The sequence below is a fragment of the Schistocerca americana genome, chromosome 11 (genome assembly GCF_021461395.2).
Source record: "Schistocerca americana isolate TAMUIC-IGC-003095 chromosome 11, iqSchAmer2.1, whole genome shotgun sequence".
Taxonomy (NCBI): domain Eukaryota; kingdom Metazoa; phylum Arthropoda; class Insecta; order Orthoptera; family Acrididae; genus Schistocerca; species Schistocerca americana.
In genome coordinates this window covers 56,098,786-56,242,964 of record NC_060129.1, presented here as the reverse complement: position 1 = coordinate 56,242,964, position 144,179 = coordinate 56,098,786, and the positions used below count along the sequence as shown (strand labels likewise).

The 144,179-nt window shown below is 42.5% G+C and overlaps 1 protein-coding gene across 1 annotated transcript; it reads left to right on the top strand.

Annotated features, from left to right (window-relative positions):
• The first annotated feature begins 25,814 nt into the window (after window positions 1-25,814).
• Window positions 25,815-117,316, top strand: LOC124553235 (poly [ADP-ribose] polymerase tankyrase-1-like). Its single transcript, XM_047127124.1, has 8 exons — window positions 25,815-25,891; window positions 34,185-34,373; window positions 37,328-37,497; window positions 37,615-37,662; window positions 65,904-65,979; window positions 83,638-83,787; window positions 94,457-94,606; window positions 116,740-117,316. The coding sequence occupies exons 3-8, from the start codon at window positions 37,407-37,409 to the stop codon at window positions 117,248-117,250; spliced, it is 1,026 nt and encodes a 341-aa protein (XP_046983080.1). The 5' UTR covers window positions 25,815-25,891; window positions 34,185-34,373; window positions 37,328-37,406; the 3' UTR covers window positions 117,251-117,316.
• Window positions 117,317-144,179: the final 26,863 nt, after the last annotated feature.

The window sequence follows — 144,179 nt, the reverse complement described above, 5'->3', positions numbered from 1 at the left end:
CTTGCCCGCAAAAGGCAAAGGTCCCGAGATCGAGTCTCGGTCCAGCATACAGTTTTAATCTCCCAGGAAATTTCATATCAGCGCAGTCTCCGCTGCAGAGTGAGAAACTCATTCTGGAACCAAAATACTACACAACACAATTCCCAAGTGCCGTTACGCCCCATAAGATATAAATTTCTACAGAAGACTACGGAAAGTGTCTACTGGGCTAGAGGCAGCATAGGTAATGGCCAGGGCTGCCCTAGCTGTCTGTCCACACTGCCGGTCCGACTATGCTGGCGTGCCGAGTCTGCCGTGTGTTACACTTAGTAACATTGCTTCCAACTGGTGGACCTCTGTCACATAATAATCACAAAGTAGTGACGTGTTTATGGGGAAAGTGATGACGCTTACATTCACTGGCTTTGTTTTGATATGAGTTGTTGAAGGGAGGTCAGCAGCCCACCTTGCTTGACTGTAGTGCCAGTCCCCTAACTGATAAGGGGCAACTGCGACACTAACAGATCCTTCGCCATCTTCTGTGTTGACGTCACTAGGTGTCCAGGACCCCATACGCCTGCAGCTTCATTCCAGCAAGCAGACATTCTGCAGTCCCTCGGATTTGATCCGACTCAGTTTTCATCTTTTCGGCAGCCCAGTCATTCAAATTAAAATGGTTAATAACACTGGTAAACTTTTCTCTGTCGATTTTCCTAACCACTGTTACAATACTCATTTACGAAATCAGCCACTCGTTATGTAACTGATGCACCTAGCTGAAACAGCTTTACAACCACTAGAAGAATCAGGTTCACTGTTGACAAAATTATACAATATTTCATAAAAAGTGCTTCAGATTAATCTTAGCCTAACTTATTTTGGACGAAAATTTGACTCGATGTACAGCAGTAGTCTTGCCTAGCAACATCGTTGTACCCCACACAACATCTGCTTCAGGAAATATACTACTGCAGATTAAAATCAAAATATAAGGAAGAATGAACAGCAATTAACAAAGTGTTACAAAATTAAAATGTTCAAATGGATGTGAATTCCTAAGGGACCAAACTGCTGAGGTCATCGGTCCCTAGACTTACACACGACTTAAACTAACCTAATCTAAATTATGCTGAGAACCACACACACACTCATGCCCGAGGGAGGACTCGAACCTCCAGCGGGAGGGACCACGCAATCCGTCACAGGGCGCCTCTAACCACACAGTCACTCCACGCAATAAAAGGATTACGTATACAGTATGGTATGAAATGCGCGTGATTAAACTTTTAGATGACACAAACCATGGCGTTTGCCTAGGTGGAGTGATTTGCATTCTTCTACGACAGTCATACCATATTGTGTCCACATTGGATGGGTATGTAGGTTTGTTTATGTTATGTAATAACTTACAGTTCTGCAAATAGTACGTCTTTGTTTTGCAAGTCGCGGTGGCCGTGCAGTTCTAGGCGCTTCAGTCCGGAACCGTGGGACTTCTGCGGTCGCAGGTTCGAATCCTGCCTCGGGCATGGATGTGTGTGATGTCCTTAGGTTAGTTAGGTTTAAGTAGTTCTAGGGGACTGATGACGTAAGATGTTAAGTCCCATACTGCTCAGAGCCATTTGAATCATTTTGAACGTCTTTGTTTTGACTTTGTTTTTCTTTGAAAGGATATGACCTTCTGAAATGCATTCAGTGAGAAGTCCCGCTCTCAGTTGTTGAGTTTGACTGTGTCTTTGTAACAAATGAAAGTTTTCAAGTAATATTTTCGAATATAATATACTGTATTATTGATTAATAGTGCAACAAGATCAACAACTGTTGACCCCACATGATGTAAACCAGAAACGAATGTGAAGGATGATAAATTGAACAGTAATGTCCCAAAGAGTGATACGAAGATAGATGTGGGCTAAGTGACTGTGGAACTTCCTCAGTTCTGAGCTGAAGTCTCTGATATAGAGTTTTGTGAGTCTGCGGCACAATTCACAATTCCGGCAATACAGACTAAAGCAACCTAATTCAATTACTTGGTGGCACAGTTTGAGCCCCAAAATCTCCAAAACATATGGGATCTCGTGAACAGTCACGAAAGCAGTAAATATTCGGTAGCTAAAGAAAGACTCTTGGTTATTTTTCCGGAAAGCGAAGACCTTCAGATTAAGAAACTAGCTACCGAATTTGTTGTTGGTGACATGAAACCCAGTAAATTTCTTCGTAAAAAGAAAGGTTATTAAGGATAGAACGTTCCAGATAAAATTTTAAAGACTCTGTGGCTAGGCAAACTTCGTGGTTGTGTTCGAAATACAGGGCGTATCAAAAATAATCATCAGATTTTTAAAGAAATCATAGCTATTATGTTATTTGAGATATGTACGATGTGCATGAACAACATACTGCAGAAAAAATCAAGCTCTCGAGTTTTACATGGTTCACGCACGGCAGCAGCCGTGTTTAAATGGCTCTATGGGACTTATCATCTTAGGTCATCAGTCCCCTAGACTTAGAACTACTAAAATGTAACTAACCTAAGAACATCACGCACATCCATGCCTGAGGCAGGAGTCGAAACTGTGACCACAGCAGCAACGCGGACTGAAGTGCTTAGAACCGCTCGGCCTCAGCGGCCGGCTAGCAGGGGTGTGCGCCTACTTCAGTTCTAGTAAAAATGGTGTCAGGACAACAGAAAGCGTTTCGTGGTCTACGTTTTGCGCTGTGCAGGTAAGTAGTAAGTGTTCAGGTTGGCCTTCGGACTAGGTATGGTGTGGATCCTCCTACAGCACACAGCGTTAGACGATGGCACGAACAATTCCGAGAAACAGGTTGTTTGCGTAAAGGCAAAATCGCCGGGCCGTCCCCGAGTGTCTGACGCGGACGTCGAACGCATCCGCCATAGTTTCACAAGGAGTCCGCAGAAACCCGTTCGCTGCGCAGCTCGACGTACCCCGATGTCCGTCTGGCGTGTGTTGCGTCGACGTTTACACATCAAACCATATATAATTCAGCTACTGCAAGCTCTTCGTGAAGGTGACAAACAACAACGTGTGGAGTTCTGTAATTCCGGTTTCGGCAAGATGGAGGATGACACTTTTGTTCCACTCTTAGTGTTTAGTGACGAGGTAATATTGCATTTAAAGCGGGAGGTGAACCATAATAATGTGGTAATATGGGGTACAGAACAACCACATGAAGCTGTACAACATGAGAGGGACTCTGCAAAATTTAATGCGTTTTGTGAAGTTTCATGGGAAAAGGTCTACGGTCCATTTTTCTTTGTCGAGAACATTATTACAGGAGAAACACATCCGTATATGATTGAGAACTTTCCTTTTTTACAATTGCAGACTCATTCAGACTACTTCATTTACCGACAGGATGGGGCACCGCCACACTGGTATGTGGAAGTGCCGGAATTTTTAAATCAAAGGACTACTGAACGATGGATCGGTCGCACTGGACCAAATGATTCAGCCTTACGTTACTGGCCTCCAAGGCCACCGGATCTGACTGTATGTGATTATTTCTTGTGGAGGTTTAGAAGAGACTCTTTTTATTTGCCTCCATTACCAACAACAATGAATGAAGTGAGACATCGCATAACAGCAGCTGTGGACAGCTGTAACTAAAGACATACTCGCAGCAGTGTGGGAGTAATTTAAGTATGGTAGTAATTTGAATACTGCATTGACAATGCCGAGCATTTCAAGGGGGTCATATTGAACACCTGTGTAAAGATATTTAAAAAGTCTTCTGTGTTTCCCGTTCGTCGTAAAACAGAATTCATTGTATATGTTTATTAGTTTCAGAAATATAGACGTGCCAGATCGGATAATTCCTTTTGATTCACCCTGTATTATAATAGTTTCCGAAGAAAATGTGGACAAACTAGCGCAAATGGCTGGTCTGATGATGGAAATGCGAAGCATCCAGGAACTTGAGTCATCTCCAACGAAGTGTTCCCTGCGTTGTGTGACTTCTGTGTATCAGTGAAAGATTTTCTGGTAAAGATCGATGAGCTTGAAGCTGAAGTTGTAAAATGCAGATCTATGGATCGACAGTGTCAATCGCGACGACATTCTCGTAGCAGAGACCACAGCAAGCCGAGGTACAACAGTTCAGGAGAGTACTGCTGTTTTGATTTTCGCAGTAGCTTGAACTGCAGACCTAAGGAGTGTGGTCGACCTCTCCAGTGGAAAAGTGAGGGAAGTTTCAGTCGGCGGCAGAGTGTTCTGCCGTAGCGGTTTTACCAGCCGTCGAAATCGATTGATTGTTAGAGATAAAAGACTTGCGTTTTCTGCTTGACAGCGGTGATGGTGTTTACGTTATACCAGCGTGTCCCAGGATGGGATTAAAGAGTCTGGCTACGAACTTCATGCTGCGGATGTATGATTGATCAAATCTTGACTAAGGTTTAAAATGCAGTTTGAAGTATCCTTTTATTGTAGGCAACACAACAAAATGTATAATCGCTGGAGACATTTTTTATGAGTTTGGCTTTGACCTGGTGGGAAAATATTAGCAGCCAGCACTAATCAGTTGCACGTGGCTTAACAGCAGTATGCAGTTGGTTTGTCTGATTCCGTTAGTTCACTCTATGGTAACTGTGGTACTGTGAACTACTTAAGAATTTCCTGATGTGACGAAACCCAGGTTTACGCCGGGGGGGGGGGGGGAATTAAGAATGATATTAATCATCATATCACAACCAGCTCTGGCCCGCCAGTGTGCTCAAAAGCCGGTAGGTTAGATCCACATAAACTAAATTTTGGTGCCGGCCGAAGTGGCCGCGCGGTTCTGGCGCTGCAGTCTGGAACCGCGAGACCGCTCCGGTCGCAGGTTCGAATCCTGCCTCGGGCATGCATGTGTGTGATGTCCTTAGGTTAGTTGGGTTTAACTAGTTCTAAGTTCTAGGGGACTAATGACCTCAGCAGTTGAGTCCCATAGTGCTCAGAGCCATTTGAACCATAAATTTTGGTGAACTAGAATTCCAGTTCCTAATGAATCATAATAAACTGAAGAGACAAAATAATGGTATAGGCATGCATATTCAAACACAGATGTAAGTAAACAGGCAGAATACGGAGCTGCGGTCGGCAAAAGACAGAAAGTGTCTTGCGCAGTTGCTAGATCGGTTACTGCTGCTACAACTGCAGTTTATCAACATTGAGTTTGAACGTGGTGTTATAGTCGGCTCAAGAGCGATGGGACACAGCATCTCCGAGGTAGCGATGAAGTGGGGATTGTTCCATAGGACCACTTCACGAGTGTACCGTGAATATCAGGAATTCGGTAAAACATTAAATTTCCGACATCGCTGCGTCCGGAAAAAGATCCTGCAAGAACGGGACCAACGACGACTTAAGAGAATCGCTCAGCGTGTCAGAAGAGCAACCATTCCGCTACATGCTGCAGATTTCAGTGCTGGGCCCTCAACAAGTGTCAGCTTGAGAACCATGCGACGAAACGTCACCGATATGGGTTTTCGGAGCCAAAGGCCCACTCGTGTACTCTTGATGACTGCACGACACAAAGCGTTACACCTCACCTGGGACCGTCAACACCTATATTCGACTGTTGATGACTGAAAACATCTTGCCTGGTCGAACGAGTCTCTTTTGAAATTGTATCGAGTGGACGGACGTGTACGAGTATGGAGACAATCTCATGAATCCATTGACCGTGTATGTCAGCAGGGGACTGTTGGAGCTGGTGGAGGCTCTGTAATGGTGGGCGGCGTGTGCAGCTGGCGTGATATGGGACCCCTGATACATTTGGATACAACTCTGACAGGTGACACGAACGTAAGCATCCTGTCTGATCACCTGCATCCATTCATGTCCATTGTGCTTTCCTGCGGGCTTGGGCAATTCCAGCTGAACAGTGCAACACACCACAGGTCCAGATTTGCTACAGAACGGCTCCGGGAACGCTTTCGCTGGCCAGGCATGAACATTATTGAGCATATTTGGGGTGCCTTGCAACGTGCTGTTCAGAAGATATCTGTACCTCCTCGTACTCGTACGGGTTTATGGACAGCCCTGCAGGATTGATGATGTCAGTTCCCTCCAGCACTACTTTGGACATTAGTCGAGTACAAGTCACGTTGTATTGCCGTACTTCTCAGCGTTCGCGGGCACCCTACAGGATATTAGGAAGGTGTACCAGTTACTTAGACTCTTCAGTTTATATTTCACCCTTCTAAATCCTAGTGAACTAGTTCGCGGCCCAGGGTACAAATGCTGGATGGTGTACATATTACTGACAGCTACCCTGTTTCCACTGCAGATGATTTAAATTCCATCCCTATAGGCAAGACAACTCCATCTCTTCGAAGCGTTTTCCATACTCACCAGATGAAGGTGATTAGGAAAAGAGGGCTGTGACCACACCTTTGGACTGTATGAGTTCAGTTTCATGCCATTTCGCATCAGGAGTGGAGCCGGTACCTTTCTGAGACTACGTAATGAATTTACAAGATATTTAGATTTCAATCTTGCATATTTAGAGGCTATACTGATATCCTCTACTCCTGAGAAAAATACGCTCAGCACATAACTATCCTGTTAGGACAATTGAACTATTTTGCTTTAATGATTACTATTGCAAAATCTGTGTTTGGAGGCCAAGAAATTATCTTTTAGGTCTTGTGATTGATCCCGGAGGTACCAAACCAGACACAAAACGAGTACAAGTGGTAACTAATTTCTGATTTGTAGCAACTGTATCACAAATACTTCCTTCCTTCGCATATTCAATTTTTGCCGGAGGCGTTTTTAACATGTCGAAAAAAATCAAGCTGCTATATCAGGTGCACAAGTATGAACCCGGAATCTCGTTCCAATAATTACACGTCTGTTGCTCGAATGTGATAAACAATATTTTATTCAAAATAATCTCCATTGCTGTTTATACATTTCTCTCACCTGTCCGGCAGGCTATAAATCGCACGCCAAAATAAATAAATAAAATTTTTCGTGGACCAATGTGACTTTTGTTGCCTTTCTTCAGATTCCGTTCGTTTTCCACGTAATGTTCCATTGAAATCGACCATTTTCTGTTGGTGGCGATCAGTATTAACAGTTTCATGAGGTTTTAGGAGGTCATAATAGATGACACTCTCCCGATCCCACCAGTCACAGAGCGTTGTCTTCTCTCCAAAGCGATTTCGTCTTGCAGTGGATATTGACGGTTTGCCTGGATTCACCCAGGATTTACGACGCTTAGTATCCATTTTTCATCACCTGTCGCTATTCGAAAACGACTTTCTTTTGTACCTGGAGAGCAGCACTTCACAAGTCGACTATCGAGTTGCTTGCTCTCTTTCATCGCCTTCTCCCACTTTCTGCACCCTTTCAACCGAAGAGAGACCGCCTTCTGCGTCACATTCAGTTGTTCCGAGAGTTCCTGTTGAGTCTGAGTATCGTCTTCAATCAATAAGGCCTGCAAATCGTTTTCTTCGAACGTTTTCGGTGGTTTCCCGGGATCGTCGTTTCTCCCGTCAACATCACCACTTTTGAATAGTTTTAACCACTCGAAACACTGTGTTTCCGCAATAGCATGCTCGCCGAAAGCTGCGACAAGCGTCCGACGCTATTCTGCAGCAGTTTTCGTCAAATGAAAGCAAAAAACCGACGCTGTCGGCAAATCGTAGTTCGTAGGCACAAAAATAAACATGTTTACGAGTTTGAAACAGATACCGATGTACGGAACTTGGGTTACTGTGTGTTTACATTCGTCGTCAGCCGTTGCAGGAAGCAGATGGCGCTGCAGACGCTGTCTCAAGGGCCCTCCACTGACTGATAGCGCCATCTAAAGGGATATTCCGGCTTCATACTTCTACATCTGGTAAACGATTACTTGAAGAATATCAATAAATACGACAAAAGAAGCATTCACTCGCAGAGGATTCAATAAGGCAGTTCGAGAAGTGCAAAATCGTTTCTGCAAACGCAGTCGTTTCATCATACCCTAGTATGGAGAGTGAATCATTTACAGATGCTCAAGGTCTTGCACGTGGTGTAGTGCTGCGACACACAGAAGGTATATGGAAAACTATTGGCTTCTACTCCAAAAAGTTCTCACCATCCCGGATGGAATATTCAACATACGGTAGGGAAATCATGCAAATGGAATAAGATATATTAAATACTTCCGTCAAAGACGTCCACTTGCAACCTATATTGACCATACTTCTTTGATGCATGCCTTTGGATAACGAAACGATAAGGCAACCGCTGTGCAGTTCCGCCTCCTACTGTTCGTACGACATTTTGCCGAAGAAAACAGACACATTTCTAGAAAACAATGTGTTGTGACTGAAAACCTATCCAGACTGTAAGAAACAGTACCAACTGAGCAGTGTGTACTTCCATCTTTCCACAGCTCGTTTCCTGAGCGTCGTGTGGAGCCAATATTTTTGGTAATCGACAGTGTTTGGGCGCGATCGGGCTCTAGCATCTCGTTGCTGTCTTTTATTGCTTCTATTTCGTTTTCCGCAGTTGTTCAGGGTTGGTCTTTTATGAAGCCCTTTCGTTTAAACTTCCGCCCGTAGTGTACCCACTATCGATTGCGAGTTCTGTCTTTGGTGTACTTAGAAACCGTAGGTTGGTAACACGACCGACTCACGTGTCTACTGCAGCATCCTCTTTGGCCTGTACTATTTATAGGGGAGTGCGGTCACGCCGGGGGAGGTTGTCGCGCAGTGGCCTTCGTGTCTGCTCTGGAGACGTCGACATCCTGCCTTCCGCCTACGGGTGTTGTTATCGAACCCGCACTTCTACCCGTGGAGGAACGCCGGCCTGGTTGAGCCCCTCTGTCCGCTCTTCACTGGTTGTCCGCGGGAGGTGGATGGCTGTCTAATCATCGCCTGTGTCGACGAAGGCAAACAAACAGTAACCAGCATGGGGCGGTGGAGCCGGCGTTCGGCGAGGGTTTGAGTCCGGGAGCAGTTCGGCTGGGTCGGTGTCTGGGGACGGCTCATAATTGTGCACGGCAGTCCAGGACAAACGACGAAGTGTGCCGAAGGAAAGGAGAAAAGAAGTTAAGTGTGAATGTTTTAACTTGATCGCCCTTTGGGATTGTTCATCCAGTCGTCTTTCCCGCCTTGTTGCCACCGCTGTGGCAATCCTCTGTTCTGTTCACTGGTGCAATTCTGACAGTGCAGATTCCTCCACGCATCGTTGCTAACCGGTGTAGTGGTGTATTTTGGTAGTTATTTGTGTACGTTTGCACTTCTATGTTTTGGTAGTTCATCCTCTCACCCTTTGGTTGCAGAATTTCGGGTGGGGAGTTAGTTCCTTGTCTCTCAAGATCTTGTGCTGTACTATTAAGGTTAATTCTAGCTCAGTCTAGTGTTCTGTTAATCCCTGGGTATATGTGTCCGCCATACTATTTGCGCTGTATTTATTCTAAGTGAGTAGCACTGACCGTATTGGGAGGGGGGGGGGGGGGTTCGAGTCCTGTCACGGAGCTGATAAGGGTTCACATTGGTTTCGGCTTGTCAGTTGGAGGATGTTGTCTTAGAGGTTTGTTAACATTGGTATGTCAGCGTTTCAAGCGCTACAAGGACCTAAAGAAGAACATTGTGCTGATTAGGGAATGTTGATAGACGTTCTTGTTTTCATTTTGATACCTGTATTTGTGAAGGCAACCGCCTGAAGTAAGATCTGTTCTGAAGCTATGTTGGATCTTGCGCTCTTGGGATTTTTGGTTTTGTTTGGATCCCGACTATTTGGGTGTCAGGAATGTGGAACTGTGTTGATAATGTTTGGCTTGAACAGCGGATACGCCGCTAGTTTAGTACGTGTGTAGTCCCAGGGCGTCCTCGTGAAGGCGGGCCCGCTAGATTTGCTATTGCGCCTCCTCAAAGTGTAATTTCCACCTTACTAAAAGCCCCTTGTTAAAAGGGAGGAAGGAAAAAAACTTTGGAAGTACCTTCTATTTGCATTAACTATCTTACCTGTCGCTTAAGTAAATATCTGCTTAGTGATTAAGCTAATGGGAGCACCTATCCTAAAAGCAACTAGCGCACTTCTGTTATGATCGCCCTCGTGGCTATTTTGGCCCGAAAGATTGAATAAACAGGCTTACATGCTCCGTATCGAACTTCTGATGTTGTTTTTTGAGTGATGATGGATTATTAAAATTGATTATAGTGCAAACGTTTGTATTTTACCAACCGTGTTTATAAGCTATTAATGTGACTGGCTGAAATGTAATACGAAAGTTTTAGGACCATAGGTCGTCCAGGTAGAAATTTTGAAGCCATGCTGTGTTGTGAATTCCTGTATTTATGTTTTATATTGCTATGAGAATTTAAATTTGGTAAATCCCACGCTTTGTGATTAATAATTAAAGATTTAAGAGTGCGTTCACTTAGCGCTTACTTATGCGTTGTATTATTATAATTTAAAAAAATTAAAATAGGTGTTTTAGCTTCTTAAATTAAAGCCTTTCCAATTCGAAAGTGGTGGCCCATTTTGGGCAATTTTAAGCATCGAAGCAGGATTTACGTAACTGGTGTTACGTATTGTATGTTATGTATAAATTATTTGTGTGTGAAATCACGTCTGATATATCAATTCCTTGGCCCTGTCCACACCTTGGTCGTAGCCTTTAATATTAAATGATAAGACCACCGTTCCACCAACTGATTACGATAAGATATCAGATACTCAAATGAGCTATGAAAAACTCGAGAAACTTCTCTCAAGTCCTCATACCTCAAGTTTCAACAGCAGGAAACCCTAGTGAAGGATTATTACAGTGCTATGAGTCAACAACTAACATTCGTCCAATATGTGATCGATAGTATCCGGACACCTGGCTGAAAGTGACTTAAAAGTTCGAGTGCCTTCCATCTGTTGTTGTTGTGGTCTTCAGTCCTGAGACTGGTTTGATACAGCTCTCCATGCTACTCTATCCTGTGCAAGCTTCTTCATCTCCCAGTACCTACTGCAACCTGTATCCTTCTGAATCTGTTTTGTGTATTCATCTCTTGCTCTCCCTCTACGATTTTTACCCTCCACACTGCCATCCAATACTAAATTGGTGATCCATTGATGCCTCAGAACATGTCCTACCAACCGATCCCTTCTTCTAGTCAAGTTGTGCCACAAACTTCTCTTCTCCCCAATCCTATTCAATACCTCCACATTAGTTATATGATCTACCCATCTAATCTTCAGCATTCTTCTATAGCCTTCAATCTATAATGCTGGAATTCAATGTGGTGTTGGCCCACCCTTAGCCTGAATGACAGCTTCCGCTCTGGCTGGCATACCTTCAATCAGGTGCTGGAAGGTTTCTTAGGGAATGGCAACCCATTCATCACGGAATTCTGCACTGAGAAGAAGTATCGATGTCAGTCGGTGAGGCCTGGCACGAAGTCTGCGATCCAAAACATCCCAAAAGTGTTCGATAGGATTCAGGTCAGGGCTCTGTTCCGGCCAGTCCATCACAGGGATGCTATTGTCGTGTAACCGCTACGCCACAGGCCATTCTTTATGAACACGTGCTCTATCGTGTTGAAAGATGCAACCGCCATCCCCGAATTGCTCTGTAACAGTGGGAAGCAAGAAGTTGCTTGAAACGTCAATGTAGGTCTGTGCTGTGATAGTGGCACGCAAAACAACAAGGGGTGCAAGCCCCCTCCATGAAAAACACCACCGCCAGCCGCGATAGGCGAGCGGTTCTAGGCGCTTCAGTCCAGAACCGTGCGACTGCTATGGTCACAGGTTCGAATCCTGCCCTGGGCATGGATGTGTGTGATGTCCTTAGGTTAGTTAGGTTTAAGTAGTTCTAAGTTCTAGGGGACTGATGACCTCAGATGTTAAGTCCCATAGAGCTCAGAGACATTTGATTTTTGAAAAACACCACCACACCATAACACCACAGCCTCCGAATTTTACTGTTGGCACTACACACGCCGGCAGATGAGGTTCACCGGGCATTCGCCATTCCCATACCCTTTCATCGGATCGCCACATGTTTGTCCACTGTTCAGTTGTCCATTGTTTTCACTCGTTGTACTAAAAGTGGCGTCGTTTGGCATTTACGGGTATGATGTGTGGCTTATGAGCAGCCGCCCGACCATGAAGTGCAAGTGTTCTCACCTCCCGCCTATCTTCGTAGTTCTTGCAGTAGATCCTGATTCAGATTGGAATTCCTTTGTTATCGTCTGGGTGGATGTCTGCATTTTACATATTACAACTCTTTTCTACCCTCGGCGGTCTCTGTCAGTCAACAGATGGGGCCGGCCTGTACGCTTTTGTGCTGTACATGTCCGTTTACGTTTCCACACCACTATCACATTGGAAACAGTGGACGTAGGGATATTTAGGAATGTGGAAATCTCGTGTAAAGACGTACGACACAAGTGACACCCAATCACCTCACCATGTTCGAAGCCTGTGAGTTCTGCAGAGTGCCCCATTTTGCTCTCTCAGAATTTCTAATGACTACTGGGGTCGCTGACATATAGTACCTGGCAGTAGATGGCAGCACATTGCACCTAATATGAAAAACGTATGTTTTTGGGGGTGTCCGGATACTTTCGATCACATAGTGTAGCTCTCAGCAATTTAAAGTTTTTCAGTATTACCACTGGGTGACACACCCTAGTATTAAGTCTCCTTTTAAGTAACTCACTTGCTGATTTGTTTGTCAAACATCAAACAAGATGTCCAAAAATGGTCGAAATCGTACTAGAATGGATAGAACATAATACTATAGAAGTTGACGGCAAGGTGCGATCTGCCCTCGAGAGCGCACAGAAGCAGGTAGTAGGACAAACACTGAGGGATAATTCTTTAAAAGAAACTTTTGTTAAAGAATTTAAACAAATTAAATACAAAATAGGCGATGAATGCACCAAAGGGTGTCACTAGGCTATTAGTTTCACTTGGAACACATCGATATGATGGGCATACTGGCTCCCTCAGAAGAATTCATACACAGCTTAACGTGCACCAGACGGCTGAAGTGGCCGTGCGGTTCTAGGCGCTACAGTCCGGAGCCGAGCTACCGCTACGATCGCAGGTTCGAATCCTGCCTCGTGCATGGATGTGTGTGATGTCCTTAGGTTAGTTAGGTTTGATTAGTTCTAAGTTCTAGGCGACTAATGACCTCAGAAGTTAAGTCCCGTAGTGCTCAGAGCCATTTGAACCATTTAACGTCCACCGAACGGTTCAGTGAAATGGACAGCTGTTACTCCACTGTTTGATGTCCTAGCAGGAATAGTGGTACGAGTGTTTTATAACTTCTGGATCAGCACATAACTAAAACAGTGAGTGACCGAGCAGCACAATTTTAGTCAAAGCTATTCTCTTCATTTGCTAAAATTTGTGATAGTAAATTAAAGCAAACTACGGCATGTCATCCACAATCAGATGGGGAAATAGAGAAAACTCATCGAATGCAGAAGGCAGCTGTCAAAGCAGATGGTAAAAATAAATGGAATGACATGATTCCCACAATTCTTCTACGGCTGAGTTGGTGTTTGACAGACGAAAATAACTCAACAGCTGCTGAGATGCTACGTGGCATGACTCTGACAATTTCCAGTTGAATTTCGTTGTAAGGTCGGGAAGCAAACAAGACATAGACCTACCACCATACACCTCTCAGTTACGCCAAAATATCGATAAACAACGCACTTCAAAATGTTCCCACGAGGTGAAGGAAGCAATACGCGTTAGTAACCATCTGTTGTTATTGTGGTCTTCAGTCCTGAGACTGGTTTAATGCAGCTCTCCATGCTACTCTATCCTGTGCAAGCTTCTTCATCTCCCAGTACCTACTGCAACGTACATCCTTCTGAACCTGCTTAGAGTATTCATTTCATGGTCTCCCTCTACGATTTTTACCCTCCACGCTGCCCTCCAGTACTAAATTGCTGATCCCTTGTTGCCTCAGAACCTTCTTCTAGTCAAGTTGTCCCACAAACTCCTCTTCTCCCCAATTCTATTCAATACCTCCTCATTAGTTATATGCTCTACCCATCTAATCTTCAGCATTCTTCTGTAGCACCACATTTCGAAAGCTTCTATTCTCTTCTTGTCTAAATTATTTATCGTCCATGTTTCACTTCCATACATGGCTACACTCCATACTTCGACCATCATCAGTTATTTTGCTCCACAAACAGCAAAACTCCTTTACTACTTTAAGTTTCTCATTTCCTAATCTAATTCCCTCAGCATCACCAGACTTAATTCGACTACATTCTATTATCCTCGTTTTGCTTTTGTTGATGTTCATCTTATATCCTCCTTTCAAGACACTGTCCATTTCGTTCAACTACTCTTGCAAGTCCTTTGCTGTCTCTGACAGAATTACAATGTCATCGGCGAACCTCAAAGTTTTTATTTCTTCTCCAAACACCGAAATTTTCTTTTGTTTCCTTTACTGCTTGCTCAATATACAGATAGAATAGTATCGGGGAGAGGCTACAACCCTGTCTTACTCCCTTCCGAACCACTGCTTCCCTTTCATGTCCCTCGACTCTTATGACTACGATATGTTTTCTGTACAAATTGTAAATAGCCTTTCGATCACTTTATTTACCCGTGCCACCTTGAGAATTTGAAAGAGAGTATTCCAGTCACTATTGTCAAAAGCTTTCTCTAACTCTACAAATGCTAGAAACGTAGGTTTGCCTTTCCTTAATCCTTCTTGTAAGATAAGTCGTAGGGTCAGTATTGTCTCACGTGTTGCAACATTTCTACGGAATCCAAACTTATCTTCCCCGAGGTCGGCTTCTACCTGTTTTTCCATTCGTCTGTAAAGAATTCGCGTTAGTATTTTGCAGCTGTGACTTATGTCTTTGGGAGGAATGACAAAGTTAAAGCCAATCTAGGGCCTCCCTACGAGGGCCACTACGTAGTCCTGGAGCGAAAACAGGATACTTCGTTCTAAAGAGTCAGGATATGAAAGGGAACATCCCACCAAACTGAGTGAAATCTGGCTACGTTCTTGTGACGTCAAACGCCAGTGATCAACAGGATAACGTGCGCAGCACATCACCTGTGAATGAGTTACATGCACCTCCAAGTGTCACCAAAGAAAGTTTCCCGATTTGGTCGAATTGTGAATTTCCGCGAAAAGTTCAAGTAATTGACTTACAAACTGAAAGTGGATGCTGTAGTGTTATGTTTATGCAATAACCTGCTGATTTGGAAACAGTTCTTCTTTGCGCTGATTTTATTTTTCTTTGAAAACAAATGATATTTTGAAATGCACAGGGTAAGGGGCCTAGGTGTCACTTGTTTTCTTTGAGTGAGTAATATTAGCCTCGTAACAAATGGAAGTTTCCAAACAATATTTTCGAATCAGAAATACTGTTATTCTATGACGTTGTCAAGAGGAAGATACACGATCTGTTGATTTACACATGTGTGGATAAAAATGCTACTTTAAGGTCGCAAATGTTCTTTATTGATTACCCGTTTCGGCTCACTGACGAGCCGTCTTCAGATCAGTCTAAAATGTAGTTCAGTGTGTCACAATCATTACACATCTTCGTATTCCTAAAGCTAAGTGCTCAAAAATGAAAAATCGTTGTTGGTTATGCAAAATGACAACATTAAATCGCTAATCAAATATTGCTACAGTGCCCATATTGCCTCAGATGGTTTGGATAAAAATATGCGTGGTGTGAAGAAACAAAAACTGCCAAGAAATGATGATGGGTCAACAGAAATCGCAAAACATTTATGCTAAAGAACGTAAGCACACAATGTCTATGGAGTAGATGACTCACTATATACTGCAGCAATGGTATAATTGCTTAACTTTAAAAAGATCGATACAGTCGAGCATAAACATTTATTAACGTACCAGCTGACTCTCCACAATTTGCTAGATATTCACAATTCTCCCTGCCATCGTTGGATAAGCAGCTGCAGCAGCAGGTCGTATACTCTTAGCTCACTCATTTGTTACATAGTTTAATTCTTAATTTCTTTGCGTGTTTTTGGTACTTGCATTGTTTAATTCATAAATTACGGGCGTATTATAGTATTTGAGAGTTGTAGCATCGCGTTTTAGTACCTGAATAGTGTAAATTCTCGTAGTCGTTTGTCTTCTGTTTTTGTTTTGAACGGCCAATGTCGGTTGGTCACAGTCAGTGTGCTCCCTGCCGCCGTTGGATAAGCAGCTGCAGCAGCAAGTCGTATACTCCTAGCTCACTGATTTGTTACATAGTTTAATGCTTAATTTCTCTGCGTGTTTTTGGTACTTGCATTGTTTAATTCATAAATTTCGGGCGTATTATAGTATTTGAGAGTTGTAGCATCGCGTTTTAGTACCTGAATAGTGGAAAATCGCGTAGTCTCCTTCCGCCGCCGAGCAGTGTGTCAGCAGTGCGCAAGTAGCAGCATTACTGCACTTACTAGGCAATCTTGTATTTTAATAACCGTTTAAATTTTGTCGATTGGTTTGCGCTCTCTGTAGATTAGTTCAGACGTTCTTTGCACAACAGTTTTTAGCATTGATAGGGACTGCAACTGCTGTGTTCGGATGTAGGCTGAGTTGGCATCCCTTCGCTCCCAGCTTCAGGCAATGTTGGCTTCGGTCACACAGCTTGAGGCTGTTGCCAATGGGCATCACTGTGGGGGTCCGGATGGGGGTTTGTCGGGGACGGCCAGCTCGTCCCACGCATCCCCCGATCGGACTAAGACTGTGGTTGCCCGGGATACTGCCCACATTGAGGCTGATCCCTCACCTGTGGTAGAGTGGGAGGTCGTCTCAAGATGTGGCAGGGGGCGAAAGACATTCCGGAGGGCTGAACGGAAGGCCTCTCCAGTTTGTCTGACGAACCGGTTTCAGGCTCTGTCTTGGGCTGATACTGATCTTCGGCCTGACATGGCTGCTTGTCCTGTTCCAGAGGTTGCCCCTCAGTCTGCAAGATCCGGGCGGTCGCAGAGGGTGGGCTTACTGATAGTTGGGAGCTCCAACTTCAGGCGCGTAATGGGGCCCCTTAGGGAAATGGCAGCAAGAGAGGGGAAGAAAACCAATGTTCACTCCGTGTGCATACCGGGGGGAGTCATTCCAGATGTGGAAAGGGTCCTTCCGGATGCCATGAAGGGTACAGGGTGCACCCATCTGCAGGTGGTCGCTCATGTCGGCACCAATGATGTGTGTCGCTATGGATCAGAGGAAATCCTCTCTGGCTTCCGGCGGATATCTGATTTGGTGAAGACTGCCAGTCTCGCTAGCAGGATGAAAGCAGAGCTCACCATCTGCAGCATTGTCGACAGGACTGACTGCGGACCTTTGGTACAGAGCCGAGTGGAGGGTCTGAATCAGAGGGCTGCAGATTCCTCGACTTGCGCCATAGGCTGGTGGGGTTTCGGGTTCCGCTGGATAGGTCAGGAGTCCACTACACGCAACAAGCGGCTACACGGGTAGCAGGGGTTGTGTGGCGTGGGCTGGGCGGTTTTTTAGGTTAGATGGCCTTGGGCTAGTACAGAAAGGGCAACAGCCTCAACGGGTGTGGGGCAAAGTCAGGACATGCGGGGAGCAAGCAGCAATCGGTATTGTAATTGTAAACTGTCGAAGCTGCGTTGGTAAAGTACCGGAACGTCAAGCGCTGGTAGAAAGCACCGAAGCTGAAATCGTTCTAGGTACAGAAAGCTGGCTGAAGCCAGAGATAAATTCTGCCGACATTTTTACAAAGGTACAGACGGTGTTTAGAAAGGATAGATTGCATGCAACCGGTGGTGGAGTGTTCGTCGCTGTTAGTAGTAGTTCATCCTGTAGTGAAATAGAAGTGGATAGTTCCTGTGAATTATTATGGGTGGAGGTTACACTCAACAACCGAGCTAGGTTAGTAATTGGCTCCTTTTACCGACCTCCCGACTCAGCAGCATTAGTGGCAGAACAACTGAGAGAAAATTTGGAATACATTTCACATAAATTTTCTCAGCGTGTTATAGTCTTAGGTGGAGATTTCAATTTACCAGATATAGACTGGGACACTCAGATGTTTAGGGCGGGTGGTAAGGACAGAGCATCGAGTTACATTATACTGAGTGCACTATCCGAAAATTACCTCGAGCAGTTAAACAGAGAACCGACTCGTAGAGATATCATCTTGGACCTACTGGTAACAAACAGACCCGAACTTTTCGACTCTGTAGGTAAAGAACAGGGAATCAGTGGTCATAAGGCCGTTGCAGCATCCCTGAATATGGAAGTTAATAGGAATATAAAAAAAGGGAGGAAAGTTTATCTGTTTAGCAAGGGTAATAGAAGGCAGATTTCAGACTACCTAACAGATCAAAACGAAAATTTCTGTTCCGACACTGACAATGTTGAGTGTTTATGGAAAAAGTTCAAGGCAATCGTAAAATCCGTTTTAGACAGGTACGTGCCGAGTAAAACTATGAGGGACGGGAAAAACCCACCATGGTACAACAACAGAGTTAGGAAACTACTGCGAAAGCAAAGAGAGCTTCACTCCAAGTTTAAACGCAGCCAAAACCTCTCAGACAAACAGAAGCTAAACGATGTCAAAGTTAGCGTAAGGAGGGCTATGCGTGAAGCGTTCAGTGAATTCGAAAGTAAAATTCTATGTACCGACTTGACATAAAATCCTAGGAAGTTCTGGTCTTACGTTAAATCAGTAAGTGGCTCGAAACAGCATATCCAGACACTCCGGGATGATGATGGCACTGAAACAGAGGATGACACGCGTAAAGCTGAAATACTAAACACCTTTTTCCAAAGCGGTTTCACAGAGGAAGACCGCACTGCAGTTCCTTCTCTAAATCCTCGCACAAATGAAAAAATGGCTGACATCGAAATAAGTGTCCAAGGAATAGAAAAGCAACTGGAATCACTCAACAGAGGAAAGTCTACTGGACCTGACGGGATACCAATTCGATTCTACACAGAGTACGCGAAAGAACTCGCCCCCTTCTAACAGCCATGTACCGCAAGTCTCTAGAGGAACGGAGGGTTCCAAATGATTGGAAAAGAGCACAGGTAGTCCCAGTCTTCAAGATGGGTCGTCGAGCAGATGCGCAAAACTACAGACCTATATCTCTGACGTCGATCTGTTGTAGAATTTTAGAACATGTTGTTTGCTCGAGTATCATGTCGTTTTTGGAAACCCAGAATCTACTATGTAGGAATCAACATGGATTCCGGAAACAGCGATCGTGTGAGACCCAACTCGCTTTATTTGTTGACGAGCCCCAGAAAATATTAGATACAGGCTCCCAGGTAGATGCTATTTTTCTTGACTTCCGCAAGGCGTTCGATACAGTTCCGCACTGTCGCCTGATAAACAAAGTAAGAGCCTACGGAATATCAGACCAGCTGTGTGGCTGGATTGAAGAGTTTTTAGCAAACAGAACACAGCATGTTGTTATCAATGGAGAGACGTCTACAGACGTTAAAGTAATCTCTGGCGTGCCACAGGGGAGTGTTATGGGACCATTGCTTTTCACAATATATATAAATGACCTAGTAGATAGTGTCGGAAGTTCCGTGCGGCTTTTCGCGGATGATGCTGTAGTATACAGAGAAGATGCAGCATTCGAAAATTGTAGCGAAATGCAGGAAGATCTGCAGCGGATAGGCACTTGGTGCAGGGAGCGTCCCTTAACATAGACAAATGTAATGTATTGCGAATACATAGAAAGAAGGATCCTTTATTGTTTGATTATATGATAGCGGAACAAACACTGGTAGCAGTTACTTCTGTAAAATATCTGGGAGTATGCGTGTGGAACGATTTGAAGTGGAAAGATCATATAAAATAATTGTTGGTAAGGCGGGTACCAGGTTGAGATTCATTGGGAGAGTGCTTAGAAAATGTAGTCCATCAACAAAGGAGGTGGCTTACAAACCACTCGTTCGACCTATACTTGAGTATTGCTCATCAGTGTGGGATCCGTACCAAATCGGGTTGACTGAGGACATAGAGAAGATCCAAAGAAGAGCGGCGCGTTTCGTCACAGGGTTATTTGGTAACCGTGATAGCGTTACGGAGATGTTTAATGAACTCAAGTGGCAGACTCTGCAAGAGAGGCGCTCTGCATCGCGTTGTAGCTTGCTGTCCAGGTTTCGAGAGAGTACGTTTCTGGATGAGGTATCGAATATATTGCTTCCCCCTACTTATACCTCCCGAGGAGATCACGAATGTAAAATTAGAGAGATTAGAGCGCTCACAGAGGCTTTCAGACAGTCGTTCTTCCCGCGAACCATACGCGACTGGAACAGGAAAGGGAGGTAATGACAGTGGCACCTAAAGTGCCCTCCGCCACACACCGTTGGGTGACTTGCGGAGTATAAATGTAGATGTAGATGTAGATGAATGCATAGAAAAAGGAAAAACCAACATTAAAGAAGCCAAAGCGTGGTAGCGTTCTCGCTTCCCGCGTCCGGGTTCGATTCCCGGCGGGCTGCCTCGTGATGACTGGGTGTTGTGTGATGTCCTTAGGTCACTTATGTTTAAGTAGTTCTAAGATCTGGGGGACTGATGACCATAGATGTTAAGTCCCATAGTGCACAGAGCCAAAGAAGCCAAATAACAAGCTGACTGTAGAAGTGAATGGAGGGCAGTGGAACACTTGCAAGTCGTAGATTTAAACGTAGACTAATGTAATGACTGTGGGCTAACACTTCTTGGCGTTCACACATTTTACGAAAGTATCAGACTCGGTTTCAACGAAACCTGCACTGAGCACCTTTGAGAGCGAAGGAGAGGATCCAGTCAGTGTTAGTATAGTGAGGAATTTAGAAAAAAGATATCTGTATGGTGCGAAAATTGGTAATTGACTCTAACTAACGAAAAGGGTGAGTTCCTCCACATGAGTACTGAAAGGAATCCGTTAAACTTCCGTCAGATCTAAAGACCGTAAATTCAACTAAATACCTAGGAATTACAATTACGAACAATTTAAATTGGAAAGAACACACAGAAATTATTGTGGGGAAGGCTGCGTTTTATTGGCAGGACACTTAGAAACTGTAACAGACCTACTAAGGAGACTCCTACAATACGCTTGTCTAGCCTCTTTTAGAATACTGCTGTGCGGTGTGGGATCCTTACCAGATAGGAGGGGCGATGTACATCGAAGAAGTTCAAAGAAGGGCAGCACGTTTTGTATTATAACGAAATAGGGGAGGGAGTGTCTCTGAATTGATACAGAATTTGGGGTGGACATCATTAAAACAAAGGCGTTTTTCGTTGCGACGGTATCTTCTCACGAAATTCCAATCACCAGCTTTCTCCTCCGCATGCGAAAATATTTTTTTGTCACTGACCTACAAAGGGAGAAACAATCATCATGATAAAATAAGGGAAATCAGAGCTTGTACGGGAGGATACAGGTTTTCGTTCTTTCCGCGCGCTATACGAGACTGGAACAACAGAGAATTGTGAAGGTGGCCAGACACTTAAATTTCATTTGCAGAGTATCCATGTAAATGTAGATGTAGATGTAGATAGGACCATTCTAGCGCATCAGTTAGCGCTGCAGTTCATCAGGACAGCGGAAAACACTGAATCGCAGAGAGCGAGAGATGCCAGGCAGGGAGGTCTGCACCACACAACCACCTGGACTGCCTTCAGCAACCACAGAGGAAGCTGTCGTGTCCTGACAACGGCAAGACAGACAAATAAGTAATGCATGGAACGGAATATACCAAAACGACCTTCATATTATTGAAGAGTTGGTACTGCTTTCTTCTAGGCCAACTAAACGTCAACAACGAATGAAATCACCTTTCGAGCAAATTAGAGACTTGGTTTTAGAATCGATTGTAGTGGGATATAAATAATGTACAATCACAATATCGAAAAGAAAACAGTGTAAATCAAGAATGATATACTGAAACAGAGGACAGATGCAGGCGGGGAAATAATAGACAGACAGGAAAATAAACAAAAGTATCTGAGAACGGATGTGAGTGGAAAGCTGAATTACAACATTATTGACTGTGTAATGGAGGTGGAATAAAAGCGCAACTAGGTGAATAGTTGGCACGTAGTCATAGGAATATAAGGGAAAAGTAGTACAGGAAGTGGCGAAAATAGGATGGGTCATACGATATTCAGAGAAGAATTTGACTGAGCACAGAAAGACTTAAATGTAAACAAGGTCCCTGAAGTAGACACCATTCTCTCAGAGTTTTTGGGATCCTTGTGGGAGCAGACACGACCAAATTGTTCCACATGGTGTACAAGATCTATAACATCTATGAGAATGTAATAATTCCAGTACCACACACGGCAAGTAAAGGTTTCAGTTTCACCAAATCATCAGTGTGCTGTCACGGATGTAAGATACTGACATGAATTGTTTGTAAAAGAATGGAAGAAAGTGAGAAGCCGACATCAGGGAAGATCAGTTTGGCTTCCAGAGGAATGTAGAAACGTATGATCAGTTGAATGGAATGGATGCAGTCTTGAGGAGAAATTTTAAAAAGATCACGAACAAAAAAGTAAAATAAGGGTAATGGAATATGGTCTAATTAAATCAAACGATGCTTAGGGTACTAGATTAGGAAATGAAACAGTAAAGGTTGTAGATGACTTTCTATTTGGGCTGCAAAATAAGTGATAACAGCCGAAGTAGAGAAGATCCAAATTCGTAATTGGAATAGCGTGAAAAGTACTTCTGGAAAAGAGACATTTGTGAAGCAATTTCTGAAAGGTACTTTTCTGGAGTGTAGCTTTGTATAGAAGTATATCGCGGGTTATGGGCGGTTCACACAAGAAAACATAGGTGCTATCATGTTTGGACATGTCTTTAAAATCTGACCACACATTGCCTGAAGTTCCCCGATTTGTAGGTCTATGAATATGTGCTGTCCAATGTATCGATATGAAAAGAAATACAACAGCAGGTATGTCATAAAAACAGTTTTACCGCTAGGGCCAACGACAAAAGCCACAGCTTGTCAACTACAGATGGTTTCAAATCGATGAAGGAAAGCTTCCGTCACTGAATACATGGCCATATCGCAACGTGTCCGGGCGATATTTGCCAAGAGAAGCGTATGCAACGGAGTTGGGACCTAGCACCCTATTAGACTGTGGATCTTCAGCAGGCCAAACAACACAGAAACTGAGCTGTAACTGGCTGGAGGTGTGTAATATGTTCCCACAAGTCGCAGTTTCGCATCTTGTGTACTGGTGCCGAGGTGTTGATGGCACAATGAGACTTTAGTGCAAACCCACACGCCTCCATTGACCTCTGTGACGATGTGCCATCAAACTGCGATCTTCTTTTCATTCTTCCGAATTCAAGCAACTACTTACAGATATCGAATTTAATTGATGAAAGAAGAAAATATAAAACTGCAGTAAATGAAGCAGGTGAAAAGGAATGCAAACATCTCAAAAATGAGATCGACAGGAAGTACAAAACGGATGAGCAGGGATGGCTAGAAGACAAATGTAAGGGTGTAGAAGCATATATCACTAGGGGTCAGATAGACATAAGATAGACACTGCCTACAAAAAAGTTAAAGCGACCTTCGGAGGAAAGAGAACCACTTGTATGAATATCAAGTGCTCATATGGGAAACCAGTCCTAAGGAAAGAAAGGAAACAGGAAGTTGGAAGGAGTATATAGAGGGTCTATACAAGGGCAATGTACTAGAGGGCAATATTATGGAAATTTAAGAGGACATAGATGAAGATGAAATGCGAGAAGTGATACTGAATGAAGAATTTGACAGAGCAGTGAAAGACCCAAGTAGGAACAAGGACCTAGGAGTAGATAAAATTCCATTAGAACAACTAATATCCTGGGGAGAGACAGCCACAACAAAACTCTTCCATCTGGTGAGGAAGATGTATGAGACAGGCGAAATACCTCCAGACTTCAAGAACAATATAAGAATTCCAATCCCAAAGAAAGTATGTGTTGACAGGCGCGAAAATTACCGTAGTAAGTCATGGCTGCAAAATACTGACACAAATTTTTTACACACATGAACGGAACAACTGGTAAAAGGCGAACTTGGGGAAGATCAGTTTGGATTTTTTGGAAATTCCGGAACACGTGAAGCAATACTGACTCTATGACTTACCTTCGAAGATAGGTTAAGGAAAGGCAAACGTACGTTTCTAGCATTTGTGGGCATAGAAAGAGCTTTTGACAAAGTTGATTGGAATAGTCTCTTTCAAATTCTGAAGGTGGCAGGGGTAAAATACAGGCAGCTATTTACAATTTGGACAGAAATCAGATGACAGCTGTGAGAGTCGAGACGTATGAAAGAGGAGAAATTGTTGAGAAGGGGTTTAGGCATAGTTGTAGTCTATCCCTGATGTTATTCGACCTGTATTTTGAGCAAGCAGTAAAGGAAAGATAAGAAAAATTTGGAGCAGGGATTAAAATCCATAGAGAACAAATAAAAATTTTTAGGTTTGGCGATAATATTGTAATTCAGTCACAGACAGCAAAGGACTGGGAAGAGCAAATGAAGAGAATGGACAGTGTCTTGAAAGGAGGATATAAGATGGACATAAACGAAAGAAAACGAGGATAATGGAATGTAGTCGAATTAAATCCGGTCATACTGAGGGAATTAGATCTGGAAATGAAACACTTAAAGTAAAAATGTTTTGATGCTTGGGGAGCAAGATAACTGATGATGGTCGAAATAGAGACCAAAATGTAGACTGGCTGGGGAAGCGTTCCTGGAGAAGAGAGATTTGTTGGCGCCAAGTATACATGTAAGTGTCAGGAATGCTTGTCTGAAAATATTTGTACGGAGTTTAGCCGTGTTTAGTAGTGAAACATGGACGAGAAACAGTTAGACCATAAAAGAACAGAAGCTTTTGAAATTTGGTGCTACAGAAGAAAAATGAAGAGTAGATGGGTAGATTACATAACTAATGAGCACGTACAAAATTAAATTGGGGAGAAGAATTTGTGGTTCAACTTGACTAGAGGAAGGGATCGCTTGGTAGAACATGTTCTGAGGCGTGAAGGGATCACCAGTTTAGTACTGGAGGGAAGCGTACAAGGATTAGAGATGAAGAGGCTTGCACAGGATAGAGTAGCATGGAGAGCTGCATCAAACCAGTCTCTGGACTGAAGACCACAACAACAACACTTACAGAGGATTCAGTTCAGGGTGGAAGTGGTTGTGTGAAGATTCAAGGTGCTTTTTACTCTAGCCTTCTTATTGAGGTTGCAGTGAACTTTAACCACGGTGTTTATTTAAACATTTTCGTTGTCAAAGTGTCGCCCTTTCTCTGCAGCTTTGATGATTATTATGCTGTACACGATGCCACCTTTAAAGATGACAACTGCTGTTAACACACACGTTCCTGATTAGACTCCACTCACAGTTTTGTAGCTCTACAGGTCCAATTATCATTTATACGGCACGCCTCAGAAACGACGTGGACTCTATTCTTCACGAAAATGAGGCCTTTGTCGAGACTAGAGGCGCGATATGAGCGTGACGTCACCTGAGGTTACGAGCTTTTTGTCCGGAGTGAGTATTTCAGAGGGGGAGGAGAGAATGACGGCTGGGATGGAGAGCTCACCGTGTGCAAGTACGCCACCCTCCTGGAGTCAAGAGAGGTCGCGAGCTGAGAAAGAGGAGCGGCGCAGTTGTCCCGATTACGAAGGTGCCCCCTTGTCCCGATTACGAAGGCGCCCTCCACGTCCTCGGTGTGAGGCGCTGCGCAGGAGTACTTGAGACGTCAGACGGCTGCAGATGTTTCGTTGTTGGGGTCGGGCTTGGGTGTGTATGGGGGAAGGGGGCCAGGTGGGGAAGGGGGCGGAGCAGGGTGGTGACCACTGGCTCAGTGGGGGAAGGGGGGGGGGGGCGGCAGCCGGGCCCAGCCCAAGCGCGGCCAGGGCGCGAGGCCAGAAGAGAAGGCGGGAGCCGCCGCCGCCGCCCGCCACTGCTCCGCCTGCTGCTCTGCTGCACGCCTCCGGTGAGTCTCCTTTCCGCCGCACTTCTGCCGCCGCCGTGCGACGCGTCGCGCCCCTCACTCTACTCAGCGTCGTGGTCTCCTGTCATCAGTGGTCCTCATTCTTAAAAGCCGCCACTGTGAAAATGCGGGGACGTAAAGTAAGGACCGAGTCCTTTATTCTGTCTCTCTTAACTTCGTAATCTTATTCTCCCACTCATCACTATTGAAATCCTCTGTCTATGCGCGATTTTGGAAAGCTTAGAGATTCGTAAGATATACGAAAGAATAACTTTTTACTTATCTTCATTATCTCGTTGTTGTTGTCGATGGCTCAAAGTTGTATCTTGGGGTACACTCTTGCACATGGGAATTCGATTTTCTTACGTTCTTGATGACTAAATAACCGATGAAGATTTGCCTGTATTATTCTTGCATTTAATTCTTTGTCACATCTCTCAACATCACAACGTTTTCACATTTTCCAGATAACCAAAAAGCCATAATTAAATACTGGGTGACAAACTTAGAAAACATCTATCTCCATCAGAGGCATGCCCACCACTATTTACATGCTGGGCCGTGTGGTTCTAGGCGCTAGTCTGGGGTCAAGCAGACGCTACAGTCGTGGGTTCGAATCCTGCCTCGGGCATGGATGTGTGTGATGTCCTTAGGTTAGTTAGGTTTAATTAGTTCTAAGTTCTAGGCGACTGATGACCTCAGAAGTTTAGTCGCACAGTGCTCAGAGCTATTTGAACCTTACATTGTGCAGTACTCACATTATTCCAAAGAGTTTAAAAAAGCAAAACAATTTACAAACTTTCTTTACCAAAGAATGGCTACGGCCTTGCCTCAGTAGATACACCGGTTCCCGTGAGATCACCGAAGTCAAGTGCTGTCGGTCGCGGTCGAACTTGGATGCGTGACCATCCAGGCCGCCATGCGCTGTTGCCATTTTTCGGGGTGCACTTCGCATCGTGATGGCAATTAAGGAGCTACTCGACCGAATAGTAGCGGCTCCGATCAAGAACACCATCATAACGACCGGGAGAGCGGTGTGCTGACCACACACCCCTCATATCCGTATACTCCACTGAGGATGACACGGCGGTCGGATGGTCCCGGTAGGCCACTCGTGGCCTGACGACGGAGTGTTGTACCAACGAATAATCCTCGCTAAAATATATCACTATTCTTTAAATCAATCTAGAAATAAATTTAATATTTAGTATTAGATTGTACATTTAATAATATTTAAGCATACCACAATTTTCGCAATTTCAGTTATTTTTAAAATAATATTGTAGCCTGACGTAGACTACATCGTATACAAAATCATATGAATTCTTTTAATGAAACAGCTGAGATAATTTTAACCTATGCAAGAATCCATAGTACGCATGGTGTCCGTTATCTCTATATAAAAAAAAGGTAATGTTAGAGGACAGTGACTCATTATAGTGTTATAATTGGATAGGCTTCCGAGGCCAGAGTCTGTCGACATAAACGTTTTCTGGGTGTGGTACCGCGTCATCATGGATGAAACTACTGCTGCTGGAGAGAAGCCAACGTTTCGGCCACTAGCAGCGCTCTAGCTATGCCGTGTCCCTTATATTTTGTTGTTACTGTTCACTGCGCATGCCATTACGTTATAACTTTAAAAAGATAGTTCGTTTCGTAGGTCACTTAAGGAAAAAGGAGAAGGAACTTTGCCTGCCGCTGTCGCCGAGCGGTTGTAGGCGCTTCATGTGGTACCGCGCGACCGCTCCGGTCGTAGGTTCGAATACTGCCTCTGGCATGGATGTGTGTGACATCCTTAGGTTAGTTAGGTTTAAGTAATCCTAAGTTCTAGGGGACTCATGACCTCAGATGTTAAGTCCCATAGTGGTGAAAGCCATTTGAACCATTTAGAAGGACCTTTATCTTGATTGGTTATTGCGATGTTCCATGACCTGGAACGCAACAGCTCGTCTGATGCCTTTCTGTATTGGTTAACACGATCTATGCACAATAGCAGATTACTCTTACAGCATAATTTTAACAGTGCCATTACTACTAATATTTATGTCGTCGCATCTTATATGTTTTTCAAAGCTGTTGTCTGAACTAATTTTACACTAGATTTAAGCTTGTGGAGCAGTATGAGCAATGGATACTTGCAGCAAGCTTCTTCCACAAAGTGGCAGTATATGTAAGCCCTATTTCCCAGTTGACCGACCTTCAGGCACTGAGGACTGATAAATGTTTTTGCTAAAACAAGAAAGAATATTGTGGGCAGTTGGACGTAGAATTCATTACGTTATGTACAGTTATTTGAAAGACTGCACACAACCCGAAGGAGCTGACCGGTTAGCCAAAATGAAACAACCTAACCAATTGGAACTGAATCTCAGGCTATCGAATTTCAGGAACAACAAGACAGTCAATGAAAATGCTTCTGAACTTCAGCAGTGTACTGTTTAGTCGACAATGTTGTGCATTGCAGAAATGGCCGATAGGAAGAGCATTAGCACATTTTCCTTTGATGTACGTGACGCACTCAGTTCCACGTAATTCAGACGCTGGACAGGTAAAGGTAGTCCAGGTGCATGGTCACCTCGCTCTCCGCATCTGACGACCCCCAAAAATTATTTTTAATTTGTAGGGGCGTATCAAAAGCCTCGTGTACGTATCTCCAATTCCCGACGAAAAAACTGTGGCACCTGTTACAGTTTCTGCGCAGTCTTTTGAATCGCCCTTTGGTCTGGTAAAACCGATTGTAATTGTCGGCTACAATAAACGTATTGGAAGTAGTGAAACAACTGTAAGAGTTAAGCAAGATTATCTACGTGCCGCAATAATCTTACTGTCCACTTCCGCGGAATAAACACTTCATCTGCTTTCGGTACACTGCACCAGGAGACATTACCGCAAATCAATGTGACAGGAGGCAGAATGAGTAAAGGTCCCTGCCTGTAGGTCAGTAGGGTGCGAGGTGCTTCTGAGAGCGGAAGATGTTCTTGTTGCGTTTGTCTCTGTTCGTTGACGGCTTTTTAATTTGTTACCCATTCGGACACCAAGGAATTTTACACAAACTGTTTCATTTAGTTTGTGACCATTAACGACTGACACTGCTGCAAGTAGGTCACTGTTGCTTGTTTGGAAACGCATAATGAGACTCACTGTGGTATTGAGACTCATAAACTACCAGCTGTGAACCGCATCTTCGGCTGTCATCCTTGTTTTATGGGGCTGAGTTTGGATTCTTGATTAGTGTGCTTGGGTCACGAGCTGTAGTTTTTTAACCGCACGCTAAAGTCTCTACAAGGTTATTCATGCAGATTAAGAGCGAGAGTGTGCCCAGCACCGGCCTTTGTCGAAACTCTCATGTCGTGTTCCCCCTCAGTCAGAGGTTAGTTTCATGCCTGTAACACCCTATGACTTCCGATACGAATGTCAAACTCGACATATGGAAGAGGAATTACACTTACAACACAACTCATTAATAATGAAAAGTGTGAAATTTCACATGAGTACTAAAAGAAATCCACCAAATTTTGACTACATGATAAGTCACACAAATCTCAAGGGTGTAAATTCAACTAAATACTTAAGGACAAATAACCTAAATTGTTACGATCACATAGAAAATATTATGGGTAGAGCAAACCAAAGACTGTAATTCAATGGCAGAACACTTCAAAGGCTGTAACAGGTCTACTAAAGAGACTACTTACACCAAGCTTATCCGCCCTATTTTGGAGTACTGGTGTGCGGTGTGGGATCCGCATCAGGTGGGACTGACGTATGATATCGATAAATTTCAAAGAAGGGCAGCTCGTTTTGTACTATCGCGAAACAGGGGAGATAGTGTCGCAGACATGATACGTGAATTGGAGTGGCAGTCATTAAAAGAAAGGCGTTTTTGGTTGCGACGGGATGTTCTCATGAAATTTCAATCGCCAGTTTTCTCCTCCGATTGCAAAAACATTCTGTTGTAACCACACCTACATAGGGAGAAATGATAATCCCGATAAAATAAGATAAATCAGGGCTCGCAGAGAAAAATTTTGGAGCTCGTTTTTCCCACACGCCGTTCGAGAGTGCAACGATAGAGAGACAGCTTGAAGGTGGTTCATTGAACCCTTTGCCAGGCACTTTATTGTGAATATCAGATTAATTACATAGATGTAGATGCCAAGTAGAACTTTGTGTTCCTCACGATCGGAGATTTTCGCCCGGTGACGAAATACACCAACAAGATAAATTACCATCTTAGCTAATGAATGACTTTACATCCCATTTTCTGTGGAGAAGTCCTCAAAGTGAAACTGTGAAGCAGTTAAAGAGTCCTGCTCAATTAAAAGCGTCACCACTCTTTCGTAGCCACTTTCTCGTAGAATTCTGAAAAGTGTGGAGGGAGTGAAACAGGCAAATAATTAAAGATGGTCTGGCTATGTGTAATTTTATAGATCGCTATTCCTGTTGTACATTTAACTCTGTCAGGAAGTATGCACCAAGTCATTGATTACATAAATAGCTAAAGTGTGATCCTATCAAATCAGCAGAAACTACATCACGCCATCATTATTATTAACCTTAAGTGATGTGATGAATCTATAAACACTCGGTCATAGCCAACAGAATTTCTGTTTTTGGTGGTCTGATGACTTTGTTATCTCCCTAGTTTCTCCACATTTGAAACTAAAGTCCGTTGGCGGAAAAGCAGTGTCTACACAAATAAATCTAATGCGTCTGTACAGGGCTCGCTGCCACTGTGAGGAAGTAATCAGTGTTGGCATATGTCAGAGGATGACACGGTAGCAGGTCGGCATCTGACGATAATCTGGTCCTTATTCTAGAGCTATTTATTTTACTAGGTATCTTATCATAAGGAGTTGGAAGTGGTATATTAATAGTAAATAAACAATTCTTCATAATCTCCATCCACAAAATGAATGGGAATCCCCCCCGCCCCCCATTCCGTCATCTACCACAGACAACGGATACGCTCTTCATAACAGAAGTTATAAACGTAGCGCTATAGCATGATACATACAGACGACGAAAATTGGTTAATTAACTTTATAGACAAAATTGAAAACCGAGCCTCTGAATCTTTATAAAATGAGGGACTGGCTACACGAATATTTGGCGCTGTAGATGGAATATGTAACCACACTACCATGCTGACATATATAGGCAAATATTTTAATATATTATTCTACAAGTAAAACTAAAGAAAAAATTTCACATGAACATAGGTCCGGAAATGTTTAGTTACGGAGTTACGGTTAATAAAAGATTTTGCATGAAATCTATCAACTTCGCTAACATGGACCCATCGTAAAACTGTCCGAGGTTAAAATAAAGCACGATTTCCACTTACTTTGTTGTTATTGGTCTGATGAATCTAATAAAACATGTCCCAGACGTGGGCCTGCAGTGGTTTTCCAGAACATCCGGAGAAGACGCAATTTCGTAAAACTTTTAGTTTATTAACTACTTGGCCCAATTTGTTTTTTTTTAATTCCAGATAGTTGCACAAAGTTTTCAACAGAAGTTGTAGAAAATATAAATTTGGAAAAATGAAGGTAATAACGTTGAGTGAAACTATATGAATGTATCAGATAATCTGCTTGTATTAATACCGTAGCACACGTGAATTCATGTTAAACCGGAAAAAAAACAAAATCTCCGTGTTAACGAAGTTGTACAGTGTACATACAATTTCACAATAAATCCACAATAAATGTTCAAAAATGTCTACACCGAGTTCAATGCATTTAGCTGCACGGGTATGAACGGATTTTGTTGCTCGTTTCAGGGAAGTAAACAAATTTATTTGTGTAATAGTCTTTGCTTCTCTGAATGTTCTGGAAAACCACTGCAGGCACACGTCTGGGACATGTTTCATTAGATTCACCAGACCAGTAACAACAAAATATATGGAAATCGTGCTTTATTTTAACCTCGTAGAGTTTTGCGATGGCTCCATATTAGTGAAGTTGCTAAATTTCAGGCAAAATCTTTTATTAGCCGTAGCTCCGTAACTAAACACTTGCGGACCTATGTTTATATGAACTTTTTTGTTTGGTTATACTTGTAGAATAACATATTTAAGTATTTGCGTATCTTCGTGAATCACCCTGTGTATCACTCCTCTGCCTGGGTGCAGCGCCTAAACGTAGCGCGTGCGGAATAACAGATGCGCCGTGGGCGAACGCACGGCGTCCACTGCCGGCTGGCTCGCCTTTGTACTCACGGGCAAGTAAGCCAAGTTGTGAGGCAGTGGACAGAACAGATAGATTCCCGTGTGCCTAACAATGTTGTCTAACACGAAAGGATAACAGTACGAATCTGATAAATGTTTACTGACATTATGCAAGTATCAGTGAAAGCTGCCTCACATTAGTAAGGATGCAAATGAAAGTTCTTAATATATAATGATAAATTAAACGCAGGAGTACAGCTTAAAAGTGGAGCATGTACATGCAGACTTCCTATCTCAAAGTATTAACTACGAAAACCCATGTGCACTCTTTCAAAAGTCCTGAAGCACATTTCCTTTACTATGTTGCTGTTGTTGTTGGCCTCAGTCCAGAGACTCGTTTGATGCAGGTCTCCATGCCACTCTATCCTGTCCAAGCTTCTTCATCTCCAAGTAGTTGCTGGTACGTACATCCTTCTGGATCTACTTAGTGTACTCATCTCTTGGTCTCCGTATACGATTTTTACCGTCCAAGCTGCCATCCAGTACGACATTTTTGATCCCTTGATACCTCAGAACATGTCCTACCAACCGATCCCTTCTTCTAGTCAGGTTTTGCCACAAATTACTCTCTTCCCTAATTCTGTTTGCAACCTCCTCATTAGTTACGTGATATACCTATCTAATCTTCAGCATTCTTCTGCAGCACTACATTTCGGAAGCTTCCATTCTGTGCTTGTGTAAACTACCTATCGCCCATGTTTTACTTCCGTATACTGCTATCCTCCACACAAATACTTTCAGAAAGTACAACCCAACAAATCTGTGCTCAATGTTAGTAAATTTCTCTTCTCCATTAACGCTTTCCCTGCGATTGCCAGTCTGCGTTTTATATCCTCTGTACTTCAACTGTCGTCATTTTGCTCCCAAAATAGCGAAACTCATCTACTACTTTAAGTGTTTCATTCCCTAATCTAATTCCCTCAGCATCACCTGATTTAGTTCGACTACTTTCCATTATCCTCGTTTTGCTTTTGTTGGTGTTCATCTTATATCCTCCTTCCAAGACACTGTCCATCTGGTTCAACTGCTCTTCCAGGTCGTTTGCTGTCTCTGGCAGAATTACAATGTCAAGCGCAAACTTCAAAGTATTTATTCGTTTCCTGAACTTCAATTTCTACTCCAAATTTTTCTTTTGTTTCTTATACTGCTCGCTCAGTACACAGATCGAATAACATCAGGGATAGGCTACAACCCTTTCTCACTCCCTTCTCCACTATTGTTTCCCTTTCATGCCCCTCGACTCTTCGAACTGTCATCTGGTTTCTGTAGAAATTGTAAACAGCCTTTCGCTCCCTGTATTTGACTCCTGCCACCTTCAGAATTGGAAAGTAAACATTGTCAAAAGCTTTCTCTAAATCTACAAATGCTAGAAACGTATATTTTTAGAATACATCACCTTCTCAAAAATTTTGGAAAATGATGTCAACAGTGAAATAGTTCAGGATTTACTGACGTTTCTCTTATCAACTTTCCTAAAGAGCGGTTTAAAGATGGCATATTTTTGTCTCTCTTGGAAAATGCATTGAATCAGTGATGTATTACATATTTCAGACAATACCAAACTTATTAAATGGGAACAAATCTTTAGTATTCTATTGTAAACACCATCAAAAACAGAAGAGCTTTTATTCTTGAGAGAATATATGAACCACTTAATTAAGTTCAAATTTTCTGGAAGGTTGAACCTATCTTTTTCATTTCACTCACATGTTTCAAATTTCAATTCAAAATGTACCCTTCCCTATACATAACCCTCCCCCTCCCACCCCTGCCCCTTTCCAACGCTGTGTATGATCTCCACTCGTCTGTATTTCTCATTTCCACTCTCTGTTTTGCTTCCACTGTTTCTTTTTCCATCCATCTCTCCATCTGTCTTATTGCCGCAGTCTCTCACTGACCATCAATATCTCATTCTTTCCCACTGTTATCGCCTTCATAAATCTGTCTTTCTCTTTCCCTGCCATGTTCTGTCTTCCACCATCATTATATTCTTCCTCTTTGTCCCTCACTGGCACTGCCTCCTCTCCCTTACGTGCGCAATATCTCTCTGCTACTCTGTTTCAGCGCAAAAACCCCGAGCATGTTCTCATGCCAAAGCGTTTGGTGAGGAACACAGGTTCATGCAACTGGCTCCCCACTCCGTGTCAAAGTCTTTTAAAGGGGAAGATATTCGCCTTTTTTGTGCTCTGACAGGCACTTTCTCCTGCTGGTCTGTAACACGGTGTCCCGCTTATACAAAAGAGAATTCTGCAGGTCAGTTCAATCTGGAAAGGTTATGTATGTACTTCCCCTCAGTTATACACTTTGACGCATATAAGCCATAAATAAGTACTCTTAATATAAGGTTTAAACACAGTCTCTTGTTTTACATTTTTTGGGTGCTTTGCTTGATAACCACTGTTCATCGAAAATGCCCAGCTTATGATGCATTAAAAAAGTAAAAATGTTACTAGAAATATTTTATTGAATTTGTTAACTTTCCAAATATAAATGATGTTTCAAGTTCTTTTCAGGCTTATTAAAACCCTTTTTAGCCCATTCTCTTGTCGCTGAAGTACCACCTAGGGCATGAAGTGCCCATTGTTGATGGACAGGGCGTCATAAAGTCTTATTAGTGAAGAAATGCTGACTAAAAATTTAATTTCGTCACCTCACAACCATTGCGATGATTGTAAAACCTCTTTCATTTGTTCACTACGTCAATTGAAACTACACTTTCGCCTCAGACCTTTTATTAATCGTAAATATTGTAACCTTGAACCTCTGGATGATATCGAAAAAAGTGCTCCGAGAATACCGTCTTGGAAAAATATTGTGAAAATTTCGGCATATCTACCATGAATTGAAATGATAGAAGTGGCAATCCCCCAATTGATACTTACCGTGCTCAAAAAATCATAGCTTGGCAGAGTTTGCTCAGGAACCGCACTTGAAAAAATCGTCTTTTTAAAAGCTACCTAAGGTACACCCTAGTGCACGACCGGCGCAAAAAGAACCAACCGATTTGCTCAGTTTGCCTGGACTGGAGGAAGTGCGTAATGTTTAAATTTGGACCCTGTAGTGTAAGATGTGTACGGCCTTGCCGTGGTCGTAACACCGGTTCCCGTCAGATCATCGAAGTTAAGCGCTGTCGGACAGGGTTAGCACTTGGACGGGTGACCATCCGGTCTACCGAGCGCTGAGGGAAACTGAGAAGCCACTTGATCGACAAGTAGCGGAACCGGTCTCGTAAACTGACATGCGGCCGGGAGAGCGGTGTGCTGACTACGTGCTCTTCCATATCCGCATCCAGTGATGCCTGTGGTCTGAGGGTGACATGGCTGCCGATCGGTACCGTTGGGCCTTCATGGCCTCTTCGGACGGAGCTTTTATTACTTTTTTTTTGTACTGTAAGATAGCTACAGTATGCGCCTTCTTCCGACAGATATGCAAACGGTAGATAGGCCAAGGGCTACCTAAAACACTGGATCCTTTGTGATTAACAGAACTCCGAGATACGACCTCCTGAAGGATCGCAGTTTCTCTCGCCGCTTTTTGGAACATACTGGTACCAACCATTGCCGCGCCCCGATCACCACCATGACCGTCAGATGCAGCAAACGATGCTGTCTTGAATCTCATAATCAGGAAGCTGCAGTGCTTTAAAGTCCATGAGAGAAATTGCCTTCAGAATACAAGTCGTGCACAAAGTTAAAGCGTGAGCCTGAGCTCAGTTCCATTACACCAAGCCACACGTTCTGCACCCAGAGAATGTTCGTGTTGACTCTCGCGTTTACCTATCTGCCTAGATGCTAATTTCAGAATTACCTCTCGTGACATCACTGCAAAAATTGACCGGGAACGGCTGTTGCCGAAACCGGAACGACGAAACTCCTAAAAACGGAAACAGGCCAGTGGCACAAAGAGCGTACAGTATGTACACATATTTTGGCGCTGAAATACCATCTGTGACGTCCCACACTACTGATGACCTCAGCAGTTAAGTCCCATAGTGCTCAGAGCCATTTGAATTTTTTTTTTTTTTTTTTTTTTTTCATCAGGGCCCACTGCAAGTACTATCACAGGCGGAAGGTGAGAAAACTTGTATTTCGTGTCGAGCGGCTGCTCATAAGCCATACATCACGCCGGTAAATGCCAAACAATGCCTCGCTCGGTGTAAGGAGCGTAAACACTGGACGCCTGAACAATGGAAAAACGTTGTGTGGAGTGACGAATCAAGGTAGACAATGTGGCGATCGAATGGCAGGGTGTGAGTATGGCGAATGCCCAATGAACGTCATCTGCCAGCGTGTGTAGTGCCAATAGTAAAATTCTAAGTCGGTGATGTTATTGTGTGGTCTTGTCTTTCATGGAGGAGGCTTGAACCCCATCTCGTTTTGCGTGGAACTATTACAGCACAGGCCTACATTGATGTTTTAAGCACCTTCGTGCATCCCACTGTTGAAGGGCAATTTGGGCATAATGATTGAATTTTTCAACATGATCGAGCTCCTATTCGCAATGAACGGCCTAGGGCTAATTGGTTACACAACAATAACATCCCTGTAATGGACTGGCCTGCACAGAGCCCTGACATGAATGCTATGGACTCTTTTTGGGATGTTTTGCAACGCCAGCGTCGTGCCAGGCCTCACCGTGAAGAATGGGCTGCCATTCCCCAAGAGACCTTCCAGCACCTGATTGAACGTATGCCTGCGAGAGTGGAAGCTGCCACCAAGGCTAATGGTCGGCCAACACCATATTGATTACCAGCATTACCGACGAAGGGCGCCACGAACTTGTTAGTCATTTTCAGGCAGGTGTCGGGATACTTTTGATTACAAAGCGTACAATTGTTTAAAATAATCTTACATCCATGACTATCATTTTGTGGCCTCTCGAGACATAAACCATGTACGGTTAAATAATAATTCGAGTCAGCACTCAGTTGCCGCTATGAAGTTCCCCAAGTACTTAGTTTCACCCAGCACCATGCTCGGAAGTGCGTGCTGGCATGTCCTCACCGGCCCAAGGCTCGTTTAGCTGGCAAAAGCTGCTGCTATACTCAAGACACCCTCCCACCCCATCTCTTATATATACAGGACGAAGTTATATGAGTCTTGTAGAGTGATAAGGTTCCTAGTCGGAGTGAAACATTAATTTACAAAAGTTAAAGTGTATTATACCATATAGAAAGAAAATTAACTCATTTATTCATAAAATTACAGGTTCTTCAGCAGTCTGAAAGTCTTATGAAGATATTTTGAGGGAGTTCTTTATTTGACGTAGCAACTTTATCCCGGCATTATGATCTACAGAACCAGTATTTGGCTACTCTACATTTTAATGGCGGTAGTCAGAGCTACCGACTTCAGTGACCCAGAGTCCAACACAACAGGTAACGTTTTATTGCAGTTGACGGAAGTCTCGGTATAGCAATGACCAATAATTTTATAGTAGCTGATTAAATACATGTTCTCTTTTTCCACTGAAATTTTATCAATTTATTTTTCAGAATACGTTCCAGAGGCCACAGTCGATCGTTTAAGAACTGACGATCCACGTAAGTACCGGAACTACGTTCCCATTATTCGTAGATTCGTCAAAAGGGGGACATATTAATTTCACGACGAACTCCGCTCTGTTTTTTCATATACAAACCCTTACGGAGCCGCAGCGGGAAATGGGGTTGAAGTTTACTACACCGAGTGGGGTTCCATTGGTCCTCTCTCGCCTCGTGGGTGGATAAATTGTTCACTGCATGTTGTAATCTTACTCTCCCACATATCTAAATTAATTTTTCTAAGTGTTCTCATTAGTTTCAAAACTTCGAAAGACGTAAGATATGCAAAATAAAAACTTTTTACTTATCTTCATTTTCTCTTGTTGTTGACTCCAGTTTCTGCGTCTAGGGTACATTCTTGAGGCCGAAATTTTGCTTTTGCTTTGTTGGTTCGTGATGACTAAATAAAAGATGAAGATAACTTGAATTTTATTCTTTGTCGCATTTTTCAATATTACACTGTCTTCACAATTTCCACTCAATAATCCAAATTACGTTGTTAGTGCCGACCATAAAAGAAATACGTGTGCCTCCATCACACACATACCCACTACTCCTGAAATTCCGCGGTACTCATAATATTCCAAAGAGTTTACAAAGCAAAAGCGTCTACATACTTTCTTGTGAAAGGAATAATCATTAGTAAGTTATAACATTATATTATAAATGAATCCAGAAATAAATTTAATAATTAGCGTTAGATTGTGCAATTAACAATATGAATTTTAGGTATGCCACATATTTAGTAATTTCAAATGTTTCTAAGAGAAAGGATAATTTTAACCGTACATGCAGAGTGTAACAAGTTAATATCTTTTTATGCATTCTTGCCTGACATCATATGAAATTCATTTAGTTAAACAGCTGAGATACTGTTCACCTATACAATTTACTTGGTATCGACTATTTCTATAAAAAAAGGTTGTGTTGGGAACGGGTGTCCCATTACCATAGACAAGTGGCATACGGGATCGCCATTTATTGAAGCAACAGACCAACTAAGTGATCGAACCAAAAGGAACAAAAACTACCAAGCAAACGCAAGAGATACGCGAAGATACGGCCGACCTTGTAGCGACGTATTATTTACTCAGATTCACTTGGCATAATCTTTGATAGCTTCCAGGATAATCAAACACTCTCTAAGCCAAAGGGGAGTAGACAATTTTAAACGGCAAGGCGACTGCGATTATCAAACTATATATCTATTAGAAAGCTTTGTAACGGATTCGCCATACACAAAGACATGTTGTTGTTGTGGAGGTCTTCAGTCCTGAGACTGGTTTGATGCAGCTCTCCATGCCACTCTATCCTGTGCAAGCTTCTTCATCTCCCAGTACGTACTGCAGCCTACATCCTTCTGAATCTGCTTAGTGTATTCATCTCTTGGTCTCCCTCTACGATTTTTACCCTCCACACTGCCCTCCAATACTAAATTGGTGATCCCTTGATGCCTCAGAACATGTCCTACCAACCGATCCCTTCTTCTAGTCAAGTTGTGCCACAAACTCCTCTTCTCCCCAATCCTATTCAGTACCTCCTCATTAGTTATGTGATCTACCCATCTAATCTTTAGTATGCTTCTGTAGCACCACATTTCGAAAGCTTCTATTCTCTTCTCGTCCATGTTTCACTTCCATGCATTTTAGCCTGACATATGAAATTCATTTAATTAAACAGCTGAGATACTGTTCACCTACAGAAGTTACTTGGCATCGACTATTTCTATACAAAAAGTTATGTTAGGAACGGGTGTATTCCACTTTATTTCCTTACATACACCAAAGCGGGGATGGACCACGTGAATTTAGCACTGGAGCTGTGGACAGATAGCCTCTACATTAGAGTAAACCTACGATTATCCATTCATATGGAGATCACAGAGACACGGAAATTAACAACGCCTGTTCTCAATCGCCAGTAAATGCCAGGGATTATTGATTTGTTGAGGGTATTTTTGTTCTGTCGTTGCCATTACAAAGATGCGTGCATATAAATGGGTAGCGAAAACCATAAGAAATGTATAGTGCTGTAGAACATCTAAAAATAAGACCAAAATTATCAATATCTAACGCATAAAACCAACAATGTGTTAGCATACGGCATTTCCCGATGTAAGAGAGAAATCAACCGAAAATCACCGTAAGTACAAATCAATGTGTTCAGTTGCAACAACACAACAAAAATACTCTGAAGAGTTATAATGCAACTATGGACATTATGGCCACAGAAATGAACAATTATAGATATGGTATGTGCCTAGTGGGATTCGATAGACATGTGGGCCTGAGGTCCTTCCAGTAACGCCAATTACAGTCAGCGTTGGAATGGCCAGTGACTGCGTGGCATCCGAAACCACACAAGGGAAAAAAATCCTTCAGCCCTGAATTTTGCACAAACGAAACAGGAACTACGGCTGGCCGGCTGCACTAGAAAGATAAATGGCGCGTAATTAATAACCAGTTTCATAGCGTCCACGCCACTAATTACAAGATTACGCAACAAAGCGAATACATAATTCTAACCTCCACAAAAAACAATTAAACTTCACGTGCAAAAGAGAAAACTAGTAAAATTAATCACTCTCCCTACACCTTAGAGTCCTCATCCTACCCTGTGCAAATATGACCTAACTTATAAAATCTTAACCTGACTTCGTGTCTAAGACCACGCTCCAATGGAAATGAGTGTACCATCCGGCTGCCTGTGTCTGAGTGTCTCCGGCCAGAAATTTCGCAGACCCGCCCCGCACGCAGTGTCATTTCTCTGTGGAGGGCCGACATCTCACCAGTCCCGGGCGCCTGTTCAAAAAGCGAGGCGCGCTCAGCCAACGAGGTTGGTCGGACAGCGAGAACAGCTGTCGCCCCTGGACTCCCTCTGAGCAGCGAGGAGTCCCACACAGTTGTGCAAAGCTCTGCAGGGGGCTCCGCAGGGCCAATCAGGGGACTCGGTTTTAAGTACTGAAGGAAGGCTGCCTTCTGGCGTTGACTTGTTCACGCGAGCTATTCATACAGAAGACTTACGAACTTTCCCCCGGCTCCTAGAGGAAAATAGGGACCTTCTCTAACTTTACACTACGTCAACATGTCCTGAACTGTTGTAGGTAATTACATTGGAACATATTGTCTGGAATGGACTGAGGGTGCTGATTACTGAAGCAAAATAGGAAAATTGGAATAATAATAAATGTATAGCTGCAATAATCATCGGCACGGTCCAGACCAAATTCTACCTAACAGAAACGTTGAATAGTAGTAGTAAGTCAAGGGAAGATAAAAATAATTTAAAGAGGAGCGAGAATAATGGATTTGTCTTAAGAAAGTAATTTGGTGCTCGTGGTCGTGCGGTAGCGTTCTCGCTTCCCGCGCCCGGGTTCCCGGGTTCGATTCCTGGCGGGGTCAGGGACTTTGCCTGGTGATGACTGGGTGTTGTGTGATGTCCTTAGGTTAGTTAGGTTTAAGTAGTTCTAAGTTCTAGGGGACTGATGACCATAGATGTTAAGTCCCATAGTGCTCAGAGCCATTTGAACCATTTTTGCTCAGTGCCGTTGAGCGACTGCGTGGTGCAGTAACTGCCTTGAGTCACTGTGTAACCAAAGCAGTTAGCATCGTTGTGACTCAGTAGTGTTCGTTTGCCTAATCCTCTTGAGAAATGCTATGAACTGTGAATCAGCGGTAAGTATGCCCAACTTTACAATAAACTACTTGCAGCATGAGGTCCTTGGCTATATTTTACAAATCACTGTTCCTCGAGAACCAAGATTACTCGAGAAAGAGAAGAGTTTGATTAAAATTGCTTACATAACACATACGGCAATTGCAGAAGCAAAAGAGACAGCTTTATGAATGTCTATTCAACAACGATAGAAACACAAGTCATCAAGTTCCTTTGTAATCTGAGTTATATGATATTCGTGCTTTTTACCTCCTGTAACAGTTCATTACTGTACCTAACTTTGGTTTCGTCTACGTTTTTATCGCTACAGAGAAACTGAAAGTAGTTTGATCTTACATGTGTCTACCGAAAGGACGCTAATGGCAAAGAAGTTAGGAAACAGGAGAGAAAGTTACTGGGGACCGTAACTGATCAATTTTCGTTTACCATATTGCTGTCTCTGTAAGCATTAGTTTAATTTACACTCAGCACCTGTCAGCAGGTTGTTGTCATAAATTGAAAACAAAAGGTGACACACAACGCAACCCACAAATATGCAAGAACCTAATCTGACGGCACAGACACTCTCATTCAGTGAGAGGGGTTTCTAGGTCACTAGCTCATGATACACTAATGGTGCAGTGCTGGGCGTTTACTGACAAAAGATTGGGACCGACAGAATGGTATTACTGGAATCTGAGATAGTTCTTGGGGACAAATACACTACGTGATCAAAAGGATCCGGATACCACCAAAAACCGACGTTTTTCATATTAGGTGCATTCTGCTGCCACCTATTGCCATGAACTCCATATCAGCGACCCCAGTAGTCGTTAGACACCGCGAGAGAGCAGAATGGGGCGCTCCGCGGGACTCGCGGACTTCGAACGTCGTCAAGATGATCGAGTGTTACTTGTGTCATACGTCTGTCTGTACGCGAGATTTCCACACACCTAAACAGCCCTAGGTCCACTGTTTCCGATGTCCTAGTGAAGTGGAAACGTGAAGGGACACGTACAGCACAAAAGCGTACAGGCCGACGTCGTCTGTTGACTGACAGAGACCGCCGACAGTTGAAGAGGGTCGTAATGTGTAGTGGGCAGACGTCTAATCTGACCATCACACAGGAATTCCTAACTGCATCAGGATCTACTGCAAATACTACGTCAGTTAGGTATGAGCTGTTAAGCTGATTGTGCGATAATTCTCGTACTTGTCAGCTATTGCAGTCTTCTGAATAACGTCGATATTTTTCCGGAAGGCACATGGTCTGTCGCCCAATTCATACATTCTACACACCAACGTGAATAGCCGTTTTGTTGCCACTTCCCCGAGTGATTTTAGAAATTCTGATGGAATGTTATCTATACCCTCTCCCTTATTTGATTTTAAGTCCTCCAAAGCTCTTCTAAATTTGGATTCTAATACTGGATCCTCTATCTCTTCTAAATCGATTCCTGCTTCTTCTTCTATCACAACAGGAAAATCTTTCCCCTCACAGAGGTCTTCGATGGACCATTTCCCCCTATCAGCTCTCTCCTCTGCATTTAACAGTGGAATTCCCGTTGCACTCTTAATGTTACCATCCTTACTTTTAATTTCACCGAATGTTGTTTTGACTTTCCTTCCGACAAACATTTCTTTTTCGATTTCTTCACATTTTTCATGCAAGCGTTTCATCTTACCTTCTCTGAACTTCCTATTTATTTCATTCCTCAGCGACTTGCATTTCTGTAGACCTGAATATTTTTGAACTGCCTTCTTTCATCGATTAGCTAAAGTATTTCTTCTGTTAGCTAGGGTTTGTTTACAGTCATGTTCTTTGTGACTATGTTGTTCTTTCCAGCTTCTGTGATTGCACTTTTTAGAGGTGGCCATTGCTCTTCAACTTTACTGTTTACTTAGTTATTTCTTATTGCTGTATCTATAGCCTTAGAGATCTTTACGAGTGTCTCTTCATTCCTTCCTGCTTCTGTATCCCACTTCTTTCAGTATTGATTCTTCGTGACTAAGCTCTTAAGCTTCAGCTTGCTCTTCATCACTACTACATTCTATCTGCTCCTGCGTACTCCAGTATCTGATTTCGGAGTCTCTGTTTGACCATGATGTAATCTAACTGAAATCATCCAGTATTACCCGACGTTTTCTAAGTAAATCTCCTTCTCTTGCGATTCTTGAACAGAGTATTCGTTATTACACGCTGAAATTTGTTACAGAACTCAATTAGTTTTTCTCCTCTCAAATTCCTTGTCCCAAGCCCGTATTTCCCTGAAAACTTTCCTTGTGTTCCTTCTCCTACAACTGTATTCCAATTCCCCTATGACTATTAGATTTTCATCTCCCTTTATGTGCTGTATACCTTTTCAATATCCTCATATACTTATTGATCTTCAGCTTGTGACATCGGCGTCTATACCTGAACTATCGTCGTAAGTGCTGGTCTGCTGTAGGTTCTTATGAGAGGAACTCCATCACTGAAATGTCCACAGTAACACACTCTCTGCTCCACATTCCTACTCATAACGCATTCTACTCCCGTTATATCATCTTCTGCTATTGCTGATATTATCCTATGCCCATCTCATCAGAAATCCTTGTCTTCTTTCCATTTCCATTCACTGATCTCTACTACATCCAGATTGAGCCGTGATATTTCCATTTTCAGATTTTCTAGCCTCCCTGCCACGTCAAGCTTTTGACATTTCATGCCCCGATTCGTAGATCACTATCATTTAGTTGGTTGTTTAGTCTTTATGTCGTGGTCACCTCCCACTTGGCAGTCCCCTCCCGGAGATCCGAGAGGGGAACTATTGCGGAATATTTTGCCAATGGAGAGACCATCGTGACTCTTCTTCAATTGCAGGCCACTTGTCCTGTGGACACATGATAAGTGTCTTTAATGCTGTGGCTTCCATTTCTTCCTGCAAATTCATGCCGTTGATCATTGCGGATTCTTCCGCCCTTTGGGGGTAGTTTCCCACGGCAAGGACAAGAGAGTGCCTCGATCCTCTGTCTGTTTCTCCGCCCTATTTAACAAGGCCGGCAGCAGAATGAGGGTGCCTTCTTATGACGGAAGTTTCTGGCCTCGCATGCTGGCGAATTACACTTTACGAATTCCCCTGGGAGTATCATTCATTCTGTCTATACAGTTACAATTCACACGCTAGCTTCTACTTAGTCAATAGATTAAAAGTCATTCATTTATTAAATTACTTCGCATTCACACCCTCGTTCAGACGTATAGCTAAACACATTAGATCAGCAGTACTTAATGAAAGATACAACATTCACAGATGATAAAGTTTCATTTCCAAATTACGCTGTTTATACTGCTTCAGATTTCATAACCTGTTTCATGCTGACACCGTTCGTCCACAGCCGTTTCTACTTGGAAGAAACAGATTTGCTTTATCGTGTCGTCGTGGAACCGTGACTCGCCATTTGTATGAACCTGTCTGCTCTCGTCTGACTGCTGTAGGTGCGATGCAAAGGTGCTACGCCTCAGTACGTCCTTATTTTGTTCAAGCTCAGCACGTATTGTGTACACTTCATCTATTCAACAAGCCCTGCAATTCTTCCTCATTTTCTCTGATAACAACGTCATCAGCGAACTTCATCTTTGATACCGTGAATTTTAATCCTGCCTATCGACCCTTATTTTATTTCCGTAATTGCTTCACCGATGTACAGATTAAACAGTAGCGAAGACATACTGCATCCTAGCTGTACACTCTCCATCCTTTTCCCTTTGTCTTCTGTTCGTACAGCAACTGCTTGGTTCTAGTAAATACTATATGTTATACATCTTTCACTATAGTTCAGGCATAGTTTTACTAGTATTTGTAATATTTAGCAACACTTCACAATGCCGAAAGCTTTTCCTAGGTTGTAGAATCCTATGAAAGTACCCTGACTTTTTCATAACTCTGGCTTCCAATTCCATCTGCGATATTACACGTGCCTTGTTGGTCCCTTCATGTTTCCTGGCCCAACTGATCGCCATCTTGCACAGCCTCAATATCCTTTTCCATTTTTATGTATGCTGTCCTTGTCAGAAGCTCGGATGCGTGAAATGTTAAAAGGATTACCCGACAGTTCTCGTATTCATCTGCTCTTGCTGCCTTCAAGATTGTGGTGACTGTTCAATGGCGTGACTTCAGTGTTACAGACTGTGTACACACACACACACACACACACACACACACACTGGTTCAGTCTGCAGCTCATGGTCTAGTGGTTAGCATTGTCTCCTCTGGATCATGGGGTCCAAGGTTTGATTCCCAGCCAGGTTGTGGATTTTCTCTGCCTGGGGACTGAGTGTTTGTGTTGTCCTCATCATTTCTTTATCATCATCACCATTCGTGACAGTGGCTAGATTCGATTGTGTAAAACTTGCACTGTGTAAAAATTGGGAATTTGTATGGGCGCTGATCTTTGTGCAGTTGAGCGCCCCACAAACCAAACATCACCATTACACACACTGTATGAGAGGCATGCTATGCCTTCATACGTCTCCAGGAGAACAGGACGCCGGATGGGGCTGAGGTGAAGCATCCCCTCGTCGACTGGCATGCCGTATGGCGATCGGTATGCGCTTACCATCTAGCCACTGATGTGAAATCTTCCTGGAACCTTATGCACAAGTGTGCCAATGAGGCCTTCAAACGATTCACCTTGCAGACACCCCCTTTTTTATCGCCCGTTTTTTTTTTTTTTTTTTTTGGACGTGGACGAGCCCCACCTGGTGTCCATATCAGTGATAGGTTTCTTGTTCTTGGTGCGAGAGGTGTTGTCCCCTGTTACCCGTATGACTCCTGATCGTACACCCCTAAAACCCCTCCTCTCTCAGGACTTTGGATACTTTCCACAAACGAAGACAAATTCCGTGACGTGGATTTGTGGACCCGCAGTTTACTACTTGTTTGCTGATGGCTACAAAAAGGTCCTCGGTTTTCTGAATTTCCATGTGCAGTTGCCCACAATCCCAAATACAGACGACACTTTTCTAATTATTGTTTGTAGTGTTTTACCTAACGCATCTCGGAGTTGGCGTGTTAGTGCAATGAGAAGTTCACCCATACGCTTTCCACTCATAGTACCGGTTATTCTACAATCATTGTAATGTTTTCATCCGACCTAGTACACATAGATCATCCCAACGAGTGTGAAGGACTGATGCTCCCTCCCCCTCGCGTTCTTTGTTTCCTGCTGCCCTTGGTCCTGTGACAATGTGTCTGCTTGGCGTGTCTCATACTCTTATTCCTCGTTCTCTGCTCCTCCGTGGTCCCTGGATGACGGAACAGGACACAGTCTCCAGTCCATGTGTTGCAACCCCTGACCAGTTTGCCCCAACCCTTACCTTTAGAGGCTACATAAGTTCCACTGGGAAAAAAGGTAGGGTTGCATCTTTGACTAGTAGTTAAAATGTCCTGGAACCAGGGTTTGAGCGTCACCACTGCTTAAATTATGAATGAACTCATCAGAACTTGAGGCTGAAGACTTCTGGGATGAGAAGTCACCCTGCCTGCCACCAGCACTGTCAAAGTAGGTGGAGGGGCGCTTAAAACAGGTGCAGAGCGCCCTCTGGTCTTGGGGTGGGAAACTGCTCTTAAAAGGCGGAGGAATCAGGAATTATCAACGGTATGAGGACGCAAAAGACAGCGGAAACCACCACATTAAAGACACGTAATTTGTATCCACATGACATGTGGACTGTAACTGTAAAAGCGTCATGATGATCTCTCCTGTGGCAAAAGATTCCACACTAGTCCCTCTATTCGAATCTTGATGTGGGGACTGCCAATGCGGAGGTGACCATGAGAAAAAGGTTGAATTACCCACTAAAAGTTAACATTCCAGGATTCGAGGTGTGGAGTGTCTGATGTCTGAACCTTGTAGGGAAGGTAGAATACCTGAAAAAGAATATTAAAAGGCTCGGTTTAGATATTGTGAGGGTCAGTGAAGTGAAATAGAAAAACAACAGGGAATTCGGGTTTTTCGAGTGTAACGTAATGTCAACAGCAGCGGGAAAAGCAATAATGGGAGTAGGATTCGTTATGAATAGGATGGTAGATCAGCGAACGAGTCATTGTGAACAGTTGAGTGATGCAGTTGTTGTCGTTAGAATTGACAACAAACCAGCACCAATAATTCAGGTACACATGTCGACGTCGCAAGCAGAATAAGAAAAGACAGAGGAAGCATATAATAATAATAATAATAATAATAATGCTATTCATAAAAGGAGATAAAGTGTAATATTTAATGATGGATTGGACTGCCGTTGTGGGGGACTAGTTGAAGAAGTGATTACGGGGGAATATTGGCTTGATAATAAAAATGAGAGAGAAGAAGGACTAATTGAGTTCCGCAATGAATTTCAGCTAGTAACTGTGAATACTCTTTTCAAGAATCACAAGAGGAAGAGATGTACTTGGAGAAGGTTGGTAAACACAGGAAGATGACAGATTACAACATGGTCAGGCAGACATGTCCATAGTCAGATATTGGCTTGTAAAGCATAGCCAGGTCGCAATTTAGCTATCATGATGAATAGGATGAAGATTATAATACTACTCAGGAAGGAATAAATGCGCGAAAAAAGTGGGATACGAAAATACTAAGGAATGAAGACATACACTTAACATTCTCTGAGGCTATAGATTCTGCGGCAATCAATAGCTCAGGTGACAGCTCAGTTGAAGAGGAATGGACATCCCTAAGAACAGCAGTCATAGAAGCTGGAAGGAAAAATTTAACCAGGAAGGGAACTGTGAAGAAACTATGGGTAACAGAAGAAATAATTCAGTTTATCGATCAAAGAAGGAATTACATAAATGATAAGTGAAACCTAGAAATACAGAAATATGAATCACTTAGGAATGAAATAAATAGGAAGTGCAAGCAAGCTACTCGAAATGGATCCACGAAAAGTGTGAAGAAGTCGAGAAAGAAATGATTACCGGAAATACTGACACGGATTATACAAAAATCAACACAGTCTTCGATTAACTTAAAAACATTAAGAGTGCAATAGGAACTGCACTGTTAAGTGCAGAGGAGAAAGCGAATAGGTGGAAAGGGTACACTGAAGGCCTCTATGAGGGGGAGGAGTTTTCTTATGACGTGACAGAACAAGAGACCTGAGCGATAGCGAAGAGGTGGGGTATCAACCGGATTTTTACAGAGCTCTGGACAACTTAAGGTCAAATAAGGCGGACGGTCAGTTTGTATTTAGGAAAGTTAAAGACAACAGAGAGGCAGTTCTGAGACTGTGGTTTATAACGGAAGCAAGAGTGAAGAAAAATCGCGATATGTCGATAGGATTTGTCCACCTGGAAAAAGCATTCGATGGGTTACAATGGTGTAACGTGTTCGAAATTCTAAGAAAGGTACGGATACATCATAGTGATAGGCGGATAATATTCAATATGAGCATAAACCAAGAGTGAGGAATAAGAACAGAATCCCAAGAATGAAGCGATCTTATTAAAATGGGACCAACACTTTCGTCCCTACTACTGTTAAATATTTTTATGGAAGAAATAATGAGGGAAATAACACAAAAATTCAAGAACAGGATTAAAATTCAGTGCGAAAGGGTATCAGTGATAATATTCGCTGATGACTTTTCTATCCTCCGTGAAAGTGAAGAGACATTACAGGGGTGGTTGAATGGAATGAATAGTCTAGCGAGTACAAAATTAAGAACAAAATATGGGTTGAGAGAAAATCGAAGAAAGAGGAATATAATAAGAAATAGCAGAAATGAGAATAACGAGAAACTTAACACCAGAATTTGGGATCACGAAGTTACGGAATTATGCTAGTGGGCATCAACATAACGCATGGTGGACAAAGCAAGGTGGATAAACGCGACATTTCTGGCTAAGAGAAGTCTACTAGTATCAAAGACAGACCTTAATCTGAGGAGGAATTTCTAAGAATATATGTTAGGAGCACAGCATCTTAAAATAGTGGAAGGTGGACTGTGAGGAAACCGGAACAGAAGCACTTCAGGTGTGGTGCTACAGAAGAATGTCAAACATTAGCAGGACTGATGAGGTAAAGAATGAGGAGGCTCCCTGCAGAATCGGCACGGAAAGAAATACATGGAAATCATTGACGAGAAGAAGTGACAGGAGGATGGGAAATGTTTTAAGACATAAGGGAATAACCTCCATGTTACTAGAGGAAGCTGTAGATGGTGAAAATTACATCCAACATATAATTGAGGTTGTAGGTTGCAGTTGGTAATCTGAGATAAAAAGGTTGGCACCGGAGAGGAATTCGTGGTCTGTCACTTTTAATCAATCACAAGACTGGTGACGGAAGAAAAAGAAAAAAAAAATGTTTCATTTGCTTAAGATTCAGCTACTATGACTTGCCAGTAAATAAGTGTAAATGAAGCTTTCTGAAGGGGAAGATGTCATTTGTCTATGAATTTCAGCTAATCATATTTCAAGTCAATTTAAGCTAGGTATGTCTTTTGCGCAAACAGCAGTCAAAAGAAATGTCATTAAGTTCCACAAATAATTTCTCAGAAAGTTGAGAGTGCAGAAAGGATTTATTCTTAATATGGTATTAGAATACTATTAAAAAAGGGTTGGGACGCTGTTACCAGTCTAAACTTAAATGTTTAAATTAAAGGAATTTGTGCATCCATTTTGAAAAATTTCTGGAGAGATTTCGGCAGCTGGGACAGCACACCGTACGTTGATGATTTACTTAGTATTCGCCAACTGCACGGCGACGATAGACTAGTGCATGCAACGTCTGATTTCGTAGCACACCATGCCCTTCACGCAGCGTGCCCTGTAGAACTGGACACGTACAAGCCTCTCGTTACACGGTGACCTCAGTCCTGCTACTCCCAAAGGAGGCAGGCTGTCCAAGAGGCAAAGGGATGGTGCGCACTGGCGGCGGTAGTGGTTAATGAAACGGGAATGACAGAACGTAGCGTTGTTTTTCTTGCTTTGTGGCTATTCTTTCACTCGGTTCTTATCAGTGACTGCTCATTGTCTCAATGCCAACAGTCGCATACGTAGTTATCTGGTAAAAAGTCTCTCTCCTTTCTGTATATAACTTAAGTCATTCTGCTATATCCCCCAGGCTGTGGCTAAGCCATGTCTCCGCAATATCCTTTCTTTCAGGGGTGCTAGTTCTGCAAGGTTCGCAGGAGAGCTTCTGTAAAGTTTGGAAGGTAGGAGACGAGGTACTGGCAGAAGCTGTGAGTACCGGGCGTGAGTCGTGCTTCGGTAGATCAGTTGGTAGAGCACTTGCCCGCGAAAGGCAAAGGTCCCGAGTTCGAGTGTCGGTCGGGCACACAGTTTTAATTTGTCAGGAAGTTTCATATCAGCGCACACTCCGCTGCAGAGTGAATATCTCAGTCTGGAATCATTCTGCTATAGTTTATCTGCATTTATAAATAATCCCACATTGAAAGAAAGCTAATTTACATTGGATTCTAACAGTAGCTGGCTCGTTTCCGTTTCGGAAGTCTATTTCAACGCGAAAATTTCGTCGCTGATTGCCTCATTATCTATCGGCTGGTTTGGTCAGTACGTCTATTGATCGCCCTAAAGTGGAAAGCTCTTGAAATATTTCACTCGACACCCAGAATAGCATGCAGATGTCACAAAATACAGGGTGTTTCCATAAGAGCGTGTAAAAATGTAACAGTACATAGAGAATGCTTCACTGTACAATTTGAGGTAGGGAACACGGAGTTGGATAAACCAGCTAAAGGAGATGTGGAAATAAACTTCTCTATCGGTTTGTGTAGCATTCCTCTTTTCCACATTATTCACAACTAACATGAGTACAGATTTACATATACTGTGTTGTTTACTTACATATTCATTTATTATTTCCTTCAAGAAAACGAGGATGATCCTGATTACTAGGATGCATGATGCAGGTTTTATTTACTTAACTGATCCGTAAGGTGGCTCTGTTGTATCGTTTTTACATTGCCCCTTGGCTGTTCTTGAGGGGATGTGGGTACAACATGATGTTGCACTGCCCCACTCCAGTGTGGATGTCCGCAGCCCTCTCAACTGGTAACTGGACTGGAAGGTGAGGTCCTGTCTCATGGCCTGCTTGGTCACCTGACCTGAATCCCCCTTATTATTTCCAATTGGGATATCTAAAGTCACTTGCATATGAGACCTCAGTGGATACGGAAATGGATTATTGCCAGAATAGTAGCTGCCTGTGATGTGATTCGAGACACACCAGAGATATTTGTGAGCGTGCAACAGAATCTTGTTCGTCGATGTCATGCTTGCAAGCTCCAGTTCGCTACCTGAAACTGCTCAGTGGAGCATCCTGTTCGTCCTGTTAAACTTTTGCACACTCTTACAGAAACATCCTCGATAACGAGGCCAAATGTCGATATCCAAGATCAATTTGTATAATGTCATTTGGGGTCCCATTCAGTCATTGCACGAGAAGTGAATTACGAAAAACGTAAATAAACTCTAACATTGTTGTATGTGCCGCAGTTCTGTTAGCTGTATGCTGGATTTTACAATAGAGAGATGGTCTATGTTTCCAAGCTACTGTGATTTATTAGCATAAAAGACTGTGACACTAACGATTGCATTTTCCTCAAATTTTCTTGGTATATATCATACAATCTAGCGCCCATTGCTAGTTTTAGCTTGGTTACACTCAGCAGTTGCTCATTATTCCAGTTCCCACTTTAGCGGCTGTCTCTGAACTATCGAAAAATACAAAATCTTCCAAGGATTTTACGAAAAACGAAGTGATCAATGCTGTGATGATAGTGTCTAGGATGACTGTTCACTCCTTTCTTCTCTTAATTCCCCTGCAAATGAACTGCTACGTGTATTAGCTGACGAATAGCATTGTAAGATGAAACTTACTTCTCCATATGGTCTGCTTGCTACAGACACAAGTATCCGTATACTATCATCAAATGTAGAAATGTGTGAATTTCCCAGCTACCAAACTGCTGAGATCATCGGTCCCTAGACTTAACCACTACTTAAACTAAAGTAAACTAACTTATGTAAGAACAACACACACACCCATGTCCGACGGGGGACTGAAACCTCCGGCTGCAGAGGCCGCGCGATCCATTACATGGCGCCTCAAACGACGCGGTCCTTCAACTGACAGTTTAACTACAGCCCCATCCTTCAGACTGTGTCCTATCAACATGTCCCTTCTTTCAGTTGTACCCAAAAAATCCTCTTTGATTCCATTCTGCTTTTCTTGCTGAATTATCCTATCTTCCTATTTAATCTTCAGCATCCTACTGTCCGCCCCCGGTAGCTGAGTGGTGGTAGCTCAGCGTGTTCGATCAGAGAGCCAGTTGGCCTCTGAAATAAAAAAAAAAATTGTGGAAGGATCAACCACCGAACTTGAACAGGATGTCTCGCGACGTCCGCAACGACCAAACACAACGATCAATAACGGACAAAATGAAAAAAAAGTGCTCAGCACGACAGAATGTCAGTCCTAAGGACCCGGCTTCGATTCCCGGCTTGGTCGGAGATTTTTCTCCTTTCAGGGACTGGGTGTTATGTAGTCCTAATCATCATCATTTCATCCCTATCGACGCCCAAGTCGCCGAAGAGGCGTCGAATCGAAACGGTCTACCCGACGGGAGGCCCTAGTCACACGACCTTTTTTTATTTTTTAGCGTCCTTCTGTACCATTAATTTGGAAAGTTCCTGTTCTCTTCGCGCGTGTACTGTTTACCATCCATATCTGACTTCCACTCTATTGAAAATATATTCTGAAAAGAATACGCATTAAGTTCGACGACCGTTCACATCTACGTACAGCCATCCAGACTTAGGTTTTCTGTGATTTACCGAAATCTCTCCTGAGAAATGCCACGATGGTTCCATGAAAGGGCACAGCCAGTTTCCTTCCCTGTCCTTCAAACAATCCGAGCTTGTGTTCCATCCGTAATGACCTCACTGTCGACGAAATGTGGAACCATAATCTTCCTTTCTTCTCCCTGAAAATAATTCCTAACAGCTATATTTTCTACTTCTTGCGATTAGAGTTCACAGTCGTGTAGAATTTTTTAAAAGACAACATAGTCGTCTTTGTGCGAAAAAGTTATTTAGGATTGAACAACAAGTACGCTGATTTTGTTCTACCAAAGTTATTTATTTACACCACTCAAATTTAGACCTTACTTTCTGACATGTCGTATCAGTGTGTTAGGTCTTTTAATGTTGTTAACAACATCAACATGAATCCCATGAAATCACTATTTCAATGTGAAACTCAAAAGTCGAGAAAAATGGCCACACTACCAGCCACGTCTACGCGTCACTGCTGGCCGGGAGGCCACATCCGGGGAGGTTCGGCCGCCGAGTGCGAGTCTCTGTTCAGTCGACGCTACACGGGACGACGCACGTGCCGGTGGTGAGGATAACACAACACCCAGTCCACGAGCGGAGAAAATCTCCAACCCGGCCGGGAATCGAACCTGGCCCCGCTGCATGGAAGGCAAGCACGTTACCACTGAGCTAAGCAGCGTACATCTATGTGGAGTGAACTGCAAGTGAGTGAGAATGGACAACATGCAATGACACGTGTTCGCGCATAGAGCAGCCCAGTTTTCTCATTCTAATCACATTCAATCCTACTTTTAATGAAATGAAAGAACTTTCGTTAAGTGGACAGGCATTATTTAATCGTCATGATGTTTCAGACGTGTGCTCAAAGTACCATTGAAATCTTCAATCGATCTCACTACAAAGGATCGCGTTTATGGAAAGACGCTGTTGGATGCATTCTATTGAGTGGCGTAAGAGAGGGTTGCCATTAGCATACATTTTGACTTGGTTGATAGAAAAACGCACCCACCAGATCATATTGGTCAAATCGTCTCAGTAGGTGTACCAGTTGTCCACATTTATCCAGAATTCGGTTATTTTCCGTAATAGAATGGCGAACCTGTAACCGTCCTTATGATGTCATTTATTATATGATTACCAGTTTCGGTGCTTCATTACATTATCTTTTGGCCTTAACTGAAGCTGAGGGGCTTAACACCATTCATATACAAGATTCATCAATGGGAAACATCTATAAACTGGATTTCGCAGACTACCTGCAACAGCGACGTTGTGTCTCCAACTATCAATTACGAACATGACATCGTTCTTACAGGTAGTCATAAATGTATCCCACTGATGAATCGTATATGCCATTGGAGTTAACTCGCTCAGCGCCAGTTAAGGCCTGGAAACGATGTATTGGAGCACCGAAAGTAGTATTCATTTAATAAATAACATCGTAAGGATTGCTGTAGGTGTTCCATTTTATTGCATAAGTGAATGACCAAAGTCTCTAAAACCTCTAATCAGATGGACAGACATACAAAAACTAGGTTACTCTAGGTCGTCACCAAATTATGATGTGTGTTCCATGTGACTCACTCAGCAAATAGTTCACCAAGCATGTCTGATGAGAAATACACGAAATGAAACCCAACTGCCGGACTATCAGATGCTATGTCTGGTATCCACTCTGACACCGACGATCAGCTAAAGATGGAGGAAAAGCCATCACTATAAAATTAGGAAACAACGATGCTGAATTACATAAGAACGGAGATGTATCGTGTTTGCCGTTCCTCACAAATACATACAAAACACACATCAAAATCGAACAATGCTATTCGGTGAAGTGGCTCAAGTGCATGTGCAGACGTGTCAAGAAAGATGGCGATAGAGCAGTATTTGGGATGGGAAATGCAACAGCATCCATCAGCGAAATTGGCCAATATCAGCTGGGGCTTGCGTCAGTAGCAATGAGACAGAATGAAGTATTTTATTATTTTAAATCCATGAACGACATCAAACAGTTGTTCATTTGGGAGTGGACCTTGGAAACGAAGATCACATGTACTTCACAAACAAAAAATACACGTTAAGTGCATTTTTCTCATTGTGCAGGGACGATATGTTTCGTAAGACGCTAATTTTCTTTGAATTGCCAACCTAATGCATTCAGGACACATCAGCAAACAAGTTACAACTTGGCAAATTAGATAACGCAGTCGCAGGGCACCCCAATTTGCACTGGATCGATGCATTACGTCGTCTCTAAGAATGTTGTTAATTGCAATTATTGCTAAACAGGGGGCAACGGCCTTGCCACAGTGGATACACCCGTTCTCATCAGATCACCGAAGTTGAGCGCTGTCGTGAGTGGCCGGCACTTGGGTGCGTGACCATCAGGGCCGCCACGCGCTGTTGCCATGGTTATTAAATTATCTAAAATTGCAGCATCTGTTTTGGATTTTGGCCAGATAGCCCATTTAGTACCGAAATATCAATTTTATATGCAAATGCATGAGTCATCACCATGCAGTATTAACAAATATTCTGTTATAGGTAAAGTACCACAATCATGTCTACCCACTATATGGGAAAAATGTAATGTAGCCTACAAAAAACCGCTGTAAGCACTGCATCGTAAGTGAAACATTTGAGTGGAAATAAAGAGCTCTTCAGTTGTGTACCCGCTTTATTCTGTGGTGAGTTTTGACAAATTCTACCTGTTACACAGTGTTCATCGACAGCTGATAAACGGCATTATCACAAATTATCAGATTTATCGCACACCTGCTGAAACAGACGTTCAAGACCAATATGTGTGTACAAGTACAACTTGATGCATGTACTGAACGTTTTGTAAACCAGTAGTTTGGTATATGGAATTGGACAATGGCAATTGATAAATCCACACACTGTGTCAGATTGTGAACAACCTTCTGTAAAATGACAGAACTAATGACAAATTAATTCACAAATCTTTCCTAAATATTGCATAGATTTGCAAAAATCATCTGTGGCTTATTGTTCATCAGCAGCCAAACATAATGAATCACTGCCATCAATTTCCGGACTCATAACGAGATGCCGGATGAAGCGACAATGCTTCAGTCCATTGATACTGTAGGGAATCGAGACAAAGTTGTTAAATATTCAGCTGAATTCTTGATTTCACTTTATTTGCTAGGCATATTAACATAGGGGTCCTTAGCGAGGAATATGGCCAGATGCTGTACATAATTATATCCTACAGAAATTTAAAAAAATCGCAGAAGTTTAGAATGCTCATATGTCGAAGAACACATTCAGCCCATTAGCTCGTCTTTGCTAACCACATAGACCATTGTTCATGGGTGTAGAAAATGAACAAAAGAGAGGAACCTTGAATACATCCTTCAATTTTTTCCTGTAGAGTAGCCTTGTATGTGGCCTCCTGACACACAATATGAGATCAATAATATCCGAACACCTGGCTGATAATGTCTTGCAAGTTCGTGGCGCCCTTCATAGCTAATGCTGGAATTCAATATGGTGTTGGCCTACCCTTAGCCTTGATGACATCTCCCACTCTCGCAGGCATACTTTCAAACATGTGCTGGAAGGTTTCTTGGGGAATGGCAGGCCATTTTTCACCGAGTGCTGCACTGAGGAGAGGTATCGATGTCGGTCGGTGAGTCCTGGCACTAAGTCGGTCTTCCAAAAGATCCCAAAGATGTTCTGTGGGATTCAGGTCAGGACTCTGTGCAGGTCAGTCCATTACAGGGACGTTATTGTCGTGTAACCACCTCACCACAAGCTATGAATTATGATTGAAAGATGCATTCACCATTTCAGAACTTCTCTTCCACAGTGAGAAGTAAGAAGATAATTAAAACATCAATGTAGGCCTGCGCTGTGATAGTGCCAAGCAAAACAACAAGGGGTGCATGCCCCCTCCATGAAATACAAGACTACGCCATAACACCATCACCTCCGAATTTTACTCTTGACACAACACACGCTGGCAAGTGACGTTCACCAGGGTTTCGACACACAAACACCGTGCCATCGGATCTCCACATTGTGTACCGTGATTCATCACTTCACACAACGTTTTTCATCTGTTCAGTCGTCCGATGTTTACGCTCCTTACGCCGAGAGAGGCGTCGTTTGGCATTTACTGGGGTGATGTGTGGCTCATGAGCAGCCGCTAGACAATGAAATCCAAGTTTTCTCACCTCCCATGTAACTGTCATGGCACATGCAGTGGACCCTTATCGCAGTTTGGGATTCCTGTGTGACGGTCTGAACAGATGCCTGCCTGTTACACATTACGAACCTCTTCAAATGCTGGCGGCCTTTGTCAGCCACCAAACGAGGACTGCCTGTACGCTTTTGTGCTGTACGTGTCTCTTCACGTTTCCACTTCGCTATAATATCGAAAAAAGTGAAAATAAGGGTGTTTTGGAGTGTGGAAATCTCGAATACAGACGTATGCTACAAGTGCCACCCAATCACCTCACCATGTTCGAAGTCCGTGAGTTCCGCGAAGCGCCGCATTCTGCTCTCTCACGATGTCTAATGACTACTGAGGTCACTGATATGGAGTACCTGGCAGTAGAGGACAGCAGAATGCACCTAATATGAAAAACGTATGTTTTTGGTGGTGTCTGGATACATTTGATCACACAGCGTAATTAAATTATGAGGTATATAATTCTCCTTCCATATCTCTGTAGGGATCAAACAGTTCTGGCATGGAGTTGGGTGTTAAGGGTGCAGTATTGCTCGCTGTTTTTGGTCGGGAGCAGCGTTTAAGCTTTCTTGTAAACATGATGGGCTGACATTAATCGAACCAAGCGATCACGGGTGTAAGTGTACAGGCGCCTGGGGAAAGCCATAGCGAACGAGGCTGGGCCATCAGCCAGCAGCTTAAACGTCTAAGCGCCAAAGTTCATCACCCAGTAGCGAGAGGCAGACGAGAAAGCGTCACCTGCCCAAGCGCCCCCTTTTTGTGTTGTCACACCTGGCACAAGCCTCGGCTCTTCAAATAGATGTGTCTGGTGCGGTGTTGTGTGTCTCCAGCCGACCACCAGTATTGAGAAGAGCGAAAATGTAGCCGCACAAATTGGTGTGCTGCTACATACTTTCCCCTGTCGGCCATGTTGTTAGACGTCTGGGCAGCACCGTTACGAGACACCTGAGCTGGCTCGTTCCTGAAGGCCCTGCCGGCAGTCACATGTTTCTCCTCCCTCATTCCTTGTGTCGGCGGCGAAACTATATTCCACTAAGTCACAGCGGCTTGCACTGGCACATTTGCCTCTGCCCACCAGAAAATTGCTCCCTCTGTCGTCACGAATTAGTGGGTGGATTCGTCTCTCCACCTCCAGTCACTCCATGACTGGTCAACACTGCAGCCACTGATTATGTGTACTTGAAGTACAAAGAATGGGGAACAGTTACAAATTGGACAGACAAAGAATGGGGAACAGTTACAAAGTGGACAGACGAGGGTCATTCAATAATTAGAGAGACAACTTGGGCTGGAGGAAATAGCGTTTATTTTTAGAAAACCAAACGTTTCAGCATAACCTCCTTGAACATTTATGCACTTCTTCCAACGGGCTACAACCTTTTTTATTCTGGCTGCAAAGAAACCTTTATCTTGATGTTTGAAACAACTTCCCACAAACTTTTTCACATCCTCATTTTCCTGGAATCTCTTTCCACGTAATGCCTCCTTCACTGCACCAAACAAATGGCTAGGTGCTAAATCACGACTGTAAGGGGATGAGGCAGTGTTTCCCAGTCCATTTAGTCGATGGTGTCACGGATTACCTGAGCAAATTGAGGGTGTGCGTTGTCTTAATGGAGAATCACACCTCTCCTCTGAGATCCACGTCGTATCTCTCTCATGGCTGGATTCACGATGTTTCAAATTCGAGTAGTACTGGCCACTCATTGTACGCTTCTCTTCGAGGTAATCACAAAAAACTGGACCTTCAGCATCCCAAAACACCGTCAACATGACTTTTCTTCCTGATGCTTTGGTTCTGGCTCATAGTAGTAAGCCCAAGTTTCATCACAAGTTAAAATTTGTTAGGGAAGTGCGCACCTCGCGTTTCATAACGTTCCTTTAGCTCTGTGCACTCTCAACCTTGTTTCCTAGCGTACCCGCGTTGACTCCTTCGGGACCGATCTTGCACATGTTTTGCGTTACTTCAGCTTGTTACAGATAATATTATGAACTGTACCAGTACTAGCTTGGACCTTATCAACTATTATTTCCACAGTCACGCGGCTGTTGGCAGGAATAATGTCATCAGTTCGACTTTCAAGTGAGGAGTTGAAACTGCAACTGGTGGGCCAGAATGGTGTTCGTCAGTCACTCAGTCGCGACTATTTTGAACTGCTCTATCGCCTTGTAAAAATTTGCATGATATCTAGAACCTTCAGCATAAACGTAAGACATTCTATAATATGTATTCAGGGGTTCCTCGCCTTCAGTAAGTTAAGAACGAATAACCGAACGTTGTTTAATGTGGACGTCTCAAGGGAACTCTCCATCTTGAAATGTATTTTTGAGGTTATAAACAAAACAATGTTGAAACATTAGCTGATCTGGGCTCATCCTAGTGATGGCAAATTGTAGCCATAAAAGTACGAAACTTGTCCTACTAACAGTTGTTTTCCCAGACCAATGTGCCTGTTTCATTATTGAATCGCCCACATACATATGAATACTTTTGCTCATCTATTACAGAAATTTGATACATACTACAGCATGTATTAATGACACATCGTCTTAAAATGCTACAAAGTAATGAACTACATAAAATTCGTCATGCACTTCCTGAAAAAAAGTGAAGCTCCCAGAAGATATGAGATGTAAGAGCAATGTTAAGAATGTACACGACATCCGCAGGTATCTAAATGATTAGAGCTGCAGTTCTCTGTGACAAGTGGAATGGCCACTGTAGCGTATTTCACTTGCTTGTGTTTTGTGTGGCTACAAGGCCTAGCTGGCTGCATCATGAGCATGAACGTGTAAGATGTTGATTGATCACTCTGACTGACATGGAGACGCTGTGTGCACATGTGGACCAGCAATATTAGTTACTGAGAGAGATGGAAAGGGCCTCAGTGTTGATCGCCATTCAGCCAGATTATCGTATTGTGTATTATCCAGACTCGTGGAGCGTTTTGCTGGGACAGTGACCCACTCCACGGGAATCTAAGTGCAGGCGTACCCATCATGAAAGGTTCGTTTGACCATGTCTGATCACCACAGTGGACGATTGCCATATTGTGCAACAAGTACATTGTAACTTCTTCGCATCTGCACCTGCCATCAGGGCAAACGTAATTGACTCTGCGACATTCTGTCATCCCTCATCATTGGCTGGAGATTAGCTGCAGCAAGACTACAGAATTAACGTCCGATCCATAGGATGCCATCAGCATGACAACACAACTAATTGAATCTGGAGTGGTGCTGCCACGGGGAAACATTTGCAGCTGGCTAGTGAATGGCATTGTGTGGTGTTCAGCAATTTATCATAGCTCTGTAAGAACCTGGAAACCATTGGTACCGAGTATGGCAGTGACCTGGGTAGAGGTTTCATTATTCCAACGTTTTGGAGGCACATAGAGGTGTTACACATTGTGCCAACGTGTGTAGTGCTATTGCTCATGAATTTGGGTTATGACCGGTGGTGATTGTGAGTACTCTGCTCAGTGGTACGTGACAGACATTCTGTCCCCTCGTGTGTTACGTTTCACATGTCACATGTAACATGATACCACTTTTAAACTAAACAATGCTCAGCCATACATGTGTCTCTGCGAAATGTCTGCAATATGTGAGGCACTGTAGTGGCCAGCAAGGTCTGCAGATGTATGGAACCATTTCGAATGTGAACCTCATCCTATTGGCACTATCCTGGGGGTTTGGGCCAGATTGCCCCATGAGACGAAACAATGGCTAAATAACATCTTCGCCAACTGAGTCAGTGAGTGGATTCACACCAGAGGGAGTGCAAAACCATACAGATAAGTAGACTCAAGCTGTACAAGTTCTTTGTACATTTACTTTGGTGTTATATTAAGTGAAATGAAGTATTGGACCCTCTCAATGCATTTGCCCTCTACATCTCTGTGATTGACTGCCTCAGAATTAAAACTGCAGTACAATATTACTAAAAATATTTTGTCGAAGTTCCTGCAGCACTACTAATCACAAAATGAGTGGGTTCATGCCCTCCAGGGTATACGAACGCCACTACATGAGAGCTGGTCAACATCTACCCACTTTAAGCATTTTTCACCAACATTACAATATCCTACAAGGTTCACGGTTTGTGTAGTATCTCACGTGCAATGAACACTACGTATTCGTGAGGATATATTTGAATGACCTATATCATTTGAGCAGCCTGGTGCTGAAAATTCATGGTTCAGGATGGAGTGGTTCAGTTGCTTACCCTTTCTTGTAGTATGCTTGAGGGAATCCTGCTTATGAATCTTCAGGATTGATCACAATATTAGTTTTGTGTGGGGTAAGCGTTGGCAGAGATTTCTCACAATTCTGGAAGTGTCTTTCAGCAGTGTAATTTAATTATCCTTTCTCTCTTTTTTTATGTCCCAGACAAATAAAACTCTTTACAAAAATTTATGGATGCATGAGATTGATTATAGTACCACAACCATTAACTAGAGAGATCTGTGCATTCTTTTCTAAAGACAACCAAAGTAATATTAGGCACTCATTGTTAGTGTCAAAAATTTCTCAAAGTGTAAGCACCAATATTAAACAGGAAATTAGTTTTATGAATTTTTATGAGGCACTTTCCTAATTCAATAAATGTGTTGAGATGGGAACGTAGCATAGTCTTAGAACTATGCAGTGCTCTTTTTTTTTCTTGAAGTTCATGACAGGTGTTTGTAAGAGCAGAAAGCGGGTGCATTCACACCTGATTGCAGCTGTAGTTATTGACTACAGAGAAAAGTATGCAGTGAGTTATGCTGAGTGTCTCGCTTCTGATGTGAGACACTGTACATAAAGGATAAAATCACACTACTTGTTAAATTATAATTGCTGTTAATGACTTAGTAAAGGCGAAAGCAACGTGCCAGAATGGAATGTGGCTTGTAGTAAAGAACAATATGGATGCTAGAGACATACATGTCAATATGAAGTGGCTTAAAGGGTTTGAAATACAGATGTATGATGCTCTGGAGCTGGTCAGGGAACTGAGAATGGAATGGTAAAGTGTAGCAATATTTGTTATTAAGTTGCCTACCCTAGAATATGACAAGTCTTCAGTGTTCAGTCTGAAGATCTGACAACAGCAAATCTCAGTCTTCCCATCTTACTGCCCTTTTCTCCATTTCTATGTTGGAATTGCAGGCGACATCTTTTGTAGTTTGATCCATGTACTTCAGCTGTAGTCTTCCTCTGGTCCTTATTTCGATCATATATCTGTGTGTTATCAGTTTTAGCAGCCTCTCACGTCTCAGTAGATAGCCCACAGCCTGAACTCCATTTCACAACAGTACTAGCAGAGAAACCCAGAGCTACCAAGGTGTTTGTTTACAGCTGTGCATATCGTGTATACCACGCAGTGCCTGAACCATTTGTCATACAATGACATAATTTGAGCGGAACATGTGAATATGGTGTGCACAATGTGTTGCGAATGGAGTTAGTAGTAACAAACTACTAAATTCATGCATGGTGCGACAGTTTTTCACGTATCTCGTTGTTTCTGATATCATGTCTCCTAAGTTGTGTCGTACACTGATATAATGTTTCAGTTACTTCCAGTGAGGTATGTGAGTAGCGAGGCAACAAAGACTTCAATCAAAGGAGAACAACAGGTTAATAACCCGTCAATCAAAGCAGAACAACAGGTTTGCCCCTGAGTGTATACCTGTCCCTGATGTAGGCAACCCGCAATGTGGAGTGAGGTCCTTGTTGCCCTACTACTTACGTGCATTCTGTCTGCGAGGTGTGTCACCAATACAGTGGTTAGTAAAGAAGCAATAAACTATGTCATACATCATGTGACATTTTTCCTGCTTTACAAATACGTTACGTAGTTTTACACACTTTATTATCTATTTATATTCAGTCACTGTATGAGTTTAGTTACTCACACTTCACTGTCGGTGTCTATCGACTCACTGCCGAACGTTTGATGTTCCTCCCTTCGTCACTCATAAGAAACTGACGTTGAAACCCACTACAGGCCTAGCTTTATGTGTAGCCCCACCAGTGCCGAATTTGAGAACATACCAAAGCGCCTTCGAACGGTCAACAGTGTTCCAGAACATTCCATAACTGTCCAGAGTGTTATGGAATGTTCCACAGTGATCTGACTGGTTCCAGGATGTTCCCGAGCATTCTGAAATCTGCCATACTACTCCCGAAGATTCCAGAACATCTCGGATCATTGTGGAACATTCTGCAATGTTGTGCAATCGTCTCGAATACTCTCGAATGTTCTGTATCGTTCTCGAATACTCTCGAATGTTCTGGAATGTTCTAGAAATTTCTATATGGCGGAACGTCCCAACCATTATATCTTCAAAACCTCGCCCTTCAGGTAAAAATGGGAGCCTCCTTCATGGATGGCGGATAGACGGCTACCACACCATATAACTCTCCTGATCGGACCGAGACCCGTTTCTGAGTTTCAACGCCACGCACATTGTACGTTTACTTTTATAATACATACTGATTACATAAAACCACCTCCTCTGACCTTCTTTTAATGTTACTGTATCAGTCCATTTTATTTTTAGGATACGCCTGCAACACCCCTGCTCAGACGAATCCGGTCCCTTCCTTTCCACAGTTGCCAGAGCTCTGGTCCCAGTGTGACACAATACCACACTCCAAATACAATTTTGCAGAAAACTGTTTCTGATTTGTTGGCCGCTACGTTTAGAGGTAAATACTTCCTTCCTTTAAGTCATTGTTTTGTGGGCAGTTCTGCCTATTTGATCTTTGTTTTGTGCACCGCTAGTTATCTCTTTGTCTAACTAAATAAACGAATCATTGCAATAGCCTGTCACGCACATGTACTCGAACGCAGGTTTGTCATCCATTGTCACAGACCATTACTTACTCATTTATTATCGTGTGGTAGTTCTTACTCGTAACTTTATTCTTTTTATTTCAGATACAGCCGAGATCTAGACCACTTTCGGATAAATCTTGTGTGTCATCAGCGTATCTGTTCCTTTCTTCTGTATTTCCACATTTACCTCTAACTGCTCGATTACTTTCTTAAGTGCCCCACTTTGCATAGATTAAAAATAACTATTGAAGATTAACGTTCTGGTAGGATTCCTGTGTAAATATATGGTGAACGTTAATAAAACCATCAAGTTGTAAGGACGGATCCCTGACTAGAAATGGAGGAAAAAAATCCTATTGACATATATCCAGAAATGCATCGTTGTCACATTACGTGGTGCTGACGAACGGAAGATGTCCCTCTGATTACGTGCCGTGTGTTCCTTGTGTGTTGCAGGCTGTGTTATTGACACAGCGTATTGTAAGCAGCAGAGTAGTCCAGTATCCACATCAGGAACAAGCCGAGATGGTGTTTGTGTATGGGCAAGCAAATGGAAACGGTGAAGAGGCATCACAGCTACACTGAAACAAGTACCCTCATAGACACCATCCACTTCACACAAGACTTAAAGCCCTTTCTGGGCGTTTGTCTGATTTCGCGTTTTAAATCATACTTCTCTTTAGGATGGATATTTTCAGAACTCTTCAAAACCTGTTGGCAGTTTTCCCCTTTCATATGTGTTACAGATACGAGCATTTAAGAGATACGTGGTTCGCATTTCTCAAGCTATTTTAAGTTTGGCGAAAGTGTTGTGTGCACCAGGGCTTGGTTGTTTCTCAGAATTTTTAGTTCTAGTAATTGTTCTAAATGAAAAGTGGTTTGTAATCTCATTTAAAGGATCAGCATGACCAAGTAAAGTGGACATAATAGACTCGACTGAGAATACATTCAGCAAGAAGAGAAATGTGATTGAAAAGTGATGTCAGTGAGAATTATCTTGTTGTCTGTAACATCTACAACACAGTGGTGGCACTATATCAGTTACAAAACGAAAGCAAGTATGTTATTTGAAAGGAAGTCGTATTCACTATGACTGGCTCTGACTTGTCGCCCTATGCCTGGTTGGGCATTGTCATATTGGACTGCCACACATGTGTATAGAATGAGTTGCAGCCTAACAATATCTGTCACATGGACATAATATTTTCGGGAGAGATATTCCAGATTTTAGTATCAGATGATTAGTACCCTATGTGAACCTTTCCCTTCATGAAAACATTCAGTATTAGCAATTAAAGCAGAATAATACCGACTCCAGTCGTAAAATGTTGTTGTTTTCTTAAGTAATTATTGACTTCAGGAGGATAGCTCAATAAAATACTGCAGCAGTTCGATCTGGTGTTTTTAGAATTATGCTAGACCTCTATTCAGGAAGACTTTCTGAGCAAGCAACAGTAGAAAGAAAGTCAGGGCTTTTTGTGTAAACAAATAGGAAATTCCTTAAGTGATATTATTAAAGATTTCCAGCTGTTTATATATAGAATCAATCTCATGCCGCAAGGATATTGCTCTAATTGGATTTTGATGGACAACATCTGCCAACTGTTGCTTGCTACAGGTCTGCCTGTAGTTCATACAAGTGTAGACAGATCTGTGTACGGACAAAGAACTGCCCAGAGACGCCACTTTTCAGAATCGCCCCCGACGGCGCCAGCTCAGGAGGTTACGGACACGGCGGCCGTGGACCTGGAGCCAGCAACAGAAACCAGGTAGGCACGTGAGAAGGCACTCGCCTGTGTTGCCCAGTTCTAGGTGTGTGTGCTATTCTGAAGCCTGCAGTGTATGACACTCAGCTTCCTTAGGTCCGTCTGTGCTGTAAAATACACTATCATTCATGGCCATTTTCTGATAGCTCATAATGCTTTAAGTGACTTCTCATAATAGGCTTATCGAATGTCGAAATTGAAGTGTGTACATTACCAAATAAGTTAGCTAAGGAATGTCATATAAGAGCCGAGTTTCTCGTAGCTTCATAAATTGTTTCGACCCTACTTGCTGTCATGATTTCTGTTAAATTGCATAAATGCATGGCGCTCTTATATTGGTTCTCGCGGGAAGCCTGTGAGGAAAGGTGCACTGGCAGTGGACACACAAGGAACCATTCCAGAAGTGGAACCAAAGATGTGCCGCTCAAAACAGAAACAGAGCAAACACAGTAACGTGTACAGTTAGCAGCCAGGGCTCACGAATGTGTAGCTCCACCCTCTGTGGCCCGTGTAGGGCACTGTAGACTATTTGTATGAAGACTAGAGCTTATTGATGTTTGCCATCTCTGATACCGCTGGCAGTTAGATGCCTATCAATGGCATCCTGCCATGCAGAGAGAGGATGAAGGTGAGGAAAGGTCCTTCACCCAGTATCAGTGCCAGCAACTCAGCAGTGTGCTCTGTCACGCTGCATAGAGGCCAGTAACGTACTTAAAATATCCTGCCATTCTGTAAACCCTCATGTGCGGAAGTCTTATTGTGTCTGGTAAACTGGGCAGTCAGAATAATCACTATTCTCACATCATAACTACATTTCTGGTGTGTTGCTTATTTCTCTTTCACTCAGTAGGTGCATTTGTGCAATTTCATAAGCAAAATTCAGTTGTATTCTCCTACGAGTATTGGGGATTTAGGCCTAGCTTTTTAGAGGTATACTAGGCTCCAGTGGCAAGCAGTAGTTGGGAAGGGAGCGAGACAGGATTGTAGCCTATCCTCCACGTTATTCAGTCTGTATATTTAGCAAGCAGTGAAACAAACAAAAGAAAAATTTGGAGTAGGAATTAAAATCCATGGAGAAGAAATAAAGTCTTTGAGGTTTGCCAGTTACATTGTAATTCAGTCACAGCGGAGGACATGGAAGACAGTTCAACGGAATGGACAGTGTCTTGAAAGGAGGATATAAGATGAACATTAACAAAAGCTAAACAATGATACTGGAATGTAGTCGAATTAAATCCGGTCACACTGAAGCAACTCCATAACACTTGCCTGTTGTTTGCGCCTACTGGTAAAAAATCTAGCAGACCGTTTCCGAACTCCTTCGACATCCTCCTTCAATCTGACCTGGTGTGGATCCCAAAAACTCGTACAATACTCAACAATGGGTCGCACTAGACTCCTTTACACATGAACCACATTTTCCTAGAATTCTCCAAGTAAACCAAAGTCGACCATTCGCATTCCATACTACACTCTTTACATGCTCATTCGACTTCATATTTGTTACCTCTAGATATTTAATCGACGTAACCATGCCAAGCAGAACACTGCTGCTACTATAATTGAACATTGTGGGTTTGGCTTTCCTACTCATCTATATTAACTTACGTGTTTCTACATTTAGAGCCAGCTGCTATTCATCATACCACCTGGAAATTTTGTCTAAGTTATCCTGTCTCCTCCTACAGTCACTCAACGACGGCGCCTTCCCGTATGCCACACCATCGGCACCAAACAGCCGCAGACTGCTGTTTACCCTGTCTGCCAGATCTTTCATGTACATAGAAAATAACAGCGGCCTTATTGCGCTTCTCTGATACACTTCTAACAATATCACAGCCTCATACTCGCCGTCGGGGACAGCGTACTGGGTTCTGTTACTTAAAATCTCTTCAGGTGACTCATATACCTAGGAACCCATTCTGCGTGCTTGTACTTTCGTTAACAGTCGGCACTGTGACATCGTGTCAAATGTTTTATGGATATCTGTTTCTATGGAATCCGCCCATTTCACGTCATCCATTGTTCGCACGATCTCGTGTAAGTGAGGGTAAGCCGAGTTTCACAAGAGCGATGCTTTCTAAAACCTTGCTGAATTATAGACAGAAGCTTCCCCCTCTCTAGGAAATTTACTGTATTCCAGCCGAGAACACGTTATGGATTCTTCAGCCAACTGATGTTAGAGTTAATGGTCTGTAATTTTCAGAGTCCGTTCTTTTACACTTACGCTATATGATCAAAAGTATCCAGGCACTTTGCTGAAAATCACTTAAAAGTTCTGGGCACCCTCTATCGGTAATGCTGGAATTCAGTATGGTGTTGTCCCACCCTTAGCCTTGATTACAGTTTCCACTCTCGGAGGCATACGTTCAATCAGGTCCTGGAAGGTTCCCTGAGGAATGGCAGCCCATTCTTCACGGAGTGCTGCACTAAGGAGAGGTATCGATGTCGGTCGGCGCAGCCTGGCACCAATTCGGCGTTCCAAAACGTGGCACAGGTGTTCTAAAGGATTCATGTCAGGACTTTGTGCAAGCCAGTCCATTACAGGGATGTTATAGTCGTGTAACCACTCCGCCACAGGGATCTGACATTCCATGCTCCGATCCATAGAACGCCAATTTTGTTTCTCCTGATAACGATATCCTCCTGAGTAGGTACCATCCAGAGATCCAAATGTGGGATTACTGGCCTTCGTAACAATTTACACAAGTAGATGCCTTCATCGATCAAGCATACAACAGAGCTGCACCAGGAAAAATTATGGCTGTAGTTTCCCCTTGCTTCCAGTCATTCACAGTACAAACACGGCAACGCCTTTTTAGTTGATATACTGTGGCCAGATTAGTCAGTCGTCCAGACTGTTTCCCCCTGCAATTACTTAAAAGCCTGCTGCCCCTCTTCAGGGACCACATGTTTGTCTGGCCTCTCAACAGATACCCTCTGTCATTGTTGCACCTATGTTACAGCTGTCTGTATCACTGAGGCACCAAGCCTCCCCACCAATGGCGAAGTACATGATTCGTTGAAGAGATGAATTACATTATTAGTCCATAATACAAATTTTTACTTTAGCAAACAACCATCCAAACGTATAGACACAATTAATGAAACTTGTATAATATCGATTATGACATGGCCCATAGCTGAGCTCCTATGACACAGTAAATGAGCAACACAGGTTCCACTGTATTCATACACTCATAAGGGAGGATGTATGAGAAAACAGGTGCCCACATACATGCTACTGTAACATTAACTGTTTGAGAGATAATCGAACTAAATTTTGCAGATGTCGTTGTGAATTGTCTATAATCTGGATTTTGTTTTTCAATTTTTTGTGGAATGGGTTGGTTAGAACGTTGCTTGGTAGTTTCAGAGTACATGTTATGGCATTAGGAATATTTTTAAAATGATATTTTTGTTGTCCATTTGAAAATGTGGTATGTCATTCTTAGTAATTAGATAAACAAATCTATGTACTGTATTTTTAGTGTCATTCTTTGAACTCTCAGAATATTTTTAAGTTTACATGGAACTGATACAGTAATTTTTATTTTGCAAGAATTTAAATGTATTTGACAATAACGCAGTTTGAAAAATTTTGTTCCACAAGAGCTGTGTTATAACATATATAAAGTCTGTACTAAAGTTCATCTTCTCATCCATAACGGTTTAGCATAAAACGTTCCTTACGCACTGAAAAACGATAATTTCATGAAATGGAATGTTTATGTCAGAAACAAATATGTTAATGTTGACCATAACCATACATTTGGATGGTTTAGTCTTTATGTACCTCTTTTCTTCTAATATGATTCTTCTGGTGTTCCCTTCACTGGTATTTGGACCCTAGCAGTACATACATTATCAATCGTCCTCAATATGTTTTTGGAGAAGCAACCTGCATCAGATCCTAGTCTGTCTCTGTGTTACCATCACTGAACGCGGAACAAGTATCATATTACGTAATTTTAACAATAGTAGATGAGCAAAATGTCATTGGGCAGCTCTTGTCAATGAGAGTAGGTTTTCAGTGTATGTTCCAGACAGCCTTCACCTTGAGTATCAGGTTACACTGATCAGGACTTCTGGTGTCAGGTTATACACTCGGGTTTCTCACTGCCCCACCCTCTCCACTCTGAGGAACCACCAGGAATTGATGAAAGGCACGCAGAGGCACCACTTAGCCAACTGTGTGAGTTATGTTCGAGATCGTGACATCACATGATCGTAGCCACACTCCTTATACAAATGGACTCGATACTAGGTCACATGACGTAAAATAGGTCTGAAATCTCTCTCAGTCAGTGGGAGCACGATGGACCAATAAGATTCGAGCTCTCCTCGTCCTCTCCCTTATCATCCTTTATAACTAGCTCAACTGTGTGTAGGCCTCTGTCTCCATTCCATATCTGACCATCATGGTGGAGAGGTGCAGGTTTGTTATAAACAACAGCAAATCATCACTAAAAGTTTCCTGTATGTAGTTCAGCTGCAAGAGTCTAGTTAAAAGGGTCTGCAAATAATAACGATGGTACATCAAATTAACTGACAGCTTATCACGAAAACTTTTGTTTCTGGGTCGTACATGCAGTGTATTTTTGGGTTACAATCAATTATTTGTTCTAGTTCATCAACAATATTTTCTTTATAACATATGTATATGGACACACAATTTTTATTTAGAAAGTACTATTTTTGATGACTTTTGGCTATCACCTGCATTAATGATAGAACTTGGATACTACATTTTCCATATAATCAGTACATTCCATATATCCAGCATTTCTTTCAGTATATTTACATTTCAGTGAATCCGCTCTTTCTATGTACAATATATTTTAGTTGTAGGATATATTTGGTATTTAGTTAATGGTTTCTGGTATGTTTACGCTGTATACAGGACAAACATGGACAAGCACCAGCTGGTTAAGAAAAACAGGCACACACAAAGAAGCCACTCATTGTAATCTTCAGATGTGAGAGCCCTTGACACTTCATAATGCATACACAAAGCACACCTGTGGGTGCCTACATGATAAGCATACATGCAGGATCCGAGCCCCATAAACTCCACGATCTACAAACGATTCGCCTCGTCTTCAGGAAGATAATCTTCTTGTTTTGTGGTGTTATTTCTAAAGAATTATTGTGCATGTATCGAGAAGTATCAAATTCTTCATGGCTGCACCAATTAGCTTCATATGGATCACAGACTTTCACCAGTAGCGAAACGCTCTGTATCCAGATAAAGTAAGTTGGAACTGGAGAATTTTTGGTTAGCAAAGTCTTAGTGAACACGGTACTAGTGAAGTTTTGAGAGGTCCAGAACACATACCGATACAGACAGGCTTCGTGAGGAGCACTGAAATCTTGGTCATTTACTCAGTCCTCCACTGAAGATGGTGGTCCGTTGAAAATTTGGCATGGTGACGTAACCTCTTAGACTATCAGCTCACCAGCAAACAAAATAAATTTCACAGTGTTTTCTAAAATTTTCCAAAGCTTTTCCAAAAACCGAATCATTCGTTAATTTGACTTTCTCAGAATCAGTTGCCATTGTGTTCCTTCAGCCAGGGACACTGCTTGAAGCAGATTCCTCGGCTGATACTAACAAGCTCCATCCGAACCTGAGACATTGCTGGAACTTTCTATATGGAAAAATGGAAGGAATTTGTCCCCAGCGTTGTCAAAAGCTTCGGGCTGGAGCCATTTCGTGGGACTAGGCTCTTCATACATAGCAAAAAGTCATTGTGCTCGTCATGACTACTGGTGGGATACTCCAGCTCTACCCTTAGACCGTACCCCTCACCACCATCATCAGCTTCATGGATCTTATGCTTATTGACACATAGTCAGCACAGATTCAGAAAATATCGTTCTTGTGAAACACAACTAGCTCTTTATACTCATGAAGTAATAAGTGCTAGCGACAGGGGATGTCAATTTGATTCCATATTTTTAGATTTCCAGAAGGCTTTCGACACGGTTTCTCACATGCGACTTGTAACCAAACTACCCAAACTGCATGCCTACGGAGTATCGCCTCAGTTGTGCGACTGGATTCCTGATTTCCTGTCAGAAAGGTCGCAGTTCGTAGTAATACACGGAAAGTCATCGAGTAAAAGAGAAGTCATATCTGGCGTTCCCCAAGGAAGTGTAATAGGCCCTCTATTGTTCTTGATCTATATTAACGACATAGGAGATTATCTGAGTAGCCGTCTTAGATTGTTTGCATATGATGCTGTCATTTATGGTCTTGTAAAGTCATCAAATGATCAAAATGACCTGCAAAATGATTTAGATAAGATATCTGTATGATGCGAAAAGTGGCAATTGACTGTAAATAAAGAAAAGTGTCAAGTTATTCACATGAACACTAAAAAAATCAACTAAATTTCGATAACGCGATAAGTCACACAATTCTGAGGGCTGTAAATTTAATTAAATACTTAGGAACTACAATTATAAATAACCTAATTTGGAACGATCACATTGATACTACTATGGGTAGAGAAACCAAAGACTGCGATTCGTTGGCACAACACTTAGAAGGTGCAACAGGTCTACCAAAGAGACTGCTTACACTACGCTTTTCCTCCCTATTCTCGAGTATTGCTGTGCGGTGTGGGATCCGCATCAGGTGGTACTGGCGGATGATATCGAAAAACTACAAAGAAGGGCAGCTCGTTTTGTATTATCGCGAAATAGGGGAAATAGTGTCACAGACATGATACGTGAACTGGAGTGGCAATCATTAAAACAATGGCGTTTTTCGTTGCGACGGGATCTTCTAATGAAATTTCAATCACCAGTTATCTCCATCGAAAACATTCTATTGGTACCCATCTTCACAGGGAGATATGATCTTCACGATAAAATAAGAGAAATCAAGGCTCAAACAGAAAAATTTTAGTGCTCGTTTTTCCCGCGCGCCGTTAGAGAGTGGAACGTTTGAGGGACAGCTTGAAGGTGGTTCATTGAACCCTCTCCCAGGCACTTTATTGTGAAAACAGAGTAATCACGTAGATGTAGAAACTATCCATTTTCTGCTTGGACAGCCACTGGAACCCTTTAAATGGTATACTTCGTTACATGGATTGTTCATATAGATGCTTGATATCCTGGTAAAGATTGTAACTTAAATTACCAGATGGCCTGTACTCCACCTCACTCATTTATGGATTATTCACCGCTGTGAATACCATATTTTAAGAAGAGCAACATATCAGTATTGGTCACCAGAACAATGTTGACAAACATCTTCCTTAACATTGCATCCCACGAAAGCCCAGGTGCCATCATGTGGAAGGCAGTATGCGTACATTTCAGAACTTCTTGAAGATTTCCATGAGCAGCATTCCGCATCAACTGGCATATTCGTTTAAATCAGTGACTCCAAACTCCAGCCAAATATTAACCTTGTACTCACACTCCACATCCGTTATAATAATGCTTGTTAATTCACTAGAGAATGCGGCTGAGTGGCAATGTGGTTTCATTGATTCTCTCCATTGGTGATATCACGTATCAGTACCACATCATGGGGGTGACAGCAACTGAATTGCAAGTTACTGTCTGACGCCAATACTGATCCTGTGGAATCTGGTGGGCCCAGCCATCGCGGCCAGTGAGCTATGTGTTCATACGTCGAGCGCTCTCTGCGGCTGCAATACGGGATGGCTAGTGACAGCGGCTCAGCCTGCTCGCACTAGGAGCCTCTTCGTTAGGGATGCCACTCCGATTCCGCCAAGTCACAACTCCCAAATTACTGTTGTTGCTATTGTTCGAGCTGAACGCTATAGCTTATTCCACCATTTGTAATGAGTCTTTGCATGTTTGGGGAAAACACAGCTAAGTAAATATTCTGTTTGCTGTGTTACTTGTACACTAATCACTTCTGCTCCCGTCCTACTTTGTTATGTCAATGGCTGACGTCTGCCTCTGTTGCCCACCTTACCTTACCGCTGTGCATGAAAGCATACAGAACTCCATCGAATTCAAGTATTTATGAGGAAAGCCATCCGTTCTGGCCGAGTGGTTGTAGGCGCTTCAGTCTGGAACCGCGTCACCGCTATGGTCGCAGGTTCGAATCCTGCCTCGGGCATCGATGTGTGTGATGTCCTTAGCTTTGTTAGGTTTAAGTAGTTCTTAAGGTCTAGGTAACTGGTGACCTCAGATGTTAAGTCCCATAGTGCACAGAGCCATTTGAACCATTTATGCGGAAACCCACTCTTCTTCGTCACAAGGTGAAACTTCGATCATTTGGATCTGTGGCTCTGGTGATATGCTTATCCTCAAAATGCATTGTATCAGTATGTTTCTAAAGAGACCCATGCATGGAGTAAAGTGAATCCAGAAAGCAAAGCATTATTCTTGGCATGATTCTCTTTGAAAATGAGATGTACTTTTCAATGGTGTCAGGAATGACATAGACCTTATCAGCTTTGAACGAGAAATCACCCAAGTACTGAACCGGAAAGTGGTTATCATACCCAATCAAATAGTGTAAAAAGATGGGTATTTGCCATGGCAACTGGTACTTCCAGATGCGTGTGTTGAATTTCGCCGTTAGGTGACAATGGCCACGATGAAGAGATACCTCATCTCTATCAAACAGCAGCCCACAAATACAGCACTCAAATGACATACTACGGATCATTCTACTCTGAGTTGGTCATGGGGGACGTTGTCACTATAGGCATAATCAGCTTTCCACATAAGTTCTTAGAGCTCAGTGAGCAACTATCTCGAAGGATTTTCCCCAACATAAATATGAATTTGTTGGGACTACAGTCATACATGCATGCAATGTATTATGCAGCTGCATCTGGTACAAGCCATTCTATGAAGATGGTATGGAAGGCAGGGGGATCGCCTTCAGACTGTGTCACAGGAACTATGAGGCACTCTAGAACAGTGTACATAACTAAGGGACATGGCTCCTGGTGGTGGTCGTTCTTACATTTTAAGAACTTTTTGTCTTCAGTAGGTTTTTCCACGTGTACCAGTTCATGGATTGAGGAGTCAATGAAGTGTCTTTCAAGATATTCACCCCTGGTGAATGACTTGAGACATCTATGGCAGAAATGTACTGTACCACAGTGTTTCTACACGTGGGCAGAAACAAGTGTGGCATGTGTTTTATCCAAATTGCACTCAGAGATTAGAGACAGGTCTCTGCATCTGGAACATTTACCCATTAACTTGAAGAAGTAGTGTCGTCCCATTGCTTTAGGGTTCACTTAATTGTTATTCAAGGTCTGCTTCAAGGTCTGCTCATGGTCGCGTTCATTTCTGGGTTATTATCTCCAAGGGTGCACACATGAATCGCATAATTGAAATTCTGGATGTCAAATTTTGGAATGTCCTACAGATTTACAGAAAATTCTGTGGACACTATGATGGCAGGGGACATTATATCTTTTGTATGTATTCGAATGATATACATGACTAGGGTAATTTCTATTGCTGGCCATAAGCGACAATGTAAAGCAATATACATCCCCTTTGGCAGTATTCCAGACATAAAAGCACGCATTTTTAGCAGCTACATCTTTTGGAAGAGAGTTGTAACTGGACCTCCAATACTTGGAACAAAGCCATGTGAGTAAAAGTCAAGGTGGAGTACGTTGCTGGGTGCCTCACCAGACCCCCTTCCCTGCATCTCAGGAAAAAGGTCCCTCATAACACTCTTATAAAAGTTCTGAACTACTCTGCGACCGACTCACCCCATGATACGATGACAGTTCACCTCCATATTTTGACGACGCTGCTCTCCTCAAAACCATTTCGTGTTTCAGGGAGTGCGTCAGCTTACAGTACAGAACTGCCTTGCACTTAATGGCGGGATACTGTCGATGTATCCAGGGAGCTCCGTTTCCAAAACTACTTGACAAGCACGAAGGAAAGTGGCAGGATCTCGGGAGCTCGCATTCAGATGGTCAGTTTGAGCAGATGAGATAATTTCCGAAATGTGCCAGTGATCATTGAGTAGTGAAGTACGGCAGTACTATCTACTCTCTAATCCTTAATAGCACAGATGTGAGTACTGCAGCTACTAGACGCGACTCGGTGTCACGGCGATCTCTGGTGGTGATGCTTGCGAGATGGGAAAGGTCGTTGAGAGCGCTTTCAAGATAATTGCAAACAGTTCAGAATTGAACTGCTGTTCGACATGCAGGTCTGGAACTTTGAGGGCCAGTGTTGCACCACAGATGTCACTAGTCCTGGAATGCCTCTGCCTCGTGGTCAGTCATAAGTACATCACCACAGTCATCAATGGGGCAGGCTGCTGATGCAATGACCAGCTGCTACTGATACAGCTGTTCTTGCTGGTGCTGTGGGTACGTCATGGGCAGCTATGGAGCATGCTGGATCATCATGGGTCGATCAGCTGCTGTTTGACGCACATGTCCACCACACTACCTCTCCAACATATCACATACAAAGACAGAAGGAGGAACCAATATTAATTATCATACATAATTTCAAGAAACAGAGTATATATGGATCTATACTGTTTCTACATACATTCAAAATTATCAGTGTCTCACAACAGGCCAGGCTGCATCATGGATGGCGGGAGAACTGCTGGAACACATATGGTGGGCAGGGCTGCTGCACAGCCAGATCCACCTGCACCATCGTCAGTGGGTCTGCTGCTGCTACATGTGCAAGTCTTCCACACAGCACCTCCTCCATACAACCCAACAAAAGTTGGTCAACCTCGACACATGCATCGAGTTCACCAGCAAACAGAGAATAGAACACCTAACATTAGTAATCAATGCATGCAGTTGTGTTCGTTGATAGAAGAAGAATGAGGACACCTACTTCATATATTCTCTATTTGATGGCCAACATTATGCTCCATGAGCTAATGTTGATGAAAAAGGTGAACAAATTCACCTGGTACTCATTGTTGAGTGCGCCTACAAGAAGACAAGAAAACATACCAACATACCATTAGCAGTGCAAGAATGCAATTTTTTTGTTGGGTGATAGGAGAACTTCTGCTCATATCTGTGGTATTCGAAGTTTGGTGTCATCGATTACGGGGTGGGCTCAGAAGGTGTCTCCTGCCTGTTGTTTTCATCACTAACGAGAATGGTACACTGAGTTGGAGTCAACCCAATTGTTACTGGACTCAGCTGTGAGATTTGATCCATCCCCAAATCCTTGATCTGACTCAAGATTTCTGCAAAAGGCAGAAATAAAAAGCGTATTGTTAGACATCTGTGCACATACACACATGGAGAGAGGGGAGAGAAACTCGTAATCACTTTCACATGAACCAGAATTTAAGCAGAAGCCTTCCTCACGAATGCAAAGCTCCCTAACCAGATCCTGAAATGCAATGGCACTCAACATAGGCGACAGGATGCTCAGAACTGCAATGGGTGGAGGAGAAGGAAACTTGCCATCTGATAGGGAGTTATAAAAGATGGTAACACACACATACACAGAGATGAGAGCTGAAATTACTTTGTATACCTATGTTGAAAGCAGCAACACAGTGCTTCATAATGCTGAAAGGGTCTAGGTTGAAGAAGAGCGGTTGTGACAGCAGTATGAAAGAATGAAAGGACAGTAACTGTTGAGAAGCACTAACCAGTTTGCTCAATACATTATGAGAGAAAGGAATGGAGGGATAGCGAGTTGAGAGCCACCCATGAGTAGCTCTGAGGAGATGACACCTGTCAAGTAGGTGAGTGCCACCCATTCCAGGAACACATCACTGCCTCGTCGAATTGACTCCTGCTTTCATAGGTATGGGTGACTCAGAATTTGTCTGCAGTATCCGACGAGCAAGACAATAGTTTATTTTCCCACCACATTGTGGCAGCACTATCACGCTTGTGTCATGGGCGTAGCCTTCACACAGCACTGGTGGTGGTATGTTTCAGTAGGGGTGCACAGTATAACGCACTGTGTGAGCTACCTAGCACCCGGTGGCGAATAAAATACTCCACAGGTTGTAGAAGCAATGAGCAGTGGTCACAACCTGGCAACAGCATAGCAGCCACCACTAGGTGGAGAGTCTTATGCATGCAAGCAGCTAACATAGGTTAGTTCCGAGCTGGTCTGGGCCCCAGCCAAGAGCTGGCTACTACCTGAAGAGTACTGCCCACACACTACCATGATACTCCTGGTGGCCACCTTGATCCTGGGAGCCAGTCGCGTGACAGTCCCCTCACCCACCTGAGGCGCTGAATGCTTACATACAACATAGCTATGATGCCTAGGAAGAACATACGTTTTCCAGAAGAGGTGTGTACCTCAGTTCATTTATTAGATGATTGGCCCCTTACCTTGTACAGAAAGGCTCATGTGGGTCCTTGGATGCAGGCAGCTGTCATTAATCGCTTGACTGGCAGTTTATCGAGAATGCCATCACCACCTCCACTGATTACCTTACTAGTACTCATGGAAAGCTACTGCGTTATCTGAGGTTTGCACACCCTGTTGTACCGCAGTTTCGAGCGCTCACTCAGCTGATTAGTAATTAATAAAACCCAAGACATTTCGCTAACGTGCTGTTCCCTCTATCCTTATGAGAGATTCTACGAGAAACACATTTAACCCGGATCTTTTGTGCCATTCCTCTGTGTAAAAACTTCCTGCAGTTTCTTCACCAGCGCCGTTCTTTAAGGTGTGTGTTCTAACATTTGTTCCCTGTGCTCTGGACACTGTAAAGGTCACCATTGAGCAGCTAGGAAAGTAAGACTTCTGAGACAAAATTTTGTATTTTGAAATAAGCACTATATCACCTACTATGACTTTCTGACTGCGTGGATCCACCACCTTAATCCTCTTGTATGATATATTCAGAAGTCCACTATCACGTGGATGGACAGCTGTCTTCAGTTAGATTATACTCTCCAATAATTTGTTGGAGAATGTCTAGACATGTGTGCAAGCCATCCACATATGGTTCTTAATGGTTAACTCCTCACAAACAGCCCATAAAGGCCCAATAATACCGACCGGCCACCGTGTCATCCTCTGCCCACATGCGTCACTGGATGTGGATACAGATGGGCATGTGGTCAGCACACCACTCTCCCAGCCGTTATCAGGTTATAATGCCAGAGCAACTACTTCTCAGTCAAGTCGCTCCTCAGTCAAGTAGCTGCTCAGGAGACCAGATGGTCACCCATCCAAGAGATAGCCCAACCTGACAGCGCTTTACTTCGTTGATCTTACGGGAACTGCGGTTGCCACTGAGACAAGGCGCTTGTTTCTGTTCATACGCTCTCCAAACCTCGCTTTCATGTGGGAGAATGTTGAATAGTGGTTTATCCCTTATCGCTCCATTACCAGCTTGATGTCCTTATTGTAATATTCACCTGTGTGATCATTCTGCAGTTTGTGTGGACACCAATTCCTACAGTTCTGAAGCAATTGTTCAAACGCCTGCACCTCGTTACTCCCTCTCTTTGCCTTCAGAGGAGCTGCCCAGGAAAATTTGGAACATATCTGTGATCATTAAGATATATTTCAACCTGCATTCATTCATGAGTTTGCTGTTGCATCCACGAGATCGGCCTGTCATAGATTATCCAAATTATGTACTATAGCTCTTCTGCACTGGAAGATTCTGCGATAGCACTCGTGAAGTTTACGGATCACTGTCTCCACTATTATTGTTTAGCAATGCGACTTTCTCGTAGCTCTGAGATGATGGATATTCCATTCGTGTGCACTGTATTCGCTGCTGCTGATGCCGTCCGTAGTCGGAGCCGATACATGTTTTCGTTAGGATCATTGTAATACATATACTCTAGAGGTAATGTGTTCAGAATTTTATGCTGAATGTCAAAGGCATGCCCTACGTGAAATTCACTGCTTAACATTGGTCTATTAATGTTAATGTATATCCTATTGTTTCTGATTTTTAATGGTCTTTTTGGGGTGTTCGCTTTTGTACAGTAATCATACGTAATATGTCAGCAATAGTTTTCTTTCAGAAAATACTTTAAAAGGTTTGATGGTTTTAGGTCCACTAAACCAGATGTCCATTCACACACCCTTATCTTTAAGGTGTTCTTCGTTAAGCTGATATGTAGCTTTCCCTAAATACAGGGATGATTTCGACTGCCCACACCTTCTTCCTCTTCCTCTTCCTCTTCCTCTTCTTCTTCTTCTTCTTCTTCTTCTTCTCCTACTTCTCTTTCTTCTTCTACTACTACCACTACCACCATTCGCCACCACCACCAAGAACATTTAAATACTTCCGGTTACGGGTCTAAACGTTTCAGAGAGACACTTTTCACTATCCAGCTATCCCCAGAGACGCAATTTATGGCGAGTAACTTTCAACACTTATAGGACCATGGGTTTCGTTGGTATCCTGTTGCCTACAGATCAAACTTCGGGACAGAATGCAACTTATTTACTGTGGGGTTCTGCCATTGGACTCAACTGTTGTAGCTGCTGCCTTGATAATGTCCTCCAATACCGCTAACCTTTTGCTGACTATTTGCTCACTTGAGTGGAGTCTGTCATTCGGCTGGGATTCCTCTTTCAGAGCTGCTGCCTTGATGCAGTTATCCTAATCTGACACTGAAGGTCTCGATTTTTCTGTTGATGAGCACACTGCAGCCATGCAAACTTGAACATAGCCTACAGTATAGCGACACGATTACAGCTTGGTACACTAGCTTTCATACAGAATCTCGTCGAAGTTTTGTCTATATCGCCACTCATTCAGTTTCTTCAGTTTATCAATAATCAGAAAATCATATTGCGAGTTATCGCATCAATCCCAACATTTCAGCAAATGATATGTCGGGCCCTTCATGAGTTTAGTAAACGTACTTGAAATTCAGATTATCCTACCTGAAAGGTTTGCAGTATCCCGGATCAAATGTTTTTGGACCCATGAGTACGTCTGGCTGAAATTCAGTATATCAACTAGCGTCTATGAGCAAAGAATAAATATTTTCTGATTTCATTCTGATTTCTCACTGCAATATGGTCAAATTTGAACACACTATTTGACTTCACTTTTTCAGGGGATGGACTATCGACTCTTTCGCTGAACGTTTGGTACATAGATTCCACCTTAAGCGATTCAACCGGTCATAGGTAGGCCACACCAAACGTTTTCTGAACCATAACCAGAGCCTTTCTGATGATCAGGGCCACTGAGCATTTCCTGTGCATGCAAAGAGGTAAACCAGGATTCACAACCCCCGAACAGGGTACACGCTGCTGTTGATGACGCAGACATGGAAAATCAATGTAATCCGGCGGCGTAGACGCCGTCGATGGTAGCTATTGGTTGAAAGCTGATGGAGTGAGTACCTCCTGTGGTCACTCAACAGCAGGCAGCTTCGTTTCAGAGGCGCAACAGTCGTACTGGCCAAAGTGCCATCCAATGTTACATGCAGCAGATGTGTGTGTGGGTGTTCGGAAACTTGGTGACGACTCTGAGTTGGTACACCAACAGATTACCTGTAGACGTTATTATATTTGCAGTATTCAGAAGTGTTGGTCACAGTAGCACTTTATAAATTAAATAGAATCTGTGTTGGTATTCCTAACCATCAACTTAACTGCAGCCTCAGGCTTCACACACTAATGCATGGTAGGAGCCCATCTGCTTATCATAACATCAATGTCTCATATAACGTTCTATTATCATATCCTCCACTTCGTGTCAATCGTAAATTCATAGCCCAATTTTTCTACATTATTTGTCCGCCTCAATAGCTGAGGAGTCAGTGCGTCATAATGACATGCTGAGGGGCCTGGGTTCGATTCCTGGCTTCGTCGGAGATTTCCTCCGCTGAAGGACTGGGTATTGTGTTGCCTTTATCATCAATATCATCATCTGATCCCAATCGACGCTCAAGTCGCCGCAGTGGCGCCAACTAAGAAGACTTACACCAGGCGACTGGTCCACGCAATGGGAGACCCTAGCCACATGACATTTCACTGTATTAAGTAATGAAAAAAAAATCACACACATACACACTTTCTTCAGTGGCTATACTTCACATCCCAGACATTAGCGTCTATCTCCACTGCCAAAATTCACAGATTACTTTAAGGATTTCTTATGTGCAATCGTTGTTTCATGTGTCCTTACTGAAATGTGCTTTGATAGTTGTATTGCATAACCTCTTTCTCATTAATTTCTACCATATTGACTCCTTCCTCCTCCAGGAAATCCCTCAATCACAGTATGACAGTACGAGTACACTGAACACAATAATGAAACAGAATTTTTAATTTCAGCAGAGTGACACCCTCTTGTCAGTTACCAGGCATACACAGTCTCAGCTTACCTTACTGAAGTTCCAAAAATACTCATTCGACTTAACAGTCATTTGATGCTCAATGTTCACCTGCTTAGTGAGAGTTCTCGTTGGGCAGCGTAAATCAATTCTGTATCTTTCTTTTTCATAAGAATAGCTTCATACAAGAAGTTCTCTGCCTAGTTTAACATCCGTGTCTCTAACAGCCAGGTGTCTAACACAGAATCCACATAGACCATCTGATGATCACAATATCGCATTAACAATAGCATGAGAAGGAAAGTAGCTACTCACTATATAGCACAGATGCTGAGTCACAGATATGCAATACAAAAATACTCTCTCAATTAAGGCTTTTGGCCATTCGCTTTCGTCAAGAACAGACACACATACACATACACACACAGTCACGCAAACGCAACTCACAAACACGACTGCAGTCTCACGCATCTGAGGCCACACTGGCAGCGGCAGCACCAGTGCATGATGGGAGTGGCGACTGGGTGGGGGAAAGAAGGCGGCCATGGTCAGGGAGACTGCCTGAGGCTGCAGTCGTGTTTGTGAGTTGTGTTAGAATGATTGTGTGTGTATGCATATGTGTGTCTATTGTTGACGAAAGCCAATGGCCGAAAGCTTTAATTGTGAGAGTCTTTTTGTAGTGCATATCTGAGGCTCAGCATCTCTGCTATATGGCGAGTAGCTACTTTCTGTCTCATGAAAGTGTTACATTCCATCCCACATTTTCCATTGTTTGATAGTATCACATGAAGTATATTTAAAGGCTACAGCCATTGTAATATTGCTCATATTGCAGATACACATTCAAACTTTGCTGCCCAGTAGTTGCTATATCAGTGGAGCATAAGTATAGACCTTTGTGTATACCCTTTATCTGTGGTTTATTTCGTACATACTATGGTCTAATACGCTAAGCTGGTGGTATGGGAAATTCAGGAGGAAAAATGTGTGAACTGATTACCTCAACGGTGTCCAACTGCTTAGCTCAGTGGTACCGTGCATACCTACAATGCAGTGGGCCCAGGTTCAATTCCCGGCAGGTTTGGACATTTTTCCCACTCGTGGACTGGATCTTGTGTTGTCCTCGTCATCATTTCATCCTCATCACCAGCACACAAGTCGCCGAATGTGGCGTCGACTGAAATAAGACTTGCACTCAGCAAATTAACTTCCCCAGAGGGGGCCTCCCAGCCAAAAATATCATATAATCATTTCTTGTACCTCAATGGTACATCTTAGTGGAGAGACTATTGTCGTTCACACCATGTGTTGTATTTCTTTGTCTTTGGACAAGCCCTCAGTAGCACTGTGTATGGGAGGCTGCTACCTGTCCTCCACGTGAGTACACCTCCACTCACTGCTTGTCTCTGTACAGTGTTCCAGCCACCCCAGAGAGCAGACTGGCAGCCAGCACTCTGCCGCACAGCGACCACGGCGACCACAGCAGGACTCCTGTCGCAACTGCGCCGACGACAACCGCCGACAACACCCCTGCAGCTGGTGACACCACCGTCTCTCGCCTGCAGTGAGTTCTGTCTCTATACGTGCACGTTTTACACCTTCACATTGGAACTTGTTCAGTTTCAAGTTTGAGTGTCATACCTTTGACTCTCTATTTTCTCTTGATTCAGCATGTGGGCCATGACCAGTTATGAAAATGGATATTTCATTAGACTCAGTGAAATGTGAGTGTTGAAATTTCCTGTCAGATTATAACTGTGTGCCAGGTAGAGACTCGAACTCAGAAACTTTGTCTGTCGCGCGGGATTAGCTGTGCCTAGTAAGGCTCTGCGGTCATGGACTGTGCAGCTGGTCCCACCAGAGGTTCGACTCCTCCCTTGGGCATGGGCGTGTGTTTGTCCTTAGGATAATTTAGGTTAAGTAGTGTGTAAGATTAGGGACTGATGACCTTAGCAGTTAAGTCCCATAAGATTTCACACATTAAAAAAAAAAGAAAAAGAAAAAAAGTTTGTATTTGCTGACAAGAGCTCTATGGTCTGAGCTACCTGAGCACGACTCTCAACCCGTCTTCAAAGCTTTACTTCCGCCAGTACCTCGTCTCCTGCCTTCCAAACTTGACAGATTCTCCCCAGCATAACTTGCAAGACCAGCTAGCACTCTTGGAAGAAAGCATATTGCAGAGGCATGACTTAACCACAGCCTGGGGGATGTTAATAAAATTTTCACTCTGCATTGGATTGCCCTCTGATATCAAACATCCTGGCAGATTAAAACTGTGTTCATTCAGCGATGCTACTTCCTTGTTGTCTGACATGATCGATCTGATCCATGATGACGGCAATGCCTGCCATGACGCCCCCATGCAGTTTAACACAAGGCCCCTATCGCATTCTAATGGCCCAAAAGCTGGATATTGTAGGATTCGGGTAGCCAGGCAAGTGAAGACTCGCAATAAAGCTTCTTTAAAACCCCTCAGTTGCGGATAATGCTGTTTCACGTGAATATTCGACATCGCCATCTCATTCAGAGTTCGCTCAACAGAGGGCGCTGTTTATGCCATTTTTCTACCTTATCCGGCCTGGAAACAATGCTAAAAATTTAACAAAAGTATTACTCTCTCCCAGCTGTCTGCCACTCACGTGATTATTTACATACCTGTTGATGGTGTGTATGTGTATGAAGGTATATTGACATCATACCAAATCTTCTTGATGCATCACTTTCATTTTTAATTTATTTGTGATTGTGGAGTATTATTTTTTCAGTATAAAATTCAGCCATCAGTTGCAAATAAGTTTCATTATGGTTTACCAGTTCAGACAAATCATTTTTTTATCTTCAGAAGCCTACAAAGTTAGTGATATTATAAATCGTTAGACCTTGACTCTACATTTATGAGAAGCATAAAAAGTATATTACTGAAAAATACTACTTAAAAAATTTTGTGACTACAGCTTTATCGCTTCAAATTAATTTTATACATGATATGTAAGTACTGTTTCATTCTTGTACTGTTAGTCAGTTCCTACATTCATACAAAAAAGATTTTCCCATAATTTTTGTACTTATGATATAGGCCAGTTTGAATGTTTTACTTCTGATGAAGGCACTCTTGGTAGTGCCGGAACTAGGTCAAAAGACTTAATATTTGCGACCGACGGGTTTTATTGCTTTAATTTTACTTTGAAAACAGTCGCTGACCACGCAGCCATGTTTGAAACTTTAATATTACAGAAACTTACTTAATGTCTTTTTAGCAGATGTCAATATCTCCTTCATAGAAGCATACTGCCATGGTAAGTCTAGAAATGTGCATATAGTGTGTGATTATTTTAAACACATTTTATGCTTCACATAAATATATAGCGAAGTTCTAAGGATTTATCGTATCCATAATTTTGTACGCTTCTAAAGATGACAAATTAATTTATCGAAACCTGTAAACTCCCATAAAATATATTTGCAACTGAAACGTCCCCTTTGAACAATTTATACACGACTGTGCTTAAACTGACACACAATATTTTTAGCGCAACACAATCTGACTTTCAAAAATCCCTACAAAAGAATGGCCCTGACTAACATTAAACTATACCTTTCACAAATCACTAAATCACTTACCTCACAAAAATCTTCGCTGCTCAAGCTACTGCAATACAGCGAGCGCCACTACTGCCAGCTAAATAAAAGATTCAAACTATGGAAGGCACTAACTACTGATAGGGATAGTTAGCAAATGAAAGATATTAATAGAGAACAAACAATGTATTTACCTTGATATCATCATATATAAATATAACAGTTCATGACAAATTTCAAAACTCCGCCATCTCTCTCCCCACATCCGCCACTGCTGGCGGCTCACCTCCAACTGCGCAACGCTATGCGCTGTTCACAGCCAGCTGCCTAACACTACAATGGCGAGTATTACAACAATTCAAAGCAGCCACAGACTGCACACAGCACAGCCAGTGATTTTCATACAGAGGTGGCGTTACCAATAAAAAAACCTCAACAGCCTACTTACATAGCCCCCATGCTCCCCACAAAAAATTTTACAAAACTTTTTTGGGCAGTGGCCAATAATGATTTGATAAAATTTTTCATAATTACAATAACAAAGATATCACATGCACACACTTATTGATACATTGTTGGTCAACAGCTAAAATTTTCTCACAGTCCATAAAGACAGTCCTGATCATTCATCACAGTAACGTTGCAGTGTTTTTCTCGAAGTCTGAGCAGTAAAAGGAAATGCACACGGAATTAGTGGATTTCCATGCAATCTTGAAGAAGTAGTGTTGTACTTCCAAAGGAAAGACAGTGCTGACTCTTGACATGCAGACAGGTATTGGTCCACAACAGAGCAAACCCACAACAAAGTCATTCGAAGTTTTGAAGAATACTGGTAGGTAGGTCATCACAGAGCATACCCATTGTAGTCCTGGTAGAGATTACGATATTGGTGGGCCACCAAAGGTGCAGACCCACTGTAGTCCTTGTAGAAATAATGGTATTGGTTGGCCATCAAAGATGCAGACCCACTGTAGTCCTTGTAGAGATGGCCAGCAGCCATCTGTTGTGACTGTGCAGGTGCACAATCACCATTGAAGAGTCTTGCGGATAATATAGCAAGTCCATAACCACCACTTGTGCACTCACAGAGTTTTTGGAATTGTCCTTAGAACCAGCAATGCTGTTATCCAGTCCCTTGCTGAATTATTAACACACGTGCAAACACTAACAGTCCCAACTTCTCACATACTGTGCATATATTATGGCCAACAGAAACGTGTGCAGTGAAATGATACTTAATTTGAAGAACTGGTAACAATTACAATGTGATAACATAAAAATACAATAACAAAGGTACAAAATATATCATTAAAGAACATAACAATACAGAGAACATTTGTAGTACAAGCTTTACAAAAGAATCGAAATAACATATACGTCAGTGTTCCAGGAATTATGACATGAGTACATACATAAAAGATCAGAATAACTTTCGAAACACCAACTTCACACATGAACATTAAGACAGAACAGAATAAATAATGTATAAACATCTTTACAAAGAAAATAACATGGTATTTGAAAAATTCTACAACATAAATCTTATTAGCTAAACACATAAAGACAGGAAAAAGACAAACACACAAGGGTGCATAAACATATAGCGGCATAATACAAAAGGAAAGGACAGGGTTTGTTCTACTGCAGTATTTTGCAAACAAAACTTTCTTTCTTTCTCGGAGATCTCCCTTCATTCGTCATTATTCCCAAAAAGTCCTATCTATACCTGCTTTCTGTATTCTATTCATATTTCTTTCAAAATAAATATGGCTCATTGTACAATACTCATTTAGGCCCAAACCGTTTTCATGTAACTTTCAAAGCATTCTTCCCCTATTCTCCATAGTTCGTTTCTTATATAGTCTACCCCCTCTTAAGCTAACTTAAATCTACTGAGCTCAGATGCTAAACTAGGGGACGAGGCAATGCAGCATCACATAAAACAATTAATATAAACAGCAATGAAAAAAATGGAAAATCGCAAAGCAAGCTACAGTAAATCTAAATTACCAAGCAATTCAGCATTACAACTAATATGAGGCAATGTGCAGCAAACAAAAAAATAAATCTGGCTTAGCAGAGTAACATAAATTAAAGTTCAGTAGCACTATGCCTGGCAAACAGCAGCTTATATCTAAACATGACATAGCTCAAGCAGAAAAAATATTACAGTAAAAACAACTATGCAGATAAGGGAAATGTATATTCACATCTTAATGTCTATGTAATTAAAGTGGTGCACCACAACAACTTATTGTAAAAGAAATATTACCATGTACTTGAAAAGAATATTATGTATTCAGTTACTGTTACTAGTCCCTTCTTATTGTTCTTTCCTTTCCAAGTGCACCTTTTTTGAAGAATGTGGATCACAAAATTATTATTTAATAGATCTGTTGACAGAAAGTGTTCACATTAGCAAATTCATTTAATTTTATTTTATGAAACCAATGCTGCAAGACAGCTGGAAAACAGATGTCAAATGAAATAAGCAATTACGCAAACCAAAGCATAAAAACATATGTTTTCAAGTTCGACCGTGTCGTTTTTGCGATGCTTTCTACAAAGGAATGTCGATAACGAGGATAATGGCCTCCTGCTTTTTTTTTCTACCTCTGCCGCTGAAAGGCTAATGGCTTTTTTTTTCGGGCGGCTGTCGCCCAGGTGGGTGCCCGTGACGCATTATGTGCAGGTGGTCACTTAACTTTCTTACGGAAATATTTACGACAGCAGTTTCCGCTACAGTGACAGTCTCACATAAAAATATTTCACAGGTCAAGAATTAGCGTTGCAAATCTGTAGAAAGAAAATTCTATAAGTATAAGTGTCCAAATAAAATATTCGTCAGCATTGTGATACAGTCACGCATTTACGCACATTTCATAACTCTTAAAGTACGATTCTTGGTTTCCAACATCCTTTTCCACAAATCAGAGTCCCTAAACACTACTCATTATTCCTTACCTCATTATACATATACATATTCGTCGACACTTCTTCAATATTTCATCATGAGAAATACGTAGCATAATAAACATTCCTCAACAACATAATACACATCGTCGTCGTAATAATAACATCATAACACTTCAGTCAAATCTCAAAATCGTCGTAGCTTCCTCCAATAATTTCAAAACCTAAAAAGAATTCTCTGCTCATTTAAATAGTGTCACCTACCTCAAACGTACTTTAAAAATCATGATCTCATACCAAATACATCATTCAAAGCTCTCATAGTATCACAATGGGTCTGAAAAAATATGAAGAGTTCACACAGTACAGACAAAATACAATTTCGTAAGTGTGAAGTTATCAAACTGTGTAACTGTGTAAACATGTGTCACTGATGTAGTAAAAAAAATGTTTATCTCTCAGTTAAATGATCAGATAGCTGTGTAATTTGTGTGTTAGAGAAATATGGTACCGATGTGTAAAGTTGTATAAGCAAATACCATATTAGCTAGGGTTCCTTGTGGTTGCCACACACATGGTACACAAAGTAAGCGTGTACCCCCCTGAGGATTAATGTAATTGTACCCTCAGGTGTTGCAGATTACAGCAATGGAATGAAATGTATCATGGAAAACTTTCTTTGTAATTCAAAAATCTTTAAAAATAAATGTTTTAAGTACAAAATTAATCACTCAAATGCGTGTCCTGTAGCGCTAAATGTGCGTCTTGTTGCAACATAATCTCTGTGGAAGTGTCGTAGTTATCGTCCTCCGAAAGCTAAGTTCTGCAGAAGTCAATGTACTTACCTCAAGATAAACAAAAGTAAAATGCTTTGTGTATCGTCCCCTTTGAACAATTTATACACGACTGTGCTTAAACTGACACACAATATTTTTAGCGCAACGCAGTCTGACTTTCAAAAATCCCTACAAAAGAATGGCCCTGACTAACATTAAACTATACCTTTCACAAATCACTAAATCACTTACCTCACAAAAATCTTCGCTGCTCAAGCTACTGCAATACAGCGAGCGCCACTACTGCCAGCTAAATAAAAGATTCAAACTATAGAAGGCACTAACTACTGATAGGGATAGTTAGCAAATGAAAGATATTAATAGAGAACAAACAATGTATTTACCTTGATATCATCATATATAAATATAGCAGTTCATGACAAATTTCAAAACTCCGCCATCTCTCTCCCCACATCCACCACTGCTGGCGGCTCACCTCCAACTGCGCAACGCTATGCGCTGTTCACAGCCAGCTGCCTAACACTACAATGGCGAGTATTACAACAATTCAAAGCAGCCACAGACTGCACACAGCACAGCCAGTGATTTTCATACAGAGGTGGCGTTACCAATAAAAAAACCTAAACAGCCTACTTACACAACTGATGACTGAATTTTATGCTGGAAGGAAGTCACATTTTGTCTGACAGCGCATTACGAATTTTGAAATAGGAGCCTGGTAACAATTTACTTACTCGTTTTTTTGTTTCTACATCGCTCTTCGGATTCATATAGTGAATAGCGTTCAGTTTCGTCACTCAATATCATACCTTTCCTTCAAAATTGAGTAACTGCCTTTTACTCTTTACATTTAAAACAAATTATTGCCTTGTTTGTTTTATATTATGCGAAATCTGTGCGTCATGGTTTGAAGGGATCCTGTTTATTTGCTGCCTACCCACTTTGTTATGTGGTATTAAAGTACTATGATATAGACGTAATGTGATATGCAGTTGTCGCTTTAAAGTGGCCCAATTAGTCAGTCCCTATGTTCTCAGAGCACTCGGATGTCCTTCACCACGTTCTACGCAAACAGTAGTCCCAAGAAATGACGTCATATATACTAATGTACTCTCATAATACATCACTGTCATAATGCTGGAAAAAATAGTGCACCATTTAAGAAGTTTTCAATTCGCTGAAGCTTTATTGTTGCAACAGTGCATATGGAGTATATGAAATGATTAGATTTAAACATCAATAACACAGATAGTCCCATGGTACCAGGTATCGACCAGGGTGAAACACCCACATTTCTACATGGTTTTAACCTCCACAGCACCAATGTAGGTGCTGACGTCCAGTTAATCGAACAGATAGCGAATACTGTCCTGGGATTTGTAACGCCTCGCCAGCTCGACCTGTTCGCGTAGTCCTGTCAGAGTTGTTAGTTGATGAGTCTCATAATTCATTTCGTGTCCCATCATATCCCACACTTGCTCAATAGGAGATTTGTCTGGGGACTATGCTGGCAGGGAAGTGGCTCCGTGTCTTACAGAGCGTTTCGGCGTAATATGAAGCGCCGGCACATCGGCCAGGGACGTTATGGCAGAGAGGGCTGTGAGGCGGCGTCAGCCAATAGCACGCAGATGGACGTACGGCACTGATACAGGAGCGCCCTCTACACGAGGAAAATACAAGCGCCGCTCCGCCTGGCCGCAGACCGAGTTGAAGTCGAGCCGATGTACAAACACTACAGCAGTGACTTAAAAACTGTATTTGTTCACTTGTTTTACGAACTGTGTATACTGAAGAGTTTGCTTATGTTCGTCTTTCACCCCTTGCTTGTGAGACGTCAATATCGCGCAAGTTTTATAATGAATTCCATTAATACGATTTCCTTCAATTATTGTCTAGCGATCCGAGGAAGCAGCTTTCCTAGCCACCCTAAACTGGATGAGTGGGCAGAACACAAAACGCAGCATGTTGAGATTTACAGGCAGCTTGATGGTGTGCATTGTCCTGTTGGAATAACACAACATATTCCTGATGCAAGAATGGAAAACGAAAAGGTCTAACAACATTCTACTAATACTGAGTGCTGAGTAGCGCCCTTTTCAGAATTGCCTAAGGTGAACGAGAATTGCAGCTTGTCACAACCTAGACCATAACATCTGGAGTAGGACGAGAGTGTCTTGGACGAATTCACTCTACAACGTAGCAGTCACAAGATCTACATAGTATGCACTAACAACCATCACTTGCTTGCAGTCAGAATCCACTTTCATGCCTGGAGACCACAGCGCGCCATTCCATGTTCCAAATGATCCTTCGACAGCACATGTCGAGTCATGCATGTCAATGGTGTTCACAAATGAAAGATGGACGAGAGTTGATCATGTCAGCAGTCCCACTGCAAATAACCAGTTCACAACCTAGACCATAACATCTGGAGTAGGACGAGAGTGTCTTGGACGAATTCACTCTACAACATAGCACTCACAAGATCTACATAGTTTGCACTAACAACCATCACTTGCGTGCAGCCAGAATCCACTTTCATCCCTGGAGACCACAGCGCGCCATTTCATGTTCCAAATGATCCTTCGACAGCAAAAGTCAAGTCATGCATGTCAATGGTGTTCACAAATGAAAGATGGACGAGAGTTGTGCATGTCGGCAGTCCCACTGCAAATAACCAGTTCACAACACTACGTGTTGACACATATGGCCTCACAAGATCTTTTATCCGTAGTGTGTTAGCTGTATGATCCGCCACTGCTGTCCTTACAATACTACGATCCAGACAGGTGTCTGTGCCACATGGCCTTCCAAGTGTCAGAATATTCAGCTGACTACTGATATCTGCATCATATACAATTGATACCTTATGGCCAACTTATGTGACAGTTCTCTGAAAGGACAATCCCGCCACTCAATGCCCACAATTTGACCCCTTCAAAATTCGCTCAGTTAGCTGCAGAGAGAACAAGTGTGTCTCTGTGGCATGGTTGCCTGCTTGCTTAAAACGTTTGCACCTCTCTGAGCCTTCTGGCTGTGTGCATTCATTGTTATAGGGTACACTCAGATGGCACACTATTAGCTACGCCACCAAGCTATATACCATCTGAAGACACTGAAACCATTAAGAGTACATCCAATATCCACCATTTGGCACATACTATCATTGGATCAAAACCGACGTCGTCTTTCTAGGTGTCTGGCAGAATATGTCCTTTTCAGTTTTTATTTTTAGTTTCTTCGTACTTTAGATTTATTTTTTTGTTTCCTTTAGATACCAGGCATGGAATAACACAGATATGTAGCAACTAAGATCTGACCATCTGTGTGTTCTACAGACCCATCTATGACACACAAGCTAAAACCATCATCTGATGAAAATAATAGCACATTCAGTACATTTATCTCTGTCGTTCTAATTTCCGTACGTCTATTGGTGTTAGGTGTTCAGAGAGTATGGTTTCAATTAGTTGTATTTTTCAGTGTAATTGTTCTCTTGTACGTTATCTTCATTTCTGTTTAGTTTCGTACAATCTGTTCCTTCATATGCTACACTATGTGATCAAACGTATCCGGACATCACCAGAAATATACATTTTCCATATTATATGCATTTTACTGCCACCTACAGCCAGGTACTCCATATCAGCGACCTCAGTGGTAATTAGACATCGTCAGAGAGGAGAATAGGTCGCTCTGTGGCAGTCACAGAATTCGAAAATGGTCAGGTGACTGGGTGTCACATGGGTCATACGTCTGTACGCGAGATTTCCACACTGCTAAACATCCCTAGGTCTACTGTTTCCGATGTGACAGTGAAGTGGAAACGTGAAGGGATATGTACAGCACAAAAGCGTACAGGCCGACCTCGTTTGCTGACTGACAGAGACCGCCGACAGTTGAAGAGGGTCGTAACGTGTAACAAGTAGACATGTATCCAGACCATCACACAGTAATTCCAAACTGCATCGGGATCCACTGCAAGTATTATGACAGTGAGAAAACTTGGATTTCATGGTCGAGCCACACATTACGCCAGTAAATGCCACAAAGCTTGGTGTAAGGAGCGTAAACATTGGACGACTGAACAGTGGAAAAACGTTGTGTGGAGTTACAAAAATCGCGGTACACAATGTGGCGATCCGATGGCTGGGTGTGGGTATGGCGAATGATCGGTGAATGTCATCTGCCAGACTTTATAGTGCCGAAAGTAAAATTCGGAGACGATGCTCTTATGGTGTGTTTGTATTTTTCTTGGAGAGGGCTTGCACGCCTTGTTGTTTTGCGTGGCACTGTCACAACACAGGCCTACAATGATGTTTTTAGCACCTTCTTGCTTCCCACTGTTGAAGAGCAATTCAGAGATTGCAATTGCATCTTTTAACACGATCGAACACCTGTTCATAATATACGGCCTGTGGCGGAGTTGTTACGCGACAATATCTCTGTCATGGACTGGCCTGCACAAAATCCTGACCTGAATCTTATAGAACACCTTTGGTATGTTGCGGAACGGCGACTTCGTGCCAGGCGTCACCAACCGACATCGATAACTCTCCTCAGTGCAGCACTCCGTGAAGAATGGGTTGCCGTTCCAGCAGCTGACAGAGCGTATGACTGCGAGAGTGGAAGCTGTCATCAAGGCTAAGGGTGGGCCAACACCATACTGAATTTCAGCATAACTGATGGAGGGCGCCACAAACTAGTAAGTCATTTTCGGTCAGGTGTCCGGCTACTTCTGATCACATAATGTAAATTACTGGTGTGGGGAACTCAGGAGAAGCTGTGAATGAAGTGATTAGCTCAGTGCTAAATCATTCAAGGTAATGATGCAGTTATTGTCGTTGTGTTGTAGATCCTTCACCAGTATTGTCTGTATTAAACTGTGCTCTAGCCTCCATGTGAACATGCTATCACGTCTCCACGTCATGTCCCTCTGTGCAGGACGCCAGCCACCGCAGACGGCGAGACCTCGGCCACCGCCCAGCCACACGGCAACTGCAGCGAGCAGAACCGAACTGCTGCCACCGCTGCGCCGCTCCCGCCCCTCTGCGAGATCCCCCCACCTGATGACCCTGACGTCTCTCGCTTGCGGTTAGTTCTGTCACCACACATGAATCAAGTACTATGGTAAAAGATTGAGATCTAACTTTACTGTATTTTTTTCGATGGAGCAGATGTTATAGTTCTCAGGAAAAGTTGATCTTTTCATGACTTATGACGTTCAAGTAGGCGTGGGTCAAAGTGATCCTGAGCATACTCTTTGGATTACAAGTGTGATTCACTCATTCACTCATTGTGGTTGTATGGGAAGATGCTATAATATAAAGTTCTTTTCCATAGACAATGAATGTACCGGTGTGAAAGAAGCAGTTTCTATTTCAGTTTATGTTTTCTTGTCTTCTAAATTAATTCTGTAGAGTATGGGTGTGGAATACGGTTTTTACGCATTGGATCTGCACGAGACATTGACTTTATGGGAACAAATAATGGAATTCTATTTCTGTGTTGGTCCTCAAAAAGAAATAATGAAGGAATACACCAGTAAGCAGGAAACGACAGAAATTACTATGTAGTGGGGAATAAGGATATGTTATATTGTGGGGTGTCTGTTCAAATTTCGTATCAGTACTGTATATTTATCTTTAAACGACTTCTTTGGACACTTCCACATGTAGTGAACATTGAAAATTTGTGGCACACTGAGATCTCTTGCTCATCACAAATAGTCGTCTTAATAAACAGGCCACCTCACGTCATGGCCACACCTAGCTCAGACTTCTACTGTCGCTTAAATTTACACCTTTGTTTCCCAGACACTACAATCAGAAGTTCATCCATAATGGGAATAGCAACACTACTACAGTTGGGTAGTGAGAGGATAGTGGTTAACCCTACTGTGAGAGATTTGTGTGAGAACCTCTGATGGTAGTGTTCGGAAAGCCTTCATGGACATATCAGCCTCGATGACAGATTGAGTCCATTTTGTAGGTGTGCTCCTGTGCAGTTGTGGTTAAGAGGTCTCCTCCTTACTATTAGGAAATTCAGACACACCCACTGCGTGTGTTGATGAGTAGAGATGTGTGCAGCAGTGGACACTTCCCCAGTTCCGGAATATAGCGGCGGTTTCCATGTGTACTGAGTACAGTTTTTTCACTCATCGTATTTGACTGTACGAAAAAATACCGATATTTGACTGTGAATTGATAGGATTGCCACACAACTTCACATCCGTTGTTGTTAATGTTAAATTCAAACGCAGTACAACTGGCACTTGGATAGTACTAACATAGGCCCAGAAATGTGTGAGTGGACTTAAGAAAACATATTCCATTCTGTACAGCGATTAAAGGATTTTGTACATTGATTAACTAAGATGGTCAGCCTCTTATGTGAGCGAGCTGTGGGTCCAATGTCCATTTAAAAGATTCATACAGCATAGGTAGACAACAGAATTTAACAAAATGCTATTGATAATCAACAAATATGCAGAACACTTATGGGGAGATGGAACGATCCAAATCCTCCATGTTAATTTTAGCAAATAGAAGGCACATTTTTTCTAAAAGAATTAAACATATTGGTCTGAAATTTGGACTACATGTTCAGTGAATATTTCTCTACAAAGTTATAATGCTATGTTATGAAATATTTATTTGTCTTTGTTTTACAATTTTTTTTAAAAAGATGCATATTTTTGTCTCTAAAATTTTACACTTTTTGTACTATAACTCTTGAATTATACAATATTTTTTTACAATTTGTTATAAAAATGAAGGAAAAGAAGTAAACAATATTCTGTATAAATTTCACTGATATGCTTTTAGCAGTTTATGAGAAAATGTTCTTCAAAGATGGAAATTTTAAAGTTACGAAAATGGCTTCCAAAGTTTTTTAATACATTCCTGCCCCATATGATGGATTACCAGCATCCTCGTCTTTTTTCAGTGTTAGTTTCCTTTTCAGTGTTCGTTTCTTCCCTTTTGCTGCATGTAGTAGGCTTTTGTCTCTTCTTCCTGCACCTCTTAGTCTGTTCAGCAATTAGGCCCATTGTCGAAATGGCTTTGTGTCCTGGTTGGAAACCTAAACGTTTCATCACATCACATTTGATAAAGTTTCGCCGGCCGCGGTGGCCGAGCGGTTATAGGCGCTTCAGTCTGGAACCGCGCGACCGCTACGGTCGCAGGTTCGAGTTCTGCCTCAGGCATGGATGTGTGTGATGTCCTTAGTTAGGTTTAAGTAGTTCTAAGTTCTAGGGGACTGATGACCTCAGAGGTTAAGTCCCATAGTGCTCAGAGCCATTTGAACCATTTGATAATGTTTCCTTCATTGTATGTGGCCATTGCATCATACACTCGAAAATGCAATGTTTTTATTTGTACAAACAGTCTTTTGGGAATCCTAATCCAAATTAAATTATTTACACTTTCATTTGGATTTTGTGTTTTCACATGTAAACACTTTTCCAATAAACTTGACTGTGATAAATCTCTGAATATGGCCTTAATTACATCAATTCCAGCATTTGGCAAACTGTTTTTATGGGCATATTCCTTTCCTGATTGGTACTTACACCATCACCTATGGGACACAGTACATGTTGTGGGTGCTCATTTGTTGATGCACTATCAAAAACAATAATGCCCATACTGCTCTCCTCATATGCTCAATGCATCTTGTATTTTGCCTAATTGCACATCCATAGTCCCTCTTCCTCCAAGGGTCTTACCATCACTAAGCTTCTGGGATCCTAAAAGTTTACACAAGTGAGCCCCCATGCACTTCTGCACATGCCCAATGCACTCCTGTTTTTTAATGTGAATTTGATTGCCATAAGGTTTCAGTTCCTCTACAGCTTTATATCACTTAGAATCACCATCTCCTAGATACTTAGTGTATCGTACATTATACCACACCTGTGATCTGGAAAAATTTGCTTTCACTCCCTCAACTTCCATTGTTCCACTCGTGCCATGAAAATTTGCTTCACAACTTTCGCTAAGTTCGTCCTTGGTATTGCCCTTACATCTACAACGTTTTGAGGGAATAGCAACATCAGTTAGTTTGCAACTGTCTCCACTGGTAGCTGTCACAACACCATTTAGAGATTTATGACCTCTACGTTGCCATGAGTCATCTAAAGCAACAGTTAAATCTCTACAATTCCCATTATCTGTCACAGCTTCTTCAACTGCTTTCTTCATTGTTGCTTCAGCAATATCTTCTGCAGAAGATCCCACCAATTCATTATAAAGTCCAAACTAGGTTGGCGGTTTTAGCAAGTTCATAATTCCACACATTGTCCCTGCAGCACTGCCCTTGACCAATGCAACGCAAGCCATACACTAGCCTAACATTTACATCATTCACCGTCTTTCCACTATTACCACTACAAGGAATACTGTTATAATTAGAAAACGAAACTTCTGCAGCACATTTGTTACACTTCAATAACAGTTTACATGCCAAGCCAATGTGTGAAGTTATTTTCAATTCCTGTCCTCTTTCTTTGCAAACTTGGAATAATATGTAATGTTTCAAAACATTAGAGAGCAAGGAAATGTTAATTATTTCATTCACGTCATTACTGTCACTTTAACAGTTTTCAATTTTTTTTTCTTTTTTGCTGTCACGAAGTTTCTTGTAAGAAGGAGTTCTATCACATACATTTGGAGTAGTCGGTGAAACAGTCTGAGCAGCATCTCCTTTCAAAACGACAAAAGATTACTTCTTCCACTCAATGTGCCTTTTCTTAAACACTCAATTGCTGAAACAGGGCATATTGATATCCAGAAACCAAATACATAAAACAGGTAAGAGCAAAATTCGTCAAATACGCATAAATGAACAGCTAAACAACACAAAGCAAACTCCACAAGTCAACACACACAGTATAGCGTTTATGTTTACTGATATTAGCAGTCATTTGTCACAGAGATAAAGACATACAACGTTGAAAACAAAACACTGTCTAATTCTGCAAAGATACCCTGCTTGTAACAAGTGAGTGATACCTCCAGAGATGACACACCAAGTAGCTACAACCGTTTACGCAGTGCGTCAACTTCGCAGCGATAAAAACACACTTTGAATTCACTTAGAAGGGTAAACTTGATTTGTTTTATTCAGAAAATTCCAAATAATTTTACAATGGAAGAAAACCACAAAACCTTAATTCTGTCATTTTCATTGATTTGGCTCCCCTTATGTTGAAATTATAACAGCAGAAGGAGTCTTATAGTAGCCTGTATTTGCCAAATATGCCGCATAAAATAAACTTGACACGTTTGAAACAACATCAGATGCATGGTAACAAGCGGCAAGAAGCCAGTATCGCAGAAGATATCGAAGAAAATGAACACAGCCAGGACTACTTTGCAAAAATGAAAAATGACAGAAACCGCTAAAAGTAAGATGTCAGAGCCAAATGCATATCCTTAAACTCAATCACATATGTAAACAAAGTCTATATGCTGTCCAATACAAGACTTTAAAACGTCTAGCACATAGGAAAATGGAACTTAGTAGAATCTCAGTAGACATTGTGACAGAAAACAAAGTGGGAAATAAATTAGATGATTGTAATTAGAAATAGGATAAGGATATGGGAGAACTTAACAGCACACAAATCCCATTATAAAGACTGAGTGACACTTGTAGGAAGCAACCAAAACAGGTTATCAAGAACTGAAGAAAACGACAAGAGAACAATCAGAGGAGGAAGTAAAACAGTTAGAGCAGAAAATACAAAGCCGTACGACAAAACATGAAAAACAGATTGCAGAGAAGGTCTTGTGTCGGGAATAACTAGACAGGTATGATACTAATAAGAATAACATAAGTACATGGCGAAAAACATGAAGACATCCCACTTTGTGGGTAGCAGACGATTGTAGGGACCTATAAAGGCCTTATATACAAATCACAGGACATGGAAGTCCTAAACCAACCAATTTAAAAATAAGTAGCAAATACGAACTCTAAAAAACTGCCATTAAAGAGCAAAATTAAATATAATTTTATAACTACGAGTACAAACCAAGTGAAACTAAATCCCTAGTTGTGACATTGTGTGAAATTTAGATTATTTGGGTGGAAGAAGAAATTTATTTACAGATGAACTGTGAAACATCGACAGTTTAAAAAAAAATGTAATAGGGGTAGTTACATGGCAAAGGTCGTGAATATTTTTACAAATTTCAGAATGGAAAATAGAAAACGTGGGAACAGTTTCTTTAGAGGATGCATTGTAACTATTTTTTTAGACCAAGCACCCTCATTAGGGGAGCAATATAACTGTGTTATTCATAGATACATTCAGAATCCAAACTTTAATTTTAATAAATACACTGATTTGGACATCATACTACTTCCATATCATTCTGCTTACACAGCAGAGCAAGAACACACACTCGTACACACACACATGTGTGGGTGCACAAAAACACACACACATAATCACACACACACATACACACACACACACTTTACTATATACATAGATATATTTTACTTCAATTTTTTTCATGATCCTCTGTTAAACATACAGATGGACATAGACCATATATTTTTAATAGCAGTCATATATATATATATATATATATATATATATATATATATATATATATATATGTGTGTGTGTGTGTGTGTGTGTGTGTGTGTGTGTGTGTGTGTGTGTGTGTGTAACAAAGAATGTGTATATATGTCCAGGATATCCTTAAAACCCCGTTTCCAATCCAACCTAATTTGGCACTGAAACAGCACACATCTGGAGTATTGACCCTGCAGGGCTTATAACCCTACACCCCCAATAACAACCAAGATACGGTTTAAGAGGTGTTTTTCCTGATCTCTGGCATACTGCCTGCCTTGCACGACAGGTATGTTGTATGGGGACGATATCAGCCTGCCTTACTGACCTGCTTTGCAGTACAGTCTACTCGTAGGTGGCAGGGAACAGTTACCCTACATGACAGATATGTTTTATTGGAATGGTAGAACTGATTTTATCGGTCTGTTTAACATGACAACCTACATGCCAAGCACAAAAATAGTTGTCAAGTCCTGACAAGTAGTCTGCTGTAATATTTTCCTGTTTTATAGATGTGTTTTGCAGGGGCTATATGTATGGGTGGACTTGCTGGGGAAAGTTTCATGTGTACAGAGGAGGGGAAGGATATGGAGAGGGCCAGTAGGAGAAAGACAGTGATGACGCTAATAGGGGATGGGCAAGGCAAAGGTCAGAAGTGGACAGACAGAGAGAGGAATAGGAGTATGGGGACAGAGAGGGGCAAAAGGGGAACAGAGACAGTTGGAGCAACGGAAGATGGATGGAAATTGGGGGAGGAGGGGTCCGATGTGAAAAGTGACATGCAGGAAATGAAGAGGATGAGGTGAGGAAGTGAAGGGAGGAAAAGATAGGAGAATGACTGGTGCATGGGGGAGGATGAGATAGAAATGGAAGGAGAAAATGGACAGAGAGAAGGGGCAGGACAGGATGGTCAGAGATTTGAGGAGGGAGATATAGGCGGAGGGGAGGGGGAGGAGATGACAGGAAAAAGTGTGGTGGAGAAGGAATAGGACAGAGAAAGAGAGAAAAAGATATGGACAGAGGCAGGGGGAGGGAGACATGGTGGAAGAGACTGGCCATAAGGGATGGGCAGGAAGGGGGAGTAGGATATGTAAAGACACAGACAGCTGAGGTGGAAGCATCGGGTGGATGGAGAAATGGGGGAAGAAAAGGTGGACACAGAGAGGAGGGAGTAGATTTGTGCATTATATGTATCGAATGTTTATGCAAATGAAGACACTGGGTAAGGACAAGTATATACATGAAGGGGAAGTGTTGTTGCCAAAAATCAGATTTGTTCAAAGTATTCTAATCAACATTTTCATGGGGGTAGGATACATATTTTCAGTTGTGGTAATTTCAGTGCCATCTATCACAAAGCGAAAAACGTGGTGCAGCTAAAATATTCATATGTCTTTGCGTACTACACGAATATGTAATACAAGATGGGGGTTCCTATTTTAAAAAACGCAGTTGATATCCGTTTGACCTATGGCAGCGTCACCTAGTAGGCCAACTATAGCGCCATCTGGTTTCCCCCTTCAAACAAGACAAGTTTCGTTCTTTGTAGGTTTTCGTTTGACGCTTATTTCGTGAGATATTTGGCCCAGTCACGAACAATGGACCACTATATATATATATACACACACACACACACACACACACACACACATATATATATATATATATATATATATATATATATATCGGTTACCAGTCACTGAATGTTGGACTATGTATTGACTGATCCAGAGATGAGATTCTTCCTATACGTCAGTCAGGGGTCCTGAAGATGGTGCAATGTAGTGCTGAAACTTTATGCTCAAATAAAATAACTGAAAATTTAGACAGCTAAAAGTGTTTTGGTTTGACATTTTAAAACCACAGAATATTATTCAACGTCCCCTTGTGGCATATATCAACACTGAGATGAGGTACAACACAATTTTGGACAATTATGCGGATTTTGTTACTTGTGACGAAATGTTGTTCTGTCTTCATTATAAATTTACTTCTCTTTTCTCAGTGATCCTGTAATCATTTTGCACCATTCTGATTAGTTCTTTTCATGCAGTGGAGGTTTCATAATTTTAAAGAGTGCTACCAAAATGAAAGACATAAGATAACGAAATTTCATGCAAAGTGTCAACTTGACGATGCACAGCAAACTGTGAAATTGGCCTAATAATTTGTGGATGAGATAAACTTATCGCATCGTTCAGCGAGGAAGTCGTTTTCAACTCTGACCACTCGGGATTTGGATATGTGTATGAAAGGAACCCTGGAAACTGGAAGTACCAAGGGTGTTGTATCAATATCAAATACCTTAACAGACTCTTATTCAGTTATGTCGACTGCTAATTTCGATGGTAGATACTCTGGAAAGTTATGTATTGTGCTGTCAGAAGTTGGAGGAGTTAAACCCCTTGCGATTCTTTCTCGTTCGCATGATATTGTAAGGGCAACACGGAAATTTACGTCACACCAAGCAAGAGAGGGAAAATGGGCGTAAGAGTACTACAACTATGGTATGAGCACTGCTATTATCCAATAACTGGTCAAAATAACTGGCTTTTGTGTGACCCCTGGTCTGCGTGTAAAAATCATACTCCTTTAGCGCGAAGTATCCACTCTGAAAAGTGTCTGACAATACAAGATGAACAAATACAGCCTCTGGATGTTTGTTTTCTCTGTTATCACACTGTCTGCAGCTATGCCTTAAAGTATAGCCAATTCCCCGATAAGCTCCTAGACACACTGTTTCACTTTCGGTCTCATGTCATCATAGCCCATCAGTTCTCATCATCAGGTTACACCAATATGATTCGATATGTATTCTTTGAGACTGGATACCCAGCTGAACATTCTTCACTGTTTGCAACTTCCATGGAGTTCGCCTTAAATCGTAATGGTGTGAACCTCTGTGGTCATTGTGGCACCCCATTTTTCATTTGGTGCTCGTGGTGGAAGTTAATGGTTTGCTTTTAATATTTCTTGAATGTCGACGATTTCCATTTTATGGAATACACGCACCCCGTAAAAGGTTGGTGTCAGCATCTCCTGCTCAGTCAATTTCTGTCTCCCTCCTGACGCACATGACGTGGCATTATCAGCTAATATTTTTCCAGTCACTATTGTTAACACAACGCTTTCAAATGAGCCTTTCTAAAGATTGAATTTGCGAACTCGCACTTGAGGGCTTCCCTGTAAGCTGCGGGCTTGTGGGACAAGCTTCTCCCCATTGGCAATTTCTTCATGCTCCCATACTTGATAATATGCTCCATGACTGGAAATTCCAATGAGTACGCACTAAGTGCTGCAGGCCATTTTCGAACTGTATCAACGAGGGTTACTGTCCCTTCTCGAAATTCTGAAGTGCTGTTCTTTGTGGAAGTACTGGAAAGGACTGGGAAGTCCCTTAAGTCTGATGAAAAATATTCGCAGATTTTCTTTTTTTTAAATGGAATGGCTCTAAACGTAATGAGATTCAAATGGTGATCACAGCAATGAATGTCTGAAGTACAAGTGATTTTACAGCTTGTGTCCACTTATCCAGCCATACTCGCTGTGTGACAAGTAGGTCATGTCCGTGCACATGTTGGGAGCGAATGCTGCTTCGCATACTCCCAGCTTCACCTTCAACTACCAGGAGGGTCCAGTAGATTGTTGTCAAGAATTGCCTCCATACTCCAACCCCCCCCCCCCCCCCCACTCGACCACTCTGGAACGTCTGGGTCCACATTTGAATACCCAGCGCAACCGAAGTCACTGTCAGCATATTTTAGTTCCACAACACCGCTTTCGGTGCTCAGTGCACGGACACTACAGACAACTTTTTTACTTGTGTAGAAAGCTCAAGAATCAATCGCAGTTAAACAGCAGTATCCCTTGGAGGTAGTGCAAACCTATGCAGAGGCCGTCCCTGATACCGAGTAGAGAGCAGGCTAAAGCAGCTCTGAAAAAGAATTTCAGACCTCGAAACTAAAGATGGGTGTGACATTATGGACCGTATCATTAGAGATACTGATACTTGCGATCATTAGGTCATGGCAACGCCAATGATAACTGAAGTTCATCAAAAACATATGGAGAGTATTTAACCTGGACAGATCATGAATTAGTACAATTGTTAGCATCCTGCTCAGATAATTAATAGAGATTTTTTAGTCCGTATTAAGCGGACATAGACGAATCAGAGCAAAGTATAGATTGACTGTAAATCGTACAAGGGAGGTAATGTTGTCTTCAGTCCTGAGACTGATTTGATGCAGCTCTCCATGCTACTCTATCCTGTGCAAGCTTCTTCATCTCTGAGTAACTACTGCAACCTACATCCTTCTGAATCTGCTTTGTGTATTCATCTCTTGGTCTCCCTCTACTATTTTTACCCTCCACGCTTCCCTCCAGTACTAAATTGCTGATCACTTGATGCCTCAGAACGTGTCCTACCAACGACCCCTTCTTCTAGTCAAGTTAAGCCACAAATTACTCTTCTCAGCATTAGTCACATGATCTACCCATCTAATCTTCAGCATTCATCTGTACCACCAGATTTCGAAAGCTACTACTCTCTTCTTGTATGAACTATTTATCGTCCATGTTCCACTTCCATACATGGCTACACTCCACACAAATACTTTCAGAAAAGACTTCTTGACACTTAAATCTATACTCGACGTTCACAAATTTTTCTTCTTCAGAATCCCTTTCCTAGTAAATGCCAGGTCTACATTTTATATCTTCTCTACTTCGACCATCATTCATTTTGCTCCCCAAATAGCAAAACTCATCTACTACTTTAAGTGTCGCAATTCCAAGTATAATTTCCTCACCACCCAGTGATTTAATCCGACTACTTTCCATTATCCTTGTTTTGCTTTTATTGATGTTCATCTTATATCCTCCTTTCTAGACACTCCATTCCGTTCAACTTATCTTCCTCAGTCCTTTGCTGTCTCTGATGGAATTACAATGTCATTGGCAAACTTCCAAGGTTTCATTTTTTCTCCATGGATTTTAATTCCTACTTCATATTGTTCTTTTGTTTCCTTTACTGCTTGCTCAATATACAGATTGAATAACGTCGGGGACAGGCTACAGCTCTGTCTCACTCCCTTACCAACGACTGCTTCCCTTTCATGCCCCTCGACTCTTATAACTGTCATTTGGTTTCTGTACAAATAGTAAATGTGCCTATAAATGCAATAAGGATGTAAAAGCCCAACCATGGTTGAATAATAAAACTTGGAAAATGCTGAGGGATGGCAGAGTGATCAGAAAAGAGCGCAGCAATGTCCACAACCCAAAATTAGTCGCAAGTCATATATATGTCACAACATCGACGTACGAAGCACACAACAAACTCCACAGCCAGGCCTTAGCTAAATATCTAATACAGAACATGACTTAAGTTGGGAATAAGTGTAATCATTATATGGATCGAGGATTTAAATCGAGTCACTCATTGACAAGTACGATGTGCCAATAAATGAGAGGAAAATGAAAGCCGAAATTTTAAATTTCGCATAGAGGATATCAGCGACACAGGAAGATTATATTGACATGTTGTCGTTTGAAGCCACTCAGATGCCCGTATGGAGGACGTAGTAATTGCCAACCCCACCGTACTGAATCAGCTGAAAGAGTTGAAAACAAGTAAGTCGCCAGGTCTGGATGGAATTTTACAGCGAGTACTTCATTTTATTGTCCCTTTAATTAACTAGCATTTAACGCCAATCGCTCTTCCACATCGAAGTCACGAGGGACTGGAATAAAACACCGGTGACTCTTGTGTACAAGAAGGGTAAAAAGAGCCGACTAGTTGTGTTGACCTCGACTGCTAGTTTTCAGCAGAGACGAGGCTACAGTTAGGAGAACCTCATGGAAGTGTCATGGGGCCGCTTTTGTATTCTTTATATGTAAGTGATCTGACAGCAACAATCTGCGACTGTGTGTTGATGAGACTGTAGTGTATGGGAAAGTGTCATCGCATAATGCCTGTAGGAATATACAAGATGGCTTAGAAATAATTTTTACTTGATGTGATGAATAGCAGCTAGAAAATTATGTGTTAATGCAAGAGCACAGTATTAATGGGGATGCTGTTTGAGAAAGGGTAGTGCGGAAACTGGTTGCTCAAATAAAGTTACTGAAAATTTAGACAGCTAAAGGTGTTTGGGTTTGACGTTTCAAAACCATAGAATGTTATTCAAAGTCGATTAAATATCAAGGGACAATGTCGCAAAGTGATGTGAACTGAAATGAGAACATAGGGACGTTAGTAGGGATGGCGAATGTTTAGACCAGTTCCATGATCTGGGATTATTCGATGGCTAATTTTCGTTTCTGTCGCTTAGAGGTGCGTTTAAAATTTGGTTGATTTTCTGAAAATATCCCTTATCGTTGGTCACGAACCTGATTTTGTGAGATTTCTTCTGATGTACCCTTTCACGCCAGACACCTGGGGTCCTTTTTATGTTTCGAGACGTAGTTCCACGTCAGTTGCGTGTAACATTACTGGGAGTAGTCATCTCTGTCGAAGTGGCGTTTTTGGTGACAATTCTGCCATAAACACTGCCTCCAGACGCCTCATAAATTATAACGATGTTCGTAATGTTTGTCGTCCATTAGTTAAATCCCATTTGGGTCATAGACCTAGCAGGTAATTGATACACATGAAATGTATTTGCAGTTGCGAATATTGACAACCATTAGATGTATGATGGAATGACGACAACGAAAATTTGTACCAGGCCGCGACTCAAACCCGGATTTCCCGCTTATCACTAGCGGTTGCCATTATGCTACCTAAGTAAGACCCAAAGGTCCACATGTCATTAACCATGTGTCAACAGCCTGCACTCCCACATCCCTTGTGTCTGGGTGGTTGAAATTAGTCTTTCCCTATTCAACACGTTATAGCACAGAAACTAATGAACGTACGAGGACCAAACTTGGTAGCATCAATTTCAGGGACATGGAGAAGAGAAATAACGCAAAATCACCTGAATTAAAACACTTTCAATGTGCTGCTATGGTACAGCATACCATTACGTACTGGTACCATTATGTCTGCAAAAGGTGTTCAATATTGTGCCCATCAGTGTCCAGAAGAGTCTGAAAACACAGTATTGCATTGTGAACAGCAAAGTGAAGCATGTTCATAGATATGGTGTCTACGGCTTTTGGAATGCTTGGCTTCAGATCAGCACAAGTAAACGTTCCACTGGTAAACCCTGTCCTTCAGGTAGCCCCGCAACCAGAAATTACAGGGAGTGAGATCAGGTGATCGTGCCAGCCAAGCATTCGGAAACAATAGCATGATAATTTGATCGTTTCCAAACGTGTTTCGGAGAAGCAGGTGAACTTCACGAGCGATGTGCGCTAGGGCCCCATCTTGCGTGAAAACTGTTGAGTTCATAACATGATGGCGAGGCATATCACAGGAATGCTGGCCTGTGACACTGCATGTCTTTGGTCCTTGAGCGCCAATCTATTCAAAAAAGAAATGGGCCGATGATGAACATGGCCATGAAGGCACACCAAACAGTGATGTGTTCACCATACAGAGGAACTTCATGCTCAGAGATTGGTTCAAAGCACCTTCCATATAGTGGACCACTGGATGTTCAACTTTCATGACACAAGACACGCACTGTCTGACGATTAGGAATGTGTGCAGCGTTGTCTGCCATGGGACCAGCGATTTCATCAACCACCTGTGGTGGTGTCGGCCTCTTCCCAGAGCGACGCCCAGTTCTCCAGTTGATACAAACTTCTTTATCATGCTCTGTACAGCAGGTGGAGAAAGAGGGCCCTTCCATAATCTTTTCAGCTAGCCATATTCTTCTGAGCTACACGTTCACTGCCTTGTCGTCTCTGTCTAGTAGATAGTTGTCTTTAACTCAATTACACAAATTCACAAAAGCTGTCATTTGTGTGAGGAGTGTTCAAATGAAAAGAAGAAAAAGGTTGTAATAACCACAGTTGAAATATGCATCTGCCACCTTGGGAAAACGTGGTGATACCTGTAGGGGTGGGAATGTAACGTCATCTCCCCCCCATAAAAAATTCTAAGCTGTGCCGTCAGTTGCAAGGAGAAGTTGACAGTCTATTTCGATGTTCGTGGTCCGGTACTCACCGAATCCGTCGGACACGGAAAAGCCATTAATAGTGACGTGTATTGTGAGACACTACATATCCTACGCAAGTCCATCCAGAACATACAGCCTGGGCTGCTGTAGGAGGGAGCGATTCAGCGCCACGGTAACGCAAGTCACACGTCATCAAGGTCACACGAAGCAGCTTGGTCACCTACCCTACCCCTCGGTCATTGTCGGCCTGCGACTTCCAAGTGTTTGGTCCAATAAAAAAAGAAAATTATAACTGAAAGCGTTTCAGTTCTGACGATGTGTTGAAGGGCACAGCGTATGACTGGCTCCTGTCGCCGTTACAGGAAGTCCAGAACCAGGGTATCATTCGGCTCGTGAAACAATGGGACAGCGCGATACTTGTGCTTTAGCCTCTGGTGATTGCTTTTGAATAACGACTTCCATTATACTCATAATGTTGTTCAGTAACGTTTGTTTTCAATAACTTCATAGAGTGATGCAAGATACAAAATATATGTGCAAATTTCAGCAACCGGTCTGACATATTGCCACTGTAGTTCTAATGAGTTGGTATCTAGATAGTGTGATCAAAAGTTGCCGGGCACCTGGCTGAGAACGACTTACAAGTTCGTGGCGCCCTCCACCGGTAATGCTGGAATTCAATATGAAGGTTTCTTGCCGGATGGCAGCCCATTCTTCACGGAGTGCTACGCTGGTGAGATATATCGATGTCGGTCGGCGAGGCCTGGCACGAGGTCGGCGTTCCAAAATATCTGAAAGGTGTTCTATAGGATTCAAGTCAGGACTTTCTGCAGGCCAGTCCATTACAAGGATGTTATTGTCGTGTAACAACTCTGCGACAGGCCGGACATTATGAACAGGTGCTCGATTGTGTTGCAAGATGCAGATACCATCCCCGAATTGCTCTTCAACAGTGGAAATCAAAAAGGTGCTTAAAACATCAATACAGGCCTGTGCTATGATAATGCCACGCAAAACAACAAGGGGGGCAAGTCCCTCCGAATTCTACTGTCGGCACTACACACGCTGGTAGATGACGTTCACCAGGCATTCGCCATACCCACACCCTGCCATCGGATCGCCACATTCTGTACCGTGATTCTTCACTCGATACAATGTTTTTCCACTGTTCAATCGTCCTTGCTTACGCTCCTTACACCAGGCGAGGGGACGTTCGGCATTTAGTGGCATGATGTGTGGCCTATAAGCAGCCTCTCGATCGTGAAATCCAAGTTCTTTCACCTCCCGCGACTGTCATAGTACTTGCAGTGGATACTGATACAGCTTGGACGAGGTCGGCCTGTATGATTTTGTGCTGTACGTGTCCCTTCACGTTTCCACGTCACTATCAAATCGGAAACAGTAGACCTAGGGATGTTTAGGAGTGTGTAAATATCGCGTACAGACGTATTATACAAGTGACATCAAATCACCTAACCACGTTCGAAGACCTTGACTTCTGCAGAGCGCCCCATTCTGCTCTCTCATGATGTCAAATGACTACTGAGGTCGCTGATATGGGGTACCTGGCAGCAGGTGGCAGTACAATGCTCCTAAAAAACGTAAGTTTTTGGGAGTGTCTGCGTGCTTTGTATCATGTAGTGGACATGTACATCCATCTACATCTATATACATACTCCACTGGTAACCATATAGCGCAAAGCGATAGATACCATGTTCTAGTAGTATTAGTCATTTCATTTCCTGTGTGCTCACAAATGGAGCGAGGGAGAAACGATTGTACACATCCATCCATAAGAGCCATAACTACTCGTAGCTTTCCTTCGTGATACTTTCGCAATATGTACGTTGACAGTAGTAGAACCGATACATAGACAGGTGAAAAGAGTGGTTCTCTACATTTCCTTAGTGTTTCGCGGAAAATGTGTCCTCTTCGCTTCAGGGATAGCCGTATGAGTTCTCGAAGCATCTCCACAATACTTGTGTGTTGATCGAAACTACCATTAACAAATCTAGCAACACACCCATGAATTGCTTGGATGACTTCCTTTAATATGACCTGATGGGCATCCAAAACACTCGAGCAGTATCGAAGAATTGGTTGAACTAATGTGCTATACACAGTCACCTTTATAAGTGAGAAACAGTTTCCTATAATACTGTCAATAAACCGAAGTCGACCACTCGACATCCCTACTAACGTCCACACGTTCTCGTTTCATATCGTATCAGTGTGCTACATTATTCCTAGATATTTAGTAGACGTTCCTTTCTCAAAAAACATTCTCACTTATATTATATTCATACATTAGAGGAATTTTTTCCTATTCATCTAAACACGTATTTTTCTAGCTGCCATTCATCACATCAAGCAAAAATTCTTTCTAACTCATCTTGTATTCTCCTACAGTCATCAAACGAGTACACTTTCCCGTACACTACAGCCTCATCAACAATTAGTCGCAGGTGGCTACTCTGTCAGACCATTCCCATATAAAGAGTGCAAAAGCGGTCCCATCACACTTCCATGAGTCTTCCCCAACGATACCCTTGTCCCTGATAAACATTGGCTGTCGTGACAATGGTGTTCGTACTTACACTCTTTTCCAAACTGAGAAACATGCTTTCACTTTATTGGGAGCATAAACATAAGAAAAAACTTGAAACAAGGAAGGACTATGACACAATAGTATCTGATAATGTCGAACTGGTATACTTCATGATCGCATGTATCACCAGTAGAATTAATTATTTAGCAGCAATTGTTCCACTGTCCACCAAATTTGGGAACAGAACATGGGCAATGGTACTTCAGTTTGTGAGACGTGACGGTATTGGCTCAAACGGCTCTGAGCACTATGGGACTTAACATATGAGGTCATCAGTCCCCTAGGATTAGAACTACTTAAGCCTAACTAACCCATGAACATCACACACGTCCATGCCCGAGGCAGGATTCGAACCTGCAACCGTAGCAGCACCGCAGTTCCGGACTGAAACGCAAAGAACCACTCGGCCAAGGCGGCCAGCATGACGATATTTCCCAGACTGCCTGTAATATAATAACTCTATCATGAACCCAACCCAAATACTGTTGCTAGTCACAGATGTTGGTGGTCAAAGAATGGTGCTCAATAACATGTAAAACAAGGAAACACTGCAAAACAACCATTGTACTACATCCAAATGTCATTTTATTCCACTCGCACCCCATAGCAAAAACATCTCGATCAATGTGGGCCAGATAAATCACAAAATAGATTGTATTCGACGGTACTGCATGGATACTAGGTGTTTACAAGGAATGATGTAAACAAAATCATACTCACGAAAAAAATGGTTCAAATGGCTCTGAGCACTATGGGACTTAAAATCTATGGTCATCAGTCCCCTAGAACTTAGAAATTCTTAAACCTAAGTAACCTAAGGACATCACACAACACCCAGTCATCACGAGGCAGAGAAAATGCCTGTTACTATTGTAACATTTTCTTCTGAGAAAGGTGGAAACTAAGATAAAAATACAAATGATAAAAATCTTTCCAGAATCATAAAGTTAAAATTATTTAATATGTATAACAAACTTCTTTCCATACCTAATGTGGGTGGTATTTTTGTAACAAAATCATAAGTTTAAGCAGTGTCCTATTAATAATTGCACATACACCAATCCCAAATGTGGCAGAGTAGCAAGTAACCTGTAGAGGCAGGTAGTATTTTGGAGTAAATCACTGCCATTAATGAAGTTCATATATATGTTGCGTAGAGGAAAATTGCAGAGTAGTTCCTGAGAAACTAATAGATTTCCATGTGGGAAGCGTAATATCTCGTCAGGATGACGAGTCGTTCATTATACCTACTGACGTCAGTGCCAGAAATGCCATTCACCAGACTGACTGGCACACTGTGTCCTGTCACAGCTCACTTGTATGTAGCAGGATGTTGTCCTCAGTTCGCACCTCAAGGACATCTTTACAGGTTGATGTCACTGTTGGAACCAGCAACAACACTTACACATCGCAGAATCTCGTCCCACTGAAGATGACATGTGTTTTCCACGTTTAAACGGCCAAAAAACACTGAGGCACAGATGTGCATATATAACTGCCCTAGGAGAATACAGGATTCCAATAGCTCTGCCAACCACAAAATCTATTGTACAGCAGCAGGGAAGTTCTTGCACTGGAAGTGATAGTGAGGCAACCAGCTGATAATAAAATGTGCACTAATAGAAAGAATATGGAGTGAGGTGACTCTTACAATGTCCCCAATCCTGATCAGCTTGCATCAGGTTCCTTACAATATGAGTAGTGACAGCCAAATGTCTGAATGTGGATAATCTTGGTTGTTCTGTAGTAAAGTGTACAAGTGCACTCCCTTCTATTTTGTTGGACTCTTTGAATCTCTAGACATGACTTTGACCGCTCTAAGTAGCATTATTCCGAGAATTCCTCATCAAACTGTGGGTATGTGTAAACCGATGCACAAACCAGGATCTGGGAAAGGGAAGTACCTCGCCGAAGTCCAAGCTTAGTGTAGCACTGTGAGCATCAAAACCACAAATAAAAAAAAATTTTCAAATATGTGTGAAATCTTATCAGACTTAACTGTTAAGGTCATCAGTCCCTAAGCTTACACACTAATTGACCTAAATTATCCTAAGGACGAACACACAAACCCATGCGCGAGGGAGTACTCGAACCTCTGCCGGGACCAGCTGCACGCTCCATGACTGCAGCGCCTAAGACCGCTCGGCTATTCCCGCGTGGCTGAGAACCACATACTAGCTGTTAGCGATTTTATGGTAATTCAGAATTTTCATTTGCTACTTCTTCATTCCATAGGAGAGATCAAGGAGGGTCTCACACGTCTGACAGAGTATTATGGTTTATTTTGAGTATGTGAACTCTATGATTTTATTGTTTGCAGAAAAAGAGGGCAAGTGCTGCATCGACTGATGGAAATTGGTTTTATCAGCCGTAACATCTTACTTGGCGGAATGAGAGAAACTACTTGTTCTTAATTTTCTTTAACATATAAAAAATTTTGCTCCACATCTTAGCCACAATATAGTGATGCTGTCACATGCGAATGAAATGGTGTGCAGGCATACATCATCGTTGTGAGGTCAACAGTGTGTCAGGAGACTGGAGTTTATTTGCATCAATATTTCGGATTGCCATGTGCATCCACATCTACATTTGTATATATACTCCGCTAACCACCAAGCGGTGTGTCCAGAGTGCACAATCCGCTCCAAAGTCATATCCCCCCCTCCCTTCTGTTCCACTCGCCGATCGCGCGAGGGATAAACGACTGTCTGAACGCCTCTGTACAAGCCCTAATTACCCTTATCTTTGAATGGTGATTATTGAGCGATCTGAAAGTTGGTGGTAATAATATAACCTCTACATCCTCGGCGAAGATCGGATTTCGAAATTTAGTGAGCAGCCCCTTCCGTTTAGCACGTCATGTGTTTCACTTCAAACTTTCTATGAGATTTGTAACGCTCTAGCGGTGGCTAAATGTACCAGTTACGAATCTTGCCGCTCTTCTTTGGACCTTCTCAATCTCTTGAATAAGACGCAACTGATAAGGGTCCCATACTGACGAACAATACTCTAAGACTGGACGAACTAACGTATTGTAAGCCATTTCCTCTGTTGAAGGGCTGCATCGTTTCAGGATTCTACCAATAAACTGCAATCTAGGAATCGCCTTGACCATTCCTTGATAATTCCATTTGAGATCATTTCAAATAGTCACACCCAGATACTTGACGGATATTACCACTTCTGAAGACTGGGCATTTATTTTGTACTCGTACATTAATGGGGATTTTCGCCTTGTTATAAGCAGTAGATCACACCTATTAATACTGAGAGATAACTGCCAGTCATTACACCACACATTTATTTTTTGCAAATCCTGACTGATTTGTTCACAACTTTCGTGTGATACTACTTTCCTGTAAACTACAGCATCATCGGCAAACAGTCTAATGCCGATGTCAGTACCATCAACCAGATCGTTTATGTAAATAGTAGAAAGCAGCGCACTTTATGCAGCAAGTGACAGTAAGGAACTGAGTCGAAGGCCTTTCGAAAGTCGAGAAATATGGCTACAACCTGGGAGCCGGTATGTAGAGCCTGCCGTATATCATGCACACAGAGGTCCAGCTGTGTCTCGCATGACCGCTGTTTCCTAAAACTGTGCTGGTTTCAGCAGGTGAGTTTCTCGGAGTCTAAAAAGTTCATTATGTGTGAACACAAAATATGTTCATGATTCTACAACAAATCGATGTCAGTGAAATTAGTCATTAATTATGTGCATTTGATTTTCTACCCTTTTTATTGATTACTATGACCTGAGCCTTCTTCCAGTACTGTGTAACACTCCTCTGTTGCAATTATGTCTGATAGAAGATGAATAAGAATGGTGCTACATTTGTAGCATAGTCAACATATATTCTTACAAGGATACTGTCTGGTCCAGTGCCTTCCTGGCGTCTAAGGATCTTAACTGTTTTACAATCCCATCTACACTAAACAATATGTCAGCCATCCTTGTGTTTTTTTGATAGTTGAAAGGGGGAAAGGTGCTGCAGTGATCTACCGAAACGAGTTTTTGAAAGCTAGGTTTAGAATTTTGGCCTTCTGTTTACCATCATCCATTACATTACCTGTACTGTCACCAAGAGAAGATATTGAATTATTTGTGGCTTCATAGATTTTACGTGCGACCAAATTTTTTTGGGATTGTTTTTAGAATCTGCAGATGAAATATTTTCAAATTCGTTAAAATAATCTCTCATTGATCTTTTGACAGCTGCTTTCATTTCACATAATTTCTGTTGGTCAGTGGGGCAGTGACTACGTTAAAAACGACTGTGAAAATTTGCTTTCTCAGCAACTTCCTAATTTGTTTGTTGCACAAAGGTGGAGCCTTTCCATCCCCTACATATCTGCTAGGCACACACTTCTCTAGCACGTGGTGGACAGTACCTTTAAATTCTGACCAAAGATGCTCAATGTCTTTGTGTCCCACGGCGAAAGCTTGGAGCTGACAATGAAGATATTCATTAATGACACTTTTATTTGCAATCCCAAACAAGAAACCTCTACGCTGTTTCTTTAGCATTTTTGTAACTTCCTCTGACATAGAAGCCACAACGACATTATGGTCGCTAACGCCTTCTTCTAGATTAACTTCAGGTCTGTAGATAAAGCATTAATTTTGTCTCATAAACTGCAGACTTCTCAGCTGCTTTCTGTTGCATTTCACCGACAAGAACATGGGTTAAGAATGTGTGTGTTTGTGTGTGTGTGTGTGTGTGTGTTTGTGTGTGTGTGTGTGTGAGTGAGTAACTGCATGTGTGCATGTATATCTGTGTGTGTGCTGAATGCATGTGTGCTTGCTCATTACTGTGCAGTCGTGTTTATCTGTGCATGTGGACTCATGTGCATGTGCCATCAAATGTGTTTGTGTGTAGGGGCAGGGGAATCGAATTAGTGTCATAGCCATACCTGAAATATTTCGTCTAAAAGGTTTGCTGGTAAATTTTAGCTTTCTCTAATAGAATGAAGGCTTTCACGGCAGTTGTTGTCATCACTTAACATTTCCGGGCTGAGATGCCGTGGTCCATACATAAGTCTCTCCCCTGACATTTCGCCTTCAACTGTGGGAGGCATCCACCGAGGACAATCGGCGAACTGCCAACTGGGCAGTTCGCCAATTGTTCTTGGAGGATGCCTTTTGCAGTCGAAGGCGAAACATCAGGGGAAAGTCTTAAGTACAGACCACAGCATCTCAGCCTGGCAATGTTAAGTGATTTAGCTTTCTCTGTTTGAAGGGGCTGTATCAGTAAATTTTCTAGTAAATAGATTCAAAATTTTTTCTCCCACAATAGGAAATTTTATTTAAATACGGGAATAAGTGATTTTTTAGTTGCAATTGCTAGTATTAGGATGATTTGCTGAGTGAAGAGGACACGTAGAGTCTGCATTAATCATCTCTTTCAGTGAAGTGCAAACACTGATTAACAATAGCATCCTGAGCTCATATGAATTCACAATCAGTAATCTATGTGGCAAAATGTAACGTCTGAATTTGTGGAGTGATGGAATGTAGCCGGCCGCGGTGGTCTAGCGGTTCTAGGCGCGCACTCCGGAACCACACGACTGCTACAGTCGCAGGTTCGAATCCTGCCTCGGGCATGGATGTGTGTGATGTCCTTAGGTTTAAGTAGTTCTAAGTTCTAGGGGACTGATGACCACAAATGTTAAGTCCCATAGTGCTCAGAGCCATTTGAACCATTTTTTTGATGGAATGTAAGACTTTCTTATGGTGAGTGAGTGAAGCTTTGTGGGGATGATGCGATTGTATATCTGTACTTCAATGGAGAGGCACTTTTCCACTATTCTGTACTATATGATAGAGGGGGAAAATTTGAAGATTCATTAGTTTTCACTGTTCTGACATGTTTTTAGAACTGGTCGTTATAGTTTACCTCATAAACAGTGTATATATGGAGAAAAATACGAGAACTTCTCTGTTTCTTGCAGGACCCTTCCTGCAGACATGAACAGCAGGGGGCTGCTCCAGTCAGCTACACGGGGGTCAATGGAGGAAGTGCAGGTGCTGCTTGGGGCTGGTGCTGATGTGGGGCAAAGAGGATGGACCATGTGGACCGCTCTACATTATGCAGCGAGGCAGGGACATGCTGATATTGTGAGGTGTCTGATCGGGAATGGGGCAGAAGTGGATGCCAGGACCGATGTGAGGCAGACGCCTCTACATTTGGCTGCATGGAAAGGCCATGCGGCAGTGGTGCGGCTGCTGGCGGCGTCCTCGGCCGACGTCGATGCCAAGGATCAGTGGGGTAGGACGCCTCTGCACTGGGCGGCACCCTACGGCAACGCAGAGGCGGCGAAGGCGCTGCTGGAAGCAGGGGCCGATAGGGACGCCAAGGAGGACGCAGGGAACACCGCACTGGACTTAGCAAGAGTGAACAAGCGACAATGGATGGTAGAAATCCTATCTAGCATTCCAACAAACGACTGTGATGTGAACTAAATAAAGCTTTGATACAAGATTTTTCCTTCTCTTTAAAATAAAATATGCAAAATGTTAAATCAGCAGTTCTTCTTTGTAACTGTATTTTCGATCTACATCTAACTACTCCACTAACATCAGAACAAGAGACCGATTCAGGTGGTGCAGTGGTTAGCACACTGGCCTCAAACTGGGAGGACGATGGTTCAATCCCATGTCCGGCATTCCTGATTTAGGTTTTCTGTGATTTCCCTAAATCACTTCAGGCAAATTCTGGGATGGTTCCTTTGACAGGGCACGGCCGACTTCCTTCCTCATCCTCCCCTAATCTGATGAGACCAATGACCTCGCTGTTTGGTCTCTTCCCTCAAATCAACCCAACCCAACGTAGACAAGATTAACAACGTAAGATATTTACAAAGTAATGCAAGTCGTCTGAAGCAAGATTCCATTCTTGAAAACAAGAGAATCCGAAAAATACACCAGGTCTCTACAACACATAATTACTGAAGAGTAGTTGATAGGAGCAGCAAAGGTGCTATGTGAAACTGCTGTAAATTTCACAATATACATATTACTGCCATGTAAGCAGTATGCTTAGAAAGGAATTTTCCTGTGTCTCTACTGGGCAGATAGTCCAATAATTTGTGCCCATAGTTACAATGTCATATTTTTAGAAGTATTCACACTACATTAATTCAGATGCCAGACAGAATTGGTGTGCCTGCAGTACAGATAAACACATCAATAAATGTATGCATCACCACAGCTCCAAGAGTTCCGTAACTAGTAAAGAAAATTGGAATAGAGATCAAAATAAACATCATTCCGCCCATTTTATTGTTCATGAAAATGGCACATTGCATGTTGTACCATCATAGAGCGAGACGTTCGGAGGTGGTGGTCCAGACTGGTTTACATCCCAGTACCTCTCATACCCAGTCACAAGTCCTGTTGCATTGGTGCATGCATGTATTTGTCGTGGCAAAGCATCCACAAGTTCATCAAGGCACTGTTGGTGTTGATTGTCCCACTCCTCAATGGCGATTCATTGTAGATAGAGTGGTTGATGGGTTACGTTGTCAGTATACAGCCCTTTCCAATCTGTCCCAGGCATGCCTGATAAGGTTCATATGTGAAGAATATGCTGGCCACTCGATGTCGTTATACTGAAGGAAGTCGTTCACAAGATGTCCACGATGGGGGCGCAAATTTTCGTCCATGAAGACGAATGTCTCGCCAACATGCTGCAAATATGAATGCACTATAGGTTGGGGATGGCATTCACATATTGTACAGCTGTTACAGCGCCTTCCATGGCCACCTGTGGCATGTACGTCGGCCCCACATAATGTCACCCCAAAACAGTAGGGAACCTCCATTTTGCTGCACTTATTGGATAGAATGTCTAAAGCGTTCAGCCTGACCAGGTTGCTTCCTAACACGTCTCTGACGATTATCTGGTTTAAGGCACATGCGACACTCATCGGTGAAAAGAACCTGATGCCAATCCTGAGTGGTCCATTTGGCATGTTGTTGGGCCCATCTGTACCGTGCTGTGTGGTGTTGTGGTTGCAAAGAAGGACCTCGCCATGGATGTTGGGAGTGGAGTTGCGCATCATGCAGCCTATTACGCACAACATCATGTGGCTACATGAAAAGCATTATTCAACATGGTAGTGATGCTGTCAGGATGTCTCCGAGCCATAATCCATATGTAGCAGTCATCCACTGCAGCATGCTGTATATCTGCAATTTCTTTTCTATCATTAATTTCCAAATGAAGTTTATTGTTAACATCCTTCACATTCTGAATGGTCCTGTGCGTCTCCAATCCAATCAGTGCAATACTCCACATCCGGTAATGCAGACGATCGTTATTTTAAAGTCAGATTATATTCGCACTGAACCTCAACTGATGAGTGGATGTTTAATACACATCCTTATATATCCATCTTGGTGAAAATAAGTGGGAATATGATTCACAGATGCCCACACAGGTATTAATATCTTGGTATCGATGAAGATTGTAGAGTGAACATCTTCTGTTTGTGAAGTATCTTTGCAATTCTTCTGATGGCTGCACCTCTCCAAAGTGGTATTAGTAGACATTATTTCTAATTTCTTAGCATATGCCACCCACTTGCACCCTGGGCCTGGTAATATCTACATTCACATTTCCACATTATCTTAATTTCCACATAGTTTTTGGTAAAATATACTGCATAAACACACCACAGAATCTAGGAACCCTGAATTTTTTCTGAACAAACCTCAGAAGATTTGAATTTGTAAGCACCCTGTCTGGTAGGATAGCTAATGAGCCTTATTTCAATTTATGAAGAGCCCTAATCCTTCCTTATATGGTTTCCGGTCTGGTCCATTTCTGATGGCTGCCACTTCCATCGTGTAGTTATGTACCATGGGGGTTTCTTTACTGTTCTGGCAATGGCTGCAGCACCACCAGCCAGTGAAACTAGCGCAGAGAGACCTGAGAGGACAGAAATGCAGGAATTAGGAAGGGGATAACACGTCCTGATGTCTGAGGTATCAGTAGAACCCTGGTGCTCTAACCAGTCTTTTACGGTTCAGGGCTCTTTTCGCTGCACACATTGCTGGCAGGATACAGTTTCTGAACATATCTGCCCTAGACTCTTCTTCTTCATCATAGTTTTCTTCTTCTTAATGTTCAGAGCACGATGTGCAGCGTTCATAACTTGCTTGAAATTCACATCCATGCCCAACTTGCTTTTACCATGCATCGTTGTAGCCACTAAAAATTCTGTACTACAGTGTCCTAGAACAATAGCTTTTCTCACACATATTACCATGGCTTGATAGGCTAACATAAGATCTGCAGCATGACGGCTTGGAAGACCTTTATCTCCTGCATATAAAGCGTCATGTTCCAAACACGCCTCAGCAAGGAGTTTCATCCCCTTATCACCATGACGAAAACGTTTTTGAGACTTTGTATCAGCTCTGCTGTTGTCATACCACAGTACGTGTAATTCGACTCGTAGTTTGTCGAGAACACCACCACCTCCTACAACAAATATCCTTTTGAGCATATTAAGCTGCTGTGCTGGTTGTCCTCTGCGCACCACATTATGCAGCAAATCCTCATCGTCAGTCCATTTGTTTTATGTTGCAGTAAAACTAAGGTATTTAACTACTGCTTATTTCCTCAACTATTTGTGATGTGCACTTTGAGAAATACATGTGATTCTGAGCTCAATTCCTCTGAGTAAAAGCATACTGCAATTTCAGTGCCACTTCTATCCTTTAAGATGTAAGTCCTGGTATTTGTTCTTTGCACTTTTTCGAATATCTCACTCGAGCAGTTTGGTAGGTAAGACTTCCCATTTGGCGTCTGGTGTTTCGAGATAAATACCAAATCACTTCAACCAGCAGGTCCAGGGGCTAGAATAGGCTCGAGGTATTCCTGCCTGTCGTAAGGGGCTACTAAAAGGAGTAACACACATTTTCGCCATATGTTCAGGTCCCATTCTATGGTTTGACCTTCCACTTTCGAAATTCCACAGAAGTGCGTACCATATGGGGAAGGATGCCTTACCTGGTGCACAAGTTATATATAGTGCCCTTAGATTCTGTCTCCTGAATCTCTTGTCATCATGGCTTTGCATCTTCACCTGAAACTGGGTGAGCATATTTTATGGGGTATGCCATCTATTTCCGTCGTCTCCTGTTCTCTTTCGACCCCATGACACTATAGGATTCCTCTGCGCCTAATATCCAGCACAGTAGACAGTCCATTGGGTTGGGGCCGTCATGTACCCATTTGGTGGTAGTCCCATCAAAACATAGGGATTGCACTGCTGATGCCTCAGCTGTAAACTCCCCATATATGCCTAGGAGTATATGACTGTCTTCCTGGGGCATCAGAACTCCCATCAACACCCATCATTCCAGGTGGCCTTTGCTATAGCTGGGTGGCACCTGTGGGGAGAGCCCCTGATCGACAGTGGTGTCATCAGGATGGATGACCTGCAATGAAGCAGGCTAAGTCATCTTTTGCTGGAGACTGAATGACCCCATCAGTCACTAAAAAGGGAAAGGTTGATTACAACACTGACAAGTATGACCCTAACTCGTTCCCCTCTCTAGCAATGCCTTGGGAGCAACATAGTGCTTGAGAGTGACCGGATCAATATTCACCATGTTACTTAGGCAGCAAAACTGATGGGTACCCCTTTCTTGAAACGAGAAAGGGCACTTAGAGGATAAGTTTGTGAATGTGCCAGCACTGTCCAAAATGCACAATGGGTCTATTTTGTTCAGATGGCATCCCCAACCCACTCCCAGACGTTACTCACCTGTGAAAAGCTGGGTGATATTCTGCTTTCAGTCACTCCCCACAAAAGCCTCAATATGGTGCAGGGAATTAATTTTCATCGTAACCTCCTGTTACAGTCTGATGAAAAGCTACATGTCAATTTAGAATGGTGGGGTGTCCATTTCGTCTGACACGTTTACAAGGGGACAAAGACAATAGTGAGACGCCCTGCTAATCCTGCAGGACAGGACAGATAGTCTAAATTGTGGAAAGGAGCCAAAATAAGGGTTTTCAGCTGCACTCAAACATGCAACTTTATTATTTGATCAAACATTACAAGATCACCCCCCCCCCCCCCCAAAAAAAAAAAATACTCACAGCTTTAATCCTTGGGACTTAATTACCGGCTGAAAGCTACTTTAACTTAAAAATGTCTGAAGTCCAATAATTTAAGACGCAACCATAATCAGAAATTTAACAGGCAAGCCTTGTCTTGAAACAGTTCTTTAGTTAGGCTGAAGCAAACAAATTAAATTCAAGTCGGCTGACGGCTTAACACTTAAAACTCCATAACATTCTTTTTTAGAGAATACCAAAGGACTTACGTGAAAAAGCTCTTTAATTTAGGCTTAAAGCCTTAAGAGCAAAAGAACTCAAACTCAAAATCGGCTGAAGGCCCAAGACTTAAAATTCAACAACATTAAAAGTTTTAGAATGCCAAAGGGCTTATGTGAAACAGCACTTTAAACTAGGTTGCAGGCCTTAAACGCACAAGTCAAACTAGAAATCGGCTGAAGGACCAAAACTTAAAATTCTGCAACATTAAAATTTTTAAAAACCAAAGGACTAACGTGAAACAATATTTTAAACTCGGCTGAAGGCTTTAAGAGAAAAACGACAACGAATCATACATGGAGCAGTCAAACTACACAGTGTACTGGACAGCAACAACATAATGAGGAAACTACACTGCCAGAAATTTACGTCAACTGCTAGAGCAGGTAATCGGAACGTTAACGGTCACAAGGCAGAAGGTTCCACTTCTGAACTTCAATTCAAATAACCAAATACAGTGATGCTCCACCGGAGGGTGAATAGAGTTTTCTGACTTGAAAACCATGTTGTTGCTCAAGGGAATACCCCAACAGCGACAACGAACTCCAAACGACACAATGTGAACAGTCTTAACTTGCTGGTAGGTTAAATCGAAACTCAACTTTCGTGTCCTGGGTCGATGATCCATGGTCCTCGTAGCAATGGGAAGAACGCCTCACACTACGACACTGTATAGAGACCGCCAGCAGGCCTGGCCAAACAACGCACCACCGAGAATTCCTGGCTGCTCCACGCCAACCGACCGACTGGTCGCACATCAGCCACATGGAAAATATAAGCGCCAGGTCAAAGATAGTCCAAGGTGCGAACATCGATACACACTGTTGCTGCCACCCGCAGAAGGAGAGGATAACAGCATAACCGCAATAACTGCAAGGGACTAAACACAGAATCGCAACGGTGGTTTAATCCAGCACGTAGCCTGAGCCAGCAACGACTCAATCTCACCCCCTCAAACTTAATGCAGGATGGGGGTAATTCAACCCCTGAGCTACCTGAACGTAACTTGGCTAAGGTGAACCTGATACTGCTTACCTGAACTGTTCTCCTTGACCGACAGGTTTACCTCGCCTAAAAAACGCATGATAGTGCAAGGCCCCAGGAAACTAGGAGTTAATTTACTAAGATTCCCGCCACGCACCTGCCTCCCTGGTAAATAGCGGACATAAACATGATCCACTGACCTACCCTTAAAGGTATTTTTATTGCTATTATAATGCTCAGATTATTTACTATGGGCTCTGAGTGTATTGCACCTGGCCCAGTTCCAGTTTTCCTTGATAAAACGAGGACTAATATCGGCTGGAATAAGATCTTGAATTCCCCATAAGTTTGAAAAAGGGGAATTAACCAGATAGGAAAAGAAGAAGGAGGAGGACGTATCTCGCAAGGCTTCATGACTGGCGGTTTTAAAGGCTAAACTAAGCAAGGGAAGACTGGAGTTCCTTTTACTAGGGGTTTTCTGATCATAAATAATCAATGTGGACTTGTGATTTCGGTTATCTCTCTCCGCGAAAGACCCATGGGGATAATATGGGGTGATAGTGATATGCCTGACACCGTTATGAAAACAAACAGCCTTGAAAGGAGATGAAAGAAAAGCAGGAGCATTATCGCTAACAAGCTGCTTGGGTGGGCCAAAAATATTGAAAATTTTAGTAAAATGATAAATAGTGGTGGCAGTGGTAACGTTATGGGTCGTGATGAGCCAAGTAAATCTGGAGAATGGATCGATAATAACTTGTACATATCAATGACCCGTCTTAGTACGAGGTAAAGGTCCTAAATAATCAATAAAGAGCTTGTGCGTAGGACACGATCCTCGTTCAGAACTCAACAAACCCGGTTCAGGAGCATTCTTGGGTTTGGCTACATTAGACCAGCGGCATTGAGATATCATCTCCCTCACATCCCGGTTCATGGAGGGCCAAGTTAAATGCTCCTTGATTTTTTGGAGAGTCTTATAAGTACCCAAATGTCCACCGACCAACGAATCATGAAAATAACGAAAAACCGGGTGCACCAAAGTTACAGGAAAACAGATCCTGCATAGCTTAGCCTCTCCCACCATCTTACAGAGAATACCACTCTTAACAACATACTCATCCGACAGCTCTCCTGACAACACACGTGGCTTAATGGGGGACCAAACAGGGTCCTGATCCTTATGATGACCCACATCTTCAAACAAGAAGGTAATTTCACCCAATACCATACAGTTAAGACCGTCTCCTTCTTCCTGCTGGTTATTTTTACTAGGTGTAGTTTCAGTGAACATCCAGCTGAGGACATGCTTGCGTGATGCACTTCTATCGTCATTGTACCATCCACCCCACCCAGAACTTTACCTCGATGACCAACTACTAGATGTAGTGGAGACTTACCGCTTTCTGGGACTCGTCTTCGACGCCCGCTTTAGTTGGCTTCCCTGTCTTCATCAGTTAAGGACAAGTGCTGGCGGCACCTTAATCTTATTCAATGCCTGAGCCACACCGACTGGGGTGCTGATCGTTGTACACTGCTACAGCTGTACCAAGCCCTCCTACAGTCCAGTATTGATTATGAGAGCGTGGTATATGGTTCGGCAGCCCCCTCTACACTGAGTCTACTAGACCCCATCCACCACTATGGAGTCTGCCTCGCGACGGGTGCCTTCTGATCTAGCCCCGTGAACAGCCTACTTGTGGAAGCTGGCGTTCCTCCACTGCGCAAATTATACCGCCCACATACATAGTTCGCCTCGCTGTACAAATTACCGCCTTCTTTTCCCCAACACGGTGGTCCATCTCCTGCAATGGCAGCCTAGAACTGGGCTCACCTACTCCATGCTATCAAGAAGACAATGTGTAGCAGTCATCCATGCAAGCCACTCACAGGGTATCTGTTGTCGTTGCCAGCTCCGCATTGGCCATATGTGGCTAATGCATGGTTACCTTCTCCATTGTGAGTACCCATCTTGGTGATGCTGTAGCTCCCTTCTCACTGTCATGCACATCTTGCTTGACTGTCCAATTTTACCGATCTGCGGCGGATTTTTAACCTTCCCAGCACCCTGCCTTTGGTGTTGGGCGACAATGCCTCAATGGCAGATTTTGTTTTACATTTTATTCATTACAAGGGTTTTTATCATACCATCTAAGGGTGGGCGTTTGACCTTCTCTCTGGGGTCTCCACCCTCCCTCCCTTTTAACTCTCTGTCAAACTTTCTTTGAATTTGTTTGTCTTGGTTTTTGTCTCTTCCATTTGTGTGTTCATCTCGCCTTGTGGTTTTTGGCTGCACATTTTAATGTGTTGCAGAGTGGATAGCTCATCCCCTTTTTTTCATATGATCAGCCAGCCCAGACCATTTGTTCTATGGTTTTAATACAATCTTCAACTTATCCTTGTGGTGTACTTTTTCCCCATTTTTTGTTTGTATCATTCGTCTTCTTTTTAGGTATGGTTTCACATTCATTTTTCCCCTTTTACTTTCCCAAACGTACTTTGGGATTTGTTTTACTCTGAGCCTTGTTTGTGTTTGGAACAAGGGACTGATGCTACTGTAGTTTGGTCCTTTCATGCCTCAAACCAACCAACTGACCAAATCAACCACATGGCATTTTTACGTTGATCTAACGTTTTCATAGGACAGTACACCGTTTCCATGAGTCTATTATCATCAACATAAATTAGCCTCATTTATATTCTGCTATGTTTGGTTTGATTATACTGTATGGTTATTTCTGGGAGAATTTCCATTCATTTGTATGAACTGTGAAGATTAAAAAGCATACACATTTGAGCATTTTTAGCTCTGTTCAAAAATTCCACAGTACTCGCCAGTGAATGCTGACTAGCGATGTATTTCATACTGCTGAGTCACAGCCTTGAAATACCTGTTTTAAAACTCCACTGTGAACCGGTTTTGAGGTTATCCTGACATATATTCATCCCTTTTTTTTGTTTAATGGGTAATGCTGAGGCGAATTTAGTGTACGTATACACTTCAATCCATTACTTGAAAGTAAATATACCCACATATCTACACGATCAGCCTACCATAAGTCATCCAACGTTTAATCATAACATGCCCACAACGTTGGTTTGCATGCTGGTTTGTGCATTTCTTGAACTATTATTTGATTATACCTCTTATCACTAAGCTCATTTTAATGAGCAGTTTTACCACCAGCAGCTGATACCATGAGCAGTCATAGTCGATCTTACAAGTTTACTGCTATCTCTGTACTTCATATACCATATGTGTCGATTGCTGACTCTTTTACGCTGAATGTCAATACCATTGCCAATGCTGTATCGAGCATCACGTCTACGTTTTATAATAGTTCTATGTTTCGCATTGTGCTGGTTTCCGACTTCCTTATGTACACTCGTCAATTCCCTTATCTCACAATACATCTCCAGATCTTTGGGTGAATAATTTTCAGTGTTTTGTGGGATACAGAAACGTGAGGTTCATTAGTCCATATGTTCTTTTAAATTCACTATTACGTACCTGTAATGTTTTTACTTTTAAACCTGCAGGCTGCTTGTCCCAACATATATGGTTTTTCTACACTGACATGGACTGTTTCGTCTATTCTAGTACTACTGTGACAGTTAATGAACCTGCAACTGTAACTTCCTTGTCTAGTTTTGCTGAGAGTTAATCAATAGGTTCAGCAAATAGTTTAAAAGATTCTCTCCACATTGGCTCTTGATCCAAATGTCCTAACTTTAGCTTTCATAACACATCTTGAGCAGGCTTCTACACACTGGTGACCTTGGTACTGGAGCAACAGGGCCATAGTCCCAAAGTACCTTTATCCAAGATGGCGACTGTGACATCATCCAAGATGTTGGCGATGACATCATCCAAGATGGTGGCCATGACATCAGCTGATGATGCACATACCATTATCCATGACAGTGGATTTTGGCTGCAAGTTTAATTTTGGCGAGAAGAAGGTCAATAGGGCTACCTCCACTAACCAACCCACTCTCCCCCCAGAAAAATGGTGCCAAGTTTGAATACCAACAGGATAATGCATCACATCCCAGTTTCGCTACTAAGCAAAGAAAATCGTGGGAAGATAGATCACTTGGCCTACCTCCACTAACCTAAGTCACCCAACCTCCACTTCCCCCCACAAATTAGTGCCAAGTTTGAATTCCAACTATCAAGTATGAAGCCATGGTTACAGTCCGCAGCTCCATGTTTACAGGTAATATGATTATTAAAGTGCTCTCAGCTCGAAATCTATATCTCATCAATTGTACACAGTGTGCACACATACAATACCTTCCTCGCTAATAGCTCAATGAGCTTTTCCCAGCACTTCACAAGTGGAGGAAGGAAAGTAACTGACCAGAATCTACATATAAATAAATACAGTGCCTTAAATCCTTTCCAGTAGCTCAACATAGATCTGGTTTTTCCCGCAAACTCCCAAGTGACTAAAGGGAGGGGAAATGGGGGAGGGGAAGTAATGGTGGTGATGATGTCATTGGTGTGATGTTACCACGCCTATTCCCCATGGAGAGGAGGTGAGGAGACCACTTTGGGCAGCTGCCATCTTGAATAAATTTGACAACAATGCTGACTGTGGCAGCTTGAGCTTTCGTCTCCTACTCATGGCAATATAAGCAAAGAACAACGCAAATTCAAGCAAGGGAAAAATAATTACTATAAAATTCCACAACACAAATAATTTCCTAAAGCATATATTAATTGTGTCTTCACTTCCCAGTGAGCAACATTAAAGAGTGCTACACACTACTGTACACCACTGACAAAAAATAATACCCTACACAAGAGAGGGGAAGAGCTTTTCAGAGAATAGAAATTGTACTACCACAAGCAAAATTCAGAAACTGTACATGCTTACTGTTTTGCTTGTGAAGATAAAGAGGTGAGTCAGAGCCTAACATGGTTTCTAAATCACAGAACATCAGAACATCACAGATGCAAAGCAATTTCTTAGACTACACTAAAAGAAAGAAAAAAAGAATGTCTGTCTCTAACACGAGAAAAATCATGTCATAGTAATTAAATATAAGTGACATTCACCTCGCAATGTGCACAGTTCACCAGATCATACCATAAGTGGACTGACTTGAAATCAGAGCAGCAGAAAGATAATAACGTCAATCGTATTCTCTTGCTTCTGAATATCAAGGCCTATTGTTATTTAAATGAATGTAGAACCTGTGAATCTTGATTTAGGCATGAAATTTACGTTGTTTCCAATGGATATTTCATCCATTAATGGATTAAACGTAGTGTAATCAATAAATTTTGCAGTTGTTTATGACATATCATCCATGTCTGCAGCTCGCTCCTTCATGTTAAAACGGAAATTGTAATGCAAATTTCAATCATTAGTTACTATTATAGGAGAATCAGAGTTTTAACTGAGATTCTCATAAGGAAATAAGAGAATCCTTAGTTTCAGAGATACAGAAAAATCATAGAATTCGCCAGATCAGGACCAAAATAGTCCATCTCACGATTCCTTGTTACAGGAATAGAACAGCATCACCTTTCTCAACTTACTGTAGCAGTGTGAAACATTGTATGAGCAACATTACAGGTTTTATAGGTTAGTTGCTAACTGTCCACTTGCCTTCTAAGTTCTCTCAGTTGGTTTCATATGTCATGTCCGAATCATTGTGCGATGTGCACTTCTGGTTAAAATGTATTACAGTAATTTTATTGCGAATTATAGTTTTCTCTTTCGGCGTGCTTTTTATGGGCCTTACCGATTAATCTTTTGGTACATGAATTTATATTCAGTTGCCCTTAAATATTTTGACATTGTATGTGACTCAGTTTCAAGTGTTTAAGGGCAACGGATCATAATTTTACTCACCAAAAGATTAATCCTGAATGCCTCGTAAAAGGACTGAAAAGAAAGTACTGTGACTCCCAATGAAATTGATTTTACATTGTTTTGTATGTATATTGCTCAACGGAGTATCAGCTAAAGAAATGATTTCCGCCTCCACTTGCACACTTTAAAGACTCATGATTCATGTTTTGTCAGCTTTTTCGTCTCTGATGTGATGTAAAATTCCCTGTACATTTATATTAATCGCTACCTGACACTGCTTTGTATTCTCGGTTTAAACTCGGCCTGTGTCAGCTGCTATGTGTTACGAAATAACGGGGCTCATCACCATCTTCAGCTTTGCTGAAGTCGCTAAGTGTCCAAAGTGCAATCCATCTTCAGCTTTGCTCCTGGGAGTACGCGCTGCGCGAAGTCCCTCGGTCTTGGAATGATTCAGTTTTCATCAGTTCGAATGCCCAATCCTTCAAGGTAAAATGTTTAATAACAGTGTGAAATTTTTCTTGCTCATTTACCCACGCAATTGATATAGTAGCAATTTCAGATTACAGTCATCAGTTAATTGCCTGACGCATCCAATTCAAAGATCGTTACGAGTACCACAAGAATCATGTTTACCACCTGAAAAATTCTACAGCATTTCAGAAAAATGTAAAATGAAAAATGTAAATGTAATGTATTGCGAATACATAGAAAGAAGGATCCTTTATTGTATGATTATATGATAGTGGAACAAACACTGGTAGCACTTACTTCTGTAAAATATCTGGGATTATGCGTGCGGAACGATTTGAAGTGGAATGATCATATAAAATTAATTGTTGGTAAGGCGGGTATCAGGTTGAGATTCATTGGGAGAGTGCTTAGAAAATGTAGTCCATCAACAAAGGAGGTGGCTTACAAAACACTCGTTCGACCTATACTTGAGTATTGCTCATCAGTGTGAGATCCGTACCAGATCGGTCTGACGGAGGAGATAGAGAAGATCCAAAGAAGAGCGGCGCGTTTCGTCACAGGGTTATTTGGTAACCGTGATAGCGTTACAGAGATGTTTAATAAACTCATGTGGCAGACTCTGTAAGAGAGGCGCTCTGCATCGCGGTGTAGCTTGCTCGCCAGGTTTCGAGAGGGTGCGTTTCTGGATGAGGTATCGAATATATTGCTTCCCCTACTTATACCTCCCGAGGAGATCACAAATGTAAAATTAGAGAGATTAGAGCGCGGTACGGAAGCTTTCAGATAGTCGTTCTTCCCGCGAACCACACGCGACTGGAACAGGAAAGGGAGGTAATGACAGTGGCACGTAAAGTGCCCACCGCCACACACCGTTGGGTGGCTTGCGGAGTATAAATGTAGATGTAGATGTAGATGTAAAAATTGACCTCGCCTATCAAACGATCCGCGTAACTTTTGTATGAATGACTGTCGATGGTATACACTGTGTCTGTTAGAATAAATCTGAAACTCGTGCGTCGTTCGGTTTTGCTATTGGAGGATTTTGCAGCCCTGCACATTACGGAATTTCTCCTCTACAGCCTGCCCACGGAATTACCAGGGCCGCTTTTTTTTCTTTTTTTTCGACCTCCAATAGGCTACTAATAAAAGACAAGTTCACAGACAACAATTATTTTTGTACCAAAATTTTTTTACACTTATGGTTACTTTTCAGCATAATCATCCAAAAGATTGGGACATTTATCGTACCCGTGTAAAAGCTTCGCCGCCAATGATTTCAAATGAGCATTGACGTTATTTTAAAGATCTTCTTTGGTTTGAAAGTGCTGCCCTCCTAGCCCAGTCTTCAGTTAAGGGAAAATGTGAAAGTCCTAGGCGCCAGGTCAGGACTGTACAGTGGATGATCGATAATGTTCCACTGAAATAGTTCAAGGAGCCGTTGGGTTGTGTCAGCAGTGTTTTGACGAGCATTGTCATGTATCAACACAATTCCTGAAGTCGGCATTCCTCTTTGAAACTTCCTGGCAGATTAAAATTGTGTGCTGGACCGAGACCAGAACTCTCTGTGAGGACGGCGTGTGAGTCGTGCTTGGGTAGCTCAGATGGTAGAACACTTGCCCATGAAAGGCAAAGGTCCCGAGTTCGAGTCTCGGTCAGGCACACTGTTTTAATCTGCCAGGAAGTTTCATATCAGCACACACTCCGCTGTAGAGTGAGGACCTCCTTCTAGCATTCCTCATTGTTTGTTTTTTTTCTTTAGCTCTCCGCAAACGTCATAAAGTTTCACAATAAGCAGCTGCACCGATGGTGGTTTCAGGCTGCATGAGCTCTATAGGCAACACACCTTTTTGGTCCCAAAACATGGTAGCAATAACCTTTCTGTTGTTAAACGTTTGTTTGAATATTTTTTGTTTGTTTGGTGTATTTGGATGCATCCATTTTTATGATTGTCGCTTTTGGTTCTGGTGTGTCGTGTTGGATCCAAGTTTCATCTCCACTAAAAATTCATTTCAAAATCGTATCTCCTTCATCGTGATAACAGTCAAGGAAATTCAAAGCTGACGCCCTTCGGTGACTTTTGTGGGCGTCAGTGAACATTTTAGGAATCCAACGAGCACAAAGTTTTTGTAGCCGAAATGTTCAGTATCGATAGAGTGTATGGCAGATTTTGAAACTTCCACAATTTCGATAGACAAAGAAGTTATGGTGAACCTACAATTTTCTCTAACCATTCTGTCAACTCGTTCAGCAAGGTCGGCTGTAACGACAGACTTGCGTCCTTGGCCCCCTTCATCACGCACGTCGTTCGGCCATCTTTAAGCTTTCGGCACCATTCACGCACAACACAATCAGTCATGAAGTTATCACCATACACTCTGCTAATTCTCCGATGAATTACTGCTGCTCTGTTCCCTTGTGCTTGCAGAAACCGAATTACACTTCGTAATTCACACTTGGCGGGAGCAACAATGACGGCAGCCATGTTTACGTGGCTGTAGTGCAACGCAGTCTGAAGCCCTTGAGCTCGGCAATGGCGGAGTGTGTAGTGCGAGAGTTGCGCAGTAGCCTACAGCGCATATCCACTTTCCGCCGCTTGCGTAGCTTCTGTACTAAGCGATTGGAGGGTGAAAAAGAAGGGCCATAGTACATAGAGTTCTCTCTTCCTGGCGGCGCAAGACTCTTTAGCTCCAGGTTTTATCAGTATCTTGTTCCTCCTTCAGTGTGCTGTCCACTAAAATAAAAACACCACGAAGAATGGCAGTTAACAAATTATTACTTATTGTCTGTATACAGTATGGTACAAAACATAAATGATCAAATCTGTAGGTTATATGGACCGTGGACTTCCCAGGGTGGAATGTCTTGCGTGCATCTACCATAGCCATACTGTACGTGGAACCACATTGTGGTAGTATATGTGAAGAGGTCAGACTAACATGTGGCTTCTAATTAGGGCAGAAGGCTTTTCAGTGGCGGCAGAGGCAACAGTCTGGATGGTTGACTGGTCTTGCCTTGTAACATCAGCCCACATGGCCTTGCTGTGTTGCTACTGCGAATGTCTCAAAACGAGAAGAAACTATAGCAGCTGTTGTTTCCAGGAAGATGTACCTCTACTGCATGCTTAAATGGTGATGGTACAGTCTTAGTTAAAATGTTACAAAGGTAAAGTAATCACCCACACCAATCTCCAGACTGTGATTACTGAAAAGTACGACGTAGTCAGAAGAACGAAACTGGCATTCTACAGGTAAGAGTGTGAAGTGTTAGTGCTCTTAAGTGCGTAGATATGTTAGAGAAATTGAAACGCTGGATGCAGTGACAGAAGTGAAGATCAAGACTTCTAGTCAGGTCAGTATGGGATCAGCAGCACTAAATTAAACGGAGTTAATGCAGGAACAGGTCTAATAAAGAATAAGAAAATTAGAATGTAGGTAAGCTACTTCGAGCAGCAGAGTGAATGAATCATCGTGGACGAGGTATGTATGAATGTAACCAAAGGAGAAAAACTTCGTAAATCTGGTAGCTCAGCAGTTGGTGGAGAGACGTGGACAGTGTATGTTGAGATAAATTATTCACGAGTTTAATATTGACGAAAAATTTGTTGTGATGCAGGATGGAATTCTGTTATACGAAGAGAAAGAGAAATGGTAGGTGAACATGGACTGACCTGGTGGGTTATTGCTGTATGCATAATTTCATCCTTGGTAAGACTTACTAATACTGGAGAAACTCTGGGAAGGTGTGGACTTTCGCATGTGGGTATTTGATAAATTTAAATACCATCGGTCGTGGAGATTTTTAATGGAGCATTAGTTAACTGTTGACTGAAATGAGAATGAATGAACTTTGTCAGGCTACACATATTTTGCTTTTATTTTTGGAAAGGTGCAATCAGAGGCAAGACTTTTTGATGATTCATTTGGATGTTTGAAAGGGTATATCTCGTTTCACGAATTTCCTGCAAACGGCACGTCATTTTGACGTGACTCACAATATCGACGACCGCATGATCGGCTATCGATTTTGTGACAAGGAAGCTTCTGAATGTTATTGCACCTCGATTCACTCGCAGCAGTTTAAGCTCTCCTCTTAGGTTCTAGCTGAACATCACACTCGAAAGACGACAATTAAGCGAAATAGAGAGACTAATATTTACGAGAATGAAGAATACGGATTTTATGGTTACTTGTTTCAGTCGCAGCAATTTAAGCTGTAACACACCACCCATCACTTAGCTGGTTTTGGCGTGTGTTCACCCCAAATAATTGACTAACAGATCAACATAGAGTGCAAAACTGCCACAATATCAGATAATGCAAAAAAGTAATATGGCCCTGTGACTCCTGATTGTACTGTGGTGGCAGTGTTGACATTAATTTATTCAGAATTGATCACTTTTAATTGAAAAGGGGTGCACATTGATGTTATATTCAGCTATTGAACACCAGGTGCAAACGTTGAACCTAAAATTAATTAAGAAAGTGACTTGGGATTTCAACTACTTGATTAAAAACAGATGCACTCGATTAGCACAAATTTATTTTAAGTCACGACCTTCAATCATCACATTACAAGACTCTCCATCAGGCAGTGGTAATAAATTGCGTTTGAGTGGAGTAAAGCGCAATAAAAGTAATTCCTATCGACTGACCCAGGTGTAATGCGAAGTGCGAGAAGAATTGTACAATACACGGCCCATGAAACCCTTGTGGAAACTTTGCCAACGTGATCCAACAAATTAATCAGTGGCCGGAGCCGGCGCAATATCACTGAATACAGTGTGGTGGATCGGCGTCGTGGTGTTGACATCGGCCGACCTCATGGTGCTGCAAGGCTGAGCTCGTCTATTCACTCCTAGCTATCTTGCTCAGTACATAGCTGAACCAAAACATCCTATCTCCAAGCTCAATCGTTCCCTTTGCTAGGTCCGAAACTGCAGAGATGCTCACTCTTCCCAGGCAAGCTGAGTAAAGAATGCCATGTCTGCACTCTAGGCAAGCTGGGAATGGAAGACCTCTACGGAGACTTCTCACAGTCCACTCTTTGCCTCAGTTTCCCCTCCAGAAAAATCACTTACGCCAACTGCAGCGCAAGTCGAGTTAATTATGCGTCGCTTCCCAGCGCTAACCAATGCCTGCTCTGGGAAGTGAACAAATTCTCACAAAATTTCCCTTCCTCTCAACTTCTGCTGTTTCGATCCTCCCAGGCGACCCATCAAGGTTAGCGTCTGCACAAACACCAATTTTTCCGGAATTCTGACTCCCAGAAGAGTACTTCAAATTCCTTGGTCCTATGTTCCCATCGGAGGCCGGTGTATTTAATACTATCGCTCTTCACCTGATTTACTTCAGGCTCTGCAGACCGTGAATTCACTGTGAAGTAGCTATAGTCACGAACACGCATATTTTGACCTCAATTGACCACTCCACCGTAGCTTTGCGCGGCTTTCTTGCATGCTTCACAGAAAACAGGACGACAGACATTTATCAACATGCGTAAAGTTGCCCGTCTGTTTCCCAGTACACCAGCATGGAGTCGGGGTCAACCACCCACTCACTGTCACTCATCTTAAGGCAGCTGGAGGCCGTGCCATGTTACCGCTTTCTCAGAGCTTGGGTTGCCCTGAGCTGCCTATTGTCGCTTCCCTTAGCCGCTCCCCCGGCGCCCACGGTTAATTCTGAGTACTTCCCTGGGGTAAACTAGCCTCCAGCAAATCGATGCGTTTCCACAAAGTTTTCATGTCATGTGAATTACTTTAAAACCATCACCCGACATTAGTTATTCCAATACGTCCATACTATACCCTCTACAAGATGCATTGTGCCTTGTCAGTCATTTTTGTTCAGCTCTACTGTTCGCTCAATGTGAGTTAGGTGATCTTTAATGACTTCATGTAAGGGTCATAGTTCTTGCCATCTTACATAGCCCCTCTCTTCAAATCAATTTTGTAGTACAGGTACCTGTGGCACAAAATTAATATCTCCATAACTGTTATTTTAATCCATTCGTGTGGTTAGTTACGGGCGATTGATTACCACTGCCTCCTCTCTGATGCAAACTCCCACTCATTCCTAGGGTACCTGCCTTCGGTGACTGGATTTACTGTTAAAGACGTGGTCATTATTTAGTCTAATTTTACTTTAATCTCTGCCGATTCCTGAGACAATTATTGGTCAGAGTACTCAAAAGAAAACTACAATTATATTACAAGGACACACGTCGCATAGGGCAAATACACGTTTTTAAGCACCTCTGTGCCTGTCATTTGAATGGCAAGACCCACAATTATAACTTAAGGTCCATTCACTCTCAGTTATCCATCCCTACTCGACTTAAATTACTAAAAACATACATGAACAATATTTGTGTAACATTTTGTGAATTTAGTAGTGGTTGCTTTCATTCAGTTATATGTGAACACCCGATTGGCATTTTCTAAATAAAGGTTTTCTTTGTTGTTTTTTGTGTCTCACTGTCTCTGGACGTTTATATTGTGCATGGTGTAAGTGTCATCTTTACACAATTCAACAAGGTCTGGCCCAGTCCAGTGTCTGGATTGTGTACACACATGTACCTTATATATATATATATATATATATATATATATATATATATATATATATTAAAAAAACACAAGTAAAATGACAAGAATCATTGCATATTGAGCAACCACTGTTGTGTATTTGTAACAAGGTATAAGTATGAAATCTTATTCTAACACAAACAGATGTGGCATGACAAATATATGACGTTTTAACAGATGGCATATTTATAAAATCTTAACCTGCTTATAACATAATTCATAAACAGAACAAATGAGTACATTCGTTGTGGAGCATATTATTCTTTTGAATCCACACTGACACACTCACACACACGGCACAAGTTTCTTGCAGGAATTGAAGTGACATTAGCTCTGACTAAGAAGTTGAGGGATGGCTAATGGCTGAGAAGAGAGCAACATCGATTACGGAGATGGCGCCACAGGCGCCCGCATCTTCTTGAGGCAGGATGGCTCTCACCTAAGAGCTCGTTGTTGACATCTTGTCCGACAGGCACAAGACCCCATCGGTGCATCTATGATTGGTGACCTTTCACGGTTCAGCCACAGGTCATTGCTCCTTCGATAGACGTTTTACGGCAAGGGAGGGACCGTGATCAGACAAGAGCCTATTTTTTGCTCAAGCCTTCAAAGCTGGTGTCAATACGCACGAAACGTCATCTGGGCTGTCGCTCCACCTGACGTCGCAAGCAACAAATATAGAAACCTTCTTGGACCTCTTCATTGCTGCCCCCGATCTGTACCGTGTACAGAGACCATGACCAACCTCTTTATCGTACACAGAGGTGCTGGATGTCACCTCTCCTTGGCTGCTGAGTTGACCACCGTCCCCGTCGATTCAGGGGGTGATCTGCATGCCATCACCATCGTCAGCTGTATGCTCCCCTAATTGCTGTCTTCCTCGTTCCTTGTCAGCTCGTGTGTGGTGTGCCAGATGTCGTAGCTTCAACTCCCTCTTGCTCAGTTACGCTACATTAACACACTACGACAAGTAATTTTTGTACATGGAAAGTGCTGATGTTTAACCATCAGCACCATACATTTATTTTTTCTGAAGACAATGAAATTGTCTCGTTACAAAAGGAATGACTTTCTTGTTTGTAAATCTACATCAGGATCAATTAAAATTGAAATGAAACAGAACTTTTTTTTATACATAAACATAAAAAATGTACAAGACAACTTGCTCACAGTCATTCACACACACACAATCAAGGGATAGGGAATCAAGATTATCTGGACAGGATCCCATCACCATTTTTAACTACCAGTTCCTACGACTAACCCGGTGTTGGCCAACCCGACTACCTATTTACTATTTACTACTTTTTTCTCTAATCTTGTTTTTTTCTTCTGAGTTCCCTATGTGGCAGACGTCCCTCTTATTGTGCCTGCGAACATGTATAAAACACAACAAACTTAGACATGTGTCAGTCTTACCAAGATTTTTGTTGGAAGTTTGGATAGCGTCCTTTATCGTGTGCTATTGCGACACTTCTTCTCTTCTCTATTTTCTTCCCGTTTTCTCCTTTTGTTATGAATGATTTTATAAGGCCTGTGAACATGTTTCGGATTAGCAATGTCACAATGGCACAACACAAATATAGCTCACTGCTCACACTCGCAGTTGTTACACTATCTTGGTATCAACAAGTATTTCTGGCATATCAGTGCTGCTGTTCACTCTGTAGATGATTACATCCGCTTCTTTATTAACATGCACTGGGTGCGCTAATTCACGCTACTGCGCATAGCTGTCCACCTCTTACGTATTCAGGGGCATACGAGATGCGTCAGTGCGTCCTCGTAACGATCTATGGGACTGGCCACCTTAAATACGTTCTCCAGTGACAGAGATACGACTACGGGGAACTTTTCTGTAATTTACAGAGTTCCTAATAAATCTTCTTTTTTTTTAGGGGTACACCAAGAAATACTTGTTTTTCCATTGTTTTATCATGTGTTTTTACAAAATACTCTAGTGCACTTTACTTTCACCACATCGAGAGGCGAGATATCATTATTAATAATGAAAACGCAAAATATCGGCACATACAAATTAGACATTCTACCACTAAGATCAGTATATACACAAACAAACAAGACACTTTAACAAAAATCCTTATTGTAAGCCTATATTTACGACAATTCCATGTACAAAGTCTGCAGTTCATCATTCCACAAATGCCTTTACATGTGCTATCGGATGCACTCCCAGCGATTTCCCTGTTTTTATGGATTTTACTTCCAATGCGTTGGCATGTGCTATTCTCCCCACTCCCACAGGCCCACTATACGCGGCGAAGAATTTGTGGCGCAACTTCCTTTGCTTGTTTGACAGTCGGTGTGTCTTCATGAGTACCTTTCCCACAACCACAAATTGTCGTACGCGCGCCCCTTTATCCGCGCGTGCTTTGCGCTTCTTGCCTGCACGTCGTATATTTTGTAGGGCTTTCTACACGACAGTCCCATGTCGCTGCCGTCTTTTTGGAGGAAACTCCACTAACAGACGGAGCCTGTCCGGCGGGTCCCGGTTCTTTAGTACCGTGATTGGAGCTAACAGGGTGGTGCTGTGGGGTATCTCATTAATTACTTCCTGGATATCTTTGATGGAGATGCAGTACAATCTGCAAAGGTTAAGTAAATCCTTCATTGTTCTTTCAGAGGGATTAGAACTGGGGTGGAAGCGGGATATGAAAACAGGTTTAATTCCATGACTTTCAAGTGTTCTCTTCCATACCTCCGACCTGTACTGTGGCCCATTGTCTGACAAAATATACTCTATTGGCCCTACCTGTGCCAGGATATCTCTACGTAGCACCCTGCTCACCGTTGTCCCGGTTGCTCTTTTCAATGGTGTCAGGGTGACATACTTAGACGTTAATTCTAAGACCACCATGGTGTATCTATAACCCCTTTGTGTGGTTGATAACGGACTCATCACGTCCGTCGCCGCTGTTTGTCTTAATTTCTCCGGAATAATGGGGTACAGAGGTGGCTGCATGGCTACAGTAATTGTTTTCGCCTTCTGACACTTCATACATACCGCGAGAACCTTGCGTATTCGTCTCTCCATGTTTTTGAAGTGACATACGCTTTTTAGTTTCAAGAAGCACTTCCTGGATCCGAAGAGAGCATAACTGAGATGTGTATACCAGATGAGTTTGTTTATTACTTCCTCTGGCACACACACGACCCACGACGTCTCACCCGGATTTCTTCTGTAAAACAGGACACCCTTTCCTAACAGATAATGCTGCCTAAGCCTGGCTTGCGTTCTGTCTTTACACTTTTCTTTTATTCCTCTCAGCACAGGATCTTTGTCTTGTTCTCGCCCAATATCACGCATTGTCACTGTGATATAATTTTCAAATGCCACTTTTCGTAGATAGAACAAGGAGAAATATTCTTGTTCCAGTTCTTCAGCCTGATAATCGCTTATCCCCTGAGGGGAACGGGATAGCGCATCCGCTATTACATTTTTGGGTCCCGGTATGTAGACTATTGTGAAATAGAAATCCTGGAGGACAGCAACCCATCTCACAAGCCTCCAATGCGTTAATTTGGAAGTAAGTAAGAACTCCAGAGCTCTACGATCGGTATAGACATGTGTGTTACGTCCGAATGAAAAGTACTTGAACTTCTGGAACCCCCATGCTATCGCGAGGGCCTCCAGTTCGGATACTGAGTAGATCCTTTCGCTTTTACTCACCATCCAACTCCCGAACGCTATCGTTTTGTGTATCTTTACTCCATCTTCTTCATATTCTTGCAAGACCATTACGCCTATCCCAGTTTTCGCGCTATCCGTGGTCATACAGAAGTCATGCGCCACATCAGGATGTGACAGAATCGGAGCCTTTGCCAGAGCTGATTTTAGCATACTGAATTCGCTTTCTGCATCATTGTCCCATACCCACACCGCATTCTTTCCGGTTAATTGCCACAGTTGTGGTGTCGCCAATGCCTCTACATATATGAATTTATTGTAAAAATTCACTACACCGAGAAAGCCTCTCAGCTGTGTCCTTGTGGTTGGCGTTGCAAATTCTGCAATTGCCCTCATCTGCTCTGGATCTGGCATAATTCCTTCCCCTGAGATGACATGACCCAAGAAACGTACTTGTCTTCCTCCAGAACAGGACTTTTTTATATTTACCGTCACACCATGTTTTCTTAATTTGGAGATCACTTCTCCTAGAAGATTGTTGTGAGATTCCTATGTCTTTTCCGCAATGAGGATATCATCAACGTAACATGTTATTCTCTCCCTTAACCGCTCATCCAAAATTGTTCCTAATCCTCTTATAAATGCTGCAGACGAAATATTCAGGCCAAAGGGGAGTCTCTTAAATTGATAGCATCTACCAAATGCAATGAACGCCGTACATCTTCTACATTCTTGATCCGACTAGATTTGCCACAAGCTGGATTTCAAATCCAGACAGGAAGACACCGAAACTTCACGGAATTTCTGCAGCAACTCATCGAGCCTCTCGGGTCTGTCGGTTTCAGGAACTATGATCGTATTGATCTGACGGGAATCTAACACAAGTCGAATTGCCCCGTTACTTTTGTCTACGATCCTGAGGGGGCTGTTGTATTGCGGCTTTGCTGGCTCTATCACATCCTCCCTCTGCATTCGCTGGAGTTCGATAAAAACACGATCTCCGTACGACCACAGAATCGGGTACGGCGGTACTCGAAACGACTTGTGCCTCTTTACGTCAAATTTATATCGATAGCCCTTTATGGAGCCCGTCTTGGGGAGAAAAGCTTCAATATTCGATCTTAGCACATTGTGTAACCCTTCTTTGTCTGCGTCTCTTACGACCTTTTGTGTCCTGCAATTTCTCGCTTATTTCCTTATGTATTCATAGTATGAAGGCTTTCACGACCGGATGACATATCTTCTGGTAAACCTTGCGGGATGTAAGGTCGTGGTCCATGAAACTCGTCAGCTCCTAACGTTTCGTCCAGTGCTTTGCTGGACATCTTCAGAGGGGTGTTTCTCCTCCGGTGAGTCTTGTCGGCAAGACTCACCGGAGGAGAAACACCCCTCTGAAGATGTCCAGCGAAGCACTGGACGAAACGTTAGGAGCTGAAGAGTTCCTTATGTATTTCTACTAACTGTGCTTCTTTCGAAGTACTATCTCGATTGTCCTGTCCGCCGTCGGCTTCACCTGTTGACTCCTCCTGGTTTGGAAACGGTGGTCTGAGACAGCTCTTTTGTACCTGCCCTGGGATTGTCTGTTCATCGAAACGAAGACGGATTTTGCCACCCTCTCCTAATGTGACTTCTCCTCGAACCAAATCGATTATGGCTTTGTTCGTTGATAGGAAATCCATACCAATGATAATATCGGTGGACAGTTTAGGAATGACAAAAAGATTAGCAGTCAACTGATGTCCCTGACATTTGAATTCTAAACGTGTCTGGTGAGATATTTCTATACTCTTTCCAAGTAATGCACCCCTGACCTTCGTCTTTTGTGTGGCAAGAGTCGGTGGGTTCAGCACATTCTTACATGTCTTAAATACCTCTTCTGAGATCGCTGAAAGCTGCCTTCCACTATCAATTATAGCGCCCACCGTTAAGTCACCTATTTCGATTTTGACTACGGGGTATATTTCTTTATTTTGTTGCCCTTCCTTTTCTTCGAGGAGTAACTCGGTTACATCGTCGTATTCGATAATGTTTATGTTACTGACTAGATCCGAGGTTACGGACGTTTTGCAACTCCTGTCCGCGCTCTGGTCTAGTCATTCGTAATCCTGCCCGTCAAGGTGGGGTGGACCAGGCTTCGGAGGGCGGACTTCGACCTCTTCGTGGTTGTTATTTTGGTAACTATTATTCCTGTTCCTTCCCGATTGCTGATTACCGCCCCAAGTCCTTTGTAATTTATTATGTTGCACCGGAGGGTGTCGCTCATCTTCCGTGTACCTTCTTTTCGAGTTTCCATTACTCTACATTGATTGTGGCCGTTGTAGTTCGGCACTGGCCTACTACCCCACTGAGGTCCATAATTGCGACGGTTGTTGTTTTGTTCACGCTGTCGGCGTTTCTCCCACGCCTGTTCCTCTTGAAATGCTAATTCCAGTTCACGCAAAATGCCCTTAAATACCTCAGTATCGCTACCACAACGACCGGCAAGTGATTGTTGATACGAGATGGGAAGTTTCATGTAGCATAATCTGATGATTTCCGCACTGCTACATGGGTTGTCTAGGTACTGGTTCCTTTTTGTCATATTTTCTAAAAATTTGACCGGACTCCGGTACCCTGCCCCTTCCATATCTCTGGAAATCATAATTTCTTTTTTGATCCTTTCTTGGGTTTCTTTAGACCAATACTGGCCCAAGAAGGAATTTTTGAATTCTTCGAACGAGACGCTCGTCTTCGCTACATTTCTCATGTACTCAGCGGTCGCGCCCTCCATACGGGAGCACACAAAATCCAGCTGGTACATCAATGGCCAGTGTGGGGGCAAAGATAACTCGAATTGTCCCATAAAAGTTTTTGGATGCAAGCTATTACCTTCGTCCTTGTAGTGATGGAACCATCGGACTGATACAAAATGCTTGTAGTCAAACCGGTCATCATTCCAGTTATCATTTCGCCCGTTCTTACGATTCGTATGAACTTCGGAACGTGGACTAATTCGTTCCGACACGCTATCGTCATCTCCCCCCTCTATTTTCGACAGTTGTTCGGTACATCTAATCAGCTGACAGCGATTGTGCTCACTGGACTGCTGTGCGCTGTCCGTGTTTACCTCGGTCGTTGCCTCAGAGCTGTGAATCAAGGCGTGGCTGCCGTTGCTTATAGTGTCAACCTCGTCACACCGTGAAGCAGTTATCTGTGTTCCAACAAGTGGCGATTCAGTCGACGCAGTAATTACACCCTTCTCCTCTCCTGATGTCTCTGTAATGAGACGTTTTACCTCGTCCTCTAAATTTCTTTTTAATATCGCCATCTCCTCTTTCAACATCTCGTTAGGCCCTATGTCCAGTTGCTCTTGTTGCTTTTCTTCAGCGCGTTTTATCCGGTTCTGTAGCCTTGATAACATGACCTTTCCTACTTTTGCCGTGCTTTGCGTGGAGTCCCGAGTTTCTCTCGCTATTTTCCTTGCACCTTTCGCAATTAATCTGGCTTCAATTGCCATTCGTTTGATGATGGCAATCTCTTTCTCTATTTTGACGCCGAGATTCTTTACCTCCTCTTTTACTTCCCTATGAACTTCTGTGAGCCTATAGTTCAGCTCCGAATTCGCCTTTTTAATTTCAGCATTAAGGTTGGCGCTCAGCTCTAAGTTCACAGTTTGCATCTGTTGCAACAGGTCCGTAATGATTTTGAGAGTAGCCGCATTTTGATCCTCGTCCTTTTGTGGTTGAAAATGCTACTTCTCCTCTGTTCTGAAGAACCCTTCCATATCTAGACAAGTACCGTCTTCGCACCCCCGTCGGATCACTCTGGCTTCTTAGGCTGGATCTTCCATACTTATGGATTAATCCAGTACTCCCTGCGTTCCCCGAGCCCTCAGTATTACTGCCTGAATCAACGTCCTTGCTATTCAGCGGACTAAACCAGTCGTGAGACGCAGTTTCACGAAGTTGCAGCTCTCGTTCGTCACGCTCATCGGAAGAGCTATCCCTACTGTCACCCATGTTCTCCCGAGTAACAATCTGATTATATTCTGCCGTTGTCTTGGCTTTTCCCCTCGTTATCATTTGCACTTTTATGTTACACGAAAACTCAAAACCAAGGTACCCCTTACTCTCAATAATTAGGCAATGCAAAACATATATCAGGACACAAATTGATGCACTGGGTGTGAGCAGTGACCCGACAAACGGTTGATGAAGCATTCCCCCAAAAAGGCTAGTACCAATGATTGTGTTCTGTGTGCTCAGCATTGGCTGATTACGGCACTGCACATCATAAGTACTCCAACAAATCACAAATACATTGCACAGGCACCTATAAATGTCAATTTGAAAGGACAGCACATGAAGAAGACAATGTAACTTATTGTAACTAATGCTACTCGTGTTTCAATTAAAATTTGCTAAGTAATGGATCATATGGAAAAGTTTCCTTTTTCAAGACTACTTCCCAGCAAAACCCAAAGTATCGTATCCAGGCATGGGTCTGCCATATGTAACACAACACCTGTCACTTATCTGGTTTTG

Excerpts from the sequence above, each read along its gene's own strand:
- LOC124553235 (XM_047127124.1), top strand. The coding sequence starts at position 37,407 with ATGATCTACAGAACCAGTATTTGGCTACTCTACATTTTAATGGCGGTA. Across the intron at positions 37,498-37,614 it reads CCCAGAGTCCAACACAACAG|AATACGTTCCAGAGGCCACA; the intron begins GTAACGTTTTAT and ends TTTATTTTTCAG. Across the intron at positions 83,788-94,456 it reads ACCACCGTCTCTCGCCTGCA|GACGCCAGCCACCGCAGACG; the intron begins GTGAGTTCTGTC and ends CCCTCTGTGCAG.